The sequence below is a fragment of the Erpetoichthys calabaricus genome, chromosome 1, assembly GCF_900747795.2.
Source record: "Erpetoichthys calabaricus chromosome 1, fErpCal1.3, whole genome shotgun sequence".
Classification (NCBI taxonomy): Eukaryota; Metazoa; Chordata; class Cladistia; order Polypteriformes; family Polypteridae; genus Erpetoichthys; species Erpetoichthys calabaricus.
In genome coordinates this window covers 14,291,235-14,435,413 of record NC_041394.2, presented here as the reverse complement: position 1 = coordinate 14,435,413, position 144,179 = coordinate 14,291,235, and positions in this window count along the sequence as shown.

Genomic DNA, 144,179 nt, shown 5'->3' with positions numbered 1-144,179 from the left:
AGAATACCTAATCTCACAGGCTTACCACTGTTTATAAGGTATTATTGTATATAACTTATCCCCACCTTCCATTCTATATCTATAACCTCAGGCAATTAGATGTAGTAAAAAGACAAGCAGAAGTTAAGTTACACATAAAATAATGTATTACTGATAATATTCATAAATAATAACAAAATGCAAAGTATATTTGAATATTGGCAACCATACAACCTGATTAAATGGTGATATGTAGTTCAGGCGGCACACAGACTTGTAGTTACTTAAATGTCTTTAGTTAAGGCATCATTGGTGCTCAGCTGTCAGCCACATGTCTGTTCAAAATGGCTGCTGAGCTGTGCTCTTTATTGTGTTGTCTTCATCATCACAGGTTAGAAAGAGAGAGATACTTCTTCATCATATGTTGGTTGGTAAGAGAGAGATACTTCTACATCATCACAGGTTAGCAAGAGAGAGATTGTGAGGTTAAACACGTTGTCACACACATGCGCAGGGGAGGCAGCTAAAGGGCTTGAGTGAAGGCAGTTCTGAGGCATGCTGGGATGTGGCAGAGTGCACTGACTATTTTTTTTCCCTTGCTAGTAGACCAGTCTCGGGAGATTTCACCTGGCTTTCTTGACGTCGAGCCAATGGAAGAAGACCTTACCGGCTCCGGCCCCTCTGACGTCACGTACGGGCTCGAACCAATGGCTGAAGAACATGAGCCAGATCCCTATGACCTCACCTCCTGTCTTCCCCTTTAAAAGTCTACACCTTTTCCCTATTTGTTAGTCTTGTTTTGGACACCATTGTATGCACATCAGTGCTCTGTATTGATAAAAAACAACTTTGCAGCCAGGATACCAGATTATACGGTTGGCTGCCCCAAACCTATAACTGTTTATGTCTCATTTTTGTGACAACGTACATTTATAGATGTTCTGTCCAACCCCTACAGCCAATAGGATATCATGGTACTTAAAGGCCTCTGAGACAAGCCAATTCCAAACAGCCATACCTCAGACCAATGGGGGAATAGAACATCTTAACATCTGCCCCCAAACCATATGTTAAAGTACACCGTAGCCTACTTGCGGGGGGCTAGAAATGACTTGAGCAAAGAAACACTCGGCAAACTGGTTTAAGACACAGCCCCCAAATCCTGTCGTAAAATTCAAACAGACCCATTCCTAAGGGGGGGGGGGGGGGGCGGAGGTAAACACTAAATTACATTGCTTTGCCTAAATTACAAATAAAGACTTACAAAATATCTATCAAGTTATATGTAAAATCTCACATCACAACAACTATATACTGTATTGGGTATCAAAAATGGGGTTGAATTTCAATACTTTTTTTATAATGGCATTAAAGTTTGAAATTGTCCTGTGGTGGGTTGGCACCCTGCCCGGGATTGGTTCCTGCCTTGTGCCCTGTGTTGGCTGGGATTGGCTCCAGCAGACCCCCCGTGACCCTGTGTTCGGATTCAGCAGGTTGGAAAATGGATGGATGGAAGTTTTAAATTTTTGTATTGTGACAACAATGGCCCTCAGTTTCGTCTTCATCCTCTCCTCCATTACTACCTGCAGGGGGGGGTCCAGAGTGCATGCCATATCTGGGCCTGCCCTTTCAATCAGTTTGCTGATTCAGTGGTCTTCTCTTGAAGTGAAGTTTCCAAAATGTAGAAAATCGCACTGGCCATCATAGATGTCCCGGGTCCTCCCTGCGTGGAGTTTGCATGTTCTCCCCGTGTCTGTGTGGTTTTCCTCCTGATGCTCCGGTTTCCTCCCACAGTCCAAAGACATGCAGGTTAGATACTTTGGTGATCCTAAATTGTCCATAGTGTGTGCTTGGTGTGTGTGTGTGTGCCCTGCAGTGGGCTGGCGCCCTGCCCGGGGTTTGTTCCTGCCTTGCGCCCTGTGCTGGCTGGGATTGGCTCCAGCAAACCCTCGTAGCCCTGTGTTAGGATATAGCAGGTTGGAGAATGACTGACTGACTGTAATAATAATAATAATAATAATAATAATAATAATATGTTTTGCCTCCCTCTTCAGAAGATAGGGATTTCACTTAATTAGCAACTGTAAGCTGGTCCACTATGAGCACCAGTGGTGGTCCGAGCCCTTGTGCCCTCTGAAGGACTGCTGCTTCATCCAGAGGTAAAGCCAGCTCCCCTTGGCCCTGGTCTGGCTATGACGGTTAGAGAATGGAACACATGAGTAACAAAAGTAGACATCACATCCAATGCTCAAAAACTCTCACACTTGACTACCCAGTAATGGAAAAGGCTGAAAAGAAATGCTTTCTGGAAACACAACAAGTGTTTTAAATGACACGTCGGAAAAGTAAACACAAAAATAGCATCCAATTAAAATCTCTAGCATGTGGTTTGTGGGCAGATTCAATAGGAGATAGTGTGGCATCGCTTGAAAGAAAAGCGGCATCCGGTTTTTCCAGACCTGCCAGAGAAAATGTCGCCGGAGGTTGAAAGCAGTCTTTTTAGAGAGGGAAACTTTCAAATCAAAGTGGATGTTTTCTGTTAACTACTAACAGAAGTTACTCTGTCTTTATCCATGGTCAAACTAGACAAAATGCTAAAAAAAAGAACATACTGTATATATGCAGTTGGTGTCTCGTTACCTATGCAAATCTAATAATAATAATAATACGGTAATAATAATCCCTGTGACTGTGCTCAGGATTAAGTGGTTTTAGAAACTGGTACGTTATGGTATTACGTTGATAAAACCCCTTCAGCCAATTTAGGGTCACAGGTGACAGGAGGCTATTCAAACAGTGATGGGGTCAGGACAGGACACAACCATGGACAGGGTGCTATGTCTATACCAGTCTTCTTCACCAGTATATCTGTAAGGATAAGGAGTGCACACGACAGATAAGGTGTTAGTCAACAGTGCCCTTTTGTGTTCTGATGGGAAATTACCATTATCTGAACCTTTAAGATGCACACATGTGACAATATAGATAGATAGATAGATAGATAGATAGATAGATAGATAGATAGATAGATAGATAGATAGATAGATAGATAGATAGATAGATAGATAGATAGATAGATAGATAGATAGATAGATAGATGGGCAGCACGGTGGCGCAGTGGGTAGCGCTGCCGCCTCGCAGTTGGGAGATCTGGGGACCTGGGTTCGATTCCCGGGTCCTCCCTGCGTGGAGTTTGTATGTTCTCCCCGTGTCTGCGTGGGTTTCCTCCGGGCGCTCCGGTTTCCTCCCACAGTCCAGGACATGCTGGTTAGGTGGATTGGCGTTTCTAAATTGGCCCTAGTGTGTGCTTGGTGTGGTGGGTGTGTTTGTGTGTGTGTCCCTGCGGTGGGTTGGCACCCTGCCCAGGATTGTTTCCTGCCTTGTGCCCTGTGTTGGCTGGGATTGGCTCCAGCAGACCCCCGTGACCCTGTGTTCGGATTCAGCGGGTTGGAAAATGGATGGATAGATAGATAGATAGATAGATAGATAGATAGATAGATAGATAGATAGATAGATAGATAGATAGATACTTTATTAATCCCAAGGGGAAATTCACATACTTCAGCAACAGCATACCGATAAAGAACAATATTAAATTAAAGAGTGATAACAATGCAGGTATAAAGACAGACAATAACTTTGTATAATGTTAGCGTTAACCCCCCCCCACCCCCACCCCCCCCGGGAGGAACTGAAGAGTCGCATAGTGTGGGTGATGAACGATCTCCTCAGTCTGTCACTGGAGCAGGACGGTGACAGCAGTCTGTCGCTGAAGCTGCTCCTCTGTCTGGAGATGATCCTGTTCAGTGGATGCAGTGGATTCTCCATGATTGACAGGAGTCTGCTCAGTGCCCGTCGCTCTGCCACAGATAGTCAAATTGTCCAGGCACCCATGCCAACAATAGAGCCTGCCTTCCTCACCAGTTTGTCCAGGCGTGAGGCGTCCCTCTTCTTTATGCTGCCTCCCCAGCACACCACTGCGTAGAAGAGGGATATATATAATATATATATACAGTATATATTGTGAGACCTAGCCCGAATACCATCAGACTGACACCGGCACTAGTATAAAACACACGCTTTTATTTACAAAAGTCCCCAACACAGTCCCGCACAACACACAGTGCTCCCACACCATTCACCCCAAATCACAGGCCTTTAAACGTCTGTGGGTAGCCTTTCCTCCTCGTGCTGGAGCTTTGTTCTCCTCCAGCACCTGACTCTCGCTCCCCGACTGTAGGAAGGCGGCCCCTTTTATAGTCACGCAGATGTGCTCCAGGTGCTTGCTGATGTCCTTCTGGTGGCACTTCTTGGTGTGGCGGAAGTGCCACATGAGCACTCGGAAGCACTCCAGGCGTCCCTGGAAGGTCCAGCTGTGGCGGAAGTGCAGATCTCCCAGGCTCCACAATGTTCGGGGTGCCCCCTGGCTGTGGCCACGGGCCCCAATGGGTTTGAGCCTCCATGCTCCGTCCCCTATCCAGGGCGGTTTCCCCCTCATGGCCAGGGGGACGTATAGACTGCCTCCCAGTCCTTCCAGGCATCCCGGCTGTGTCTGACCCCAGCCTCCTGCCACAATAGATAGATAGATAGATAGATAGATAGATAGATAGATAGATAGATAGATAGATAGATAGATAGATAGATAGATAGATAGATAGATAGATAGATAGATAGATAGATAGATGTGAAAGGCACTATATAATAGATAGATAGATAGATAGATAGATAGATAGATAGATAGATAGATAGATAGATAGATAGATAGATAGATAGATAGATAGATAGATAGATAGATAGATAGATAGATAGATATTGTAACCAGTATGTGGACCATCAAGCCCCAATCTCCAGATACCAACACACCCAACCCGGTCCCAGAGTCAGAAAAAGGATTAATTTATTAAGCACAGTACTTTTGCAAAAAAGCAAGCTCCAGTTCCACAACCACAGATAACATATCGCTCTTTCCCCTCCTTCCGCTCCTCCAGGTTGCTCTCTATTTCCTGACTCTGACTCACCCACAAGGGGTTTTTTTTTCATGCCTGAGTAAATGGGGGCTACCAGTGCCACCATGCTGCATTCAGGTAGCACTTCTGGGTTAGAACCTCCTGAAAATAAGGACTCATCCTTTCTGCAACAACCACTGGTGGCCCCCAAGACACCCTTACAGGGCTGGTCATTGGATTTACAACTGCAATGCCACCCTATGGGTGTGCGCCTGGAGAATCCACATAAGCGATGCTGCCATGTAGTGTACTGGGGAAGGAGTTGTTCTGGATAGACAATCTAACCCCTGTTATCCATTATGGCCTCCCAGCTAGGAACAGCACCAGTAGCCAGCACTACCAAGATGTCCATCCATCCTCATCCTTTCATTTGGACAAGGAACCACCTTCACTCCTGGCTACGAATCCAGTCTATCCACCTGGACACCTACAATCTTGTCAGGTTTGGGTCACACAGTTACACAGATTCATTCAGGGTTTTCAAGAAACAAACAACTTTATTCATAAACAACATAATAAAGCAGAGGATGTCTGGGGGAGAAGAGAGACAAGGCAATAAGATAAAAGGACAGCTGCTGTACAGGCTTTTAAATGTTCGAAGCACCGCACGAAATGGAGATCACGCGGAACAGCAGCAGCAGCAGCAGCAAGCCAGAAGCTAATCGAGCAAAGAGGAGGTAAAAAACTGCATTTACTTCCCATTGTATCACCGTATGAGAGGGGGTTTCGGAGGAGCAACGCGTCTTCTAGGGGTGCGTTCAGCCCCTCTCTTCACACCCCCTTCATCAGCTCTATTCACATCTTTGTGAAATAAGCGACTTTCCAAACCAGTTTCAAACAGGTGCGATAGGACATCTGCATTAATGCGCACAGAACCGGGTCAACGACTGACAGTAAAACTATACGGTCGCAAGCTCAAGAACCATATCTCTGACCGTATAGACACAGAAGAGGAGCGTGATCAGTCACCAATGTAAAATTACAACCCCATAAATAATAACAGCACATCCACAGCCCATTTAATCGCCAAACATTCTTTCTCAATTGTCAAATAATTGCATTCCAGAGGAAGCATTTTTCTACTTAAAAATGTGATAGGGTGCTCTTCACCATCAAAATCCTGAGACAGGACAGCACGTAACCCAAACGCACTAGCGTCCGTCTGTAAAACAAAATCCTTAGAGAAGATGGGATTCCGCAAAACCGGGTAAGAAGACAAAGCAGTTTTCAAATCACAAATAGAACATTCACATTCATCTGTCCATAAAACAGGGTGGTTCTTTCTGCCACTTGTAAGATCAGCCCTATTTCAAATTCAGGGATGAATCTTCTATAATAACCATCAAGCCCAGAAAAGCATGAACCTGTTTCTGCGTCTCTGGTCGTGGATAAGCAAGCACTTCATCCACTTTTCTAAGTTGGGGGCAGATCAAACCCCTGCCCATTAAATAACCCAAATAATGAGTCTCAAACATATCCAACCTACATTTCTTAGGGTTAGTGGTCAAACCAGCCTGTCTCAAGTTATCAAGAACAGCCTGATGTCATACTAAGTGCGTATGCCAATCACTACTGAAAATTGCAACATTATCGAGGTATGCCCCGGGGTATTCAGAATAAGGACGCAAGATCTGATCCATCATACGCTGGAAAGTCAGAGGCACTCCATGAAGACCAAAAGGAAGTCTAGTAAATTTGTAAAGACCGTCAGGAGTTGCAAATGCTTTTTTCTCACAACTGTCAGTCTCAAGAGGCACCTGCCAGTAACCCTTTGTGAGATCCAGCGTGGAGATTGAGGAGGCCTGACCCAGCTTTTGTAACAATTCTTCAACACAGGGCATTGGGTAGGCATCAAATTTGGAGACCTTATTCAAACGTCTGAAATGGATACAGAACCGAACAGAATCATCCAGTTTTGGGACCAATACAACGGGACTGTACCATTCACACTTACTTTCACGAATAACACCCAATGCCAGCATCTGTTTGACTTCTTCACACACAATATTCTGTCACGCTTCCGGGATCTGAAATGGGCGCATCTGCACCCTAACACTGGGTTTAGTAGTGATTTTATGTTCTGCAAGGTGAGTCAAGCCCGGTAGGGCAGAAAAAACATCAGTGTTCCATTCAATCAAAGATAAAAAACTCTGTCTTTTGCGAGTCAGTCAAATCATCACCAATGGCAAGGAAGCGCAAAAATCCCTGCTGGTCACAACACTTCTTCAAGAAATTAACATGTAAAATCTGGAATGGTTTGCACCGGTCCGGTATTGTGACCTTGTAATTCACTTGCCCCATACGATCCTCAATAATGGCACGACCCTGCCATTTTGCTGGGAACTTGAGCAAGTCAGATGGAATCAGAACCAAAACACAATCATCAGGTTTGAATTCAAGGAGCTTACAGCGTCTATCGTATAGACGTTTCTGGGTTTCTTGTTCACGTTACTGATGCTCCACGTCGATAGAAGAAAGTTTAGAAATCCTGTCTTGCAACGAAATTGCCTGATCCGCAAAGCTCGGCTCTTGAGCTATTGTCTGGATCCCTGTCCATTCCTCATGGACAACATCCAAGACACCTTGCGGGTGCCCACCAAACAACAACTCGAAAAGGACTCAAGCCAGTGAATGCCTGCAGCAATTCCCAAACCGCAAACATAAGGAAAGGCAGGACAGAGTCCCAAGATGTCGGGTCATCATGAGCAACTCGCCTGATCATCTGTTTTAAAGTCTTGTTAAACCGCTCAGTCAGTCTATTCATCTGTGGATGGTAAACAGTCGTACTTAATTTCTTAATAGCAAGGCTGTCACACAATTGTTGTTGGACATGACCTACAGAATTGTTCAACATCTTTGCCCATATTCAGCTAATAAAATTGCTTTGATAATCGATCCCTAGTCTTATCAGCCCCCAGGTGTCCACCCAAGACGTGAGAATGGGCCAACTGCTAAAGAATTTTCCTATGTACTTCAAGTACAACTAACTGTTCAAAAAATACACCCACTAAATGATCCAAATTCACTCTAAAGAGGCAGCTGCCTTTCTCGAGAAAGTGCAGGGTTTTCAAGCCCGCGGACTCACGCTCCTGATGATAGGAGTCACTAGCGGAGCAAGCCTGCTTAAATACATATTCTAACGAGTTACCGGCATGCTGCAAGGGCACAAAATCCGTCTGCTCACTAGTGCTCGGTTTGCACTCGGTAGCTGGTGCAGGTTGAGAAGTTGAAGATGGGCCAGCCAGCCGCTCTAGGAAATCGGAGGAGTCTCTCCTGGTCTCACTGGAGAGATCGGGTTCAATGTGCAATCGGGGCTTGAGGCCTTCTCTGACAGCCACTAGTTCCTCCCTTTCATTCATGATGACAGGCAGCTCTAGGGCTGGTGCCCCAAACTTGGCTAACAGCCTAGGGAATAGGGCAATCCTCCTGCCGATCAGCAAGGGCCATGGGCAGGAATCCAAAATGGCAGTTCAAATTTTAAAGTTCCACCCCTTATATTTTAAAGGAAGCAGTACTGTCTCATAGTCCTTAACTTCCCCATGTACACAGCACATGTTCACAGTCTCAGTGCCACACGGGGACATACTGCTAAGGCAGTCACGTCTGACAACACAAAGGTCACTACCTGAGTTCAACAAGGCAGGGATCTTGCAACCCACTAACATCACGGAGATCATTAAGCAGTCCTTTTTAAGTGAAGTAGAAGGAACATGGGAGCAACACACCTCGGCAAAGCCGACCTCCAAGGACCGAGCAGGGGAGAGGCGACATTCTCTGGTGAGGTGGCAGACCTGATCACATCGGAAACATCTGCGCTTGACACCACTGCCAAAATACGTATGGCGGCACCCACGACCAGGAGCCTCTCCAGATGTGGTCACATCAATAACAACGGGAGCCCGTTATGGCCTTTCCACGGAAAACAGATGTTCATGGTCCTGAGCCCACTGTTCACTGCGATGATCTTGTGCAGGTTGAGTGTGTTTCCCTGGAAGAGCAAATGTACCACCCTATCTCCAAGCAGCCTGGGAGCCTTCCAATCGTTTGTTCAAGGTGGAGTATGAGTCAACACTGTTACGAAAAAACTCATCCTGGAGAACTTCAGGAATCCCCGCCAGTACCACATCACTGGCTACTTTCTCCACAATCAATCTTGCAACTGAGCACAAACACAGTGATCCAGGTCCAGTTTCCATTGGCAAAACGCAGAGCCCTTAGCCAGGAAGCTTGTGCTTTTATGTAGAATAACTTGTTGCTTCAAGAAATCATAATCACCAAGCTTATCGAGATGGACATTTTGCAACGTAAGCAGGGCATCCCCGGACAAATATGGGACTACGACAGCAGCCCAGGTTCATCTATCCCAGCGCATCAAAGTCACTGAGTGTTCAAAAGCTAGCAGGAACATCTCGGGGAAATCCATAGAACCCATCTTCGCTAGCAGATTCTTAGGAGCAACAGCAGGATGTAATGTATTGTAATGTATTATGTCTTATTGCTTGTTTTCTTATCTGTTGATGATTTTATGATTGTAGAGCACTTGGATCAGCTTTAAGGGTTAGGGCTTAGTGCTATAGAATCTAACTTGACTTGGCAAAATATCTATCTATCTGTCTGTCTGTCTGTCTGTCTGTCTGTCTGTCTGTCTATCTATCTATCTATCTATCTATCTATCTATCTATCTATACAATACAATACAATACAATACAATAGAATACAATACAATACAATAGAATACACTACAATACAATACAATAAAATTTATTTTTGTATAGCCCAAAATCACACAAGAAGTGCCGCAATGGGTTTTAACAGGCCCTGCCTCTTGACAGCCCCCCAGCCTTCACTCTCTAAGAAGACAAGGAAAAACTCCCAAAAAAACCCTTGTAGGGAAAAAATGGGAGAACCCTTGGGAAAGGCAGTTCAAAAAGAGACCCCCTTCCAGGTAGGTTTGGTAAGCAGTGAGTGTCAAAAAGAAGGGGGTCAATACAATACAATACAATACAATACAATACAATACAATACAATACAATACAATACAATACAATACACAGAACAAATCCTCAATATAGTATAATAATAAATATTTTATTATGGACCAGAATTTAACAGTAGATGATATCACATAATATGATTTGGAGTTGTTTAGAGTCCTGGAGACCTCAGCCATCAAGCTGCCTTCCCCATTTGGCCATTCCACAGCTGAGACAGCACTGGGCCAGCCAATCCGATGAAAGGACCCCTCTACCCCACGATTCCTGTGATCCTCCATTAGGGATGATTTTACCTTAGGCAGGCAAAACAACTTGGCAGGTGGGCCGTGGCACCAAGTGCTACATTTGAGTACCGAAAAAAGAAACAGAGCAGGTGAGGGTTAGTAACAAAATCTAACTATCATGTAATTTATGTTTTACGTGCTAATGACTAACAACAGAGATGCAGTCTGCACAGTTAATCAGCAGCTCTAGTCAGGGTGTGCTAAACTGAAGTAGTGAGTCTTTAGCCGGGATTTAAAAGCTGAGACCGAAGGGGCATCTCTTATAGTAGCAGACCATTCCACAGTTTAGGGGCCCTGTAACTAAAAGCTCAACCTTTAAAATTAAATTAAAGTTAAGACTTCCTGCTCAGTTACAGGATTAAAATTACTAAAGTGCTGAATGCAATGTGAGGCAGGGTCTGCTAAGCTAGTATGCGGTTTGTACTGTGATACTGAGATCTGGGATTTTATATTTTTAATTTTCCCATTGAAGAAGTTCATAAAGTCTGTACTGCTAATATCTGTTGGTATTTTGTAGCTGTAGCTCTGAATTCCAATTTGTTAATTTAGCAACTGTTCTAAACAGTATCTGAGGATTTTTATTATTGCTATTTATTATTGTAGAATAGTATTCTGAGCGAGCTTTAAAGAGAGCTTTTTATATTTTTTAACACTCTCTGTCCATGCAATTTGAAAGACATGTAGCTTTGTTGTTCTCCATCTGCACTCCAGTTTTCGACACTCTAATTTAAGAGCTCGAGTGTTTCCATTAAACCAGGGAGAGTTTCGATGTGCTTTGATGACTTTTGTTTTAAGGGGAATCACTGCGTCCAAAGCATCTCTCAAGGTCATATTATAATGTGATATTAGCTGATCTAAACTGTTTTCCACGTTTACATTTGATGTTAACTGATCTAAATGGTTTTCCGCAATTACACTCGACTTACTCAAAGTATCTATAAATTTTGAAGCAGAATAACAATATAGATGTTGCACCTGTCCTGCCGGTGGGTTGGCACCCTGCCCGGGATTGGTTCCTGCCTTGTGCCTTGTGTTGGCTGATATTGGCTCCAGCAGACCCCCTTGACCCTGTGTTCGGATTCAGCGGGATGGATAATGGATGGATGGATGGATGTTGCACTGTCTTTGTTTTAATCTGTGAGTGCGTTGGCAAGGGCAGGACTAAATCACATGTAATTAAGTAGTGATCAGAAATAACTTCATTTAATGGAGTAATATTTAAATTTTGAATTTCAACTTTGTAAGTTATAATTAAATCTAATGTGTGGTTATGATTATGACAATCTGACAAAATACTTACTGAAATCCTACTGAATTTAACAAATAAGCAAAACATTTGCTAAAAGTGTCAGTTTCCACATCAATGTGTACATTAAAATCCCCCATCAGTATTACGTGATCATAATTTATAGCCAAATCAGATAAAAGCTTGCTAAATTCAGTCATGAATAATGAATATGGCCCTGGTGGTCTGTAGACTAGCACTATAATTGTGTTGGAATTTGTTTTAATATTTAAAATTGATTGCCTCAATGGATGTAAACTCGCCTAAATCTTTAGAAGTGATTTGCATTTTGTTACAATGAATTATTCCAAGGCCTCCTCCTCGACCAGAATTTCTAGACTTATGAAGGAACGAGTAGCCATCTGGTGACGCCTCAGCTAGGGGGACAGTGTCACATTTACTAAGGCAGGTTTTAGTGAGAAGACACAGATCAGATTTTGTACTTAATATAATATCATTTACCAAAACAGCTTTAGTGCCAAGAGAACGGATGTTCAATACGCAGCATTTAAAACTGCATGCATCTTTCTGAACTGGTGATATATTTTTTGTTTTAATTGGAAGTAAATTTCTATTACAGATGCCCCTGGTGGATGGTCTGGTTTTATCCCTTGGTCTAATTATATGCCTTATTTTCTGGTTATCAAGTAATTTATGGTTTGCATCAAGACTAAATTTACTTGATGCCCTACAACAGGGATTATGGGTGGGATAAACAACAGCCTGTGATTTAAGATCACATGACTGCGGCCCAGATGGTACTCTATTCAGTCAGCCAGGCAGTTTTGCTGCCATGTTTTGGGATAATACATAAGATCCCCTCCAGTTAGGATGAAGACCATCTCTTTTGAAAAATCCAGGTCTTTCCCAAAAATCATCCCAATTGATCCAAACGCTATGTTTTTATTTGCACACCAGGTTTCTAGCCAGCAGTGAAGGGAATGCAATCTGCTACAAATCACATCCCCTCTATATTATCTTGGTAAGGGCACTGATACAACTAAATTTCGACATTTTCTTTTAGCTTTGGTGCATAGAGAGATGAAGTTCCTCTTTAATACCTCAGATTGCTGTAAATAAATATCATTAGCGCAGACATGCAGCAATAAGGTAGATACTTCATCGTTGGCGACATGGTCCAATGCGGCCTCTATGCCAGAAATCTTCTCCCCTGCGAGGCATTTAACATGAACTGCTGGTTTAACATAGTTTGGCATTCTAACATTCCGCACTATGGAATCACCAATTATGAGCACTTTCTTATTCTCTGTTTCCACAGGCGCGCTGTGGAGTGCTGAGAATCTGTTCTGGGTGCCGAGGGACTAAGTTTTGGCTGCTTAGACCCCCGTCTTACTGTTACCCACTCAGCCTGTGGTTCAAATGGTGCTGCTGACTTCGGCCGTGCACTGACTACAGTGGGAACTGGAGAGACTGAAGCCAAATCAGAAGTAGCTGAATTGTCTGAACAAACCAAGTTTGCCTAATTGCTATCAGGTTCTTAATGCGGTCCTCCAATTCGCGTCTTTTCCCGACCAAATCTAAATTAACTAAACACTTTTGGCAGGTGAAGCTGTCTACACTGTCGGCCGGAAAATCAGAACTGTACATGCTGCAGGATACACAACATATAAACATGCCCTCAACGGGCAGAGAGCAGATAGAATTTATGTTTAGCGCTGATATCATCTTCTCTGTTTTTGTAGTAACTTTGGAGCTTCGCCGTTTTCCGCTTTCAGCTGAATCACTAAGAGACCGTCGGCTTTAAGTTTCCAACCCCTGCTGAGCAAGCGACTTTGATTTCTCACTGCCGGTTATTTCGTCTGGTCAACTGTCGGCTTTACTTCAGTTGAACTTACTCAGGTGCTGGTTTAATATGACAGGTTCCACTCAGAACAGGCCTCCCCATGGTCGACCAAAGAAGTTGAGTGCATGTGCTCAACGTCATATCCAGAGGTTGGCTTTTGAAAAATAGACATATGAGTGCTGCCTGCATTGCTGCAGAGGTTGAAGGGGGTGGGGGGTCAGCCTGGCAGTGCTCAGACCATACGCCTGCCGCACACTGCATCAAATTGGTCTGCATGGCTGTCATCCCAGAAGGAAGCCTCTTCTAAAGATGATGTACAAGAAAGTTCGCAAACAGTTTGCTGAAGACAAGCAGACTAAGGACATGGATTACTGGAACCATGCCCTGTGGTCTGATGAGACCGAGATAAACTTATTTGGTTCAGATGGTGTCAAGCGTGTGTGGCAGCAACCAGGTGAGGAGTACAAAGACAAGTGTGTCTTGCCTACAGTCAAGCATGGTGGTGGGAGTGTCATGGTTTGGGGATGCATACGTGCTGCTGGCACTGGGGAGCTACAGTTCATTGAGGGAACCATGAATGCCAACATGTACTGTGACATTCTGAAGCAGAGCATGATCCCCTCCCTGGGCCACAGGGCAGTATTCCAACATGATAACGACCCTAAACACAACTCCAAGACGATCGCTGCCTTGCTAAAGAAACTGAGGGTAAAGGTGCTGGACTGGCTAAGCATGTCTCCAGACCTAAACCCTGTTGAGCATCTGTGGGGAAGGTGGAGGAGCGCAAGGTCTCTAACATCCACCAGCTCCGTGATGTTGTCATGGAGGAGTGGAAGAGGATTCAAGTGACAACCTGTGAAGCTCTAGTGAACTCCATGCCCAAGTGAGTTAAGGCAGTGCTGGAAAATAATGGTGGCCACACAAAATATTGACACTTTGGACATTTTTCACTTAGGGGTGTACTCACTTTTGTTGCCAGTAGTTTAGACATTAATGGCTGTATGTTGAGTTATTTTGAGGGGACAGCAAATTTACACTGTGATACAAACTGTACACGGACTACTTTACATTGGATCAAAGTGTCAGATCTTCAGTGTTGTCCCATGAAAAGATATAATAAAATATTTAGAAAAATGTGAGGGGTGTACTCACTTTTGTGAGATAATCTATCTATCTATCTATCTATCTATCTATCTATCTATCTATCTATCTATCTATCGGTGCTGGTCATAAAATTAGAATATCATGACAAAGTTGATTTATTTCAGTAATTCCATTCAAAAAAGTGAAACTTGTATATTAGATTCATTCATTACACATAGACTGATGTTTAATCAAATGTTTATTTCTTTTAATGTTGATGATTATAGCTGACAACTAATGAAAGTCCCAAATTCAGTATCTCGGAAAATTAGAATATTGTGAAAAGGTTCAATATTGAAGACACCTGGTGCCACACTCTAATCAGCTAATTAACTCCAAACACCTGCAAAAGCCTTGAAATGGTCTCTCAGTCAAGTTCTGTAGGCTACACAATCATGAGGAAGACTGCTGACTTGACAGTTGTCCAAAAGACGACCATTGACACCTTGCACAAGGAGGGCAAGACACAAAAGGTCATTGCTAAAGAGGCTGGCTGTTCACAGAGCTCTGTGTCCAAGCAAATTAATAGAGAGGCGAAGGGAAGGACAAGATGTGGTAGAAAAAAAGTGTACAAGCAATAGGGATAACCGCACCCTGGAGAGGATTGTGAAACAAAACCCATTCAAAAATGTGGGGGGAGATTCACAAAGAGTGGACTGCAGCTGGAGTCAGTGCTTCAAGAACCACCAGGCACAGACGTATGCAAGACATGGGTTTCAGCTGTCGCATTCCTTGTGTCAAGCCACTCTTGAACAAGAGACAGCGTCAGAAGTGTCTCGCCTGGGCTAAAGACAAAAAGGACTGGACTGCTGCTTTCTGATGAAAGTAAATTTTGCATTTCCTTTGGAAATCAAGGTCCCAGAGTCTGGAGAAAGAGAGGAGAGGCACAGAATCCACGTTGTTTGAGGTCCAGTGTAAAGTTTCCACAGTCAGTGATGGTTTGGGGTGCCATGTCATCTGCTGGTGTTGGTTCATTGTGTTTTCTGAGGTCCAAGGTCAACGCAGCCGTCTACCAGGAAGTTTTAGAGCACTTCATGCTTCCTGCTGCTGACGAACTTTATGGAGATGCAGATTTCATTCTCCAACAGGATCTGGCACCTGCACACAATGCCAAAGCTACCAGTACTTGGTTTAAGGACCATGGTATCCCTGTTCTTGATTGGCTAGCAAACTCGCCTGACCTTAACCCCAAAGAAAATCTATGGGATATTGTGAAGAGGAAGATGCAATACGCCAGACCCAACAATTCAGAAGAGCTGAAGGCCACTATCAGAGCAACATGGGCTCTCATAACACCTGAGCAGTGCCACAGGACTGATCGACTCCATGCCAACGTCGCATTGCTGCAGTAATCCAGGCCAAAGGAGCCCCAACTAAATATTGAGTGCTGTACATGCTCATACTTTTCATGTTCATACCTTTCAGTTGGCCAACATTTCTAAAAATTCTTTTTTTGCATTGGTCTTAATTGATATTCTAATTTTCCGAGATACTGAATTTGGGACTTCTACGGTGGGTTGGCACCCTGCCCGGGATTGGTTCCTGCCTTGTGCCCTGTGTTGGCTGGGATTGGCTCCAGCAGACCCCCGTGACCCTGTGTTCGGATTCAGCGGGTTGGAAAATGGATGGATGGATGGATGAATTTGGGACTTTCATTAGTTGTCAGTTATACTGATCAACATTAAAAGAAATAAACATTTGAAATACATCAGTCTGTGTGTAATGAATGAATCTAATATACAAGTTTCACTTTTTGAATGGAATTACTGAAATAAATCAACTTTGTCATGATATTCTAATTTTATGACCAGCACCTGTATCTATCTATCTATCTCAATGCAATTATTTTGCTTTAATACTTGAACATGCTTAGTAGAGGTGTTTCAAATTAACTAACTCCTCCTCAAAATTACTCACATAGTTCTAAAATGCATGGGTTCAGAAAATAAGCTTGGAGAAGCCAAAATGTAAAAGATTTATTTGAAAATGCAAAATGGAAATCAGATTTTTTAAATAATCTCTGAGCAAAGAGGTTTAATCTGACTGTTACTGACGATCCTCACTGACTCAAGTTAAGTAAACGTGTGTTGAGCAGTCCTGCTATGGACTGGCACATCAGATGGCATAAGGATTATCCTAAGAATAAAAGGTGACTCTGAATTTCTCTTGTGGTTGCAAGTCCTGTGTTTTACCACTGAGATAGCATCTGGCTTGCCACCATTTGTCTAAGGTGCTCTTTATTTATGTATGGCATGAGTGTGTCACATATCATTGTGTATTGTTTGCTGGCCGCATTGTTCTTTTAATTAAAGTAGGTCTATAGCACATATGGCATAAATGAGGAAGTACACTTCATTGGAATAAACTGAAATTTTAATTTTAATTTAAAAGTTTAAAATGCTAGACAGATGAACAAACGATGAATGTGTGGATGGATGACAGTGTATATCATCTTGAGATATTAATAGAAGGGTAGTCTTTTGTTGAATACAAAGGATGGCGGGAAGAGATGCTTAAGCCAACATTCCTTGTAACAGCCATTTCAAAGTTGAAACAATAACAAAAAAACAAAAAAAAAACAAAAAGACCTTTCACAGTCACAAAACAAGAACTTCAAGTGAACGTGTCAATCAGTCTTAAGTTGAACTGTTCAGGCTTGAGCTTCCCCTCAGGCAAAATTCCATAATACAACTAAGGAGAGCAGTTCAGGTCAGCTGTAAATTGCTTTTTATGAATCAAATAAAGTGATGTGAATGTTTATTATTATTATTATTATTATTTTTTATTTAAAGATTAAAGCCTCATTTCTTGAGCTTTATCAATTTCAGCAGGGTTGAGGTGAAGTGAAACTAATCCATATCTAAACCCGCACTGCCATCTTTCCAACCTAAGATTTTTCTAAACTTGCCCTTAAAACCAGGAGCCTACCCAAGTGTCACCACCATGCCCAAGGTATGTACCCATCCTGGATGTGATGCCAAGTTTTTGTAAGATGTAATGAATCACACATCTAATCTCACTCACACTGGGAAAACTGTGGAAAGTCCAAACCCACCCTTTGCATATCTGAGTGCAGCCACTAATTAGCTCAGCACTGTGAAGAATATTTAAAATGGTGACGGAGATATTTATGGGATATTTTGCTACATCTAAATACTATCAGGTGTGTTTGTGTAATGGATTAAGGTAAGAAACCAAATATCGATGTGTTTTTTAAATGGTGACCATTTTTATCATTGCTGGCTGTCCAGTCCATCATCTCCACTACCCTGTGATCAATTCTCTGCTTTCATAAGACAAGAATGTGTTATTCTTGGGTATGATTGGATTCAATAATTGCCATAATCCCTTCCTGGGTTGAATGCATAAACACTACTTCTTTATGCTGTATTTCCTGGTTTAGAGAGGCATGAGAATTGGATAATTAATCCCACCTTAATAGACTGAATGGCTTGTTGAATAACTAAATGATTGAATTTGTGTTGTTTCCTTTACTGAATGATTCATATTGAAACTTTGGAACTCCAGTGTCTCTACATGTTAAGTTAGATTGACTGTAATATACATACAAGCTCTCATGATCATCCACTCAGCTCTTTTGGAGCAATGTATGGTATTTTTGTGGTGTAAGTCCTCCCATTCTTGAAACTCCATGAACTCTATATTTTAAACTGCATTCAAAATACTGTAAATACACAATTTAATGAAAGTAAACATAGACATTTTTGAGTGATATGAATTTTTTATGCTGGTCCACCATTACAGTACACCTCACTGTGATTTCCATCTATACAAGTCCAAGGAGGTTCTTCTCAAGCTTTATAATACACTGGTGATATATATATATATATATATATATATATATATATATATATATATATATATATATATATATATATATATATATATATATATATATAACTAATAGTATATGAGACATATAGCTGCCAAACAGTGTTCAGAAGCCAGTAAGAAGGCTAACAGAATGTCAGGTTATATAGCACCTTGATGTGTGAAGTACAAGTCACTGGAGGTTCTGCTCAAGCTTTATAGCGCACTGATGAGGCCTCATCTGGAGTACTGGGGTGCAGTTTTGGTCTCCAGGCTACAAAAAGGACATAGCAGGGCTAGAGAAAGGCCCAGAGAAGAGCAACTAGGCTGATTCAAGGGGATAAGTTTTGAGGAAAGATTAAAAGAGCTGAGCCTTAAGGAGATTAATAGAAGACCTGACTGAAGTGTTTGAAATTATGAAGGGAATTAGTTCAATGGCCTCATGTATAAACGGTGTGTACGCACAAAAATGTTGCGTACGCCCTTTTCCACACTCACATCGCGATGCATGAAAACTAAACTTGGCGTAAAGCCACGCACATTTTCAAGGTAGTTCAAACCCTGGCGTACCCAAGTTCTCTGCTCGGTTTTGCAAACTGGCGGTACCCAGCATCAAAGCAGTGCTTTTGTTCCAGTGTGGTTTCCCCTTTTTCTTAGATCCACATCCCTGATGTGTCTTTATCAAATACACTGAAATTAACCGCAAATTGCTTATTAGTTTAGGGCATCTGATTGTAATTAACCTGTAACAATATAATGGTCCACAGAATGGCCAAACTATTCCAAATACCATAGCTGCTTTAGCGTTGTTCCTCTCACTGCACAACTCGGAGTATTTATATCACTGTATCTGAGTGTGGAATCACAGATCTACGGCAGCTGATCAGAAAGAGAATTATCAGTATACAGCATTAAGCATACGCTGCCTCAACCATGCTGTCTATTTGAACTGCTCTTATACGACAAATGCTTCAGAGCCTTTCCTGTATGGACCTCGTGGTTCAGAAACAGTTTCATCCCAAGAACTCTAAACACACTCAATCAGTCCATCAAGTGCTCCTTGTAGAACTGTTTGGACTTATAAGTACAATTACCTCACTGTAAACTTGCGATACAGTTATTATATTGCACAACCTGAGCCACTTTATAAAGCGTGTATTTACATATGATGACGATATCATTTTTAAGATGAAATGCAGCAAAATATGTTTATTACATTATACAGATAAAATGTTAACATTATTTAAATAATCCATATTGTTAATAATTAAACATGTGAGGGCACGGTGTCACAGAACTAGCTAGTTCAGGGATTGTTCCTGCCTCGTGCTGTATTCTTGCTGGTGCTGGTGCGACACTGGAAGGATAGATGGATAGAATAATTAAACATGTACTACGAAGATATTTCAATGTTCCTTAAAAGTTTTAAGGAATTGGCGTTCTCAGCTTACAGATCTATTACTGAGATGATTGTGTGGCAATTGGGTACTTGCAGAAAGAAAAGGAAGGACAGGAATTGGAGGTTAGTACGTTTGAAAGAGACAGTACTGCTGCAGTAAATTATTTAATCAAATGCCATGTTTTAGTGTGAATTCTACTCATGGCGTTATGCATGAGGCCCCAGTGGATCGAGACTGTGACTTTAAAATGAGTTCATCAAGAACACGGGGACACAGTTGGAAATTTAAGGGGAAATTTCACAGAAACATTAGGAAGTTTGTCTTTACACAAAGAACGATAGACACTTAGAATAAGCTACCAAGTAGTGTGGTGGACAGTAGGACTTTCAAAAGTCGACTTGATGTTGTTTTGGAAGAATTAAGTGGATAGGACTGGTGAGCTTTTTTGGGCTGAATGGCTTGTTCTCGTCTAAATTGTTCTAATGTTCTAAAGTGGAATGTAACCGTCACTGTAATTAGAACCAAATCAAAATACTAGGACATATAAGATCTATGGTCTCCTCTCATTTGTTAAATATTCTATCTATCTATCTATCTATCTATCTATCTATCTATCTATCTATCTATCTATCTATCTATCTATCTATCTATCTATCTATCTATCTATCTATCTATCTATCTGTTTGTGTAAAATTTCCCTTTAACAAGTTTCCAACAGTGTCCCCGTGTTCTTGATGAACTCATTTTAAAGTCACCGTCTTGATCCACTGGACTAATTCCCTTCATCATTTTAAACACTTCAGTCAGGTCTCCTCTTAATCTTCTTTGTCTTAAACTGTAAAGGCTCAGCTCTTTTAATCTTTCCTCATAACTCACCCCCTGTAGCCCTGGAATCAGCCCAGTTGCTCTTCTCTGGACCTTTTCTTGTACTGTAATGTCCTTTTTGTAGCCTGAAGGCCCAAACTGCACCCAGTACTCAAGATGAGGCCTCACCAGTGTGTTATAAAGCTTGAGCAGAACCTCCTGTGACTTGTACTCCACACATCAAGGCGCTATATAACCTGACATTCTGTTAGCCTTCTTAATGGCTTCTGAACACTGTCTGGTAGTTATATGTCTCATATACTATTAGTTATATATACATGTCTTTGAAATGTATATCTCATTTTCTACTGTGTATGTTGATTGTTTCTTTCTTTTATTCTTTATATAAAGCACTTTAAGCTGCAATTCATGTTTGAATGGTGCTATATAAATAAAGTTTGATTCAATGTAATGTAGTTTCTAGTGACAGCTGTGAAAAATTATAAATCTCATTTTTTCATGTACAATGGAGAATAAAAAAAGTTTATGGTATAATAGAAGCTAAAAATGATGAGTTCTGAAAAACATCAATGGAAAAATAAAAAAATCTCACATTACTACAACCACATAATCCACAAGTCACTTATCCAGTTGTCTACTGAAAAGGAGCAAAATGGAAGGATTTTTTTGCTAAAGTATTGTTAAATATATATATATATATATATATATATATATATATATATATATATATATATATATATATATATATATATATACATACTTTCAGGAAAAAATCATAAACACCTAACCTATTGACATAAAGCTATGCCTTTGAATTGAAGATCTGCCTCTCCCCCTCATTCCTTGGTCAAAGGTCCTGTCTTCCACTCAAAAGTGTGTTATTGTGTGAATATGTTTCCTGTTTATGATGTTCTGATCTTTCCTGAAGTTTCTATGTAACACTATTTTAGCAAAAACTAAGCATGCAATTTGTAGCTGGATAACTGACATGTGAATTATGCGACACGAGTAACGTGAGGATTTTTTTCCCTTTTTTCCATTGGATGATTTTTAACATTGTTCACCATTGTAAAGTTTTATTTTGTTTTACATAGGAACAAAAGAACATAAGAAATTTGACAGACAAGAGGAGACCATTCAGTCCATTAGCTAATAACCATGCTATCCCAACATCTCATCCTGATTCTTCTCAAAGGTCATCAAGGTTTCTGCTTCAACTCCAGGTCTGTGTAGCTTGTTCCAGATTCCCACAAGTCTTTGCTTAAAGATGTTCTTCCTGACTTCAGTCCTAAATGCACTTCCCCTTAATTTCCACTGAGGTCCTCAAGAATGTGATTGTGTACATGCTGAAAGAATGTTGCTGGATCTCCTTTATCAATGCATTTAAAAATTTTGAAGACCTGGATGAAGTCCCCATGCAGTCTCCCTCTGATTGAAACTAAACAGGTTGAATTGTCTGAGCCTGTCACCGTAGGACATGTCCTCAAGTCCCATGATGAACTTGGCTGCTCTCCTCTGCACAGCTTCAAGTGCTGCTATGTCCTTCTTGACCAGAATTGCACACAATACTCCACATGTGGTCTCACTAGAGCATTATGTAGTTTGTGCCGAACATCCCTTGACTTAAGAAACAGTTTTTTATGAAATAATTAACATTTTATTTGCCTTTTTACTTGCTTCTGCTCATTGCTTAGAATGTTGTGTTAACATAAACCCCTAAATCCTTTGCAGAGGTTGCTTCTTGTAGGTCAGTGTCTCCCATCGTGTATTTATACTTCACATTCATTCTGTCTATACGTAGCACTTTGCACCTTTCAACATTTAACTCCATTTTCCAAGAGTTTGCCCAGTTCTTGTCCAGGTATCCTTGAATTCATTTTGCTTCCTCCTCAGTGTCTTCCATCCCTCCAACTTTAGCGACATCTTTAAATTTCACATATTTCCTTCTTATTAAACAGTTTGTCCAGAGCAAATGGTCTGACTGGAACATTCTAAAGGACGCCGGTATTTTGCAGCGCCCGAAATATATACATCGCGGGTCAGGTCACCGCCACCGCTGGGCTGCGAATGAAAAGACCACCGGCAGCATTTGCTCAGGAATACGCCGTCCTTCTCATGACTCTGGAAATAGAATTGTCGGTGTGCCAAATTTGCATTATGTGGAAATAAACCCTGATTGCGGCTCTGTGCAGAAAGAAGCCTCATTATGTAATATTGCACTGTTTAACTCGAGGTCTCTTAATGGCAAAGCATTGGTGCTGTCAGAACTCATCACTGACACCAAACTTGATATTCTGTGTTTAACGGAGACTTGGCAAAAACCAAACGAATTTGCGTGTCTCACAGAGGCGACTCCAATTGGTTTCACTTTCCACTCAGAGCCTCGCAGCTCAAGACATGGCGGCGGGCTGGCAGTAATTATCAGAGAAGACTTAAACATTAAAAGAATCCCAATTGACTGCCCATTGTCTTTTGAGTGCCTGGCTCTTAAACTAATAACGAAATCAGGTCCTGTCTCACTCATTGTTCTTTATCGTCCTCCAAAATACAATGCATCCTTCTTATATGATCTGATTGAACTTTTGACCCACCTAAGCTCTTACTCTCAGAGAATTATCCTTCTTGGTGATTTCAACATCCATATTGACACCCCCACATCTAAACTGAGAAATGAATTCCTGTCCGTACTGGACTGTTTTGACTTGACACAACATGTTGATTTTCCAACCCATTCTGGTGGTCATATATTGGACCTGATCTGCACTTCTGGACTATCTGTTGCCAACATTTACAGCACTGATTTGGGACTCTCTGACCATACAGCAGTATTTTTCACTGTCTCATTACCTCTCCCACCTCTTACCTGTAAATGACAAATTTCTTACAGAAACCTTAAAAATATCTGTCCCTCTATCCTTTCTGGATCCATTTCTGATCTTTTACTGTCTTCAGCTATTTCATCAACACTAGATAGTTTTGTTCACCACTATAACACAGCCCTTCATTCAGCATTAGATAAAACAGCTCCTTTAAAACATAAGGAGGTTTCCTTTAAACGCTCAACTCCTTGGTATAACTCAGAATTGCGATCTATGAAAGCAGCTGGCCGACGCCTTGAGAGAATGTCACGTAAGACTGGCCTCACCGTGCACATCCAGGCTTTCTCTGACCACCAAAGAGCTTACAGAGAAGCACTAACTTCTGCCAAGAACACCCATTATGGCAGAATAATAGAAAGTAGCCATGATAACCCAAGGGTTTTGTTCTCTGTAGTTAATAAACTACTCGAACCCGCATCTGGTCCAACTACCTCTTCTACTGAAGTCTGTGAGGAATTCCTCCACTTTTTCCGTAACAAAATTAAAGATCTAAATAATTCAACCAACATAAATACATCATCTGTTTATATCTCTCCCTGTTTTCCCACTCCATCCAGCTCCTTCTCTAAGTTCTCACCAGTCACATCTGCGTTTGTTAATGACCTGTTTTGTAAGATGAGGCCGACTACTTGTGTACTGGACCCCATCCCCACCACACTACTTAAATCCTGCCTTCATGCCATAATCCCGACTGTTACAACAATAATAAACTCATCCCTTGACACTGGCTCTGTGCCGCTCACTTTTAAAATTGCTTCTGTAACCCCAATGTTAAAAAAGTCTGGCCTTGATGCTGACAATCTTAACAATTTCCGGCCTATTTCCCACTTACCTTTCCTGTCAAAAGTTCTTGAGCCTGTTGTAGCTTCCCAACTCACCAATTACCTAACCTCTAATAATTTGATGGAACCCTTTCAGTCTGCTTTCAGGGCGCGGCACAGCTGTGAAACTGCTCTGCTACGGGTAACCAATGATTTGCTTATGGCAGCAGACTCTGGACAAACCAGCATATTAATTCTGTTAGACCTCAGTGCAGCATTTGACACTGTCAGACATGACATCCTACTGTTCAGAATGGAGAACATGCTGGGTATCTCTGGCACTGCCCTCCAGTGGTTCAAGTCCTATCTGACTGATGGGCAAGAGTTTGTTAGTCTTGGCAACAGTAGATCCAGCTCAGCGCCAGTCACACAAGGAGTCCCTCAGGGCTCTGTCCTCGGTCCTCTGCTTTTCTGTATTTATATGCTTCCCCTTGGCCATATTATCCGTAGTTATGGATTGGGTTATCATTTTTATGCAGATGATACTCAGCTCTACTTCAATGTTAAAAGTGGAACTTCATCAGAGCTTTCTCAGCTCACAACCTGCCTTAGTGAAATTAAAACCTGGATGGAGCAGAACTCTTTAAAATTAAATTGCAATAAAACTGAACTCCTGCAAATTGGGACTAAAATGCAACTTAATAAAATGAGCTCCTTCCCAGTCCATCTTGGCAGTGATCTCATCAGACCTGCCTCTACTGTAAAAAATCTTGGTGTCATTTTTGACTCCTCCCTCACTTATTCCACCCACATAAATCACATTAAGAAACTTTCTTACTTTCACCTCCGTAACATATCCCGTGTTCGCTCCTTCCTCTCCTTCTCTAATGCTGAGAAACTTGTCCATGCTTTTATCACATCCCGCATCGATTATTGTAATTCCCTACTGGCAGGTGCCCCTTCTAATCTTATATCACAGCTCCAGCTTATTCAATACTCAGCTGCAAGAGTCCTTACTCGAGCCAGCAGCAGCGAGCACATCACACCCATCCTGCTCCGCCTTCACTGGCTCCCTGTGTCCTACAGAATCGAATATAAAATCCTACTAATAACCTACAAAGCTTTAAATAACCTTGCGCCAAACTACATCAGTGACCTTCTCCATCACTATGTGCCTGCCCGCCCACTAAGGTCCTCTGATTCTGGTAATCTTGTTGTGCCCATCACTAATCTACACTCCATGGGTGACAGGGCCTTCAGCTGTATAGCGCCCAGACTCTGGAATGACCTACCAAAATTAATCAGGTCAGCTGACTCCATGAATTCTTTTAAAAAACAACTCAAAACTCATCTGTTCAGGAAGGCTTTTAGCTCTACTTGACTTTATTACCTTTCTCTCAGTTTACCTCTCTGTCAAGATGCTCATGTAACCTGTATGTGTGTGCGAGACCATCAATTATGTTGTCTGTTTTTTTTTTTTTCAGAATTTACTGTCTTAATCTTCTTTGTTTATTTATCTGGTTTGTACAATGCTATATACTGTATATTCTGCCGTTCTTTATTTATTCTGTAAGTGCCTTGAGCATGGGAAAGGCGCTATATAAATAAAATGTATTATTATTATTATTATATTTACTAGCAATACCAGAATTAATATAAATCAGAAAAAGTAATGGCCCAAGGACAGACCCCTAAGGGACTCCACTAATGACTCCATTCTCCTCTTATATGTACTGTAGCTGCGTTTACCCAAAATGACCAAAGTTCTGCAGCTTTAGTTTACTTTGTGGGATTCGGGCAATAGCTTGACGTGTTGAAATGGTTCCTCTGACAAAATATCTTCATTATTAAAAGCTGTAGTAAAAAATCCGAAAAAAATTAATATAGCAAAGAAAAGAAAAGTTCTTGTTTAAGAAAAGTTCTGTTTAAAGCTTATACAAGGTGGGACCAAAAATTATGGTGAATGTTTTAAAAAATAAACATTTATTGCAGTAAAAAAATACTCAAAATACTCTCCTCCACTTTGAATGCACTTTCCGATGTTCCTGCCTCTTTGTGAACTTTTCTTTCGAGAGTGTCTTTAGTTGGGCTGTTGTGGCTGCCTGGATGTCCTCAATGGATTGAAATCTTTTGCCTTTCATGGTCATTTTCAATTTAGAGAACAGCCAGAAGTCACAATGGTGTCAGACCCGGCGAATGAGGTGGATGCGGACACAGCGAAATTGTCGTACTAGAAGGGATGTGTGACATGATGAAGAATGAAACCGTTTTCAACATTTTCCTCGGTTATTGATGTTGAAGGACGTTCTGATCTTTTCTTGTCTTCAACCGAGTCAGATCCATTACGAAATCGATCAAACCACTTGTAAACAGTCTTAATTGTCGGTGCAGTGTCACCATAAACCGATTTTAACATCTGATGGGTTTCCTGAGCTTTTTGCAATTTGAAACAAAATGTCATGTTAATGCGTTGCTCGACATCCATTATTAACGACTAACTTGAAAAACACTCTGGAACTCAACAGCAGCTCACAAACGACTGACAGGATCAAACAGTGTCCTGGGACTGCGCTTCTCTGTCACTTTACCTCTGCCTGATGTGTTTGAATAAAAGATTTTTTACTAACTTTAAATATATCTCTCTGTCTTCAGTCACGAGAAACGACACCATAGAAAAAGTGTCCACAGTTTTCTGGCGCCCAACGTGGGGCAGGAGACGACCGGCTGACTCCTCGAGCGGGACCACCTCAGTGATCCGTCTTACCAGCGGACTGCCGTCAATCTGGGCCCCGGCAGCAGAGCAAGCAGCTCCGGCAAAGGTTAGGACTGCCCTGTCCTGGGACGGCTCCTGCGTGAGGAGCCTCCGGTCTCCTCTTTGGCTACATCCATGGTGACTGAACGGATTTCCAGACAGAGTTTAAACACTTCCAGGCTGGGGTAAGTTTCGGGGATTTCCAACCGCCTGGGAGGGCGAGTTTCCTTTTGGCCGTCTAGTCATACTCATATCTCAACGGGTTGCTTAAGGTGATGGAGACTTGACCCAAGCAGTTTGACGCATACGAAAGGTCTGACGAAGGGATACTGGCCTCACCCATATCCTAGACTCGGCTGGACGTATTGATGTAGTATTCTGCTGAACTGAATCGGACACGAAGTCACCTCAGCTGGAATCCGGGGATGTGAGAGGACAGGCTAACGGAACGTGTAGTGGGGTGGATGGAAATATAAATAGAAAAGAGCACAGATCTTGCAGGTTTACTGTTAGGACGGGATAAATAAATCTACATACAAATAGGGAAATACCATGTTCTCCTGGGAACTGGGACAGGACCGATAGCTAGTGTCTCCCCTTGGGACTAAGAAAAGGGAAGGTGAGGGAACAGTGAGTGGCACACTTAATACCTCGCTAATTCATACGTACAAGGGATTAGGCGAATCAGTACATAGTTGGAAAATTAATACAGGACTCAGGAAGAACAAGGGGACATAATGGGAACTTATAACAGTAAGCCTGCTAGTCGACGCTCTGAGGGCCCGAAATCATTTATGTTGGAAGGATTATTTTCGGAGGATCAGCAGATGCCACATAAAAATGGGTCCCCTAGAAGCTCATTGAAAAGAAGACAGGGTTAGATTAAAAAAAAAAAAAAAAGAAAAGGGCATGTAGGACGTGGAATAAGCACAGTGGGGGTAGATGAGTGAGAAACAGGAAATTAGAAAAATATTATGTAGAAATGCACAAGGATGTTGTATGTAGAAATGTACGAGGATGTTGTAACAAAGGTCCGTGTTATGTATGACAGATGGCAGTTGGTTATTAAAACCTGTATTTATTATAAGGCAGTACAGAAATGAATTATTGGCCGCGGAAAGTTAAAACCAGAAAGGAAAAAGAATAGTTATTTATAGCATCACAGAAAGTGCAAGCAGATTTGGGACCGCAGTCGAATGAGAAGCGGAAGAAGAGCGAAAAAAAAAAAAAAGACCCGTTATATCCTGTACTTGCTCCCCCACCTTTCCTACACTATCCACATCCACAGCCCTCACCTTCTCCTCCAGCGCCCACCGCACCAGAATTAAAAGATGATCCCTCGGGGTCTGGTTTCTTTGAAGAATATCATTATGATCCCTCATTACACACTGATACGGGGGATGACAAAAGTAACGTAATGGGTGCGGCGGGTGGGTTTCACGATCCTAGAACCTCCATTTCACAACGCACTAGAAGTCAAACCCCATTCCATCAGCCCCCTAATCAAAACACCACCTTTCAATCCCCCTTAAAGTCCCCCAAACCCCCAGGCCCCTTATTCGAATGCCCCCTGATTGAGATCCCAAACCCCCCCGACATGATTCAATGCAACCTGCAGGAGCCAATAACCCCACTACTGTAATGATACATCGTAACTGGGACATTCAAGAGCTGAAGGACGTTGTGTCCGAATTGCCTGATCCCAAAGTCATCGGTGGGTTAAAAAAAAAAAAAAAAAAAAATTCATAGAACTATTGCAGCAGCTATATGATATGTATAAGCCCAATGCCGCAGAATGGACTCAGGTGCTGCGGAGAAAGCTTCTCACCACATGGGCAACTGTAAATCATGGACAACATAACGGAAACCCGTGGCAGTGGAACGAGGCGTTGCCTCAGGGCCGAGATGAAGGTCCCTTTATTACGCAATGGGAACGTGTTAAAAATAATATTAAGGACAAGTATAAGAAAGGCACAGACTGGTCTCTTATCTCGGCTGCCAAACAGAAAAAGAAGGATGAGACAGTAGACGAATGGGCACATCGTGTTCAAGATTTAATAACAAATCACTCTGGCTTAGACAATCCAGACAATTGCAGTAAAGCTGCAGTTCCCCTTTTCGTGTCTGATCTGCGAAGTGACATTCAAAATAAAGTACGCACCTCCTGTATTGGATGGGAGGCTGCCACGTTTGAGGAAGCAAAACGTCACGCAGCGCATGCTGAACGACAAAGAAAGCAGAAAGAGTCAGACACCCAGACAAAGCTGATTGCAGCACAAATGAACTATTACACTGGTGGGGCCACTCCCGGCAGAAGTCGTGGACGTGGAGGATTTTTCCGGGGACAAGGGGTGGACGGGGACGAGGTCGCGGATATATGTTACCTAATCCAAGTGGATCACCCACTCAGTTGCCTCCCCGTCCAGATCCAAACGCTACACCTTATGCTTGTTTCGGGTGTGGTTAAATGGGACACTTCCACCGGATTTGCATTATTGACTTTAATGGTGAATGGCACTGAAACTGTTTTCCTCGTGGACACAGAAGCCACGCGCTCAACCCTTTCGCTGAAGGAGGTTCCTGCCTCTCAAGAGACTGTTACTCTGCTTACTGCTTCCGGACAACCACATGTTTTACTGGTTTCAAAGCCTCTTCGAGTTCAGCTGCATTCCAGTGGTTCCATTTTAACACACCGATTTCTTTTAAAACAGCTCTGTCCAGTTAACCTTTTAGGAAGGGATCTCATGACAAAACTTTCTCTCTCTATGACTGAAAAAGGTTTTTTCTGGTCAACCCCCAAGTTGTTGTGTCAAATCACCCCCCATCCTAAACCCTCCTTTGCAGCATGGACTTTAAATATTTCCCCACACACCATTCTCCTCAAAGCCCTACACTCTTTTCCCTCCTGTCTTTTTCCCCATTTACAGGTCCCTGACACCCTACATTGCACTGCCCAATATTTTCCTACAGAAGTAGACACCCCCTGGCTAGAATCTTTCCTTACTTCAGGTACTTGCCCCGAAACCCTTCACATCCCTGTATTTTTATTTCATCCACAAAAGGCAGCTGCGTCTGTCCATCTCACATGCTCACAGAATATTTTCTATCTAGGCGGCTCAGTGCCTCATATTTCCTTAGTCAAATCACGCACTGTTAAATGGGTGGAAATAGGACCATGGGTAGAACAATGTCTTAATAGAACAGATTGGTTACCTGTTGCTCCAGGTATTTTTGATACTTCAGACCATTTGATAGCTAAAGTGGTGCTTCAAACTGATTTTTTAGTAAATCGTGCTTTGTGCCGTCCTTCCTCTTTTGTTTTTTCATTGCAAACCACTTCCCATTCTTGGTTATCTGTGCTCCCAGATTCACTGTGGTCACAGGGAAAGAATGATTATGGAAGGATAGCCCATTGTGAGCCTCTGGTGATCTACCCAAAATCCTCCTTCCGCCCGCACCGTGCCCAGTATCCTCTGTCTCCCGAAGCAGAGGCTGGCATTTCCGCCGTACATTCTGATCTCGTAAAACGCGGTGCCATTATTCCAATTAAATACTCTCCAGTTAATTCCCCTATTTTACCTGTAAAAAAGGCTGATGGTTCATGGCGTTTTGTACAAGATTTGTGACAAGTCAATTCTGCCGTCTTCCCTAGGGCTCCTATCGTCCCTAACCCTTCCACTATTCTTTCTACAATCCCTCCCTCTGCTCGTTATTTTTCAGTGATTGATTTAGCCAATGCTTTCTTTTCCATCCCTGTACACCCTGATTCTCAATTTTGGTTTGCTTTTACTTTTCAAAACCGCCGCTGGACATGGACCGTCATGCCTCAGGGATACACTGAAGCCCCTTGTGTATATGGACAAGCCCTTGCTCAAAATTTAGAAGGCTTTTGGCCAGACAGAGGTAGTATATTAATACAGTATGTAGATGATATAATGCTATGTAGCAAGAATAAAAAGGACTGTGCACTAGATACCCAGAAGTTATTGTTGTATCTGGGGGACAATGGCCATAAAGTTTCTAAAGCTAAGCTGCAGTTAATTCAAACAACTGTAAAGTACCTAGGTCATGACATCACTTGTGGAACAAGAGCTCTCTCTAGCGATCGCATTAACACCATTCAAAATCTCCCCAGACCTGTCACAAAACAGCAGGTCATGTCTGTATTGGGCATTCTAGGCTACTGCAGACAGTGGGTTCTAAATTTTACTGAAAGAGCACAGCCGTTGCAACAATTAGCTAATACACCTGGCGTTCCTCTTTCGGGCCAGGTCCAATGGAATGAACAGGCCGAGATGGCTTTCCGTGACTTAAAAGCTGCTCTTCTTTCTGCGCCTGCGCTTGGTTTACCTGATCATTCTCGTCCATTCACTTTGTTCGTGGACGAAAAGCAGGGATTCATGAATGCAGTATTAACGCAGCTGCATGGGGATAAACAGAGACCGGTGGCCTATTTTTCTAAAAAACTGGATCCAGTAGCCGCAGCGCTTCCTCCGTGCCTTCGTGCTGTGGCTGCAACAACAGAAGCTGTAATACAGGCTAAAACCTCGCATCTCACCACTGCTAGGGCAATACACTATCAGAATGTACTCTGTACTTTGTCAAATGCTACAATAGAAAGATGCTCTATTTTAAATCCTGCCACCCTCCTTCCAACCGAAAATGAAGCTGAACCACATAATTGTCATGATGAAATAGCAAAGGTTGTAAAACCTAGAGTAGATCTACAGGAAACACCCTTCGAAATTGGAGAAATAATTTTTGTGGATGGATGCTCTTTAAGATTAGAAAACGGAGCACCCTCAACCAGTTACGCAGTGGTCCAAGGGGACCGCCTGCTGGAAGCAAATCGAATTCCATCAAGCTTGAGTGCACAAGCAGCTGAACTCGTAGCACTCACTCGAGCGTGTCAGCTGTCCGAAGGAAAGATCGTAACAATTTATACGGATTCCAGGTATGCTTTTGGAGTCTGCCATGATCATGGAGCACTATGGAAACTAAGGGGATTTAAGACCAGTACTGGCAAACCCATCCAACATCAGAAATTGATCGAATCCCTTTTAGAAGCTATAACTAAACCATCGAAGCTAGCAATTGTTAAATGTCAAGCCCACACAGGAAAACAGGATCCTGTTAGCAAAGGAAATGAATTAGCTGACCATTTTGCTAAAAAGGCTGCATATAATAACACACCAATTTCTTTATTCCAACAGAGAAATGACCAGGACCCTGATAATCAAATTATTTCTTTACAGAGTGCAGCCACGGACATCGAAAAAAGAAAATGGTCCAAAGAAGGGTCCCTCTCTGATGGAGTCTGGACTCATAAACACACTAACAAACCTTTTCTCCCAAAAGCCTCTTTCCCAGGAATGGCAAAAATAGCTCATGGTCTCGATCACACAGGTAAAGATGCCATGGTTCGAGATGTTGAAAAACATTGGGAAGCTGTAGGTTTCTCTACATATGCAGAGCAATTTTGCAGACGCTGTGCATTATGTCAGAAGTTTAATGTAGGAAAGGGCACCCAGGTAAGTCCCGCCGTTACCCCTAACCCAATGGGTCCGTTTGAACATCTCCAAATGGATTTCATTGAACTAACACCGTCTAAAGGTTACCGTTATTGTCTAGTAATTGTCGATGTGTTCTCCCGATGGGTAGAAGCTTTCCCTTCAAAACACAACGATGCCAAAACAGTAGCTAAAGCACTAATTAAAGAGATTATTCCAAGATGGGGTATCCCTCAAAAGTTGCAAACAGATAATGGCACTCACTTTGTGAATTCCATTATAAATGAATTAACTACCTGGCTCCAAATCAATGTGCACCATTATTGTAAATACCATCCCCAAAGCGGAGGCATCGTAGAACGATGCAATGGCACCTTAAAAGCTAAGCTCGCAAAAATTTGTGAACAAACTAATTTATCATGGCCGGATGCACTACCCTTGGCTTTAATGGGATTGAGAGGACGGACACACCGACAATTGGGACTATCGCCATTTGAAATTCTGACCGGACGTCCCATGCCCGTTGGCATGGTTATAGGTAATGTGAGTTTGCATACTGTGGACAATGATCTTCTCTCTAGTCTTGCAGGTCTCCGAACCTCGTTGAAGGAAGTCCACCAGCAGGTTAATCGGGCCTGGAGGACCAGCCCACCTTCTAAGGATTCACCAATTCCCTTGGGCACCTGGATCCTGGTTCGAGACACTCGGAGGAAACACTGGCATCAGCCTAGGTGGAGAGGACCATTCCAAGTTCTTCTGTCCACGCCACACGCTGTGAAAGTTGAAGGATTGCCTGCCTGGATTCACGCTTCACACTGCAAAAGATGGCATCCCTAACATTCATACTCATTTTGATTACAGTTTTACTGTTCTTCCTTCCATTATCCATTTTACGAGTGACATTGACTTTCCAAGTGGGGAAGACTGCCTCATTCCAGGTTGACTTTTGTATAATTGTCCCCTGTAGTGGCAAACAAGAACAATGGGAAGAGTTTGACAAAATATGTCTGTGAGCTACCCTTATTATGACTCTGATTCAAGTTTTGATTCATCTGATTCTGAATGTGCCTTCTGGAGTGATGTGTTTGCAAATACAGGACCACACGACTGGGGTTATAATCCCTGGCAGGCCACACAGTATGGCCTAAAGACTCGATTTTCTATTATAAAAAGGACATGCCCCTCATGACTGTGCTGAGAACCATTGTAACCCTTTGATTATTACTTTAAAAAAATCCCTCTTTGCAGGATTCAGGAACTTATGTTTTAGCTGCATACGCAAGTGGTTCTGATCCACTAGGATTTTTTCAAATTAAGGTTACTGATAATTTCTATGCTACTAATACTGGCCAGCTTGCTGTTCAGCTTTCTTCTACCTTTCCTCCTGATTCACAACAAACTCTTGTTAAAATAATGAATGTTTCTACTCTTTCACCCACCTTTTCTATTGTGTCCAAATATTTCACTGCTTCCATGGCTAAGGCTTATATGTTACACGAGGAGCGAATGCTCCAATTCTCTTCCACCTCTACTTCTACTCCTTCCCCTTCTCCTATTCTTTCCCGTTCTGCTCCTATCTAACCTATATTTTTGTCTGTTCAAAAGGGGGGAGTGTAGAAGAAAGATGTTCTACTGAGCACCTTGTACTCTGTGTATTTGGTGACTAAAAACTTTCATTTCAGCAATGCTTGCAAGCTCTGGCTATGAACTGACAAAAATATATTGTGCAAGGGCTCAACAAAATCAGTTTCTATATGATTCAAACTGTTTTCTAGGTTAACTTCCTCAAAGTAAAATGAGACAGGGTGAAGAAGTCACAAGGTTGCAAGGGGTACATGACATTTGTCTTTGGCTAATATTGGAGACAGTAAGAAAATGCTTAGTTAGAGATATAAGAAAAAGCTTAGCTTTTATATATTGTTTTAAGGAACTAACCGTTGTTGTTGTTTTGCAGTACTTGTATAATGAAATCACAAGACAAAGCGCTATAAAAACTTTGGAATACCCTGGCCGGGGGGCAGATGAAGGGCGGTGTCCTGGGACTGCGCTTCTCTGTCACTTTACCTCTGCCTGATGTGTTTGAATAAAAGATTTTTTACTAACTTTAAATATATCTCTCTGTCGTCAGTCACGAGAAACGACACCATAGAAAAAGTGTCCACAGTGTCAAAAACTCGGCTCTAGGATGGACATGTCAGACCTGCATTGAATTGTTTTGCGTTGCTCTTGGATGGCGCTCTGCATCACAATTCACCGTACTTTTTGTTCACACCTCGTACATCTTGTTTCATTCTTTACATTTGCTCATACAGTTGAACCATTTCTAAATGGTCAGAAAGCTGTATGCCTATCCCATTTAATAAATTTGAAAAACCTGTAAATTTAAATTCAATTTCCATCCATCCATTTTCCAACCCTCTGAATCTGAACACAGGGTCACGGGGGTCTGCTGGAGCCAATCCCAGCCAACACAGGGCACAAGGCAGGAACCAATCCCGGACAGGGTGCCAACCCACTGCAGATTATAAAATACCAGAAATTATAATGTAAAATCAACTCCTGACTTATCTGCAGGAGAACTTATCAGCGAGTATATACAGTATATAAGTCAGGAATGTTATGTGTGCATGCATGAGGGGTATTTAGTGTCCAGGATGATTGTTGGGGGTCACTCTGAGCAGTGCAGGGTCAGTTTTCCTTGCCTGCAGAGATACCCTTTATGGGCACAATATGGAGCTGCCACACTGGCATTGTCACAAAGCTGTGAGGGAGCTGTTATGATTAGTAAGTCTTTCTAAAACTAGCGGGGGATATACTTCCAAACCCTGGCTAGATAAAAGGGTAAACATAAAATCGTCATAAAAACAATAAAGGTTTATTGTTCGGTCACAGAGTGAAGATCCGTAGAGTACAAAAAACTTTTGAAACAATCCAAACATACAAGTCCCAAAATGATATACCAAGAATAGTTGAAATATAGAAAGGTAGGTAAAAAAATCCAGAAGATCACGAGAAACAGAAGGCCTATAAAACATCGCTATAACTCTCACCACCTATAAGCGCATTCAGAATGAACCACCAGGAGCTGTGGGAGACCCTCTGGATGTATAGTGCAGAGGGCAGGTCCAGGTGGTAATTGGTAGGTGGCTCCACCTCTTGGAGGACCACGCACAAAACCCATGGAACACAACCCAGACACAATCAAATCGACAAATGTTGTGTAAATAAAAGAATCACAAATGAACAAAGAAGACCAAAAATATGAATTTGAAACTCAGCTAAATGGGGATCCCTATCTGAAATACAACTGCAGCAGCATGGTACCACCTTGTCACTCACCATAAATCCAGTCACTACATATACACACGCACCACAGATTAAAATGATGTTGAGTGTGGTAAGGAAATTTTTGAAGTAACAAACATTTGCATATGAGGTAAATCACACAATACGTTGCAAGTCCGTACATGCAGACCTTCCCATTAAAGTCAAGACAATGGGAGGGATGACAGTCTGTCTTCTCATGTTGGTAGGTTTTCATTAGCAGCAGACATTCCTATTATGCGTTGTGAGCAGATCTCGAATTTCAGCACCTTGGCCAGTCTTCTTACACCCCCAGCTCGACTCTCGATGTCTGTACGCACCTGACGCACAAATAGCCGCACAATTATTGTGTTTGTAATTAAAGGTCGATTTAATTAAAATAAATATAAACTAGCAAAATGACAACAGACACCAATCAAGCTAGGACCAAACATTAGGTGGAAGATGAAAGCTGGAATCCGCATAGCAACAGTGGTTTTGAGAAATAGTCTGACCCCTTTACTCTTTTTTACATTGAGGACGAGTGAGGAAGTCCTAAGCAAAGAAATTCCGGGGCGTCAACCCAGTCGTCCCTGTTTATATTTATGAAATACTAGCTGTCCCCCACCCATGCAGTATTGGAGCAGGACAAACTTTAAAAATGAATAAAAAAAAAAAAATTCTATCCAAGCGGAAGGTATGTACGCTATGTCTCTCTCAAAAACGTCAAATGTTACTCCTTAACAATCTAGAGATAATGTCTGCTGAACAAACAGTTATTGCTAGCTAAGCGGAGGCGAGGTGCACTCCAACACATGGTGAGAGGTAGAGCGACTCAAACGGAAGTTGACGTGTTAGTGAGGAGGGCCCACCCCCCTGCTCTCAGCCCACAGCCACACTCTTGGATTTGCATCAAAATATCGTTACCGTAAGCGAACTATGGTACTTAGCGCAATGAGAGAAGTCACAAAATCAACCGGAATGTTCAAGCAAAATACAGTGGTGTGAAAAACTATTTGCCCCCTTCCTGATTTCTTATTCTTTTGCATGTTTGTCACACAAAATGTTTCTGAACATCAAACACATTTAACCATTAGTCAAATATAACACAAGTAAACACAAAATGCAGTTTTTAAATGATGGTTTTTATTATTTAGGGAGAAAAAAAATCCAAACCTACATGGCCCTGTGTGAAAAAGTAATTGCCCCCTTGTTAAAAAATAACCTAACTGTGGTGTATCACACCTGAGTTCAATTTCCGTAGCCACCCCCAGGCCTGATTACTGCCACACCTGTTTCAATCAAGAAATCACTTAAATAGGAGCTGCCTGACACAGAGAAGTAGACCAAAAGCACCTCAAAAGCTAGACATCATGCCAAGATCCAAAGAAATTCAGGAACAAATGAGAACAGAAGTAATTGAGATCTATCAGCCTGGTAAAGGTTATAAAGCCATTTCTAAAGCTTTGCGACTCCAGCGAACCACAGTGAGAGCCATTATCCACAAATGGCAAAAACATGGAACAGTGGTGAACCTTCCCAGGAGTGGCCGGCCAACCAAAATTACCCCAAGAGCGCAGAGACGACTCATCCGAGAGGTCACAAAAGACCCCAGGACAACGTCTAAAGAACTGCAGGCATCACTTGCCTCAATTAAGGTCAGTGTTCACGACTCCACCATAAGAAAGAGACTGGGCAAAAACGGCCTGCATGGCAGATTTCCAAGACGCAAACCACTGTTAAGCAAAAAGAACATTAGGGCTCGTCTCAATTTTGCTAAGAAACATCTCAATGATTGCCAAGACTTTTGGGAAAATACCGTGTGGACTGATGAGACAAAAGTTGAACTTTTTGGAAGGCAAATGTCCCGTTACATCTGGCGTAAAAGGAACACAGCATTTTAGAAAAAGAACATCATACCAACAGTAAAATATGGTGGTAGTAGTGTGATGGTCTGGGGTTGTTTTGCTGCTTCAGGACCTGGAAGGCTTGCTGTGATAGATGGAACCATGAATTCTACTGTCTACCAAAAAATCCTGAAGGAGAATATCCGGCCATCTGTTCGTCAACTCAAGCTGAAGCGATCTTGGGTGCTGCAACAGGACAATGACCCAAAACACACCAGCAAATCCACCTCTGAATGGCTGAAGAAAAACAAAATGAAGACTTTGGAGTGGCCTGGTCAAAGTCCTGACCTGAATCCAATTGAGATGCTATGGCATGACCTTAAAAAGGCGGTTCATGCTAGAAAACCCTCAAATAAAGCTGAATTACAACAATTTTGCAAAGATGAGTGGGCCAAAATTCCTCCAGAGCGCTGTAAAAGACTCATTGCAAGTTATCGCAAACGCTTGATTGCAGTTATTGCTGCTAAGGGTGGCCCAACCAGTTATTAGGTTCAGGGGGCAATTCCTTTTTCACACAGGGCCATGTAGGTTTGGATTTTTTTTTCTCCCTAAATAATAAAAACCACCATTTACAAACTGCATTTTGTGTTTACTTGTGTTATATTTGACTAATGGTTAAATGTGTTTGATGTTCAGAAACATTTTGTGTGACAAACATGCAAAAGAATAAGAAATCAGGAAGGGGGCAAATAGTTTTTCACACCACTGTATAGAAAAAAATCCCGATATAAATCTGTTAAGTAGTTCTCTCGAGAAAAGCAGACAAACATACAGACAGATAGACAGATGTTGGATTTTATTTATATATATATATATATATTGTGATATATGGCCGGCAGTTTATCCTGGCCAATACCCCCAGGCCACCAGATGGAGCCCTTCCTGCAACATGGAGGTGCCCCGAATTCCAGCAGGGCCTCAGAACATTGGAGTTTTAATGCACAGCCCTGCTGGATACCATGGGGGCTGCAAGGGGACGTTGTAGGGAGGCCCAGGGACTTCTATTTACCTTATAACCCAGAAGTACTTCCCAGTCGAGGGGACAGAGGCAATGCCATACTTCCGGGTTGAAGAAAAGGACAGAGAGAGAGAGAAAACATTTCTGGGTCAAGGACTATAAAGGACTATGGGAAACCCCAGCAGATTGAGCCGAGTTGGGAGGAAGGGTGACTGAGCTGCTGGGAGGATTGGAGGATTGTATTATTGATTATTGATTGTTTATTAAGTATAGTGGATGTGGAGAGTGCTTTGTGCACACTTATTATTATAATAAATTAATTTTGGACTTTTATCTGGTGTCTGGTCTGAGGGTTCAAGGGGATGACAGAGCCCCCTATCTGTCACATATATATATATATATATATATATATATATATATATATACTGTATATATACAGTCATATGAAAAAGTTTGGGATCCCCACTTAATCCTTTGGATTTTAGTTAATCATTGGCTGAGCTATCAAAGTAGCAACTTCCTTTTAATATCTGACATGCCTTATGGAAACAGTAGGATTTCAGCAGTGACATTAAGTTTATTGGATTAACAGAAAATATGCAATATGCATCATAACAAAATTAGACAGGTGCATAAATATGGGCACCCAACAGAGATATGACATCAATACTTAGTTGAGCATCCTTTTCCCTGCGTAACTTCAACTTTGTGACTGATGCTTGAACATTATCCTAAAGAATTTGTTGATATTGGGTTGAATTCATCCGACCCTCGACTTTAACAAGGGCCCCAGTCCCTGAACTAGCCACACAGCCCCACAGCATGATGGAACCTCCACCAAATTTGACAGTAGGTAGCAGGTGTTTTTCTTGGAATGCGGTGTTCTTCTTCCGCCATGTTAAGCGCTTTTTGTTATGAGCAAATAACTCAATTTTTTTCTTCTCAGTCCAGAGCACTTTGTTCCAAAATTAATTTGGTTTGTCTAAATGGGCATTGGCATACAACAAGCGACTCTGTTTGTGGCGTGAGTACAGAAAGGGCTTCTTTCTCATCACCCTGCCATACAGATGTTCTTTGTGCAAATTGCACTGAATTGTAGAACAATGTACAGATACACCATCTGCAGCAAGATGTTCTTGCAGGTCTTTGGAGGTGATCTGTGGGTTGTCTGTCACCATTCTCACAATCCTGCTCATATGTCGCTCCTGTATTTTTCTTGGCCTGCTGAGTTTAACAGCAACTGTGCCTGTGGCCTTCCATTTCCTGATTCCATTCCTTACAGTTGAAACTGACAGTTTAAACCTCTGAGATGGCTTTTTGTAGCCTTCCCCTAAACCAGGAGACTCAACAATCTTTGTTTTCAGATCTTTGGAGAGTTGCTTTGAGGATCCCATGCTGTCACTCTTCAGAGGAGAGTCAAAGGGAAGGAAGCACAACTTGCAATTGACCCCCTTAAATACCTTTATATCTCATGATGGGACACACCTGTCTATGAAGTTCAAGGCTTAACGAGCTCATCCCACCAATTTGGTGTTGTAAATAATCAGCATTGAGCAGTGACAGGCATTCAAATCAGCACAATGACAAGGGGACCCACATTTGTGCACAGCCAGTTTTTCACATTTGATTTAATTTCATTCAACTAAATACTGCGTCACTAAAAATCTTTGTTTGGAAAACACCGCAGTACTCAGATATTCCTAGGAAATGAAAGACATGCCACTGTTATCTTTATTATTGAAAGGAGAGTCAATTATTATGCAGGCTGAGAGGGGTTCCCAAACATTTTTATATGACTGTATATATATATATATATATATATATATATATATATATATATAGATGAATGAAAATACAAGTGCACAGTGGTGTAGGGGGAACAAAGCAAATCAAAATAAAATAACTCCAGCTGGGCTTTCTATAATCATTTAGTCAGTTAGATAGCAGCGCTGTCCTCATGTTTTGCTCTACTCACAGAGTGACACCTTCGTCCATCAACCCCATGATTTATTGTCAGGAAGCCCTAAGGGGCGGAGTCAGGTGCCTTCAGTGGGTGTCTTCCCAACTTCTGTTGGAGGAATAGGAGAGGACATCATTAGTGACAGCACCCCCTCATAACCCAGGGGTGGTAGGACATACCTTAGAGGAGCCCTGTGGGTGATCCACAAACATAACATTTTGTTATGTTGCAGCCTTGTGCTAAAATCACTGAAATTGATTGTTTCCCTTATCAAGCAACACTCACTACCCCAGAATGACAAAGAGAAAAGACAATTTTAGGATTTTTTGCAAATGTATTACAAATAAAAACTGGAATATTCCATTGTCTAAAAATATTTAGATCCTTTGCTCAGCACTTGGTTGAGGGATTGTGTTTCCAGCCTAGAATCTTCTTGGGTTTGATGTGATAAACTTCACAAATCTTCTCTGAAGATCCTCTCAAGCTCTGTCCAGTTGGATGCAGACTATCAGTGGACAGCTATTTTCAGGTCCCTCCAGAGATGTTCAATTAGGTTCAAGTGTAAGCTCCGGCTGGGCCACTCACGAACATTCACAGAGCTGACCTTAAGCCACTTCTTGTTGGAAGGTGAGTCTTCGACCCACTCTGAGGTCCACAGCACTCAGAAGCATGTCAGGTTTTCATTAAGGATATCCCTGTACTTGTTTCTTCAACTCAGTCTACAGTCGTGGCCAAAAGTTTTAAGAATGACACGAGTGTTGGTTTTCACAAAGTTTGCTGCTTCAGTGTTTTTAGAACTTTTTGTCAGATGTTTCTTGGTATACTGAAATAGAATTACAAGCAGTTCATAAGTTTGAAAGGCTTTTATTGACAATTACATGAGGTTTATGCAAAGAGTCAATATTTATGGTGTTGGACCTTTTCTCTTTTTCCAGACGTCTGCAATTCACCTTGGCAGGCAGGCAATCAACTTCTGGGCCCATTCTTGCATAATCACTGCTTGGAGTTTGTCAGAATTGGTGGGTTTTTGTTTGTCCAACTCGCCTCTTGAGGATTGACCACAAGTTCTCAATGGGATCACAGTCTGGGGAGTTTTCTGGCCATGGATCCAAAAGATCGATGTTTTGTTCCCCGACCCACTTAGTTGTGCTCCATTATGCTGGAAAAGGCATTGTTGGTCACCAAACTGTTCTTGGATGGTTGGGAGAAGTTGCTTCTTATTCATGTGTTCTTAGGCCAAATTGTGAGTGAGCCTTGCACTCCCTTGGCTGAGAAGCAACCTGACACATGAATGGTCTCAGGATGCTTTACTGTTGGCATGGCTCAGGATTGATGGTAGCACCGCTTACCTTTTCTTCTCAAACAATCAGTAAGGGGATTCATCAGAGTGAATGACTTGACCCTAGCAGTCCTCAGCTGTCCAGTCCCTGTACCTTTTGCAGAATATCAGTCTGTCCCTGATGTTTTTCTTGGCTTCTTTGCTGCCCTTCTTGACACCAGGCCATCCTCCAAAAGTCTTCATCTCACTCACACCTGCCTGCTGCCATCATGAGCAAGCTCTGCACTTGTGGTGCCCCGATCCGAGCCATGAATCAACTTTAGGAGACTGCCCTGGGGCTTGCTGGACTTTCTTGGGTGCCCTGAAGCCTTCTACACATCTTTTGAACCTTTCTCTTCGAACTCAATCAGTATGACAGTGATCTCCAGCATTGCCCGCGTTGACACTCTCACCCGTGTTAATGAGAGGATCACTGAGATGATGTGAGCAGGTCCTTTTATGGCAGGGCTGAAATGGATTTTTTCGAATGAAGTTTATTTTCATGTCAAAGAGGGACTTTGCATTAATTGCAATTTACCTGGTCCCTCTTCATAACATTCTGGAGTTGATGCAAATTGTCATCATAAAAACCGAGGCAGCAAACTTTGTGAAAATTAATATTTGTGTCATTCTCAAAACCTTTGGCCATGACTGTAGTCTCCCAGTCTCCAACCACACAGTAGGATGCTGCCACAGCCATGCTTCACCATTGCACAGGTGGTTTCCTCCAGACAAGACGCTAATCTTGGTTTTATTAGACAGGGTAGTCTTGCTTCTCATGGTCTGAAAGTACTTTTGTTGCCTTTTTGCAAAATCGAGGCGGATGTGCATGTGTCCTTTACTGAGTAGCGGCTTCACAAAGCCCGTATCAGTGGAGTGTCAAAGTAACGGAGTGAACATCACATTCATTTATCGTAGCTTTTCTCCCACGATTGTTCAGTTTGACCAAGTGTCCGGCCCTTGAAAGAGTCAAGGCTTTTGCCAAACTTCATCTATTTATGAATTTTGGAGGTCCCAGTGCTTTTGGGAACCTTCAGTGCTACGGGAATTTTATTTCTGCCTTCCTCAGGCCACAATCCTGTCTCTAAGCCCTGCAGGCAATTCCTTCAACCACATAGTCTAGATTTTGCAGAATTGTTGTCTCCCAAGCACTCTTGTGAATTTTTTTTGCCACCCTAATGGGTCACTCCAGATAATCCAGCCCATAGAGCATTGGAGTAGTCCAGACATGACAGAATCAATTCCTCGACAAGGAGTTGTGTTGCATATTCTGTCAGATATGGCCAGCCTAATCATAAGAATATTATACAGCCTGAATCTGCGTGAACATTGTCAGTGAAGGACAGTTGGTCATTGATCACCATCCAAAGGTGGCATATTGACTTGCCAGGGGTTAGTGAGAATGACCAGAGATGGTGGTGTTGAATAGACAGACTAGCTGAGATACCAAGGAGGTCCATCCTGGTCAGGGTGTGCTGGAGGTGGTGTTCCTTCATCCGGGTTAAGATATCAGTGAGCCAAGATTCTGTGTATGTGGTCCTATGGGGGAAATGACAGGTAGAGCTGCTTATCATTAGCATATCACTGATATGAGAATCCAAGGGTCTGGATGATAGAGCCTAGTAAGGTGGAGTACAGAGGCAAGAGATGAGGGCTCAGCACTGATCCCTGGGGACTCCTGTGTTTACCTGATGCTGTCACTCCTCTCCAGGACCCCCATCACCTCTAGCATTTGGACTCAAACCATCGGAGTGTGATCTTGGTGATGTCAGGGTCAGAAAGAGTGGCAAAGTGAAGTTGTCAAAGATGAAGGAAGGTGAGGTCAGATGATATGTTGTTAGCTCTAGTCAGCCGTAATGTGTTGATAACATCAATATAGCTCCCATTTAATTTCTGACTGATAAGGTTCAAGCAATCTGTTCCATAGAAGCAAGAAAAGAACAAACAGCACATAGAATGAAGAGGAAAGAGACAGGCCTGTTATTGCCAGATCTACGCAAAGTGGTCACAATTAACAGATACAGCAAAATGTGAAGCCTTCCTATGAAGTGAGGACTTTTTGAGAACACTGTACTGGTGTTCAAAATAGACACATGGAAGATGGCTAACTACCTTGGGTGATAGTGACAATGAATGTCACTGTATTAGAACATTAGAACAAACTAGATTAGAACAGGCCATTTAACACAACAAAGCTCACCAGTCCTATCCACTTATTTCTTCCAAAAAACATCAAGTAGAGTTTTGAAAGTCCCTAACATCTTACTGTCTACCACACTACTTGGTCTTTTATTCCAAGTGTCTGTCATTCTTTGTGTAAAGAAAAACTTCCTAATGTTTGTGCGAAATTTACCCTTAACAAGTTTCCAAGTGTGTCCCCGTGTTCTTGATGAACTCATTTTAAAGTCACCATCTCGACCCACTGGACTAATTCCCTTCATAATTTTAAACACTTCAGTTAGGTCTCCTCTTCATCTTCTTTGTTTTAAACTGTAAAGGCTCAGCTCTCTTAATCTTTCCTCATAATTCATCCCCTGTAGTCCTGGAATCAGCCTAGTTGCTCTTCTCTGGACTTTTTCTAGTGCTGCTATGTCCTTTTTGTAGTCCTGGAGACCAAAACTACACCCAGTACTCCAGATGAACCTCCTTAGACTTTTACTCCACACATCAAGGTGCTATATAACCTGACAATCTGTTAGCCTTCTTAATGGCTTCTGAACACTGTCTGGCAGTTGATAGTGACAAGTCCACTACGACTCCTATTTCCTTCTCATAAGGTGGACTCTCGATTTTCAGACCTCCCATTGTGTATTCAAACCTCACATTTTTACTTCCTATGTGTAATTCCTTACATTTACTGACATTAAATTTCATCTTCCCGAGCCTGTCTGCTGTCCAAGTCCTTCTGTAATGATATAATGGATTCCAAATTATATGCAAATCCACCTATCTTGGTATCATCTGTTAACTTAACCAGCTTGTTACTTATATTCCTATCTAAATCATTTATATACAGTGCATCTGGAAAGTATTCACAGCGCATCACTTTTTCCACATTTTGTTATCTTACAGCCTTATTCCAAAATGGATTAAATTCATTTTTTTCCTCAGAATTCTACACACAACACCCCAAAATGACAACGTGAAAGAAGTTTACTTGAGGTTTTTGCAAATTTATTAAAAATAAAAAATTGAGAAAGGACATGTATTATAAGTATTCACAGCCTTTGCCATGAAGCTCGAAATTGAGCTCAGGTGCATCCTGTTTTCCCTGATCATCCTTGAGATGTTTCTGCAGCCTAATTGGAGTCCACCTGTGGTAAATTCAGTTGACTGGACATGATTTGGAAAGGCACACACCTGTCTATATAAGGTCCCACAGTTGGCAGGTCATGTCAGAGCACAAACCAAGCATGAAGTCAAAGGAATTGTCTGTAGACCTCCGAGACAGGATTGTCTTGAGGCACAAATCTGGGGAAGGTTACAGAAAAATTTCTGCTGCTTTGAAGGTCCCAATGAGCACAGTGGCATCCATCATCCGTAAGTGGAAGAAGTTTGAAACCACCAGGACTCTTCCTAGAGCTGGCCGGCCTTCTAAACTGAGTGATCGGGGAGAAGGGCCTTAGTCAGGGAGGTGACCAAGAACCCGATGGTCACTCTGTCAGAGCTCCAGAGGTCCTCTGTGGAGAGAGGAGAACCTTCCAGAATCCACCAATCAGGCCTGTATTGTAGAGTAGCCAGACGGAAGCCACTCCTTAGTAAAAGACGCCTAGCAGCCCGCCTGGAGTTTGCCAAAAGGCACCTGAAGGACTCTCAGACCATGAGAAAGAAAATTCTCTGGTCTGATGAGACAAAGATTGAACTCTTTGGTGTGAATGCCAGGCGTCACGTTTGGAGGAAACCAGGCACCGCTCATCACCAGGCCAATACCATCCCTACAGTGAAGCATGGTGGTGGCAGCATCATGCTGTGGGGATGTTTGTCAGCGGCAGGAACTGGGAGACTAGTCAGGATAAAGGGAAAGATGACTGCAGCAATGTACAGAGACATCCTGGATGAAAACCTGCTCCAGAGCGCTCTTGACCTCAGACTGGGGCGACGGTTCATCTTTCAGCAGGACAACGACCCTAAGCACACAGCCGAGATATCAAAGGAGTGGCTTCAGGACAACTCTGTGAATGTCCTTGAGTGGCCCAGCCAGAGCCCAGACTTGAATCCGATTGAACATCTCTGGAGAAATCTTAAAATGGCTGAGCACCGACGCGTCCCATCCAACCTGATGGAGCTTGAGAGGTGCTGCAAAGAGGAATGGGCGAAACTGGCCAAGGATAGGTGTGCCAAGCTTGTGGCATCATATTCAAAAAGACTTGAGGCTGTAATTGCTGCCAAAGGTGCATCGACAAAGTATTGAGCAAAGGCTGTGAATACTTATGGACATGGGATTTCTCAAGTTTTTTTATTTTTAATACATTTACAAAAACCTCAAGTAAACTTTTTTCACATTGTCATTATGGGATGTTGTGTGCAGAATTTTGAGGAAAAAAATTAATTTAATCCATTTTGGAATAAGGCTGTAACATAACAAAATGTGGAAAAAGTGACGCACTGTGAATACTTTCTGGATGCACTGTATATTAAAAAGAGCTGCAGCCCCAGCACTGACCCCTGCTGGTCACCACTCTTAACATCAGCCAATTCTGATGAGGTTCCTTGCACCATCACCCTCTGCCTCCTGTGTCTGAGCCAATTCTGTTTTTCAGATTTACCATGTGATGCAGTGCAAGTAACTTAATCTCTCTGTGTTCATGCCTTAGAAAGAAGGAAACAATTGTACTGTACCTGAAGAGTACCTTGGGTTGGATTTTGATCTGAAAGACACTAAATAAACATTTGAACAATATGGTTTATTTGCCTCTACTGACTCACTGTGTATCTTCAAGTAAGTCACTTCAACTGACAGTACTTGCTTTGTGAAAATATGTTACTGTGTACCTTTGAGATTAGGTCTGTGGTTTTTCTGTAGCTGGACTGGATTTGGTGGTATGCAGGAACTTACATGTATCGGTGGTGCCAGTGCAAGTGAACATGATGAGAGATGATAATATGTGTCACCAGAAGATAATATACTCTTAAGAGTGTCCAGAAGAATTGTTAGCAGGGGAGCCAGTTTTAAAGTGAGAGGGTTAGCAAGAGAATAGGAGTGGGATCAACTTCTCGCCTGAGAAGGGTGCTCAGACCCATTGGGAAATATAGAAGGTTGCTGCCCTGTCCCTGCTCTGACAGCAGGCAGTGTGGGTTTTTCCATGAATCCTTCACTATGATAAAGATTAATGGAAGTGTAAGGCACAAGTTGGATTTTTGCTTATGTTCCAGATATCCACAACGCCATCACTGGCTATCAGAGATCAAAAAGCTTCATCTGGGAAGGTCCAGCATGTGTGGTGTTATGTTTCATAAACCTAAACTACTATGTGTGAGAATTTGGCTTCCTTACTTTTTTAATCTTGTTCAACAGTTACTACCACTCCTACCCCAATCAGGTCAGGTCAGGTCAGGGAGCATGCACTGGTACTGCATGTTGCCGCACCCACCACACAATGAAACAGCTCAGGAACCCCCCAGGCAGACATGAGGCATCTGGAAATGACCACCTTTCTGCCACAATCAGGTGTTACGTGGGCATTCCCTTGGCCTGGTCCAGCCACTCGGGTTCTCAAAAATGAGCCGGATCACCCTTGGGGAATCACACCATATGGCCGTAGTACCATAACTGACGCTCCTTTACAATGCAGGTAATGCGCTTCATTCTGGAATCCATGAGCAACCCCTCATTCAACACAAAGTTGAGCCAGTAGTACCCAAGGATTCTCCGAAGAGACACAGTACCAAAGGAGTCCAGTCTTTGTCTCAGGTCACTGGATAGCGTCCATGTCTCGCAACCATGTAGCAAGACAAGAAACACCAGGACTCTAAAGACTTGGACCTTTGTCCTTTTGCAAAGTTACTAGGAGCGCCACACACCCCTTTCCCCCCATGCTCTCCCAATCCGTCTACTGACTTCATAGGAGGAGTCACCAGAGACATGAATTGCACTACCAAGGTCAGTAAACCTCTCGACGAGGTCGACATTCTCTCTGCAGACAGACACACTGCTAATGGCCGTCCCCAAGAGGTCATTAAAGGCCTGGGTCTTTGGTTTTTATCAGGACACTCGCAAGCCCAGACTCGCTCAGCATCTTGAGAACCCCGATCAGACCCTTCATTGACTCCATGAAGATCAAAGCATCCTTGGCAAAGTCAAAATCAGTGAATCTTTCTTCACCAACAGATGCCCCATAGACGTTGGACCCCATGACCCTGCCCAACACCCAGTCCATACAAGTATTGAACAGAGTAGGAGCAAGAATAGACCCCTGGCGAACCCCAGAATCAACTGTGAAAAACAGAGGTTCTGCCTCCACTCTGCACAGCACTCACAGTACCAGTGTACAGGCCGGCTATGACATCCAGCAACCTTGAGGGGTTCCCGCAAAGTCTTCTCATAAAGCATTTGACTCAGTTGATTGAGCTGCTCTGTAGGACATCCCACCCCCATATTGTATTAAATTTTATTCCAGACTCTTCAGGTGTAGCTCCTAGTTGGTGATGTTGTGATCTGCATGATCAAAAATATCAAAATGGCAAAAATACAAAATTGTGTGAGTTCTCAAAAAAGACCAATAAACCCAGCCTGCCCCGATATTGGCCTCCTCTCGGGCAGTTTGACCCCAGATGCTACTGGCTGTTTTACCCTACAAATGGGTTTTTGCCTCGAAAGTTCAAACTATATTGCAATAACAATAAGAATAATAATAAGAAGACAAATAATACAGTTTTGGCATCCTCAATGGGAGAGAGCAGGAAATGCAGGAGATGGACAACAAGACTAGAAAGCTACTAACCAATATGTTCTCCATGCAGCTGAAAGCTGATGCAGACCAAATCTACATCCCCAGAAGAAGTGGCAGCCATGGACTTATTAAGATGGAGAGTATTCAAGAGCGTGATAATCAGCGTTAGTGAATGCATCAGTTTTTGAACTGATAAATATACCTGTTCAGATTCTTGTACAGTATGTGATTCTTCAGGTGTGTTTCATTGCTTCATTAGTGCAAGCATAAGATACCTCAGCTTGCTTCTACCCTTTGGAGTCTATAGCTGCCATTGTTCAAAAAGAGGACAAGAGCTGTGCCAATGAAAGTCAAAGAAGCCATTATGAGACTGAAAAACAAGAATCAAACCAATGGAGACATTGGGAAAACCTTAGGGTGACTAAAATCAACTGTCTGGGATATCATGAAGAAGAAAGAACACACTGGTGAAATTAGTAATCTCAAAGGGACTGGTATACCAAGGAAGGCCTCCACTGCTGATGACAGAAGAATCCTCACTATGGTCACGAAAAAGCCGCCAATGCCTGTCTGGCAGATCAGAAATGGTATTCAGGGGGCTGATGTGTCACGTCAGAGATGACTATCAGCAAAAGAATACATGAAAACAAATACAGAGGCCACACTGCAAGATGTAAACCACAAAAACAGGAGGGCCAGATTACAGTTTGTGAAAAAGGACTTCAAAGTGCCTGCAGAATTCTGGGAAAAAGGTCTTGTGGACAGATGAGACAAAGATGAACCTCATCAGAGTGATGGCAAAGTGTGGAGACCTACAAGGAACTGCTCAAAGCAGACCACCTTATCTGTTAAACATGGTGCTGGGGGTGTTATGTCTTGGTCATGTATGGCCACAGGTTCTGACACACTTCTCTTCATTGATGATAGAACTGCTGACAGTAGACACACAATGAATTCTGAGGTGCGTAGAAACATCTGATCTGCTCAAGTCCCAGTAAAATTCCTCCAAACTCACTGGACGACACTTCATCCAACAACAAGATAATGAGCTAAACAGACTGCTGAGGCAACACAGGAGTTTATCAAAGCTAAAATGAATGGCCAGGACAGTCACCTGATTTCAATCCAAATGAGCAGGCCTTCCATATGCTGAAGAGAAAACTGAATGGGATAAGACCTCCGAAACATGCAGGAGCTGAAGATGGCTGCATTAGAGGCTTGGCAGAGCATCAGCCAGAGAAGACCCTCAGCTCCTGCTGGTCTATGAATCGCAGACTTCAAGCAGTCATTGCATGTGAAGGAAAGTCCTAAATATAACAACGGCTTTAACAGACTGGCCATTGAAATGTCCCAAACATTATGGTGTCCTGAAATTGGGGGACCACATAGCAAGAGTGTTATGTGACTGAAATGTATGCAAATCCCCTTAAATAAAAGTCTGCAATGTGCACTTCAATCACGATGTCTGAATTGCTTGCTTTGTAATTTTAAACTGTGGAGCAGAGGGGTAAATCAAGGAGAAATGTGTCGTTATCCCGCACATTATGAAGGGCACTGTATTTGAGTCATTTATTGGTCGCCTGTTTCTTTTGATCACCAGTTACATTAACTACAGCACAGTTGCTTCTCAAGTTGTCCATCCAAGTCATCTTGGGTCTTCCTCTGGTTGACTTGCCTTCTACAAAGGTCCAAAAAAGGATACACTTGGATATTTGATCATTTCCCATTATCATGTCTGGATCACCTTAACTGACACTTTCTCGCTATTTTCTCAGGTGGCTAGAGTCTTGTCTCTATATGTAGGTTTGCATTTCTTGTTTTCATAAATGTCCCAAAAGTTACAAAAAAGAAACACAGAAATGTTCTTCTAGGGAAAGGAATGGTTACAACCTCAGGCTGGATGAGACAAGGGCAAAAAAAAATCTTTATCTGTTGTCACGCATGTGCATCGGTGAATCACCCTCCGTGATCGTCTAAAACAGGTAATACCACTCTAGGCCAATAGTGGGTGCACTCGCAGTAACCTTCTCTTCTACTTTTCCCACTGCTGCGGTGATAAGACCCCCGGCAAGGGCAATTGATTACAACTCTTTTGGTCTTTAAAGCCCACCCCTGCCAATAAGAGACAGTCAGATTTGACTCATGTAAACTGACAGATGAAGTTCTGTCTTCCTTAACCATTGTTGCAGGAAGCGCTTGAATTAATTTGTTAGCAGTTATTTATAAACAAGGGGTGGATAGCAGCCATGTTTGTTTAATTTTGAGACTAAAATTAAATAGGTATGATCAGCTTGATGCCCCAATATTTCTTCTGGGACCTGTAATACCTTATTTCACCCACACTGGAATAAACAAAGCAACTAGAAAAATGTCAGGAAAGTACGAAATGAGGCAAAAAGGGTTTGGCTAAAAAGGCAACCAATAACAAACAAGTCTGAAATCGCAATCCAAACTAAATGGAAACAACATCCAGAAACCAGAAAATCAATTCTCGCTTTAATACACACGCTAAGAACTTCAATGAACCACTGAAGGATCAGCGCTCAGCTTCAGAATATAAAGGCAGAGGGCGGGCCTTCAACAGTGACATTAGGGTGGCCCCGCCCCATGGGGCTCCACCCACACAGTACAATGAACTGGGAGAGCCATACAAAACTCACAGAAACTAAACAGTAAAGAAAGAGGTAAGTAACAAAACATATATAATTACAATAAACTTATGAAATGAATAAATAAAAATATAAAAGTACAAAAGTACCCCCTACTGTTCACAATGCTTCTTGCCTTCTGAGACTTAATGCCTGCTTTCCTCCCCTGTTAGTCAAGAGGTGTATATGGAATACTTTCATGTAAAGCAGATTTTCAACCTATGAATATAAGGCAAAGTTAATTATACACAATATGTTTCAGGTTCAGCCCCATTCCACACACTTTTCAAATATGACTACTATGCTGTATTGGAGATTACTGGGGTCACACAGGGAGCCAGCGGTGGGATTTGAACCTGCCTGTCAAACATCTGCTGAACTCTTATCTGGTGTTGGTCTGCCTCAGCAATGAGCAGTTTAATAAAGAAGAACGTGACTCAGAGGTACTATGTTATGAAATTAAACAAAAATAATTAAATGCATACTTCAGGAGATCAAATGATGTCTGCACTCAGTGCTCAGGAAGAGAGAAGATCTAATGAAAAGTCTGAAGGTCTAATTACATTTAGGCTGAGAGCAGATGAGGGAGAAAGGGAAAGGTTTCACTGAGACATCTGCTGGCCTACTGGAATAAGAGGTCAAGTACGGAGAAGCCCTCAGGGTGTGAAATAAAGCGAGGATACGCCAATGATGGAATTAGAGAATTTGTTTATTTAGCTAATCAGACCCAAACTAGAGAGAAGACATTGAAACACAAAACTAGTGAGCAAAACCATCTGGTGTGGTAAAGGACCTGGTGATTTGGGGAGTGGAGTGGAGTGGAGCAGCAGAGACAGGAAAGGGCAAAGTGTCTATCTATCTATCTATCTATCTATCTATCTATCTATCTATCTATCTATCTATCTATCTATCTATCTATCTATCTATCTATCTATCTATCTATCTATCTATCTATCTATCTATCTATCTATCTATCTATCTATCTATCTATCTATCTATCTATCTATCTATCTATCATATAGTGCTTTTCAGTTTTATCTATCTATTATATAGTGCCTTTCACATCTGTCTATCTATTGTATAGTGCCTTTCTATCTATCTATCTATCTATCTATCTATCTATCTATCTATCTATCTATCTATCTATCTATCTATCTATCTATCTATCTATCTATCTATCTATCTATCTATCTATCTATCTATCTACATCACACGGTGAACCCTGGACACACTGGAAGCTGATGTGGAAAAAAGGATGGTATCAAAATTGAATGTCATCATGAAAAATCCCCTCGATGTCCTCCAGAGGCTCATTCCACCATTGAGGGCTATGAAGCACCTCTGGGGGGCTTTTCTGCCCACTGCTATGCGGCAATTCACTGCTTCCACCCGTTTTTATCATTTATCTATTTATTTGACTGGCTGTATTATATATCCCATGAGCTCTGTATTCTTGTTCACAGAGTCATACAGTGGATCAGAAACATGGAACCCTACAAGTACTAATTAATGACTGAAAAAATTAGATTGTGAGTACAAGTGGCAGAAATGAGGTGTCTTCACAGGGTGGCTTAGTGGACCAAGTGAAAAACTCAGTGATTCAGGAGAACCTCAGAGTACAGTCACTGCTTCCCTGGATTGAGAGGAGCCAGTTCAGGCAACAGAGTGTCATGGCAGCCCACAATGTCTATCAGGTCAGTCACATAACACCCCAAGATCACATAATGCCCCCAAGATCGGTTACGAAAACTGTGGTTCAGGTTAGAGTTGTGGGAGGGTTACCTAATTCAGAGGACATTTCATGAGTGACTTTGTGGACAACATGTGGAGTTGTGGAAATTAATGACAGTGGACGCTAGGGGTCATTGTTGCCCGTTAAACCCAACAGACAGACAGACACGCAGGACACAGGGTAAAAGCACCGAGAAGTATTTTATTTTTTTTCTTCTTCTTATACAGTGCCCTCCAAGCACCACAGCCATAATAAACTGGCAAATAATCACACTACACAATGTTCTTCTCTCTCTTCTCCTCCGCACCTCCCAGCAAGCATTGTCCACCTCCTCCCGACTCAGGCTCGCTGAAGGGTTCTCGGCAGGCCTTTACATAGTGTCCGACCCGGAAGCGCTTCTGCTCTTTCGCCCACATGACTTGCCGGCACTTCCCGAGTAAGATGGAGAACTTAAGTTTTTAATCAGCCCATGAAGTACTTCTGGGTTTCCGTTCCTGTGACCTGTTAGTACATCCAGGCTAGGCGAGAACCAGGGCTGTGATACTGAACTCCATGTCCCAAGGTGCCCTGCGGGAATCCGGGGCACTGCTACAGTCCAGGGAAGCTACCATCTATTGTCCTAAGGGAGGCAGTGTCCCAACATAGCTGCCTTCCCCCATCCTTTCAATCTCTGGGCATCCCAGCTGGCCGTCTGTTACATGGCGTATGTCATACCAATTGTGGGCTGCTGTTAGAACCATCTCAGTTGAGGTGGTGTAGAGATGTCAAAAGGATGCCCCCTGGATGGCTGCTTCCATTAGAGCTTCACCATGCATGTCCCACCGGACCTACCCAGGACACTCTGAAGGTATTACATCGCTCTCCTTGTTTGAGAGCCGGAATTTATAGCTAAGGTACAGGGAAGTCTGGGCTGACCTGCTTGGTTTTGCTGTCACCACAATCCTCACCAGGAATAGTGGTCTGTGATTATGAGACGACGAGAGTCAAGAGAAATGCAGCATTAAAATACGCTAGAAAAGCAAATAGGCAGAAAGGCAAAAATCTTTCAGAATGAAACCAATGGAGTTAAGGGAGGTAACCAGGGTCAAACTATAAATGTTGTGAAATAGGTCTGAAGTCAGAGAGAATCAAATCATAGTGCCACAATGAGAGACGTAAAACATAGTCAGGAGGAAATTCAATTTATAATCAGGAAATCAGAACTAATATTCTTTGATGAATGCTATAAAGTTATGAGCATAGGACACTTTAGATATGCCAGACTCTGACCATTATTTAATTCAATTATTTAGTTCAGTTTATTTCCATATACAGATGAGACACGAAAAAAGGAAGGCCCCACAATTGTCTCTTGAAATTGAAAGGCAATTGGCACCCATCATTTTTTTATTCTGTATTTAACGAAAAATTAGATTTTGCTATAGAGTTTCAAACAGTTTTCAACAGAATATTTCAAATAATGACATAAATGAAAATGATGGAACCCTTAACCTGATATTGTGCTGCCCAACCTTTAAAGTTTGCAATCACTGCATACAAGCGAGTTCTGGAGCTCTCTGTGGGACCTATCCACAGGTCATCTGGCCCACTTGTCCTGAGCAAACTGCTCCAGCCTGTTTCAGGTGTGAAGGGGGGCCTTCTCCAGACTGCATGTTTCAGTTCTTGCCATACATGTTTGATGGGAAACAAATCAGAAGGCCCCTACAGAATAGTCCAATGTTTTGTTCTCAGCCATTCTTGGGTGCTTTTCGTTGTGTCTTTTGGCTCCTTATCCTGTTGGAGGGTCCATGACCTGCAACTGAGACAGAGCTTTCTGACCCTGGCCAGTATGTTTCACTCCAGAATACTTTAATAGTCTTGAGATTTCATTGCACACTCTCAAGGCACCCCATGCCAGATGCAGCAAAGCAGCTCCAAAGCATAACCGAGCCTCCACCATATCCCGCAGGAGCTATGGTGGTCTTTTCTTTGAAAGCTTAATTTTTTTGTCTGTGGACACAGAGCGGTTGTGACTTGTCAAAAAGCTCTAGTTTTGTCTCATCTGTCCAAAGGACCTTCTCCCAGAACTCATTGTGGCTTGTCAATATGCATTTTAGCAAATTCCAGCCTGGCTTTTTTATGTGGAGTCCTCCTGGATCTTCTTCCATTGAGCTCACTGTCACTCAAAAAGCAGTGGATGGTGCGATCAAACACTGATGGACCCTAACCTTAGAGATCAGTCTGAATCTCTTTGGAAGTTCTCCTTGGTTTTTTGTGTGTCATTCTCACTATCCCTTTGCGCATTCTGGGGTCGAATTTCCTCTTGTGGGTGCGTCCAGTTAGGTTGGCTACAGTCCCATAGACCTTAAACTTCTTAATAATATTTGACACTGTTGTCACAAGAACATCAAGCTGTTTGCAGAGTCTTCTAGTCTTGGTATTTAATATGCTGGTCTATCATTTTCTTTCTGATCTCCTCAGACGACTCTCTCCTTTCCATTCTCTGGTCCATATTCAGTGTTGGGCACGCAATGACAACAAACAGCAGAGTGACGACTTTTCTCCATCTAAATCGGCTGAATGACTGATTCCATGATTGGAGATATGTGTGACACAAATTCCAGAAAGCAGCAAATTTGAAAAATCACTTGAATCCAATTATTTAGAATCTCTTCTAGGGGTCCAAGCAAATGTGCACAGGCCATTTTAGAAGATCTTTGTAGAAGAAGCGACACTTGATCTCATGTCACACTTGCTTTGCTTTACTTGATGAAATTTCAAAGTCAGGCAAAAGGCACATAGGGGACAATTATTTTTCATTTGATCACTTTTCAAGGGGCTGACAGCATTTTTTACTTTCTCGTATACATAGTATAGGGAAAGTATAGGAATCATGAAAAAATTCGACCTCGAGATTTGGATGAATCTTGACGTTTTAGACCATTTTTGAAATTATGTCTGTCTGTGTGTAAACACGATAACTCGAAAACGCTTTGCCCTGGTCAGTGAGATTTTGTACACCTGCTTTATATCAAAAATAATAAATCCTATCAACTTTTTGGCCGACAAATGGAAGTTGTACTTTAACTGAATACTTTTGCAAATTTTCAAGTAAAATATGGTTATAACTACAGATACTGTAGATGATTCAAATTTTGTATACATTGTGACAGATAGGGGGCACTCTCGCTCCCTTGAACCCTCGGACACCAGATAAAAGTCCAAATATGATATTTATTTAGACAATAATGTGCACATAGCACCCTCCTCTCCACAATATTCATATAAATACACAATACTACAATCTTAATACATAATTCTCCTCACTCACTCACTCACTCACGTCCGAAGCCAAAAGCGTAGTTGCCTTCAGCGCACAACGCCTTCTGCGCATGTCTAAAGCCAACTGCCCGAAAAACCTTACCAGACCGACATCACGGCAGGCGGCGGATTTACGGTTGCGAAAATTCAGAAGAGAAAGGCGACTACGGCTGCGAAAATTTAAAGAGAAAGGCGACTTTCGACCGACATCCAACTCCAACATCGTGGGAGGCGGCAGATTTACGGCCGCAAAAATTCAAAGAGAAAGGCAACTTCGATTAAAGCTCTAGAGGCCTGAAAGGCGATTTCGACTACAGCTCGAGGCCTAATTACGCATTCATTCAATGCACCTATATCAGGTTTGTGGTGCTTATACTTATTACTATTCCACTCGTGCCCGTTTTACCTTACGTTGTCGAAACGGGCTCTTTGTCTAGTAATCAATAATCCAACAATCTTCCACTCTCCCAGACGCATTGCCACCCTTCTACCCAGCTCAGCTCAATGACTGGGATCTCCCACAGTCCTTTTATAGTCCGTGACCCAGAAGGGTTTCACTCTCTCTGTCCATGTGATTAGGAACACTTCCGGGTCAGATGAAAACTCTTCTTCTTCATCCTGGAAGTGCATCATTCCCTCTGTCGCCGTGACTAAGACGTACTTCCGGGTTATAGGTGAAATCAAAGCCCCTGTAGGCCCCCATGGTATCCAGCAGAGGCTGTGATGAAAAACTTCACTGTCCATGATGCCCTGCTGGAACTCGGGGCACCTCTATGTTGCAAGCAGGGCTCCACCTGGCGACTTGGGGCTATTGGCTGGGATGAAAGGCCGGCCATATCCCACAATATATATATTAATAATTATAAAAAGCAAACAGTGTGAATTAAGGAGCTACATAGGCACCTGACCCAGCACAGACTCACACTGAGGCACATGTCAAACCCACCGGACTTTTATTTATACTGCAGGCTCTTTTTGTGTCCCTCCCAGAAGTGCTCCAGGTGGTAATTGGCCTAATTAGGCTGCACGTCCGGGTGTGGCTGCTTTCCAGCCCACAGAGGCTCGTTAAGCCATGCAGCTCCTCCGGGTGGTGGCCACGGAACCCAACAGGTCTGAGTCCTGAAGTCCCATCCCTGTGGCTCCGATGTAATACAGGAGGGCTGCCACCACACGTTTCAGGGTACGTAGAGTGCATCCCATGGCTGCTTCCCCGGATCCAGTGTTGAAGGGGTGTGCCCATCACAACAGATATGAAATTTGAGAAAAATTACTCAACCGGAAGTAGTACAGTGGACCCTTGACTTACGGACTCAATTCGTTCACAAGGGCTGGTTGTAACTCAAGTTGGTTGTAAGTCAGAACTATTTTTCCCATAAGAAGTAATGGAAATGCCCTTAATGTGTTCTGAACCTCCCACAGCAACACTTACTTAACTTTTTTTAATAGAAAAGGGTTGTATAATGTGAATAATGTACCAAAAACACCAATAATTTTTCTAATGTACTAACCAAAAACTTATAAAAAGTGCCTAGCCTACCAGAAACAACAATTTCATACTGTACTCACCATTTAAGTTGACATCTTTGGCTTGCAGGAAGGAAGGAGGAGGAGGAGAAGGAAATAGAAGGTTGTTATTGTTTGGAAGGAGCCTCCTTATACAAATCTTTTCTTTGTAAAATTGTCGAGATGGTGGATTTCGACATGCTGTACATATTAGCGAGATCGGTCACACGAAACGCCACTCTCATATTTCCACACAATTTCCTTCTTCTTTTCAATTGTGATCGATTTCTTTACATTCGTTACCTTCGCTTCCTTCCTTAGCAATTATCGAAATAAATTATATAAATCACTGCATTACGTTTACAAACACATGTATCTGGGCTCTGACTGACGCTTACAAACGTTCTCGGCTGTTTGTTTACAATCGTACAAGCGGATACACGTGACCGCATTCGGGTCGTAACGCAAGACGTTGGTCGTAAATCATAACAAAAATTTTGGTCGTAAACCAAGTTGTTCGCATGTCATGCCGGTCGTATATCAAGGGTCAACTGTATTTTATTTAAACAACCATCCAATTTTTTGCATCATGGAAATATAAATGTGTACACGATATTAAAAACTGTATCCAATATAATGCATATTCTTTCAATAACTATTATTAATTTATTTTAATTTATACATCATCAGTTTAACAATAATGTGTAAACATTGAACACGTCATGTAAATATAGAGATGTAATGGGAACAAAAAGCTGCTATGTCCCTGTCACGTTCCTGGTAATACATTTAATTTCCTGATATCTTGCTTTATTTCTGCCATCATTATCACAATTAAATGCAGCTTAATGCAGTTTTACCTATAGCAAATTATTGCAACAAATATTATATAATACTCACATTTTTTCTACGTTTTTAGGTGACAATAACTTGTGGCGGATAGCCGGGGCCCTTGCTCAGCCAGGATGCCTCCACGCTGGAAAGATCATATCCACAGCGTTACCGCCCCTGGAGCATTAGGTGGCAGCCCACCAACTCCCAAATGGGCTGTTGCGGTACCTAATACTCCAGCTGGGCTTGGATTTGGATACAGCCCTGCTGGGATCTGTGGGCACTGCCAGGGAGTGCTGCTGCAGCTGATGAGCCCTTATGGGCAGCTCTTCCATCACACCCGAAAGTGCTGTCGGAAGTAGGTCAATGGAGCACTTCTGGGTTTCTTATAAAAGGAGCCAGCAGCCACTACTCCGGGAGCCAGAGTTGGGAAGAGGTGGACAAAGCTTGCCAGGAGGAGTGGAGGAGCAAAGAGAGAGGGAAAGAAGAAGAGATTTGTGTTGTGCTGTGCTGTGAACTGTGCTGTCCTTGTGGGAAACGGGGGAAGGCGTTTCCCACAAGGGAAGAAAAGAAAAATAAAAAGTGTGCGCTTGTACTTATGCCTCTGCGTGTGTCTGTGTGTTGGGTTTGGGCGGTGGTGTGCCTGCCTGGTGGTCCAGAAACTCTTTTTACTTTTGTAATTGAGGTAATGCATATGTAATCCTGAGAAAATTCCACCACCGTTTTCGACCTTCCTAAGTGCAAAAATATCATTTTAATATAAAGTTTGATTAGGAATAGAGATAAATGATTATGTGATCAATTAGCTATGATGAGAAACAAAGAGATATGGTATTGCACAACTGGAAGTGGTTCTGATGACCTTTTCCTCGATCTCACTATACGAGAAAGTCGAGGGGAGCGCACTCTCGATTTTTCTATGAGTTGTGAGGAGACCATCAAATGCATCCACGTCTGTAGCTCTCCTCACTGAGTGCAGCACATTTATTCCCTTGCTTACGTACTTCAGCCACGCTGCCTAACAACAACAGCAATAAACAGCAACGTCCATAACAAAATGAACCTGGTGTCACGGCAAGATGCCTTCAATTTGTAACCTTGTTAAAGATGCAGTTTAGTAAACTTTCTGTGTTCCCCTTAAAAAACTTTTACAGCTCTTCAAGTACTCTCTTACATATTTTTAAAAGGTCCAGGAATGTAACAGGAACCAAATTCAAATCACGATGCCGAGGACTTGTGCTTTTTCTCCTTGTTGTCACCCGACAAGCACAGACCGCAGCTGTCCACATTTCCTAAAGTGGGTTTTAATAATTTACAGGTTGATCGGAAGCACTGGAAGCAGCAGATTTTAAATGGATTCTACAGACCGTCATGAGAAGCTGCAGTGCCCCCAGAAAATAAGCTAATTGCAGAGGAAATGCGAGACACGCGCCATTAATACTAGAACTAATTGGCCTGTCAGGCGGCCTCCCTGTGTTAAGGGCCAGCATTGGAAAACATCTGGAATGAAGCAAGAATGGTGACGCATAGTCAAGCAGGACAGAATCATGGGGCAAGTGTGGAGCTGCTGCCAAGGAGAGACACACCAGAGACTAAGAGTGCAGAGTGGTCCACGATCATTTCCTGTTACGATGGTCAGGGGCATTTCCGGCAATGTCATTCTGGTACTATGACTCTCAGTCTGGTGGTGTGTCTTTTTGTATTAAATCTGGTGAGATGTTTACTCATTTGAGAGTCGCTGCAGGAGTGTGACTCCTTTACAGACAAGAGTCCAAACAGAATTGACTTTACAGTACATTCAGGGTGGTTTTTTTATAGTCGAAGGGAAGAAATTATGTCATCTGGGGAGGAACTGGAAGTGACGTCATAGGGCCCAGGCAGAATATCATGTGCTTGATCTGCGGGGAAAAAAAGAGAAACGGTCAGTGCACTCTACCACCCCCTGTTCTGAGCATGTGTGTGACAGTATATATATATATTGTGGCCACTGGTGGGGGGGGAAGGGTACATCTCCCCAAACCCCAGACACACCAGACACTGAGCCCAAGTCTAGTACACAACACCTTCATCGAGCTGTGGGAAACGCTTTTGTCTCGTTCCCCACAGTAGGACAGGACAGTACAGCACAGCACCAAGCACTGTCCTTCCCTCTGCCTCTCTCTTTCTTTTCATCTCCACTCCTCTTCACAAGCTTCGTCCACTTCCTCCCATCTTTGGCTGCTTGAGTTGTGGCAGCTGACCCCTTTTATAGAGCACCCGGAAGTGCTCCAGGTGTTCCATGATCTCCTTCTGGCTGCACTTCCGGGTGTGACAGCAGCCCTGCAGAGGAGGGCTCAGCCATTCTCCATACACCCCCTGGTAGAGGCCACGGGCCAGAACAGGGTTGAGCTTCCCTGCTCCGTGGCACTGTAACATGCCAGAGGGGTTGCCCTATGTCATTTTTTGTGTATTGTGTTTTGTTAGACAATTTCTCTGTCAATATTTTTTTGACCCCCACCACTAGCCATGTGGTTATGATTAGATCTCTTGCAAGTTGCCTTCATGGCCTGCCAATTTCAGTGTCACTTCAGAAGTATCATTCATCATATTTAAGATTGCTAAACTCAATGGCACTGACATAACAAGAGACAGAACCAAAATATTCTAACCAAAGGTTGCTTTACTTTTGCAACAAAGCTTGGATGCTTTATGATGCCTGCAACCTTCTCTAATAACATTGAGTCCATAGTGTCATGTTCAAAGTGACATGTGAATCACTTCTCTAACAACCACATTGTGTTGTAGCAACTGAGAAACCACAAAATAATAGCATCCATAAAAACAAATACATAAGATGGTCTCACCCATGAGTGTTACGTGCCAGCCCGGGTTGATGTGTATTCTTTTGTTATGCTTAAAATTTTGGAATTATTATTTTTCATATCTCTATGTAATTTCAGTTAGATTTGTTTATGATATAACGTTGAACATTCGAACATCAGAACAATATGGACGAGAACAGGCCATTGAGCCCAACAAAGCTTGCCAGTCCTACCCACTTAATTCTTCTAAGATAACATCAAGTCGAGATTGGAAAGTCCGTAAATCACACTACTTGGTCGCTTATTCCAAGTGTCTATTGTTCTTTGTGTAAAGGAAACTTCCTATGGTTTGTGCGAAATTTACCCTTTGTCCCCATGTTCTTGATGAACTCATTTTAAAGTCACCATCTTGATCCACTGGACTAATTCCCTTCATAATTTGAAACACTTCAGTTAGGTCTCCTCTTCATCTTGTTTGTCTTAAACTGTAAAGGCTCAGCTCTTTTAATCTTTCCTCATAACTCAACCCCTGTAGCCCTGAATCAGCCTAGTCGCTCTTCTCTGGACCTTCTCTAGTGCTGTTATGTCCTTTTTGTAGTCTGGAGACCCAAACTGCACCCGGTACTCCAGATGAGGCCTCATCAGTATGTTATAAAGCTTGAGCAGAACCTCCTGTGACTTGTACTCCACACATCAAGGCGCTATATAAGCTGACATTCTGTTAGCCTTCTTAATGGCTTCTGAACACTGTCTTGACTGTTGATAGCTTAGAGTCCACTACGACTCCTAAGTTCTTATCATAAGGTACAATTTTGATTTTCAGACCTCCCATTGTGTATTCAAACCTCACATTTTTACTTCCTATGTGTAATTCTTTACATTTACTGACATTAAATTTCATCGTCCGCAAATCTGCCCAAGCCTGTATGCTATCCAAGTCCTTCTGTAATGATATAATGGATTCCAAATTATCTGCTAATCCACCGATCTTGGTATCATCTGCAAACTTCACCAGCTTGTTACTTATATTCCTATCTAAATCATTTATACAGTAGATATTATAAATAGCAGCGACCCCTGCTGGTCACCACTCTTATTAATTTTGATGAGGTTCCTCACACCTAGGGAATCCATTAATCAGGAGTCTGGGATTCCCGGACATTTTTCATTCCCGGGAATGAAACTGCTGTAATTCCCGGGAGAATGGGAATGGCCAAGCTCGCATATATAGCATGTAAAAATTGATTAAGAAATAACAGAGTTATAGTTGAAAATAATTAAGGTGGCACCATTGCTGCAGCTTGCCCTTCATCAGGCAACAGCTTTGAACAGCAACTTGAAATTGCAATGCGTCAGTCTGTTGCATCCGCATTATCTGTGCCAAGAAACTTGCCATCACAGAATGATGACAAGAAACTGGATGCATCAGTAAAAGCTGAAACGGCGGCGTTTCAGAGCAACAGCAAGCGCGGGCATTGTTTAGAACAAGTGTTTCAATATCTGAGGACCGTGCCGCCTACTTCAGTGGAGGCAGAGCGTGCTTTCTCAGTGGCTGGCGTACTTCTGGCGTTCTTGCCTGGACGACCGCACACTGGACACATTAATAATGTGAATTTCCCCTTGGGATTAATAAAGTATCTATCTATCTATCTATCTATCTATCTATCTATCTATCTATCTATCTATCTATCTATCTATCTATCTATCTATCTATCTATCTATCTATCTATCTATCTATCTATCTATCTATCTATCTATCTATCTATCTATCTATCTATCTATCTTATAGTGCCTTTCATATCTATCTATCTATCTATCTATCTATCCAATAATAAATACATTTACAGGTGCTGGTCATAAAATTAGAATATCATGACAAAGTTGATTTATTTCAGTAATTCCATTCAAAAAGTGAAACTTGTATATTAGATACATTCATTACACACAGACTGATGTATTTCAAATGTTTATTTCTTTTAATGTTGATGATTATAACTGACAACTAATGAAAGTCCTAAATACAGTATCTCGGAAAATTAGAATATCAATTAAGACCAATGCAAAAAAAGGATTTTTAGAAATGTTGGCCAACTGAAAGGTATGAACATGAAAAGTATGAGCTTGTACAGCACTCGATATTTAGTTGGGGCTCCTTTGGCCTGGATTACTGCAGCAATGCGCCGTGGCATGGAGTCGATCAGTCTGTGGCACTGCTCAGGTGTTATGAGAGCCCATGTTGCTCTGATAGTGGCCTTCAGCTCTTCTGAATTGTTGGGTCTGGTGTATTGCATCTTCCTCTTCACTATGGGGTTAAGGTCAGGTGAGTTTGCTGGCCAATCAAGAACAGGGATACCATGGTCCTTAAACCAGGTACTGGTAGCTTTGGCACTGTGTGCAGGTGCCAGGTCCTGTTGGAAAATGAAATCTGCATCTCCATAAAGTTTGTCAGCAGCAGGAAGCATGAAGTGCTCTAAAACTTCCTGGTAGACGGCTGTGTTGACCTTGGACCTCAGAAAACACAATGGACCAACACCAGCAGATGACATGGCACCCCAAACCATCACTTACTTTGGAAATTTTACACTGGACCTCACGCAACGTGGATTCTGTGCCTCTCCTCTCTTCCTCCAGACTCTGGGACCTTGATTTCCAAAGGAAATGCAAAATTTACTTTCATCAGAGAACATAACTTTGGACCACTCAGCAGCAGTCCAAAGGCGAGACGCTTCTGACGCTGTCTCTTGTTCAAGAGTGGCTTGACACAAGGAATGTGACAGCTGAAACCCATGTCTTGCATACGTCTGTGCCTGGTGGTTCTTGAAGCATTGACTCCAGCTGCAGTCCACTCTTTGTGAATCTCCCCCACATTTTTGAATGGGTTTTGTTTCACAATCCTCTCCAGGGTGCGGTTATCCCTATTGCTTGTCCACTTTTTTCTACCACATCTTGTCCTTCCCTTCGCCTCTCTATTAATGTGCTTGGACACAGAGCTCTGTGAACAGCCAGCCTCTTTAGCAATGACCTTTTGTGTCTTGCCCTCCTTGTGCAAGGTGTCAATGGTCGTCTTTTGGACAACTGTCAAGTCAGCAGTCTTCCCCACGATTGTGTAGCCTACAGAACTCGACTGAGAGACCATTTGAAGGCTTGTGCAGGTGTTTGGAGTTAATTAGCTGATTAGAGTGTGGCACCAGGTGTCTTCAATATTGAACCTTTTCACAATATTCTAATTTTCCGAGATACTGTATTTAGGACTTTCATTAGTTGTCAGTTATAATCATCAACATTAAAAGAAATAAACATTTGAAATACATCAGTCTGTGTGTAATTAATGAATCTAATATACAAGTTTCACTTTTTGAATGGAATTACTGAAATAAATTAACTTTGTCATGATATTCTAATTTTATGACGAGCACCTGTATATCACGCTTTTCTCTGTACTCAAAGCGCTATCAACACAGGGAGGAACCGAACCCACAATCTTCCACAGTCTTCCAGCTGCACTACCACTGCACCACCTGTGAGGACGTTCTGCTTTCTACACTCTTATTGCCACAACTAAAGATACATGTACTTACAGTATATGACAGCATGAACTGCTTGTAGATAAGGTTAGTCTTTTATTTGTGTCAACATATTGCAGTAGTTTTATTAAAAATAAGTGTCAGTCGTTCTAAAACCGTTCACATGTGAGATGCCCGTGCACTGTGTCATCCCCGGGAGCCCGGGATTCCCGGGAATGAAATGCAGGATTCCCAAATTCCCGGGAATGGATTCCCTACTCACACCATCACCCTCAGCTTCCTCTGTCTGAGCTAATTCTGCACCCATCCACACACCACACCCTGAACTGCAATTTCTTTTAGTTTGATGCCCAACCTCTCATGTGGCACCTTATCAAATGCTTTCTGATTGTTACACACATGCACTTAGGGGTCAGCCAAAGGGTCCAATTCCGGGCAGATAAATGATGAAAAAGGGTTGGTAATGAGTATTTGAGCCTTTCTCTTCTTTTTACAAACCTGCAGAAGATTAACTCATTTTTTTCACTTCTGTCCCGTCCTGATGACCTCACTTCCATTTCCTGTATTGATGACCTCACTTCCAACTTCCTGCCACCAGATTATAAGAACCAACTGTTAACTCATTTTTTTTTTTGGTCCTTGTTGTTTTGCATTAAAAGGACCAGTTTCCGTCTTTTTTGACTACTAAACTACCACAATAAACATGGAGGATCCACAAATGTTTTCTCGTGTTTATTGTGCCTTATTACAACATTTATGTACACAATGAAACAACTTGCAACCCCCCAGGCAGACACGCGGTCCAGTCCCACCCTCCAGAAATGACCCTCTATCTGCTGCAGCCAGGTGTTACGTGGGTGACCCCTTGGCCTGGTCCAGCCACTCAGGTCCCCAACAATGAGGATCTTACAAGCTGGATCACCCTCGGGGTAACGCACCACATGGCCGTAGTGCCATAACTGACGCTCCCTCACAATGCAGGTCATGTGCATCATTTGGGACTCCATGAGCAACCATTCATTCGACACAAAGTCAAACCAGCGGTTCCCAAGGATTCTCTGAAGAGACACAGTACCAAAGGAGTCTAGTCTTCGTCTCAGGTCACTGGATAGCGTCCATGTCTCACAATCACATAGCAAGACAGGAAACACCAGGACTCTAAAGACTTGGACCTTTGTCCTTTTGCAGAGATATCGGGAGTACCACACACCCCTTTCCCGCGACCTCATGACCCCCCATGCTCTCCCAATCTATCTACTGACTTCATAGAAAGAGTCACCAGAGACATGAATGTCACTGCCAAGGTAAGTGTACCTCTCGACAAGGTTGACACTCTCTCTGCAGACAGACACACTGCTGATGGCCGTGCCCAAGAGGTCATTAAAGGCCTGGATCTTAGGTTTTTATCCAGGACACTCACAAGCTCAGACACTCAGACTCCTCGCTGAGTCTCTCAAGCACCCCAATCAGAGCCTCCATTGACTCTGCGAAGACCACAGCGTCATCGGCAAAGTCAAGGTCCGTGAATCTTTCTTCACCAACAGATGCCCCATAGTCGCTGGACCCCACAATCCTGCTCAACACCCAGTCCATACAAGCACTGAACAGAGTAGGAACAGAACACGCCACTGACGAACTCCAGAATCAACTGGGAAAAACACAGAGGTTCTACCACCACTCTGCACAGCACTCATAGTGCCAGTGTGCAGGCCGGCCATGATATCCAGCAATCTCGAGAGAATCCCACGAAGTCTCAGAATGGCCCACAGGGCAGCTCAATCAACTGAGTCAAACGCTTTATGAAAATCGACAAAAGCTGAAAAGAAACTGTGCCGATATTCGCGTTTGCACTCCATGATATTCACATTTATGTACTGTCTCTATAAATATTATTCAGTTGTTCCACAGTCATCGCTACTGCTGTACCCTCCTTCTGGCTTTATAATTCAGAGACAAACAGAACCCAGTTGGTGGACCATTCAGTTTGTTGGTGTTATGTGTTATCCAGGGCAACTCCTTTGGTTTATGTTCAAATGTCTTTATTTTGTCTGGTTTTTATTATTATTTTTGATTAATTTATTACAATAGTTTGCATTGTAGTAGATAGCACATATGGACTGGCATCCCAACTGGAATTGAACAAGAATCCTTACCTGGCCGAGCGCAATGGAAGGACCAGAAGAGATGAGCAATGATGAATATTTTCTCCCCAGATACACTAGATGGCAGCCTCCCTGAGTTAGGTTTCCCACACGGACACACGCAGTGCATTCTGCAGTCCAGTAAGGCAACCCTTTTGGATTCCGTGGGGGCCACCAGGAGGAGCTGATGGAATTCACGATCACTAGTTTGTAGGACTTCCAATTGACCCAGAAGTACTTCCATTTGGATATACCTTAGCACGGGTAGTTCTTCTGGTTCCAAGATAAAAGAGACCTCATCAAGGCAAGTGGAAGTCGGGTGTGGAGAATGGATGAAGTTCATCTGGGAGGTATGAAGAAGAAGACAGAGAAAGATATGTCACTTTTGATGCTTTTGCGTGAGGCATTCTTGTTAATAAATCTTTTATTTATACTGTGTGGAAATACTTCATAAGAGAAAGAAAAAAAGAAGCTCCACAAAAACGAAGTTTTGGGGACCATCCCTGTATATTGTCCAACGGAGAAAAATAAAGCAAAGAAAAGGGTTCCAGTGATCAAAAGTACTTGTAATTTGTAACAATTGTCAGTTCACATGAAACAAAATGGCGTTTATATACTGTATCAAAATGGAGGACAGGAAGTGGTTGGCAGGAGATGATGTCAAAAACAGGAGACGGAAGTGATGTCATCAGTGGTGGCCGGAAATTATGTCATAAGTGGCACCAGAAGTGATGTCTTGGTGACCATTTTGGAACCTGAAATTTTTCTTCTTCTACTTTTGTTCAGTTTTCCTTTTGGGAGATTAAGAGATTTGGGTAAGTACCACGTGACAACCCCCTGTTTTGCAATGTTTCACTCAACTTTAGGCTTTTTAAAAAAAATAAAATAATTCTTTGCATTTATATAGCGCTTTTCTCACTACTCAAAGTGCTCAGCAATTGCAAGTTAAGGGCCTTGCTCAAGGGCCCAACAGAGCAGAGTCCCTATTGGCATTTACGGGATTCTAACTGGCAAGCTTCTGATTGCCAATGCAGATCCCCAGCCTCAGAGCCACCACTTTTTGACTGCCTCCTAAGCGCACGTGTGTGACAACTGGGACTTACTGGGACTGTTTCTGTGAGGTTATGTCTTCAGTCTGGCCCTAGTGGTCACAATGTTAATATTGTAATTTGTGTTTTTTATTTGTATCATTTTGTATTTTTCATGAGTGTTGTTAATTGTTTGGTTTCTATGTGTGGATGTCATTGCTGCCATGTCCCTTGTGTTTTGTGGGTACTGCCTGTCAATCTACGTCTAGGGACTGCCCCACCCCTATAAAGGTTCATAGGAATTACAGTCCCTCTGTGCTACATTGTATTTATGTGGATGTTGGTGAATTTTCCTCTTTTTATTCATTGCTGCTCTTTGGATTTTTTGGCTTTTTTTTTTGCTCTATTTAAGGATTTTAACTTTTACTTAACATATTGTGACTTGGTTACTGTGGATTTCCTTTTTTTTCAGGTGTTAATATCGAATTCATAGAGCTCTTTCAGGATGAGAATACCTTTATTGATGTGTGCATGGAATCACCAGTGTACCATGATGGAGATGACTGAATTAAAACTGTTGATTGCACTTCATCAAAACACAGTTAATTACTGGAGTATGTGATTAGTGGGCATTTCTCGTGTCCTAGCAATATACTAATAAATGGGCTCTTGGAGTCAGAATGTCTACTACTCTTGTTCTTATTGTTTCTTATCCATACTTGCACATTGTGACAAATAGGGGGGTGACACCCAAATCCCAGAAACAACTAGCACACAGACAGTCATGGGATCAATAATAGACAGGCTTCTGGGACACACAATCACCAATAAACACACTAGTTTCTTTCTTTCTTTCTTTCTTTCTTTCTTTCTTTCTTTCTTTCTTTCTTTCTTTCTTTCTTTCTTTCTTTCTTTCTTTCTTTCTTTCTTTCTTTCTTTCTTTCTTTCTTTCTTTCTTTCTTTCTTTCTCCGTCCATTCACCTCCCTCTAAAGAATGTCACCTCCTGTCCTCCCAGCCCTGACTCACCAGAGGATTTTGAATGGCGTCCTTTTATGTTGGACTTTGGAGTACCCCAGGTGCCAGGGTGTAGCCCAAAGGAACCACTACTGGATCCAGCAAAAGTCCCAAAAGTAGGGATCTTGTGTCCCTGCTGCACCCCCTAGCGACTCACATGGAACCCACCAGGGCAGATTCTCAACATTACATGTCCCATCATGCCCCGCTGGGCACCACATGTCTACTGTGGTCCTGGGATTTTCTGCCACTGTTCCCATATCTTGGCCTCCCATCCGGGTAAAGGTCTCACATTCATTCTGGGTGAAATGCCATATTGGCACCTACAATATGAAGAAGTAATAATAATAATAATAATTCATTACATTTATATAGCGCTTTTCTCAGTACTCAAAGCGCTATCCACACAGGGAGGAACCAGGAAGCGAACCCACAATCTTCCACAGTCTCCTTACTGCAAAGCAGCAGCACTACCACTGCGCCACCTGTGAGAAGTACCACAGCACAGCAGGACTGGGTAACAGATAAAAAAAACTTTCATTAAAATGCTTTATAAAAGTGCTAAAGGTGAAAGCTAACAGTAAAAAGGTTATAATGATTAAAGAGTGAAAATCATGTTTAACAGTAAAAATCAGCTCTAACAATCCCTCTTTAAGTCCTGTTAAAACAATAATCTAGTGTGTAATAAAATGCTAACATCTGTGTGTATGAGTGTGTGTGTCTGTCCAGTCTCTGTGAGCAATCGGATTGGTCAGTTTGACTTTGGTGACACAATCAAAACAGGAAGTTTGTGTCTGAGACACATGAGGATGCGTAAAGGAATAGGAGGCTGTGGCGGATGGCTGGCAGCTCTTCCAGGCCGGGACGCCCCTGTGATGGAAGGATGGGTGAAGGCAGCTTTTCCCCCAAAATGCTAGATGGCAGCTTCTCTGGGATCTGGCGGTGCCTCAGATTCCCACAGGGTATCCTGAAACTTGGAGTTCGGCTGCGCAGCCCTGTTGGGTGCCATGGGTGCCGCCAGGGGGAGCTGTAAAGGAACAGAAGGACTCGTGCCGTATCTATATCCCAGAAGTGTTCCCAGGTCACGAGGAAGGGAATCCCGAAGTACTCCCTAGCTGAAGAAAAATCCAAGTCTCCATCTGACCAAGAAGTGCCAGCAAGTCACGTGAGTGGAGGAACAGAAGGACTTCCGGGTCAAGGACTGGTGGAGACCCAGAAAGACCCAGAAAGGGAGCCGGAGTCCGGAGGAGTGTGACAGAGCTTGCTGGGAGGTGGAGGAGAGAATTGTTGTCTTTGTTTATTTATTGTATTGCCTGTTTATTGTGGCTGGGGTGCTTTGGAGGCACTGCAAAGGAAAAGAAGAATTAAAAAGATCTTCTTATTGCTTTTACTCTGTGTCTACATCTCTCTGTTGGGTTTCATGAGGTAACAGCACCCCCATGCGTTTGACAAGGCACACTGAGAGTCGCCTTCAAAGACAGAAAGTATTAAACCAGACTGGAGGAGAGCAAGGCTCCCCAACATGATAGAGTCTGAGAAGAGAGCTGTCCATGGGATTATGCGTAACACTGAGGGAGTGCCGGTCAAGAGAGGTTCTTATAGGTGAAGATACAGAGGAAAGGAGCTGTCAAATATTTTATAATTTTTTCCGTTACTTGTTTTCATCAGGTAACATGGCTAACATTTACTTTAACTCTTTTAGGGCGGATGTTGACTTTTGTCGACAGGAGGGGTTGAAGGCTAATGTCGACAAAAGTCGACATCCAGGGATAGGGGGCGACAATCAGCTGTTAATGGCGACAAATCTCACTGTCACGTCACAGGCATTCCCTCTGTGCTTGGAGGAATGCTAGACTCATTGACTCGGCAACTAAACCTTGCGTGTGCGTGAGTTGTGAAATGTAAACAAAGGCAAGATGGCACCGACATGTGAAAAGGCAGCGAAGCGAGTGCAGAATAGGAAACACTTGGCAGATGATGTTTTGCGCATTATCGCGGAGTCGGACTCTTGATTTTTCAGAATCGGATTTTATTGGCAGTGATCAGGAGATCGAGCAAGAGAGTGAGAAGCAGGCATCAGCTGATCAGACACCAGCCGATGCCGCGCCAGCAGATCTGCTGCCAGTTGAGTGCCTTCGCGCAGCCGATGCATCTACGGCAAGGTTTGCATGGGATAAATACACAGACATTGATCCGTTGAGAGCCGATCTGGCTACCGGAGTTTACAAGACGGCATGGCTTGCTGTTGGACACGACAGATCACCAGCTGCTGTACTTCAGGCTGCTCTCTCCTGATGCTGCTTTTCAGCTACTGTCAGACGAGACAAATAGGTAGGCAGAGATTTTTTTTGAATCGTGGGCTGCGTTTGCATCGCATTCTCGTTTTTCAAAGTGGAAACCCACAATGAAAGACGAGATGAAGCGCGCTGTGGCATTACAAATAGAGATGGGAAAGAACTGGTGATATAACTTCAGGGAGCATTGGTCCAAACGTGTTTTGTCCCCTGGTGGCTTAGGTACGTGCTGCTGCAAAGTTTTATTCACTTCTGTAATAAACAGAAGCAAATCCCATGGGGTGAGCCAGGCTATAATGCCATACATAAAGTTCATAAAGTTTCAGAAGATGAAAAGAGGTGACAATACGGTTTTCATGCAGGCAGAAAACTTGGTGGCAGTGGCATGGCACGATGGCAAATGGGTGACTTGTCTCTCTACAGTACACACTAACAATATATGTGAGAAAGTGCAGCAACAGACAATTGAAAAATAGGCACCAAAGCAAAAAATATTGTAAGGAGTGCAATGTGGCAATGACTGAAATTGGCTGCTTTGAGCGAGATCAGACTTTGCTGTGTAAAATGTATGTGATATGTATGTGAAATCATAGAGTATGCAGGCTCATACAACATGCAAGACAGTAACATTTGTCAAAAGTAAATATTTTTTGTTGATTTGATATGTTAAACAATTGCTTTGTGTTCTTTTTTAAAAAATGTTAGTTTTTGGAAAAATATTCAGCCCTGGGAGAAAAGAAACAAAAAAAAAATTAGCCCTAAAAGAGTTAAGCAATGGATTCAGGTAAGTCTGTATTAGTATAAGGCAGTTCAAGTGACAAACCAGCCTAACCAAAATTAGAAAGTGGAGCAGAATGAACTGGGTGACAAGTGACATAAAGGCTTGCATAGTACATTTAAAAATACAGATGCATACTAAATATGTGACACTAGAGGGCGCTGTCACTCCTCCAAACCCACAGACAAAACATCCAGGCACCAGGTAAAAGTACCAGAAATCATTTGAATTTCTTCTTTCTGATATTGTGCCACAGTAGACGCCACAATCACCACCATAAGCCAATAAATCAATAATAATAACCATAATAATAACAATAACGATCCTCCTCTCCTCCCAGCAGCTCCGTCACTCTACCTCCCAACTCCGGCTCAGCTTTCTGGGTTTTTCATAGTCCTTTAAATAGTCCTTGACCCGGAAGTGCCTCTGTCCTTCAGTCCATGTGATTCCATAGCACCTCCGGGTCAGATAAAGACTTATATTTTTCTTGAGCCCAGAAGTACTTTTGTTCTTCCGTCCCCATGATTTGGGAGTACTTCCGGGCTATATGAGAAACAACAATCCCGTTGTCTCCCTGCAGCGTCACACAGCAGCACCCACAGCACCCAGCAGGGCTGTGAAGCCGAACTCCATCTTCCATGATGCCCTGCGGAAATCCGGGGCACTTCCATGCTGCAGGGAGGACCTGGATGTGTTGGCTGGGATGAACTGCCGGCCGCTTCTCACAAATGATGATAAGAAAAGTTACTAAAGTAACAGAAGCCAAGCCAGGCAATAAAAAGAGAAAATCATCAAACCATTTAGTATTCAGTCCTAATGAAAAACTGGATCAGCTACATGGAAAATCATCTAATATATATATAGTATTATGAGAAATGTAGGAGCAACATTTCTGTCCTATCACCTTGGAGAGCATCCCTGGTACACCCAGAGCGTGTCTAGGTCCAAACAACTTTATAAAGTCACAATTCTTGTGCTGAGAGTTTCGAAGGGGCTCAGAGGTGAGATTGGCCACCAGTTGTGGTGGATCAGTCCGTTCATTTATGTATGCTTGGGCTTCAAGATCTAAAAACGTGGGGCAGAAAAATTCCATTTCATTACTGATAAGAGTTACCTGAAGGCACATTTAACTCAGAGCAGTAGTTGGAACATGACGTGAATGAACAGTAACAGCAGGTAGCACGTTGGCCATGTAGCACACCCCAGAATAGTTCATAGAGGTGGCCAAATGGCCATGGAGAAAGTAGGTGTTGCCTCGGAATTGCCGGTAAGGATAGCTGGGATCTGAACCCCAGAGATGTTAAACAAGTGTCCAAGACCACCACAGAGAGGTGACAATGCACTGTATGCCACAATGAAGGTTGTGAAACTGCGTTTAGTTCATTCAAGTATGCAGCCCCATCAGGTAGCCCCTGACCTTCAGATGAAGAAACACGTATTGTATATCTCTAAGTAACCTTGTACAGGATGATCTACTGTCCCATACATGGAACTATTTATTTCAGTCAAGCGTGTTATCAGCTTTATGCTAAATATTCTCCTGTAGATTTATACTCCATAAAGGTTTTGTCTAATAAAGGAGTGCTAGCTGGTATTGCAATGCAAGTGGGATGCCTTGAATGGTGAGCTCCAAAGGCGTCTTTGTTTTAATACATTTCTTACACTGATGTATCTACTGCTGAGATTCTGATGAACATTATTATGAAAGTAGAACTGGGATCAAGATTTTACTTAGGCTGTAAACCTTTAGAAGTGGAAATGTAAAGTGGCTTAGTGTGGTTGGTAAAAGAATCGAGGGAAAACAATCTTGGGAGAGGTTCATAATTATATTGACAGAATATGGCAGCCCAGTGTTGTTTCTGCAGGTTATATTCATCTTTCTAGTATGGCTCAAGAGAAGAAGACACCAGGTTACCATTGTGGCATACAGCCCTGTTGGGTTCCGTGGGTACTGCCAGGGGGTCCTTGCAGCAGCTGATGAGCCCTTATGGGCAGCACTTCTGCCACACCCCGATGTGGAACAACAAGCTCCTGGAGCATTTCAGGATGCCTTATAAAAGGAGCCAGAGTTGGGTGGGAGTAGCTGAAACTTGTCTGGAGGAGTGGAGGAGGAAAGAGAGAAGAGAAAGAAGAGAGTAGCATTATTGCTTTTCTTGGTGGCTGTGTTGTTCTTGTGGGAAATGGAGGAAAAATAAAAATAAAAAAACGTGCCTTGAACTTGTGACCCACATCCGTCTGTGTCCGGTGCCCCCTAGTGGTCCACACCATCTGCTTTAACAGAGTCCCATCGATAAATAAACCTGTGGGATTGATAATACACTGGCTCACCACAGGTATGAGGGGCATCTTGGTCATGCTCAGGTGGAATGAGAGCGCTGGTGACACTGTAACAGAGGGTACCATTAAAGTTGTACAGAGTCAGCTGACCCATAAGTGTCTCTGGCTGTAGTGGTGTCGGCTGAAGGCTGAACGCTGAGTTTCGAGAAGCAAGGAAATGCAGAGCAGACATAGCAGCATAAAGACTTCAGCTTATACACATCTGAAGTGTTAATGCCACGTATCCCATGCTCATGCAGGTGGTCTTCAAGCAGCACCACATTTCTTTTGTGAAGGCTTGGATTAGATGTGGTAGTGAGAAAAGTGACGACAACAACATCAACAACAATCATGTATTTCTCATGTAGCCCAAAATCACGCAAGAAATCCGTCAACTAACTTTAACCGGCCCTGTTTTTTGACAGCCAGCCTCGACTCTCTGAAAAGTCAACTCCCAAAAAAAAAATCTCGTAAGAAAAAAAATGGAAGAAATCTTGGGAAGGGCAATTAAGAGAGAGACCCCTATACAGGTACATTGGGCGTGCAATGAGGGTCGAATAAAAACGGGGTAAATACAACACATGAAACAGAACACAAGCAATCTTCTTCAAAGTGCTAGCTGGCCAATCCATCATGGCCACCTCAGAAATACAACACAACAATTCAAACGACTTTGTACTGAACTCCTCACCAAGTGTAGGTATAGACCACTGTGACGACTCTCAAGGCAAAATGCAAGAATGGCATGATACCACTCGATAAATTTAGATTTACTTATTTGGCTTATGATACTCATGGTCACACAGTGGTGATAGTAGTGGGATTCAAAACCACCTCCTGTGATTGGGATCCAAAGTATTAACCACTATACCACACTGTCTGCCACAATAAAGACACAATTATTACATATAAGGATACAGATTTGCTCAAATACACCAAAAAACAAAGTGGAAACTAAATAATGTAAATGAAAAACAGCAGCACTTGTCCATCAGTTAATTGTAGAACCACAGCCAGATTCTAGAAAAGGATTCAGACAAGTCAGACAGAGTCAGAGTTCTGGGGACATCGGCCAACTAGCCACTTAACCTGTTGGCCATTCAACAGCAGAGTCAGTGCTGGGCCAGCCAATCAGAAGAGAGCTGCTACTGTCAATAACAGGGTTGTAAGTGGCATTAAGATGTGGTCAGATCTTCCCTGTTGTGCCGAATGTTTACATTTAAAGGCATTATAGCAGATCCACAAATTGAACGTGCAAATAGAAATTTGTTGCTCCCAAAGTTCCTTGGTTGAAGTCACCAGCATTGTAAGGTCAGAATGATTCATCATTCGAGTGTTGGTAACAGAGTGAATCATTTCCGTTGTTGAGTTAATACATATTGACAAGGATGATGTCACTTATCTCTCTAGGTGGAAGTGTGGACATAGTGAGTCGGTGTAGCTTTGTTTTTCGAGGGTTTCTAAATAATTCCAAATGCAGTTACCAGAAAGGTGTTCTGGCAGTTAGTATGACTCATTTACAAAAAGAGTCAATGGTTCAAGTGTCCTCATTATAAAAGATTGCTGAAATTCAAAGCAAGCAATTCACACAAAAATAAAGAGAAAAACTGATATTACAAAGAAATGAAAAGTTCTTATTAATAATAATAATAATAATAATAATAATATATTATTCATATAGCCCCTTTCCCACGTTCAAGATGTTCCATTAAATGTTTAAGTTAAATTTATTAAAGTTTCTATACGTTATGAACACATTAGGAATGTACATACATAATGGTCAGAAAACGATATGCCCTTAAATCGTCTTTGTCTATCAGTTCATATTTCTTTCTGGCATTCTGATTACAATCTGCAAGCATTGTGTTCTCACACAAGGGATATAGCTGAACATTAAGAACATTCCTTTAACTTATTAGCTTAAGAATCTCCTGTTGTCTATGTGAAAGCTACAGGTGCTGGTCATAAAATTAGAATATCATGACAAAGTTGATTTATTTCAGTAATTCCATTCAAAAAGTGAAACTTGTATATTAGATTCATTCATTACACACAGACTGATGTATTTCAAATGTTTATTTCTTTTAATGTTGATGATTATAACTGACAACTAATGAAAGTCCCAAATTCTGTTAAATGATACCAGCCGGGCACACAATTATTTTTCCATCTTATCGGCCAATTCATTTTCTGTTCCACTCTGGCCTTCGGGTAAAATGAATCCTCCTCTTTCCCGGTCGGGATGCCCATTCTCCTCTTATAATGTTAACTTAACTGACAGTCAGCATCTGATTTACACATTTTAGTGTTAATTGTGATTTGTTCTCTTTTGACCATTACTCATTCACAAAGATGTCCAGTCCCACCTCCTGCTTCTTGCATTCCATCTGATCGAATCAGATGTAACCCATCCATCTATCCATTTTCCAACCCGCTGAATCCGAACACCACCCAGCATTAAAACATCTTTTAAAATAAGAAGTTTAGGCTGGTTCTCTGCAATACACAAAACGTCACTCACCATGGCTCGCCATGACACGTAAAAGTTCATCCATCTGATTGAAATGTGATCGAACATCCCACATACAGTATATGGAGGCAGCTCAATTCTGAAACCGTTCCACCTTACTTTTGTTCTCGCTCAAGATCTTAGCCTTCTATATTCTTGGTCAAGCTGTTCCTCCAGTAAGGTGTAAGATTACTCCTTAGGTGACAGTGATGTGATTGGAGTGCCGCCAGCTGAATTCAGGAATTTTTAATATTACCCACTGTATATTTGTCAGATGTTCTAGATGTAAGGTAGCCTTCAGATCATCTGTGCTCATCCTGCTACATCTCTTACATTCACAGCTTGTCTGAAAGTCACTTGAGAGGAGATGATGCTCAGGTCTGCATCTGCAATGACAGCAGCAAATCCTCAACTTTAAAATCCATTACAATATAATAGTAATAAGCCAGATGCCAAATATTAACATTCAATATTAATAAATTAATTCATTAATAATTGTGAAAACAAAGTTGTTTAGGACATGCAAGTAAGAATTTCACTATTCATTATGTGATAATAAGGACCCTATAATGACTCTCTGAAAAAAAGGCAAGTTAAAGCACAACATTGGTTACCTGTGTCATTTAGAATTGACTTTAAAATACTGCTGATGGTTTACAAAGCCTTAAATAATCTGCTCCATCTTATATTTCAGAATGTCTGACACCTTACACTCCAAATCATAACCTCAGATCTTCAAATGAGTGTCTGCTTATTATTCCAAGAGCTAAACTTAAAAGAAGTGGTGAGGTGGCCTTCTGCTATTATGCACCTCAAATCTGGAATAGCTGACCGAGAGAAATTCGCCAGGCTAATACGGTGGAGCACTTTGAAACACTGCTGAAAACACATTATTCTAACATGGCCTTCTCATAGCTTCATACTAGTTTAATCCTGAAGCTCTGTATATTTAATTAATTATCATTATTATTCATGATGGCTCTGTAATCTGTACTAATCCCTACTTTCTCTTCTGTTCTTTTTTCGGTTTTCTGTGATTGTGATCTACGTCATCACCACCTGATCAAAGCACCATGATGTCCCTACATTGATTGATTAAAGACCAGAAGTCCACATGACCGTCATCATCAAGTTCTTCCATGAGAACCCTGAATACCATGAGGACTGATTGAGGTCATTTATTGATTGAGGTAGAATGCCTAGAGGGGTCTGGGTGGTCTCGTGGCCTTGGACCCCCTGCAGATTTTATTTTTTTTCTCCAGCCGTCTGGAGTTTTTTTTGTTTTTCCTGTCCTCCCCGGCCATTGGTCCTTACTTTTATTCTATGATAATTAGTGTTCCCTTATTTTAATTCTTCTTTATTTTGTCTTTGTACCTCTTTTTTCATCATGTAAAAGCACTTTGAGCGACATCATTTGTATGAAAATGTGCTATAGAAATAAATATTGTTGTTGTTGAAAGGCAAGGCAAGGTCCCACCAGCAGTGCAAATAAATCCAACCCTGGTAGCAAAGGAGAGAATGAGAGCAAAACTGAGTGCCCTTATGAACACTGCTGCACATCCTCTCTCTGTCACCCTGACCAGTTGCCCTTACTTCAAACATCATGAAGACCTTTGAGAGGCTGGTCCTGAAACAGCTCTGATTTCTCGTTTGCCTAGGTATAGTGGATGTCCTCATCTCCATGCTCCACAGAGCCTACTCCTACTTGGACAAAGCTGGCACCACAGTCAGAATAATATACTTGGACGTCTCTTCTGATGTGTGCTGGAAATGTTCTATCAGTCTGTAGCAGCCAGTATGGTGTTCTATGAAGCAAAATGACTGAACAAACTTATCAGGAAAGCTGTTTTGGAAAAGAGAATGGTGGCAATGATGGATGCCTTCATGACAAATCCCCTGCATCCCCTTCAGGAGACGCTGTCTTGTAGCCATAGGCTCATTCTACCATGGAGTGCTAAGATGCGTTTCTGGGGGTCGTTTCTGCCTGCTGCTATTAGACAATTTAATATCTCCTACCGACATCCCAGACTAAATGCTTACACTCTTTAATTTAATTTTGCTATTTCTGCACTATGTACACTTATAATGTATTTATTAATCTATCTATTCATTGATTGTATTATTTGTCCTTTGAGTCTGTATCTTTGTTTTTTTGTGTGTGTTTCTGCTATTGTATGCTTCTGAATTTCAATGTGGGATTAATAAAGATTATCTAATCTAATTTAATTCAATAGATGTGTGTCAAGAAACGCTTCTGAGGTCTTCTTATACCTACGGCAATACATCTGCATAATGCCTCACTGTGACTGGAACTGCCAAGTCAGAAGTTCTCTTTCTTTTTAGTTTTCTTTGTTTTTAGTCACTCCAGTTTGTATTTGAGAGGAGTTTGTTGTTTTTCATAATGTTTTATTTATTTATTTGTTTGTTTATTTTTTTGTCTATTTAAAAGCCATACTTCCTCTTCTGAAAATTATCTATCTATCTATCTATCTATCTATCTATCTATCTATCTATCTATCTATCTATCTATCTATCTATCTATCTATCTATCTATCTATCTATCATTTATATAGTGCCTTTTCTATTGTTATATAGTGTCATTCCTATCTATCTATCTATCTATCTATCTATCTATCTATCTATCTATCTATCTATCTATCTATCTATCTATCTATCTATCTATCTATCTATCATTTATATAGTGCCTTTTCTATTGTTATATAGTGTCATTCCTATCTATCTATCTATCTATCTATCTATCTATCTATCTATCTATCTATCTATCTATCTATCTATCTATCTATCTATCTATCTATCTATCTATCTATCTATCTATCATTTATATAGTGCCTTTTCTATTGTTATATAGTGTCATTCCTATCTATCTATCTATCTATCTATCTATCTATCTATCTATCTATCTATCTATCTATCTATCTATCTATCTATCTATCTATCTATCTATCTATCTATCTATCTATCTATCTATCTATCTATCTATCTATCTATCATTTATATAGTGCCTTTTCTATTGTTATATAGTGTCATTCTTATCTATCTATCTATCTATCTATCTATCTATCTATCTATCTATCTATCTATCTATCTATCTATCTATCTATCTATCTATCTATCTATCTATCTATCTATCTATCTATCTATCTATCTATCTATCTATCTATCTATCTATCTATCTATTGTAAAGGAGAGCCGGGTCCCATGCTCGGCAGGGACGCCCCTGCTGCATCTGTTCGAGGGGAGCCACCGTGGGCAGCTCAATACCTCCCCTGGGACGCTTGGTGGCAGCCTCCCTGGCGGACGATGATTCCCCAACCTGGCGCATGGCTCCATGGGACATGAAGTCCTCCACAGCCTGGTTGGGGGCTTGGATGGCCGCCAGGGGGAGCTGCATGGACTTTGCAGCCCGGCTGGTCAATTCCTCAGCCCCACCTGGAAATGCAATTAGGCCCAGGTGATCAAGCATCTGGAATACTTCCGGGTGGGGTATAAAAAAGGCCAGCCACCACCACTCGAGAGAGCCAGAGTCGGGAGGAGGAGGACTAAGCCTGAGGAGGAGTGGTAGAGAAGAGAAGAGAAGAGAAGAGACGAGTGTTGTGATAATATTTGTGAGTGTTTTGGGACTGTGTTGGGCCTGTGGGACACGGGGAAGGCGTGCCCCAAGGGTGAAGAAAAATAAAAGTGTGCTTTGTTTAAGTACGTGCCTCTGCGTCAGTCTGTGCCGGGTCAGGCGCTATATAGCGTCTATATTACACTATCTATCATTTATATAGTGCCTTTTCTATTGTTATATAGTGTCATTCCTATCTATCTATCTATCTATCTATCTATCTATCTATCTATCTATCTATCTATCTATCTATCTATCTATCTATCTATCTATCTATCTATCTATCTATCTATCTATCTATCTATCTATCTATCTATCTATCTATCTATCTATCTATCTATCTATCTATCTATTATATAGTGCCTTTCAGTTCACTTCCATTAATCAACTTCAGTTTACTCTTTTGGACTTTTATGTGTGTTTCGTGTTCAGTGTAGGGACAAAGGAGGGTTTGTATTGTATATTTATTGCTGCACCTTTTATTATTATATTCCTCTGGTCACTTTGGGGTTGTGTGTTCTGTTGGGGCTGGTTGGGGTGTGATATATGTACATTGTTTGGAGTTTGTTTCATTTCTTTTTATCAATACTAGGGGTTTCGGCTCCCTGCTTGCTTCGCTCGCCCACCCCAGTGCGGGCACTACGCACTAGCCATTTCACGGCTCTGCCACTCGCGTATTGGGAAGCAGATGTACAATTTAAACAGATTGTTGTTTTCATGGGAATTATCACATATGCATAATAGAACTAACTATTTTACATTACAGCGAGTAATTAACCCTAGTAAAAAATAGTAAAACGTAATAAATTGAAAGAAAATTCTGTTTCATGTTGTGTTAGAGGGATTTGTTTAGTTATACATTTTCATTCTGTTTGGCTTTGAAATTAACACACAAATACTTTTTAAACGTACGCTTTTACTGTAACACTTCAGTGAAAACAATTTTTTAATAAACTTTTCATCAATATAGCATTGATTTTTGATTACATGTTTGGACTTTTATCGTGAAAACGCAATGTATAACTGCCTGTGAGTGAATTTCGTTTCTTTCTCTCTATTAAATAAAACAACTTTTTTGAATGTTTGTCTCTGTGATTTGTTAATTGTAACAGCAAAAGCTCTTCTAACAGGAAACTGTAAATGTTTAAATGATCTCCTTTGGTGTCTGATGTTATCCCCTGAAGATGTACTACATTACCTTTCTTGTCTCCTGTTTAAATTTTACATGTTAGAATTGTTCGGCCAATTTTGAAAACAACTAAACTTGTCCTACCGCATAGCCCATCACTCAGACATAAATTACGCAATAACATTACGATACGTCCTTCTGTCAACAGTAATTCAGCCGGTGGAAGACCAGATGGTGTTAACGGTTGTAGATATTCTTCAGGATATTGTAAGTTGATGTTTTCATCTTCCGCTCCATCACCACCAACTGTTTCAGCATAGTCTATTGATACGTATTTAACCAATTTGTTGTGTAACCAATAAACAATTTTTGCGTTAATTCATTTAACTTCATCGTTTCTCTGTGCTAGGATTGCTCGTGTACTCATTTCTTCTGTTGATAACCCGGGATGAAATTCTTCAATCAGAGTTGGACATAATAAGTCTTATTTAATTGGGAACTTAAAGTGAGGAAAATGTAAAATTTAATAAGAGCTGAGAGCGCGGGAACTGTGTCTGGTGAAAGCATTCACACATATGATAGATGAGAGGACCGTATGTGTGGGCTGTTAGCCGGAAATTGTTGAGAGTAGGTCGGCAATGGTTGGCAGTAGTCTCATTTCAAGATCCATCCAGCCATTTTCCAACCCAATGAATCCTAACACAGGGTCACGGGAGTCTGCTGGAGCCAATCCCAGCCTACACAGGGTGCAAGGCAGGAACAAACCCCGGGCAGGGCAGCAGCCCACCGCAGTCATTTCAAGATTTTCTTTTATAATAGAGAGATATATTCACTTTATTATTTTACATATTGTTTGCCTTTTTGCTTATTTTTATCATCAATTGGGAAATTGTTCTCAAAGAAGTATGGCTTTTCTAGTCTAAGGGCTTGTTTATACTTCACGCTCAGAACGCGTATGCACTCACATCATGGCTGCCATGCGTTCCCAGTGTTCATTTGTCACATCCTCTGAGCACGTCCTCAGAAATTAACACAACGTGTGTGCGCGAGTTACAGTACCAGCAAAAAATCAGGAGCACAGTGTGATAAAACTTGGAATGTGACGTCAGAATGTCTGTTTACTATCTACATGTGACAGATCGTACAGGATCGATGTGCCTGCTTTGATATTTCATGAATGGTTCGATGTAGTGAAGCAAAATGCCGACATACAAATGCATTTGTGGTGCTTTTATATTTAAGTATCGCATATTTCCCATCATAATGACACAATACATTTTAAAAGTCTCACATGCCATCTTCTGTGCCATCTTTTTTTTTTTTTTTTGCACCTTCACAACAGCATCAGAATGTAAGGCGGTGTATTTGAGCCACAGAGAAAAAAATTAAGAACACAGTGAAAAGGTCTGTTATGTGATTAAAGTGGAAATTTCACCTTAAATCTCGAAATAGATAGATAGATAGATAGATAGATAGATAGATAGATAGATAGATAGATAGATAGATAGATAGATAGATAGATAGATAGATAGATAGATAGATAGATAGATAGATAGATAGATAGATAGATAGATAGATAGATAGATAGATAGATAGATAGATAGATAGATAGATACTTTATCAATCCCAAGGGGAAATTCACATACTCCAGCACCAGCATACTGATAAAAAACAATATTAAATTAAAGAGTGATAACAATGCAGGTATACAGACAGACAATAACTTTGTATAATGTTAACGTTTACCCCCCGGGTGGAATTGAAGAGTCTCATAGTGTGGTGGAGGAACGATCTCCTCAGTCTGTCAGTGGAGCAGGACGGTGACAGCAGTCTGTCGCTGAAGCTGCTCCTCTGTCTGGAGATGATACTATTAAGTGGATGCAGTGGATTCTCCATGATTGACAGGAGTCTGCTCAGTGCCTGTCGCTCCACCACAGATGTCAGACTGTCCAGCTCCGTGCCTACAATAGAGCCTGCCTTCCTCACCAGTTTGTCCAAGTGTGAGGCGTCCTTCTTCTTTATGCTGCCTCCCCAGCACACCACCGCGTAGAAGAGGGCGCTCGCTACAACCATCTGATAGAACATCTGCAGTGTCTTATTGCAGATGTTGAAGGACGCCAGCCTTCTAAGGAAGTATAGTTGACTCTGTCCTCTCTTGCACAGAGCATCAGTATTGGCAGTCCAGTCTAATTTATCATCCAGCTGCACCCCCAGTTATTTATAGGTCTGCACCCTCTGCACACAGTCACTTCTGATGATCACAGGGTCCGTGAGGGGCCTGGGTCTCCTAAAATCCACCACCAGCTCCTTGGTTTTGCTGGTGTTCAGTTGTAGGTGGTTTGAGTTGCACCATTTAAATGTCCACTTTAACCTCGTAGTTTATTTTATCATTGAAGTAGAGCATTGTAAATATCATCTTAAAAGAAACAACCCAGTTGTTAATGGCTACCTGCTTCTGGGGTTTCCTCGTGAACTGACAGCAGCGGCAGGCAGTGATCACCACACAGAACACATTTCATTTATGATATTCTAACTCTCTGCACATTTAGAATCCTTAGATTTATACTTGATATCACTTTCATGATGAAATGCATTAAAGTATGTGTATTACGTTTTACAGATAAATCATTAACTTCATTTAAACAATGAATACTGTTAATAATTACACATGCTGTGGTGGCACAATCTGCCTCACAGGGAGTCACGTCCCGCATGTTTTCCTGGTGCGTTTCCACAGTGTGGTCCGGTTTCCTTCCAAGGACATGCGGGTTTGGGGATTTGGTGATACTAAAATGACACCAGTGTATGTGTGTGCTTGTGTTCACCTTGTGATGAGCTGATGCTCCGTCCAGGGATTTTGTTTCTGCCTTGCGTCCGATGCTTGCTGGAATGGGTGCATCCCTGGATTGAAGGATGTAATTATTAAACATCGTTTTCAGAGAAATTGCGCCAAGTTGTCCTCAGAATTTAATGGATGTTTCAGTCAATTTACAACACTGCAAAACCGAACCTGTGCTCACCGTGATGATATCTCACACTGCCACCTGGTGGAATCTTCCAGATTTACCTAAAGTAGATGCTCAAGTATGAACAGTACAACGTTTGTGTAGCAGTAGCGTCCACTGGAGCACGTGTCACGTCACATGAAGTATAAACCCGGCCTAACGTTCTGTGACAGGTGTTCTGGACCAGTCGAGATGCCTGGAGGGAGGGAGGGAGGGTCCGGGTGAGAGATGATACATCCCCGGAACACGAGAGGGCAACCTCCCTGGTTTACATCTGGGCCACGGGACTGGAGCTTGGAATCTCAACCCTGTTGGGGGCCGTGGCCACCACCAGGGGGTGCCTGGACCATCCCAGAACACTGGACGGCAGCACTTCCGCCACACCAGGAAGTGCTGCAGGAAAATCATCAGGGTATACCTGGAGCACATCCGGGTGCATTCTAAAAGGGGCTGCCTCACTCCACTCAAGGATCTGGAGTCGGGAGCTTGTGGGAGAGGAGTGGAGGCAGCAGAGAATAATAGAGAAAAGAACAGAAAAGAAGAAAGAAAGGACTGTGAGCTCTTTGTGGCTGATTAATGTGTACAGGGAAGAAGAAATAAATGTGTGTGTTTTTGGACATGTGTGGTCTGTCTGGTTTTGTTAAAGGGCTGATGTTCCACAGTTCCCTTGGCGGTGTAGTTGCCAGTCCGGATGATTGGGTCAGCCTTTTTAATTATGGTTGCTGACCACATTCATCTTTTATGGGATTCATCTTCTAATGGCTATTTCCAGCACGATAATGCACCATGTCACAAAGTAAAGGTCATCTCAAGCGTGTTTCATGAATATGACAATGAGTTCAATGTTCTTCAGTGGTCTTCCGTGTCACAAGGTCTGACTTGAATAGAACATCTTTGTGATGTGAATGTGCAGTTGACAAATCTGCAGAAACTGTGCGATGCAATCATGTCAGCATGGGCCACAGTCCCAAAGGTTCTTATGGAATCCATGCCACGAAGAGTTGGAGCTGTTTTGATGGTAATGGAGGCCTTACCCAGTATTAGTTGAGTGGTCCTAAGAATTTGCTCAATGACTGGATATTCTGTCCATTAATCTAAACAGGATTGGCACTTCAGCCACCGTAAAAAAAACCTCATGCTGCTCCAGTGTGGTGCTGTGGTGTCACCCGCTGGAGACGGGTCCCAATCCAGGTGGTTCGTCGTGTGGTGGTGTGCGCCAATGTGCTATCACAGTCTGCTCCTATCCATCATTGAATCTGATTAATCCCGTTCTCGATCCCGATGTTGAGTGATCATGGCTACAGTGAACTCAACGTAGGACCATCCCTAGACAGGGTGCCAGTTCATACAGTAGATTCCCTCTTGCAGTAATTTCGAAGCTCCGTTCCCACAATACCTTTAGGTGTCAAGCCTCACTATAATTAGCCAATGCTGGTGGACTTTGATCTGACTTGTCTTATTTTAAAACCAACAAGGACCAAATAATGTTTGTCACAGACCTAACTTCGCTTCCCGGGTCCTCCCTGCGTGGAGTTTGCATGTTCTCCCCGTGTCTGCATGCTTTCCTCCGGGTGCTCTGGATTTCTCCCACAGTCCAAAGACATGCAGGTTAGGTGCATTGGCGATCCTAAATTGGCCCTAGTGTGTGCTTGATGTGTGGGTGTGTGTGCCCTGTGGTGGGCGGGCGTCCTGCCTGGAGTTTGTTTTCTGCCTTGTGCTCTGTGTTGGCTGAGATTGGCTCCAGCAGACCACCGTGACCCTGTAGTTAGGAGATAGCTGTTTGAATAATGGATGGATGGATGTTTGTCACAGGAACAAAGAGACAAGTAGTAGGGCTGGATTTTGTTAAGCCCAATAAAACTTCTTGTTTGCCTGTCTTCTTCTGAAACAACATCCAAGTTCCAGGGCACTCACGCTGAGTGGTTTACAGAGCCCCACAATTCACCTGCTGCCTCACAACAATATCTGTAATGGTTCTCCTCTCACCAGACTGATGTACTTTCAGTGCAGAGCTTCTTTGGTCATTTCTGCATCTTTGAAAGGAATAAAAGTTCTTTGAGCCTCAATGCCAGGGCTAATATTTAAGGTAAATATTGACAAAAAGAAATAGACAATAAGCAAATCCTACAAATTTAATCACAAATTATTGAAGTAGCTGAGCTTAAATGCCTCACATAAATTTTCCAAAACACTCAGTTACTGCTACCTTGGGACAGTCATCTGTCTCTCATGACGAAAATCCGCTGCCTTCTTTGGTTACACATATTCTTGGCACTGAACGGTCCGGGCAGCTCACTCATTTCTATCTTTCCAGCTTTACTTTTTCCACAGTGCAGATCCTGAGCTCATGCATCTTCAAACAGGAACTTCATTAAGCCTTTGTCCCTCTCGATTTTGGCTTTAATTCTTTATTCTCTGATTTCATTCACATTTGCTCTTTTGGGTAACATTTTGCGGTGGTTTTAAGACATGACTATGGAGTGATGGCATACTTGTGTTTTGTTTCTTGCGTGATTGCAAATTATTTTTCTGACTACATTTCTAGACAGTTTTAGAATGACCACTGGGATGTTACAGACTCTTTGAAACCTCATACTGAAAAATCATCAAAAGGCCGACTTCTATTCATATTTTCAATTGGCACGTGCACACTAGATACGGTTTTGAAAATCTTATAAAAATCTATCTATCTGTCTACAGTTAGGTCCATAAATATTTGGACAGAGACAACGTTTTTTCTAATTTTGGTTCTATACATTACCACAATGAATTTTAAATGAAACAACTCCGATGCAGTTGAAGTGCAGACTTTCAGCTTTAATTCAGTGGGGTGAACAAAACGATTGCATAAAAATGTGAGGCAACTAAAACATTTTTTTAGCACAATCCCTTCATTTCAGGGGCTCAAAAGTAATTGGACAAATTAAATAACTGGAAATAAAATGTTCATTTCTAATACTTGGTTGAAAACCCTTTGCTGGCAATGCCAGCCTGAAGTCTTGAACTCCTGGACATCACCAGATGTTGGGTTTCCTCCTTTTTAATGCTCTGCCAGGCCTTTACTGCAGCGGCTTTCAGTTGCTGTTTGTTTGTGGGCCTTTCTGTCTGAAGTTTAGTCTTCAACAAGTGAAATGCCTGCTCAATTGGGTTAAGATCAGGTGACTGACTTGGCCATTCAAGAATTTTCCACTTCTTTGCTTTAATAAACTCCTGGGTTGCTTTGGCTGTATGTTTTGGGTCATTGTCCATCTGTATCATGAATCAATTTGACTGCTGTATTTAGCTGGATTTGATCAGACAGTATGTCTCTGAACACCTCAGAATTCATTCGGCTGCTTCTGTCCTGTGTCACATCATCAATAAACACTAGTGTCCCAGTGCCACTGGCAGCCATGCATGCCCAAGCCATCACACTGCCTCCCTCCACCGTGTTTTACAGATGATGTGCTATGCTTTGGATAATGAGCTGTTCCACACCTTCTCCATACTTCTTTCTTGCCATCATTCTGGTAGAGGTTGATCTTGGTTTCATCTGTCCACAGAATGTTTTTCCAGAACTCTGCTGGCTTTTTTAGATGTTCTTTAGCAAAGTCCAATCTAGCCTTTCTATTCTTGAGGCATATGAGTGGCTTGCACTTTGCAGTGCACCCTCTGTATTTACTTTCATGCAGTCTTCTCTTTATGGTAGACTTGGATATCGATACGCCGACCCCCTGGAGAGTGTTGTTCACTTGGTTGGCTGTTGTGAAGGGGTTTCTCTTCACCATGGAAATGGTTCTGCGATCATCCACCACTGTTGTCTTTCATGGACGTCCAGGTCTTTTTGCATTGCTGAGTTCACCAATGCTTGCTTTCTTTCTCAGGATGTACCAAACTGTAGATTTTGCCACTCGTAATATTGTAGCAATTTCTCCGATGGGTTTTTTCTGTTTTCGCAGCTTAAGGATGGCTTCTTTCACCTGCATGGAGAGCTCCTTTGACCACATGTTGTCTGTTCACAGCAAAATCTTCCACATGCAAGCACCACACATCAAATCAACTCCAGGCCTTTTATCTGCTTAATTGATAATAACATAACGATGGACTTGACCACACCTGCCCATGAAATAGCCTTTGAGTCAATTGTCCAATTACTTTTGAGCCCCTGAAATGAAGGGATTGTGTTCAAAAAATGCTTTAGTTGCCTCACATTTTTATGCAATCGTTTTGTTCACCCCACTGAATTAAAGCTGAACGTCTGCACTTCGACTGCATCGGATTGTGGTAACGTACAGAACCAAAATTAGAAAAAAGTCTCTGTCCAAATATTTATGGACCTAACTCTATCTATCTATCTATCTATCTATCTATCTATCTATCTATCTATCTATCTATCTATCTATCTATCTATCTATCTATCTATCTATCTATCTATCTATCTATCTATCAGAATTCAGCCCCCTTTTTTTAGCACATTGTGGCCTAAAAGTTCTATTTTGATGTCGTCTGTCCATTGGACTTGTTTTCCAGAATGCATCAGGCTTGTTTCGATGTGCAGTTGCAAACTTCAGGCACCGCCGCATTTTGTGGCGAGGATGCAGGAAAGGTTTTCTTCTGCTGACTCTGCCATGAAGGTCCTATTTGTTGAGGTGTCGCTGCACAGTAGAACAGTGGACCGCCACTCCAGAGTCTGCTAAATCTTCATGAAAGCCTTTTACAGTCAAATGGGGTGGGGGTCTTCTTTTGCATTTCTAGTATTCCAATGAACAGTTCTTTCAGGAAGTATCTTGGTCTTCCAGACCTCAACTTGACCTCCACCATTCCTGTTAACTGCCATTTCTTACTAACATTATGAACAGCTGAGGAAATAGTGAAACGCTTGAAAATGCTTTGCTGTGTACTTGTCTCCTTCTCCTGCTTTTTGGGCATCAATTCTTTTATTATGCAGAGTGGCAGGCAGCTGGTTAGAGGAGCCCATGGCTGCTGATTGTTGGGATGGTTTGAGGGGTCCATGAATTTATGCTGCTTTGCATGTTGCGTCATCTGGAGTTTCCTAATGATGGCCATAGTCCTGACGAGCTAATGAGGGTCTGAGACCATCTTGGGAAAAGTTATCTGAGACTTCAAATATCTTGGGGGCAACCAAACTGTTGCTTGGTGCTCCTTTCCTTTTCTCACTAATCAATAATACACAAAAAAAGCAATACACTAATCTTTAACTTGATGTCTTTTGGTGATCAGCTCATCTTCTGCTCTCTTAACTATTCACAGTTGTGAACGCTACTATCGTCCCTTTAAGCCCAACAGACAGACACTCTGGACACCAGATAAAAGCACCAAGAAGATCTTTTAATAATTCTCTTCTTTAAACTGTGCACCCCAGCCACAGTAACACAGGCAAGTAAATCACAAAGCACAATAATAAACACAATTCTCTTTTTCTCCTCCACACCTCCCAGCAAGCTTCGTCCACCTCCACCCGACTCTGGCTCACTTGCTGGGTTTACAGCAGTCCTTTATATAGTCCTTGACCTGGAAGTGCTTCTGTTCTTCCTCCCACATGACTTGCCAACACTTCTGGGTCAGATGGAGAATTCCAGGTCTTTAATCAGCCTAGAAGTAATAAGAAGTCACGAGGACGGAAGCTATAAGGGAAGCATGACTCCCCAGGTCCGTTCACAGCACCCCCAGGCGGCCCCCAAAAGGGCTGAGAAACCGAACTCCAAGTCCCAGGATGCCCTGTTGGCACCGCTAAACTCCAGGGGAGCTACCATCTAGAGTTTTTGGGGGAGGCAGTGTCCAAAAGTAGCTGCCTTCCCCTATCCTTCCATTCTTGGAGCGTCCTGGCCGGGTTAAGCTGCTGGTCGTCTTTCACATTAGTCACAGTCAGTTTGAGCACATTTTGTGCCCAGATGTTTGCATGCCGCTGTAACACCACCAATAAGTTAGTTCAGCCCTGCAGTTCTAGTCTTCACTAATAATAATTCATTACATTTAAATAGCGCTTTTCTCAGTACTCAAAGCGCTATCCACACAGGGAGGAACCGGGAAGCAAACCCATAATCTTCCACAGTCTCCTTACTGCAAAGCAGCAGCACTACCACTGCGCCACCTGTGAGGACACTAAGATCCACACTGCAGTCTGTTTTCACATTAGGCCCACCACTTACTGTGGCATCTCCATCAGTTTTCTATCTTTCTCAGTCCTCTGCCTAATCAGCTGCATTTTGTCATTTGCCACAGTTAGAGCTTCTGTAACCAGGCTGACGTAGGCCTGAATGTCTTTGAATGTTTTCAAGTATTTGACAATCAGGTGGAGACAAATGAAACAAAACCAAAACAATGCACTAATCTTGCATAAAACGCTGAAAAGAAATGTGTCATCTTGAACTTGGTGCCTTTTGGTGATCAGCATATCTTCTGTTCACTTCACTATTCACAGTCATAGACAGTTAAAGCACATTTTGTGCCCAGACGTTTGCATGCCACTGTAATACCACCAATAACAGTCAGCTCAGCCCTGCAGTTCCAGTCCTCACTAAGATCCACACTGCAGTCTGTTTTCAGATTAGGCCAACCACTTACTACGCATTTTCATCTTTCTACAATACAATTTATTTTTGTATAGCCCAAAATCAAACAAAAAGTGCCACAATGGGCTTTAGCAGGCCCTGCCTCTTGCCAGCCCCCCAGCCTTGACTCTCTAAGAAGACGAGGAAAAACTCCCAAAAAAAATCTCTTGTAGGGAAAAAAAGGGAGACACCTTGGGAAAGGCAGTTCAAAGAGAGACCCCTTTCCAGGTAGGGTGGGCATACAGTGGGTGTCAAAAAATAGGGAGTCAATACAATACAATACACAGAACAGAACACAAGTAAACCTCAATACAATATAATAATGCAATAGAAATAGATAGATAGATAGATAGATGATAGATAGATAGATAGATAGATAGATAGATAGATAGATAGATAGATAGATAGATAGATAGATAGATAGATAGATAGATAGATAGATAGATAGATAGATAGATAGATAGATAGATAGATAGATAGATAGATAGATAGATAGATAGATAGATAGATAGATAGATAGATAGAAAGGCACTATATAATAGATAGATACTTTATTAATCCCAAGGGGAAATTCACAAATATTACAAGTCTCCTGTGTGACAGGCGGCCTCTGCCATTACCCAGCCGGGACACCATCTGAATGGAAGGACCCGGGGAAGAGAGCGGGCTGTAGCTGCAGTAGAAAGGAACTTGTTCACCCCTGGTTTGTCTATTCAATAAAGGCATTTATTATGGCTGCAGTAGTTATCTATCTGCGATGCAACGGCTCTTTATACTGTATTTCTGTATATTAAGATGGTTTTTATAACCATAAATTAGTTTTTGAGGGGCGGGTTGATTCAGACGGAGCACTGCTGAAGGCCTAGGTGTGAAATGCACGGTCCGCCACTGCATTTAACAGAAGTACTAACAGAAGCTGAGAATCGGGAGATGTTCCATTCCTCATACACCAGAGGGCAGTGGTCCTCATATAGATAGATAGATAGATAGATAGATAGATAGATAGATAGATAGATAGATAGATAGATAGATAGATAGATAGATAGATAGATAGATAGATAGATAGATAGATAGATAGATAGATAGATAGATAGATAGAATTTAATTTATGTAGTAGGGAGGATAAGATAGATAGATAGATAGATAGATAGATAGATAGATAGATAGATAGATAGATAGATAGATAGATAGATAGATAGATAGATAGATAGATAGATAGATAGATAGATAGATAGATAGATAGATACTTTATTAATCCCAAGGGGAAATTCACAAATATTACAAGTCTCCTGTGTGACAGGCGACCTCAGCCATTACCCGGCCGGGACACCATCTGAATGGAAGGACCCGGAGGAGAGAGCATTTGTGGGACACTAGAGGGCAGCCCTCCTGGGCAGCTGTGGCACCACGGATTCCAGCAGGGCATGCTGGGACTTGGAGTTTTGGTACGGCCCTGATGGGTTCCATGGGGGCCGCCAGGGGGAGCTGCAGAGCCCTACAGTAGACTTCCACCAGACCTGGGAGTGATTCCAGGTACTGCTGATGAGCACTCCTAGGAGTTGAATTAAAGGAGCCGCCTCACTTCATTCAAGGAGCCAGAGTTGGGAGGAAGAGGAACGACGCTTGTCGGGAGAGAAGAGAGAAAGATAGAAGAAGGCAAAGACTGTGCTTTGTCTCGTGGACATTGTGCTCTTGTGGGGAGTGAAGCCACCTGTAAATAAAGGGGTGCTGTTTGGCAATTTTGTGTCCTGTCTCTCTGTCTGTTTCTGGGTTAGGGCAGCCATACGCGCCAAGGTGGTCCACCTGGATTAGCTGCATTCTGGCATTTGCCACAGGTAGAGCTTCTATAACCAGGCTGACGTAGGCCTGAATGTCTTTGAATGTCTTAAAGTATTTGATAATCAGGTGTAGACAATTGAACAAGACCTTTTCAGCGTTTTATGCAAGATTGAGAACTTGGCGTCATTTGGCGATCAGCTCGTCTTCTGCTCACTTCACTATCCACAGTAATAAAGTGTTGTACCGTGTTAGCCATTATGAATGTAGTGAGACATCAAGCAAAATGGCCCCTTTTATTGGCTAACTAGAAAGATTACAATATGCATCTTGCCTGAAGAAATGGCCTGAGTTGCCTGGAAAGCTCGAATATTGTAATCTTTTTAGTTAGCTAATTAAAGGGGTCATTTTGCTTGACTTTTAACTATCCACAGTAACAGACAGTTTAAGCAAGGGGGGGGGGGGGGGCAAACTTTTGCATGCCCACATTAGCTCACTTATGCCAGAAAAAGGCTCTGCTTGCCCCAGTAGGCTTTCAGAAAATGGATAGATGGATGAATGGATGGATGAAGAGTCCCTACGGCAAAACTTGAATAAGGAAGTGATTCTTAAAAACTACAGCCAGACGTCCACAACGGCCTGTAGACCTGGGAGTGCTAAAAAAAAATACAATCCGGAGGAGAAAGTTCAGAGAAAAGGCTTAGGTGACCCTCGCTCAGCCAAGTCTCTGTCAGAAATAAGAAGTCCAATTCACGAAAGGAAAAAGTTTCATTTAAAGATCTAGCATTGAACAATGAGGTTGTAATACCAGAGTAATCACTAACTAACTGTTATGGAGTTCCCAGTAGGCGACGGTTACCATAGTTAACCCCACCACTATGAAGCCACGCGAATCCAGGGAGAGATCCAACTGACCAGCTCTAGGGACCGGCGGATAACAAAAAGATTCCGCTTGTCATAGTCTTCCAGATCCGTGCATCGACTGACCGATTAAACAAAGCCAGTTTCAGCTTAATCCTCACCACAGATTCCCGTAGGGCATGCTGAGACTTGGAGTTTGGTGTGGACCTGTTGGGTTCCATGGGGGCCGCCAGGAGAAGCTGCAAAGCCCTACAGTGGACTTCCACCAGACCTGGGAGTGATTCCAGATAATGCTGCTGAGCACTTCCAGGAGATGAATAAAAGGAGTCACCTCACTCCATTTGAGGAGCCAGAGTCAGGAGGAAGAGGGACAAGTATATCAAAGTTCTAGGGATCAGCGGATAACAAAAAGATTCTCATTGTCACAATCTTCCCAGATCCGTGCATCGACTGATCGATTAAACAAAGCCAGTTGCAGCTTAATCCTCACCAAGCCCCCCTTGGGGGGCTGTGGCACCACGGATTCCCGTAGGGCATGCTGGGACTTGGAGTTTGGTATGGCTCTCTTAGGTTCCATTGAGGCCGCCAGGGGGAGCTGCAGAGCCCTACAGTGGACTTCCACCAGACCTGGGAGTGATTCCAGGTAATGCTGCTGAGCACTTCCAGGAGATGAATAAAAGGAGTCGCCTCACTCCATTCGAGGAGCCAGAGTCGGGAGGAAGAGGGACGAGTATATCTAAGTTCTAGGGACTGGCGGATAACAGAAAGATTCCGATTGTCACAGTCCTCCCAGATCAGTGCATCAACTGATCGATTAAACAAAGCCAGTTTCAGCTTAATCCTCACCAAGACACCACTCCATTTAGCCCAACACTTCTTATGGTGCTTCTTCTGGTGCTGCCTGATGCAAGATGAGCAGCACACACCTAACGACAAGATCGTAAATAAAATGGGGCAACACGGAAAAAGACGATGAGAAAAGGAAGACGAGAGACTTCTGGTAGACTAAAAAGCAGAAACTGAATGACCAAAACAACAACAACAAAAAAAAATACTCCAGAAAATGGATGGGTTCTTTTTGGGAGGTTAGGAGGGCCACACTTCATATAAACCTCCCCTAAGCAGTGACTTGCCATTCACCCCTTCTGAACCGACAGAACGCTGCGCCCTCCTCATCCTGCCATGTAGCTTTCTCATGCCTCTCGCCCGTCGACCTGTCTTCAATTACCAGCTCGCAGGAGCTTCCTGTTTTCTAATATCGAATAATGCAAAAAAGACAGTTCCCTGGCAGAAGGAGAACAAAATTCCCGCCAGGCAGCAGTCAGCCCCCCGCCTCCCCCCTATGCTCACCCACCGCTGCCACCGCTACTCCACCCCGTCCGCATTCCAAGCCTTCTCCACATTAGCAGTTGGCTTCATTCTTTCCGCTGCGCTCTCATGTTTATTCCCATCAAGTCGTAATTGAAAGCAGGTTTGCATTCAGTGGTTGTTTTTTTTGTTTTATTAGGATCATTTAAGTATGGTGAGAATTTGTCACGTTTTTACAGGAGGATTAACATTAGGAATTGCAATCAAGAAGTGCTCTTTTAAGTTGTTCCCAAAGGCGTTTTTCCAAAGAAGACTTTTTCTAAAAAATTGTAATAATAGACATGAAGGTGCAATAAATGGGAGAACACAAAGTCCAAAATAAAATAAAGAAATAGCAAAGCTCCTTGCAGTATAACCTCTTCCTGCCAACAAATAAACCCCCTTGTGATTTCCCTCTTGACAGGTGCATACCCCAAACATCCCCCCCCGCACTGTCCCCCCAAATCCACACTCACTAAGCCCCTGACTTTGTTGGCTGTAAATTCACATCTGAGGTCAGAAACAGATACTTCAACATCTCAGGACTGCCGTGCTATGGTGTTGCAATTTCTGTATTTTGAATGATAGAGGGCGCTCTTCAGCCAATGCCCAACATAAAATGAACCAAAATCTAAACAGATAAACAGGTACAGTTAATTCTCGTTAACCGGAGGGCTTTCCAGGAACGTAACCTCTGCAAAAATGGGTGATACTGAAGCATTGATCCTAATGGAAAAATTGGAGTGAGGTTTTGGTGGGACAGGGATTTACTGGGGATGAGACCTTCCACTTTTGCCCCTCAAGGCTCAGTAATGATTTTTCCACTGTTTCACCTACAGAAGCCTTGGTTACTGTTGTGGTGTGAAATTTTGCGTGGAACTTGGTCTGCGAGTGTTTTGCAAGACGAGCTACAAATTTTTAATAAATTTTAACTTGATAAACGAGCAAGGTCTTGCAATACGAGTAGTACATATAGGCTTTGTCCGCTGAGTGTCACGTGGAGATTGTGGGTAATCGTCTCCCATGCTCGTTCTCAGTCGGCGTGTCTCACTCATATAGTCAACATCCGTACCAGCGTATACTGTTTACTATTATGACCATGTGTGTGTTGTAAAGTGCGAGTCCCTGTCTTATACCCCAAAACATAAGGCTGTCTCATACTTTAGCAAAACCAGCTTTATTCAGCGTGAAACAGGAACAACACGGTTATTTATTGTAGCGGGATCTGCCTCTCTTCTATACACAGAAACAGCAATCAGGCAGAGTCATGACCAGGTTAGTGGCTAAGTAATACTGTGATCTTGCATTTATAATGTTCCTTGCATCACCTATCGACGGCAGGCGCTTATAACTTGACCACAGTCTTTTCTGATTCACTTTTACGGCAAACTGCTACAGCGCTGGGAGCCTGTGGTTGCATTGGGACTCTTCCACGTGTTAGATAGATAGATAGATAGATAGATAGATAGATAGATAGATAGATAGATAGATAGATAGATAGATAGATAGATAGATAGATAGATAGATAGATAGATAGATAGATAGATAGATAGATAGATAGATAGATAGATAGATAGATAGATAGATAGATAGATAGATAGATAGATAGATAGATAGATAGATAGATAGATACTTTATTAATCCCCAAGAGGAAATTCACATACTCCAGCAGCAGCATACTGATAAAAACAATATTAAATTAAAGATTGATAACAATGCAGGTATAACAGACAATAACTTTGTATAATGTTAACATTTACCCAAAAGGGGGTGGAACTGAAGAGTCGCATAGTTTGGGGGAGGAACGATCTCCTCAGTCTGTCAGTGGAGCAGGACGGTGACAGCAGTCTGTCGCTGAAGCTGCTCCTCTGGAGTACCACGGATTCCCGTAGGGCATGCTGGGACTTGGAGTTTGGTATGGCTCTCTTAGGTTCCATTGAGGCCGCCAGGGGGAGCTGCAGAGCCCAACCGTGGACTTCTGCTACACCTGGGAGTGATTCCAGGTAATGCTGCTGAGCACTCCCTGGAGATGATCCTGTTCAGTGGATGCAGTGGATTCTCCATGATTGACAGGAGTCTGCTCAGTGCCCGTTGCTCTCCAACAGATGTCAGACTGTCCAGCTCCGTGCCTACAATAGAGCCTGCCTTCCTCACCAGTTTGTCCAGGTGTGAGGCGTCCCTCTTCTTTATGCTGCCTTCCCAGCACACCACTGCGTAGAAGAGGGCGCTCACCAGAACCGTCTGATAGAACATCTGCAGCATCTTATTGCAGATGTTGAAAGACGCCAGTCTTCTAAGGAAGTATAGTCAGCGTGTTGTCCCTTTGGGTGGAATCCCAAAAGAGTTTTAAAACCTTACAGTGCATAAAACATTTTTTAAATTTTGTGCCTAAGTGTTGTGACTCTTCAGGCAAAAGCAACTGTCATTGGATAGGTTTCCTTGTTAAAGTCGCAAAAAAAGAAGAAGACTCAAGTGAGCCAACAGATAGCAGGGATTCCATTAGTTACAGAGAAAGTCATCCTACACAGTAACCCTCCTCTTCCTCTTCTCTCTCGTCCCCCTCACACCAACCACGATTCTTTTCAAAGGTAAGGTATTTTTACTTAAGGTATTTTGTATTAAACATCCATCCATCCATTGTCCAACATTGTCCGAATGGACAATGCTGGAGCCAATCCCAGCCAACACAGAGCACTAGGCAGGAACCAATCCCGGGCAGGGTGCCAACCCACTGCATGTCACACACACACCCACACACCCACACACCAAGCACACACTAGGGATAATTTAGAATCACCAATGCACCTAACCTGCATGTCTTTGGACTGTGGGAGGAAACCCACACAGACATGGGGAGAACATGCAAACTACCACCCAGGTCTCCTTACTGCGAGGCACTACCCACTGCACCACCGTGCTGCCCCATTTTGTATTAAACACTTTTATATAATATTTGTGGGTTGTGAAAATAATTATCTGAGTTTCTATTATTTCTTATGGGGAAATTCGCTTTGATAAATGAGTGCTTTGGATTACAAGCACGTTTCCAGAGAGAATTATGCTCGCAAATCGAGGTTCCACTGTAAGTTGATAAATATTTTGTTTGTCATCCCCTTTGAGGACTGAGTCTCTTTGAAATTTCACGACAGGGTTGGGGGAAGTGCCTCAAACCAGTTTGGCCAGTGATTCTTTCCAGGACTCTCTTAGTCAACCCCCACCTAGCTGGCAAACATCAGCTCAACACATGGTTTTGGGGGCAGGTGTGAAGGTATTGTGTGCCCCATTGGTCTGAAGTATGGCTGTTTGGAATTGGCTTGTATCAGAAGTCTTTAAGTACCATGACACCCTATTGGCTGTAGGGGTTGGACAGAAAATCTATAAATTTGCTTGCTTTACCCCTCCCTCTCTCTCTTACTAACTGAATAAGAGGCATCTCGCACACCATGAACTGAAAAGGACAACACAATGAAGAGCACAGCTCAGCAGCCATATTGAGACAGGCATGCGGCCTGTTCTGATGAAAGCTGAACACAAATGATACCTTAACTAGAAACATTTAAAGTAACTAACAAGTCTGTGTGCTGTCTGAAACTACACAGCAACATTTATCAGGTTGTATGGTTGCCAGTAGTTACTTGTATTTTGCTTATTGTTATTATTTATGAATATTATCAATAATACATTATTTAAAGGGTAACTTAACTCCTGCTTGTCTTTTACTACACCTAATTGCCTGAGGTTATAAATGTAGAAGGGAAGTTGGGAAGAAGTTATATGGTACAATACCTTATAAAGAGTGGTAAGTCTGTGAGATTTGAGGTATCCTGACAAAGGCTACACATTAATAATACAAAAGGGGAAAGTAGAGTAATAGACAGTATATACTCTAAATTTTCCTTCCGCCATAGTCAAGTCTGATTTTCTTCTAGGGGCTCCACCAGATGTTTTGAGTGATTGCAGCAGGGCATATCCGAGAACCTCACTAAACCATCCAATCGATAGTAATAATGGGTGGTGTGTACAAAGGGCACAGACTTAAATCAGTGTGAGAAAATGACCAGCACTTACTGGGAATTCCTAATTCATGAGGAATGATTTAAATCCCCGGTCCACATCACTAATGGGGTTCAATGGTTTACCCACAACTCTTAGTGCTTGGTAGTCACACATCGGCTTAACAGTGAATCATGTACTAGAGCAGCGGTTCTCAAACTGTGGGGCGGGCCCCCCTAGGGGTAACAAAAAAGGGGGTGCGATGATGTGAAAAAAAGAAAACAAGAATCGAAAATACGAAAAATACATCTATTGAAACCAAAACAAATTAACTTAACCTACATTCTGATACTAGAAAAATACAGTGCATCCGTAAAGTATTCACAGCGCATCACTTTTTCCACATTGTGTTATGTTACAGCCTTATTCCAAAATGGATTAAATTCACTTTTTTCCTCAGAATTCTACACACAACACCCCATAATGACAACTTGAAAAAAGTTTACTTGAGGTTTTTGCAAATTTATTAAAAATAAAAAAATTGAGAAAGCACATGTACATAAGTATTCACAGCCTTTGCCTTTCCCCTGATCATCCTTGAGCTGTTTCTGCAGCTTCATTGGAGTCCACCTGTGGTAAATTCAGTTGACTGGACATGATTTGGAAAGGCACACACCTGTCTATATAAGGTCCCACAGTTGACAGTTCATGTCAGAGCACAAACCAAGCATGAAGTCAAAGGAATTGTCTGTAGACCTCCGAGACAGGATTGTCTCGAGGCACAAATCTGGGGAAGGTTACAGAAAAATTTCTGCTGCTTTGAAGGTCCCAATGAGCACAGTGGCCTCCATCATCCGTAAGTGGAAGAAGTTCGAAACCACCAGGACTCTTCCTAGAGCTGGCCGGCCATCTAAACTGAGCGATCGTGGGAGAAGGGCCTTAGTCAGGGAGGTGACCAAGAACCCGATGGTCACTCTGTCAGAGCTCCAGAGGTCCTCTGTGGAGAGAGGAGAACCTTCCAGAAGGACAACCATCTCTGCAGCAATCCACCAATCAGGCCTGTATGGTAGAGTGGCCAGACGGAAGCCACTCCTTAGTAAAAGGCACATGGCAGCCCACCTGGAGTTTGCCAAAAGGCACCTGAAGGACTCTCAGACCATGAGAAAGAAAATTCTCTGGTCTGATGAGACAAAGATTGAACTCTTTGGTGTGAATGCCAGGCGTCACGTTTGGAGGAAACCTGGCACCATCCCTACAGTGAAGCATGGTGGTAGCAGCATCATGCTGTGGGGATGTTTTTCAGCGGCAGGAACTGGGAGACTAGTCAGGATAAAGGGAAAGATGACTGCAGCAATGTACAGAGACATCCTGGATGAAAACCTGCTCCAGAGCACTCTTGACCTCAGACTGGGGCGATGGTTCATCTTTCAGCAGGACAACGACTCTAAGCACACAGCCAAGATATCAAAGGAGTGGTTTCAGGACAACTCTCTGAATGTCCTTGAGTGGCCCAGCCAGAGCCCAGACTTGAATCTGATTGAACATCTCTGGAGAGATCTTAAAATGGCTGTGCACCGACGCTTCCCATCCAACCTGATGGAGCTTGAGAGGTGCTGCAAATAGGAATGGGCGAAACTGGCCAAGGATAGGTGTGCCAAGCTTGTGGCATCATATTCAACAAGACTTGAGGCTGGAATTGCTGCCAAAGGTGCATCAACAAAGTATTGAGCAAAGGCTGTGAATACTTATGGACATGGGATTTCTCAGTTTTTTTATTTTTAATAAATTTGTAAAAACCTCAAGTAAACTTTTTTCAGGTTGTCATTATGGGGTGTTGTGTGTAGAATTCTGAGGAAAAAAATGAATTTAATCCATTTTGGAATAAGGCTGTAACATAACAAAATGTGGAAAAAGTGATGCGCTGTGAATACTTTTCGGATGCACTGTAAATATAGAGTTAGATAAATGTCGATAAAAGTTAAGTAGGTATAATAAAATATGCATCTACTGTATGATAGATCATTAATTAAAAAAGAACAAATTGGTATTAGTGGGCTCCTTTCAAAAAAACGTTAGGGGGGAGCGATTAAAACTATTATGAAAACTCGGGTCGCAAATACTTAAAGGTTGAGAAACGCTGCACTATAGGGCATCAATGGAAATTAAGAGGAAGTGCATTTAGGAAAACTTATTTACACAAAGAGTTGTAGGATTCTAGAACAAACTACCGAGACATGGAGATGAAGCAGAAACTTTGACAACCTTTAAAAAGAACCTGGATAAGATGTTGGGACAGCTTAGCTATTAGCTAAACAAACAGGCTCGATGAACTGAATGGTCTCCTCTCCTTTGTCAAATTTCTTATGATTCATTCAGTGTAGCACGCGTGGATCCTCAGACATCTAAAGGCACCACAGACGATGTTCCTGCTTAATCTCATATGTCACTGCTGTGTGATAGGCCTCTCCGAATTGACACATGGCCACAAATAGCTGTGAGTAGGCACATAGGCATTGCAAAAGGGATCATCACCCTCCTTGGTCTCCATGTTAAGGAAACAGGGTATATAACTAAACCTACGCCCATAGTCCTATGTTTGCACTTAAAAAGTCTCCAACCATACTACTTTTTTCACGTCATTTCCAAACGTTTCTCTGCTTATACTGAAACAACTGAAAACGCAAAAAACATAGCTGTTCTCTTACACTGGGCATGCACACGTTGTCAGAAAAAAACATTGAAGAGATGGGAAAGCAGAATCACAGGTGTAGCTGCAAAAATATAAGGTGTCATCAGGCACGGGTAAGACGCATGTCAAAAGAATTCACAGAGTCCAAGAGTTCGTTTTAACGGTTTTTAGTGAAAGTTAAAAGCGAATGATCCAAACAAGAATAAAAGAAAAAATATTTACACACTTAGAATACAAGGCAAAAAAGGTAAAAATGAATCTTCTATAAACTTAGCTTTTCTTGAAAGACTTTAGTATTTTTATACTTAAAGGTTCTTAATTTCTTCTGTCCTACTTAAAAGTTCTTAATTTGTTCTTTCCTACTTAAAGGATCTTAATTTCTTCTTTCCTACTTAAAGGTTCTTCTTCTGTACGCTTTACGTACGGCACAACACATAAATTAAGTGCTGTTAAGTGCATATTTACTTCACGCACTCTAAAGGCTCGTAAGCCGGTTGGCACATAAGCAAGTGTCCAGGCATGGTGACGTGCGATCACGGTTAAAAACCGTATGCCTCTACACCTTATACAACACAAGGCTGACACTAACTCACTGGAGAATAATGTTTACTCCAAGCTATTAGAAATGGCAAGAACATACCAAAATGATTCTATTCACGGGGGTTATAGGAACCTTCCATAGTTTATGCATTGTCATCTAATAAACATTCATGAATCTTATAGAACAAGGAAAATGGCTCTTACACATCCGGCCCCTAATTGTTTATGCTAGGGCAGAAATCAATTACTTTAACATTACTTACTAAGAGCCTTTACTACTTTACTAAACTTGAGAAACTTAGATTCTACTATAAAAACATAAAGCTTAAGAAATTTATAATTAAACATGCAAAAAGAAAAATTAATTATTTAAATTATTTGCTGTTTCCTGGAGCAGGCGCAGTTTCTTCACAGGTGTGTCCAGTGTGCTTGTCTAGGTCTGCACACATATTCTTCTGACTGCCCCCTTTGCATCTGGTATTGTCTTTACCCAGGAGTTTCAGGGTGTAGCAGCTTGTAATTACGTCCACAACGTCTAATTTCTCTTTGAACATGTTGCATAATGACAGTAGCAATATACAAAGTCTTCTGAATGTTTGCAGGGTGTTTTGCCTCTTCTGTGGCTGAGTCTTTTGGAGCAAGGAAAATGGCTCTTACACATAAGTAGGAAAGAAGAAATTAAGATCCTTTAAGTAGGAAAGAACAAATTAAGAACTTTTAAGTAGGACAGAAGAAATTATGTGTAAGAGCCATTTTCCTTGTTCAATAAACATTCATGAATCTTATAGAACAAGGAAAATGGCTCTTACACATTGGCTCCCCATCGGGGAATCGAACCCCAGTCTCCCGCGTGACACTAACCATTATACTAATGAGGAAAATGTCTCTTACAACAGGATTTATCACAAAACTATAGCGACCGGTAAATGATTTGCCTTTTGCATGTGTACGAAGCATTCAAACTGAACAAAATGCAATTTAGATGCTTACAGATAAGCAACGTAACAAGAAACATGGAAAGCACCTCCTCTGTGTCCACACTTGGGAAAATGGTTTTCTACCATGAAAGGTGGCCAATCAGGGAAGGATACATAATGAGCAGAATCCAAACAAAAGCACAAACCAATTAAATTGGAATTAGAGTGTGTTTTCAAAACTCTCAGGTATTACACATCCATATTACAGTATCTCACAAAAGTGAGTACACCCCTCACATTTTGGTAAAGATTTTATTCTATCTTTTCATGGGACAACACTGAAGATCTGACACTTTGATCCAATGTAAAGTAGTCCGTGTACAGCTTGTATAACGTTGTAAATTTGCTGTCCCCTCAAAATAACTCAACACACAGCCATTAATGTCTAAACTGCTGGCAACAAAAGTGAGTACACCCCTAAGTGAAAGATGTCCAAATTGTGCTCAATTAGCCATTTTCCCTCCCCGATGTCATGTGACTCGTTCATGTTACAAGGTCTCAGGTGTGAATGGGGAGCAGGTGTGTTAAATTTGGTGTTATCGCTCTCACACTCTCTCATACTGGTCACTGGAAGTTCAACATGGCACCTCATGGCAAAGAAGTCTCTGAGGATCTGAAAAAAAGAATTGTTGCTCTATATAAAGATGGCGTAGGCTAAAAGAAGGTTGGCAACACCCTGAAACTGAGGTGCAACACGGTGGCCAAGACCATACAGTGGTTTAACAGGACAGGTTCCATTCAGAACAGGCCTCGCCATGGTCGACCAAAGAAGATGAGTGCACGTGCTCAGCGTCATATCCAGAGGTTGTCTTTTGAAAATAGACGTATGAGTGCTGCCAGCATTGCTGCAGAGGTCAGCCTGTCGGTGCTCAGACCATACGCCTGCCGCACACTGCATCAAATTGGTCTGAATGGCTGTCGTCCCAGAAGTAAGCCTCTTCTAAAGATGATGCACAAGGAATTTCGCAAACAGTTTGCTGAAGACAAGCAGACTAAGGACATGGATTACTGGAACCATGTCCTGTGGTCTGATGAGACCAAGATAAAATTAATTGGTTCAGATGGCGTCAAGCTTGTGTGGGGGCAACCAGGTGAGGAGTACAAAGACAAGTGTGTCTTGCCTACAGTCAAGCTGGTGGTGGGAGGGTCATGGTTTGGGGCTACATGAGTGCTGCCGGCACTGGGGAGCTACAGTTCATTGAGGGAACCATGAATTCCAACATGTACTGTGACATACTGAAGCAGAGCATGATCCCCTCCCTGGGCCACAGGGCAGTATTCCAACATGATAACGACCCTAAACACACCTTCAAGATGACCACTGCCATGTTAAAGAAACTGAGGGTAAAGGTGCTGGACTGGCTAAGCATGTCTCCAGAACTAAACCCTATTGAACATCTGTGGGGTAAATGGAAGAGCTCAAGGTCTCTAACATCCACCAGCTCCGTGATGTCGTCATGGAGGAGTGGAAGAGGATTCCAGTGGCAACCTATGAAGCTCTAGTGAACTCCATGCCCAAGAGAGTTAAGGCAGTGCTGGAAAATAACGGTGGCCACACAAAATATTGACACTTTGGGCACAATTTGGACATTTTTCACTTAGGGGTGTTCTCGCTTTTGTTGCCAGCGGTTTAGATATTAATGGTTGTGTGTTGAGTTATTTTGAGGGGACAGCAAATTTACACTGTGATACAAGCTGTACACGGACTACTTTACATTGGATCAAAGTGTCAGATCTTCAGTGTTGTCCCATGAAAAGATATAATAAAATATTTACAAAAGTGTGAGGGGTGTACTCACTTTGGTGAGATACTGTTGTGGAACAGACCCCGGACACAGACAGGCAGACATGGTATTATGCACCACCACACATTTATTTACAGTCCAACAGTGCAAACAAACAAACCCCAAGACTCCCACCAAAGTCCAAGCTTCTCCCTGAGCCTTCTCTCTGTCTCTCTTCAGGCCTCTCCTTGCCTCCTCCCAGACCTCGTCCTTCTCCTCACCCGACTCCAACCCTCAATGAAGGGAGGCGGCTCCTTTTATAGGCGGCCGGCTGGGTACCACGTCCAGCCACGTGCCACACTACATAGCCGAGATGATGTTTTCAGAAGTATATCACTCTGGAGCTTCGTTTATAAAGCTTGGGCATTCGCAAACTTCCCACACAAATGTTATGGAAGAAAATGTGACGGGTGAACACACGTATATTTACTGCAACTCTGACCTGCGTGTATGCAATATTTCAAAGAAACTGAGAAATGAAACGAGAAAAAACCCTTGATCAAGTAGGGCAATGCAGCCAAACCAGCCAATTGATGTCTCAAGCGTATAATAATTCATATCACCGAGCAGATATTATAATGTGCATTGAACTGCAAGCCATATTAAGGATCAAAATAATAATAATAATAATAACTATTTGAAATAGCACCTTATCATACATGCAACTGAATGTACTAAATTTACCACAATGACTTGGATTATTATCATCAATTAATACTAAGATAATTTCTAATAAATGTAAGTGTACTAAATACAAAATCAACCAGGTATTGGTAAGCAAAATTTAACCACAAAAGTGGAAAACGAACCCTCACTCTTATTAGAAAATGGTTTTCTAATTAAAATATTTATAAACCTGTAACAGCACAGTGCAGTGAATACACTTGACGTGAGCATTCCTAGTTCTCATCCTCTTTCTCTGTACGTTTATCATTCGTTTGCTCGGAGGTTGATGCGCTTGCTGTTTCCTGAGCAGCTCTGCTTTTCTCCACCCTAGTGGCCCACTTCTTCTCTTCTTTCATCATCATCTTTTCGCGTTAAAACTGATAAAGTCAGTGTTTGTGTTGCAATTACTTTAATTAATTCATTTTTCATGTAAGCTGGCACTTAAGCCTTCAGTCTGCCTCAAGAATGATTTAAGATATGAAGAGGTTGGTGAAGAGATGGCGAAGGTGGTAGGGATGAGAACAGCGCCCATACACATGCGCCGCATGGCTGCCGCCGAGAGTTAATTCTACAATAAAATAAAATAAAGGAATAACCTTGGAGGTCAATCATCACCCCGATAGTAGAGATCATGTAGTATATGTGTACCAAATTTCAGGTCAATAAGTCAAACGTTTTGTGAGCTACGGGCGATTTAAAATCCTGGACAGACAAACGGACAGTCACAGTAGCGGATTACATAAGAAGATTAAGGTTAAAAATAGAACAACCAGATCTACTGTAAGTAATATACGAGGGGGGACCCAAAAATAACCGGAAATAAATAAATAACCTAACAACAACAAAATTCCGGTTATTTTTGGGTCCCCCCTCGTATATGTTACAGTCAATGTGTGCAAGGAGGCATTGTACAGAATGACTAGGAAATCTATAGAATGCAGAAAATGGGACGTCAAAGTATGAAAATTAAAATTTCAAACATTTCCTAGCCATTCTATGGTATACTAAGAGGGAAATATGTATTATGTACAATACCTAGGGAAATATATATAAGGTAACTGTTGACTGGTACCTGAATTTTAAATCGCATATTAATCAGATCACTAGGACAGCATTTTTTCACTTAAGAAACATAGCAAAAGTCCTCTTATATCATTGAAAGATGCTGAGAAATTAGTTCACGCTTTTGTTTTCAGTCGACTAGATTACTGTAACGCACTCCTCTCAGGACCACCAAAAAAAGACATCAGTTGATTGCAACGAGTGCAGAATGCAGCTGCTAGAATCTTAACTAGGAAAAGAAAATCTGAGCACATTTCTCCAGTTTTGATGTCACTACACTGGTTACCTGTGTCATTCAGAATTGACTTTACAATACTGCATATGGTTTACAAAGCCTTAAATAATCTGCTCCATCTTATATATCGGAATGTCTGACATCTTATATTCCAAATTGTAACCTTAGATCCTCAAATGAGGGTCTGCTTAGAATTCCAAGAGCAAAACTTAAAAGAAGTGGTGAGGTGGGGGGCCTTCTGCTGTTATGCACCTAAAATCTGGAATAGCCTGCCTAATAGGAATTCGCCAGGCTAATACAGTGGAGCACTTTAAAACACTGCTAAAAACACATTACTGTAACATGACCTTGTCATAGCTTCATTTTAATTTAATCCTGATGCTCTGCATATTCAATTAATTATCATTACTATTCATGGTGGCTCCAAAATCCATACTAACCCCTACTCTCTCTTCTGTTCTTTTTCCGGTTTTCTGTGGTGGCACCACCACCACCTAATCAAAGTACCGTGATGTTCCCACGTTGATGGATTAAAGGCCAGAAGTCCATGTGACCGTCATCATCAAGTCCTTCCATGAAAACCCTGAATAAAATGAGGACTGATCATTTATGTGAGGTAGAATGCCTAGAGGGGGCTGGGTGGTCTCGTGGCCTGGGACCCCCTGCAGATTTTATTTTTTCTCCGGCCGTCTGGAGTTTTTTTTGTTTTTTCTGTCCTCCCTGGCCATCGGACCTTACTCTTATTCTATGTTAATTACTGTTCCCTTATTTTAATTCTGATTTATTTTGTCTTTTTTCTCTTTCTTCATTATGTAAAGCACTTTGAGCTACATTATTTGTATGAAAATGTGCTATAGAAATAAATGCTGTTGTTGTTGTAACACAGACATGTCATGGTTTTCCTAAAAACGTCACACATTCTATAGAATGCCTAGGCATTCTATACAATACCTGCTTTTCAAACATTGTTGGTAACATATATAAAAATAAATATATACAGTATATATCTATGTTTTACATAAGCATATGCACATGCCATTGAGTGGAAACAGTCTGATGTTATTAAAGTTAATGAAAAGATACAAAAGCAAATAAAACAGTTCATAGCAGTTTCTGTTGATTTAAGATGGAGATGAAGTTCTTGATTCCTGAATGTGATATGTCTGACCAGCTGGAATGGAGGAGATGCCATAGGAGAAAAATAAACCTCCGGAGAGTCTCGGTCAGAAGACAGAAATGAGCAAATCAGATAGTTAGGTCTGACAGTAATCTGTTTCTGCATCATGAAAATCAGAATGACCTCGGCCAGCTGGTCGCCCACCCTTAGGGTTGCCACCCGTCCTTTAAAATATGGAATTGTCCCATATTTGAGAATGAAATTGCGCGTCCCGTTTTGAATCAATATGGGACGGGTTTTGTCCCGTATTTTTTTTTATCGTTTTTTTTAAAGCAGCGTCTCATGCAAATCATCCCACACGCATTTTATGAAGATGCCTCCTTTCCTACTTTTGATTGGGTAATACGGGATGTGGCCCCCACTGCAGTATGCGTCCCTTATTTTTTTGTATTAAAAGTGGTAACCCTACCCACCCTCCACTGGGCACCACTGGCACAGTCGACAGTAAGATTTCCAAGTCCTTCTTGTTTCCTGCAGTATCCCAGGTGACTGCAGAATAGAGCACTCTGAGCACAGGATGGGCAACATAAAACATGAAAAAGCAACGGATTAACGCCGGCTACTTATTAATGCATCAAAGCGCTAAACTTATAATCAGATCACTATATCTACTCTCTCTCTCTCTCTATATATATATATATATATCCTCTTTAATAAAATCACTGTGTGCGTCCAGGTGTCCGTGTGTATGTCTTCTGGTGAAGTGCGCATGCGCGGGGCACGGTGCGACGCGCGATATTACTGTCACAGAAAGTTACAGGCGTTTTACAGAAATTCAAACCAGTATTACTGCGAGAGGAAATTAAAGGTACACAATACAGTGACGCATATTAGAGCCACATACAAGCCAGTATTACTGTCAGAGGAGATTAAAGGCATATTACCAACGCGCACGCCTGTATTACCACCAGAGAAAATTAAAGGTATATTATGAACGTACAAGCCAGCGGACGTACAAGACGGTATTACTGTCACAGAAAATTAAAATCACACAATACACGGCGGCAGCCCACGAAGAACGGTCAGCTCAGCAAGTAAACATCAACAAAAGAAAGGCTGAAAGACAAAGAAAAATACGACCAACAAAAAGAATCAGGTCAAAGTCACTTGCCGTTTAATATAGACTGTTCCTACTAATGTTTATGCACTACTGTTCTAGCGCCCGTTATTGTAACGGGCTAAATGACTAGTATGTATATAAAATCCTAAGCCTAAAAGTGCAACGATTTTGCGCAATGATTTTATGTGATGTTTTTATGTCACGTTTTTGGTCGAGCTTTAAATTGGGCTTATTTAAAAATCAACATATATATGTTTGGTAACATTCTTTTCAGAATTTACCAAACTTTAATGTGATGTTGTTAGATTTTCAGATTCTTATTCTGTTTTTAAATTATAAACTAAAATATCAACAAAGTTGTGGTTTTTATTTATCTTTCACAGGAATAAACTATTAAAAAAAATGATCTCTTCATAACACTAATGTTTGTATTTAGGTGATTTAGTTAGCTGAAGGTCGAGTTACGATGACCCATTGCATACCACTTTAGTTTTCATGTGATTTTTCCTGTTATTTAAATGAGTCATTTTTTTAACAAAATTTTTTTTATCTATAGGAATGTCAGTTAAAATGAATGGATCGTTTATTTAGACTCTTATAAATACTCATCGAGCATAGTGGACCTCAGTTTAACAAGAATACTCCAATTGATAAGAGAGTAAATATTTTATTCTCATTTCATGATTTTTACTCCATTAAATAATAATTAATTTTTCTTTTACATATTTATTTAATTTTGTGATTTTGACTCCAATAAATAATAATTTTTCTTTTGTACATTTACAGATTTTACTAATATTCTGGCGGCAACTGAGGGTTGGGCGCTGAATGTGCCAGGGGGGCTTGCCCCCCTATTTAGGATATACTGTAATTACTGGAAAGCCACATTTAAAAAAGAGGGTTTTTAGAAGTTTTTTTAACTGTTCCACTGATTTAGATTGGCGTATTTCTATTGGTCAATGATTCCAAATTTTAGGTTCATAAGAACAGAAAGCTGCCTCACCAGTTCTTTTTTATGCATAGATCTTGGAATAAAAAGCAAACCAGAATTTGGAGATCTAAGACTGCGATTTGGTACATAAGGAAACAGGCATTCTGAGATGGAGGTAGTGATGAATATGATGTCCAGACTGTATTTTAGTTCCCTTTTAAGAGGGCCAATGCTGCGTATTTGTGCTGAAGACCTAATTTTTTTGTGTTTTGTCAATTTATATCGGCTACCTGTTGTCACTTCACAGGGAACAGGCAAACAGGTCAGAAATATCTCAGCCAATCTTTGCTATATCAGGCCTGCTGTGCTGGAAGCCATTGAACTGCCTTAACAAGGCCCTACATCCAGATTTTTTATGGTCTGAGTGCACATACTTAAAACATAACACGTTTCTGCCAACATATAAAGTCCATTTTCAGCAATGTCCAGTTCTCCTAATCTAATTAAAGCAGTTTACTGCACTCCTATTTCAATAAGGGCAGCTAACGAAAATGAAACTGATTTTGTTAACTGAAAATTGTTACATTCCATTAACACACAAGCCATCCGTGATGCCAAGACGAGGCTGACAAACGTTGTGGCTCAGAGGCCCGGATCAACCTGAGATTCATTTATTTTGAGGAAAAGTAGCTTTGACAGATGTGACGGTGCTGGACGTGGTGCCTGGCTTGTTGGTAAGGTAACTGGCTGAACCCTCAGTGTTTCTTGTGGTCTATACCATGGAGAGGCTGCTGCTTCACCACCTTAGGCCACAGGTTCAATACGCCCTCGACCCTCTGCAGTTTGCATATTAGGAGAAGGTGGGAGCGGAGGATGCCATCATCTATATGCTACACCGATCCCTCTCCCACTTAGACAGAGGCAGTGGTGCTGTAAGAATTATGTTTCTAGACTTCTCTAGAGCCTTCAACACAATCCAACCTCTGCTCCTTAGGTACAAGCTGACAGAGATGGGATTTGATTCATACCTAGTGGCATGGATCGTGGACTATCTTACAAACAGACCTCAGTATGTGCGTCTTGGGAACTGCACGTCTGACATTGTGGTCAGCAACACAGGAGCGCCACAGGGGACTGTACTTTCTCCGGTCCTGTTCAGCCTATATACATCGGACTTCCAATACAACTCGGAGTCCTGCCAAGGTGCAAAAGTTCACTGATGACACTGCTATCGTGGGCTGCATCAGGAGTGGGCAGGAGGAGGAGTACAGGGACCTAATCAATGACTTTGTTAAATGGTGCGACTCAAACCACCTACAACTGAACACCAGCAAAACCAAGGAGCTGGTGGTGGATTTTAGGAGGCCCAGACCCCTCATGGACCCCGTGATCATCAGAGGTGACTGTGTGCTGATGGTGCAGACCTATAAATATCTGGGAGTGCAGCTGGATGATAAATTAGACTGGACTGCCAATACTGATGTGCTGTGCAAGAAAGGACAGAGCCGACTATACTTCATTAGAAGGCTGGCGTCCTTCAACATCTGCAATAAGATGCTGCAGATGTTCTATCAGACGGTTGTGGTGAGCGTCCTCTTCTACGCGGTGGTGTGCTGGGGAGGCAGCATTAAGAGGAAAGACGCTTCACGCCTGGACAAACTGGTGAGGAAGGCAGGCTCTATTGTTGGCATGGAGCAGGACAGTTTAACATCTGTGGCAGAGTGATGGGCGCTGAGCAGGCTCCTGTCAATCATGGAGAATCCACCGCATCCACTGAACAGGATCATCTCCAGACAGAGGAGCAGCTTCAGTGACAGACTGCTGTCACCGTCCTGCTCCACTGACAGACTGAGGAGATCGTTCCTCCCCCACACTATGCGACTCTTCAATTCCACCCGGAGGGGTAAACGTTAACATTTAACATTATACAAAGTCATTGTCTGTTTCTTACCTGCATTATTATCAATCTTTAATTTAATATTGCTTATTGTATCAGTATGCTGCTGCTGGAGAATGTGAATTTCCCATTGGGATTAATAAAGTATCTATCTATCTATCTATCTATCTATCTATCTATCTATCTATCTATCTATCTATCTATCTATCTATCTATCTATCTATCTATCTATCTATCTATCTATCTATCTATCTATCTATCTATCTATCTATCTATCTATCTATCTATACTATTCATTGTAACAGCAATCACGTCATTACGTGTGGCAGGTGATAGTGGCTACCCTCTGAGATGCTGGCACCTAATGTCTTTCCTCGACTCACACATGATGTTGCGCTACCAGTTGCAGAACACAGGCAGATATTTTTGAATGCAGGAGGTGGAGTCTCGATGTGTCTGGTGGGAGCTGCTCTACCTGCCAATGTTTGTTCTTCTACAGCGTCGTGATTGCATATGTATGAGGCTGATTAGCATTCTCTTTATATGGATGTTTCAGAGCGGCGTTTGATGCACATTCACTTATGCACATTCACATGCTGACTGTAATTCAAAAAGGGTAAATTGCATAAAAATCTGCATATGGCAGGTTTTATTAATCAGATTTGTTTTTTGTAGTGTGCAATTTCCTGTTTTTTTAGCATGCTCATATTTTCACACATGAGAGTTTTATAAATGAAGCCCCTAAAGAGAATTTTCAAAGGTCTCCGGTTTCAGGGTAGGGTGGACGAAAGTCAAAAACAGTGACTAATGTGTGCATTTTTAAACAAAAAACGTCGAAGTGTGGGCTGTAGCCTAAAACTAAAACATGCACATTAACATATGTGAGGGATGGCCAGGAGTCTGGCCCAGCTGGGACACCCTCAGCTGGCCAGGTAATGGTGTATAGAGGTTAGAAGATGCCCGGGGCAAACTCCTTGATTGTATGCCCCCTAAGGTGAGGTGCTGTCAAAGTGAATGGTAAAGGAGGCATATGGATACAATAAAGAAAGGCATATTAAATAAGAAATAAACAGTCAGTCATCTTCCAACCCGCTATATCCTAACACAGGGGTCTGCTGGAGCCAATCCCAGGGCACAAGGCAGGTACAAATCCCTGGGCAGGACACACCTACACACCAAGCACAATTTAGGATTGCCAATGCACCTAACCTGCATGTCTTAGGATTGTGGGAGGAAACCCATGCAGACACGGGGAGAACATGCAAACTCCACACAGGGAGGACCCAGGAAACGATCCCCGGTCTCCTAACTGCGAGGCAGCAGCGCTACCACTGAGCCACCATGCCGCCCAGAAATAAACACTTTATTCAAATTAAATATTCATTTGAGTTTGTTTCCTCAAATTAATCTCCTCTGCGAAAACAATTGTAATACTTCATTTTTTTACATCATCTGTGAGGAATTCTTTCTCAATACTAATTAAAGCCAGGTTGGTCAGACGCTCTTGTGAAATGGAAGATCTGAAAGGTCAAGAACTGCGACTGAACCCCTGTACATGCAAGAATTATAACATAACCCAGATTGACTCGGGCTACACGGACTACATATCTCTCCGACTTACCTTACAGGAGTAGCTAGAAAAAGAACATGAGAGATGAAATAAGTGAGGTAAACTCAGTCTCAGAAAAACACTTCACTGCGCCACCAAGGTTGGACAAATGACCCCTTAACACGTTCACTGTGCATACAGGACTGAGTGTGAGCGGAGCGTCTCTTTCGTGCTGAAGCCCTTTTCAAGATCATTTGACTCTTGGGTTCAATTTCCTATCCCATGTGAAATAAACATAGTTTTGATACATTTTTCAAGGGAAGGCCTCTTTTCGCTGCGCGGATCCCGGCCAGGCCCGGTGTGAGCACTTCTAGTGCTTAGAAGTCATAGTGCTTCACTGAGGATAAGCTATAATAATTTATATTTGTTCATATTAAATTAAAATTATTTTTGAAACAGGGCTCTTCTAGAGAGCAACACTCTGGATTGGATGCTTCCCTAGATATGGATGCCCCCTCTCGGCCCCCCTCTATGCATGCCACTGAGACCAGGACAAGGGGAGACAGCATGCACAGGGCATTGTCTTACTCAGAAAACACTAGATGGAAGCACCCCACGGGTAGCAGCAGTACTACAGATTCCCACATGGCATCATGGGACTTGGAGTTTGTTGGCTTAGCCCTGTTGGCTTCCATGATTGCCGCCAGAGGGTGCTGTGGGGTCTGGAGAGCCCTACTATGTTGGGTCTCCGCCTCACTTGGAAGTGCTTCCAGACCATGCCAATGGACCACCAGAAGCACTCCCGGGTGCAGCATAATAGGAGCCCATTGCCTTCATTCCAGGAGCCAGAGTCGGGAGGTGGAGGACAAAGCTTGCTGGAGGAGGAATGGGGGTGGAAAAAGACAGAGAGAAAGAAAGAAGAAAAGTGAGCTTATAGTACTATGGTTCGTGCTGTACTGGTGGGAAACGATTTGAGAAGCGTTTCCCACTGAAATAAAGCTTTGTGTTTTGTGCTGAACTTGTGCCTGGTGTCTGCTAGTATCGGATTTGGGGAGCTGGAGCGCCCCCTGGTGGCCACACATAATACAGAATAGGTTCTATCACAGTTTAATAAGTGCATTTTCTGCAGTGTGAAAGACTTGCTTAGTGACAATGTGTGAAAGATACAATACAATACTACTTATTTTTGGTATGGCGCTCATTGCTGATTGCAGGCACAGGACGTTGTGAACAATTCTCAGTTAAAAACAAGTGTAGATTATACTAATTACTAAATGCAGAAAGGGAATGCAAAAAAATGCAGATTTGTTAAAGCACACAGAGAGCACGGTAGAAACTGATTAAAATAAACCAACCAAAAGAAACCAAAAATATCTGTGCATTTACTAACTGAGGACCAATAACCAGTTGACAACCGTGAAGGTTAAAACTGCAAAAGAAAAAATCAAAAATAAAGTCACAGTCCTGGAAACCTCGGCCAACTGGCCCCCTATCTGCTTCTGGGTTTTCTATAGTGGAGTCTGTGCAGGCCGTTCAGTCTGATGAGAGAATCTTTCCATCTATTGATTCCAATGATTCCCTTTATGCAAGATGATCTTTCCATATGCAGGAGAGCAGCCCGGCGGTAGAGCACTGGCACCAAGTGCCGCATCCAGATACTGAGAAGAGACAAGGAACAGGGGAGGGTCAGTCACAGTTTATAAATATCGAATTAGTTACATCTCAGTGCTAATGACTAACCACAGAGATGCAGTGTGCACAGCTAATCAGGAGCTCTAGTCAGGGTGTGCTGGACTAAAGTAGCGAGTCTTCGGCCTGTTCTATGAAGAGAAAAAACAACCTTGCTCTAAATAAGGACGGTAGTGAGACCAGCTATGTTATATGGGTTGGAGATGGTGGCACTGACCAGAAAGCAGGAGACAGAGCTGGAGGTGGCAGAGTTAAAGATGTTAAGATTTGCATTGGGCGTGACGAGGACGGAGAGGATTAGAAATGAGGACATTAGAGTGTCAGCTCAGGTTGAACGGTTGGGAGACAAAGTCAGAGAGGTGAGATTGCATTGGTTTGGACATGTGCAGAGGAGAGATGCGGAGTATATTGGGAGAAGGATGTTAAAGATAGAGCTGCCAGGGAAGAGGAAAAGAGGAAGGCCTAAGAGGAGGTTTATGGATGTGGTGAGAGAGGACATGCAGGTGATGGGTGTGACAGAGCAAGATGACGAGGACAGGAAGATATGGAAGAAGATGAACCGCTGTGGTAATCCCTAACGGGAGCAGCCGAAAGAAGGAGAAGAAGTGTAGCATTGACATTGAGATTCTGTAGCCCTCTTCTGTCCTCAGAATGGCATGGCTGAGAGAATCAATTTCCTACCCCTTTAATACTCGTGATTCTGAACTAAAGAAAGACATTAGTTTCTAATTACCTTTAACATCTTCTTTAATTTCTTTTCTATGGTAATTTTGTACCATCATTTTTCTTTATCCTTAATTATCAACCTTCTGATTGCCAGCGCAGATCCCTAGCCTCAGAGCCACCACTCCGCCCAGTGTGATTTCCCTGGACCAAGGCCCTTAACCTGCAATTGCTCCGTCCTGGGTATGACGTTAATCTGCATCCAGCCCTGCAACTGGGTCCTCCAACTTGCAGGAAAAACTCAGGGATTGGTGGCAGGATTGGCACTCTAGCCACCATAAATACCTCACACTGTTCAGTGTGGTGCTGAGGTGTCACCCGCTGCTCTCGGAATCCCAATCCGAGTGGTTTGTCGTGTAGTGAGTGAGGCAACATGCTAACAGCACGTGTCCAACCTCTCTCTCTCTTAATTATCCTTAATTATTCCCATAGGTGATTAGTATTTTTAATTGCATTTTCCTGCTTCTAATGCAAATTTTACTTGCTATTAGCTACAAACCTGAAATTTGCTTTATAATTATTGTGAACTGCAGAACAGGGAGCTTTGCTTAGACGCGCATTTGCTGTAAAGGTCATTTAAGCTTCAGTCCTGTGGATATGCAGACTTGTTCAAGCCGCTAGAGGTCAACTGAAACCCCCATTTTTACATTCCAGCTTTTTTTAATTTCCAAATTGTCTAATTGAACGGTCAAAAGGTCACACGCTAACTTTTTCTGATGTTTTGCAAATCACTATTGCAATCAATTGTAATACCAGATTTTGATGTCAGGCCAAGCTAGCTTGTTTTCTTCACAATCCTCAGTGGTGCTCTTATATGCTATTAATCCAAGTTGTCAAAACTAATAAAAAAGTACTAAGAAGTGTTGCTGAATGGCCAACATATTGAAATCCTAATTAAAGGAATACTGACACCACATAGCCAACTCCTACTTACTGGCTATCCCACCATTTGTTTCTCCATTATACCACTGGCTTCTTCCTTCACATACTATCTACACTCACTGGCCACTTTATTAGGTACACCTCTTCAACTGCTTGTTAAAACGAATATCTAATCAGCCAATCACACAGCAGCAACATAATGCATTTAAGCCTGTAGACATTGACAAGATGACCTGCTGAAGTTCAAACTGAACATCAAAATGGAGAAGAAAGGGGATTGAAGTGATTTTGAATGTGGCCTGGTTGTTGGTGGTCTGAGTATTTCAGAAACTGATCTACTGAGATTTTCACACACACCCATCTCTAGGGTTTACAGAGAATGGTCTGAAAAAGGGAAAATATCCAGTGAGCGGCAGTTATGTGGGTGAAAATGCCTTGCTGATGTCAGAGGTCAGAGGAGAATGGCCAGACTGGTGTGAGCTGATAGAATGGCAGCAGGAACTCAAATAAGCACTCGTTACAACTGAGGTGTGCAGAAGAGCAACTCTGAACACACAACACGTCAAACCTTGAAGCAGGTGGGCTACAGCAACAGGAGACCACACCGGGTGACACTCCTGTCAGCTAAGAACAGGTAAATGAGGCTACAATTCACATGGGCTCACCAAAATTGGACAACAGAAGATTGGAAAAATGTCACCTGGTCTGATCAGTCTCGATTTCTGCTGTGACATTCAGATGGTGGAGTCAGAATTTGGCGTCAACAACATGAAAGCAGGGATCTGTCCTGCCTTATATCAATGGTTCAGGCTGGTGCTGGTGGTGTAATGGTGTGAGGGATATTTTCTTGGCACACTTTGGGCCCCTTAATACCAACTGAGCATCATTTAACTGCCACAGCCTACCTGAATATTGTTTCTGACCATATCCATCCCTTTATGATCGCCATCTTCTGATGGTTCCTTCCAGCAGGATTACGTACCATGTCACAAATATCAAATCATCTCCAACTGGTTTCTTGAACATGACAATGAGTTCACTGGACTCAAATGGCCTCCACAGTCACCAGGTCTCAATCCAATAGAGCACCTTTAGGATGTGGTGGGGTGGGAGAGTCGCATCGTGGATGTGCAGCTGGCAAATCTGCAACAACTGTGTGATGCTATCATGTCAAAATGGACCAAAATTCCTGTGGAATTTTTCCAGCACATTGTTGAATCTACACCATGAAGAATTACAGCAGCTTTGAAGGCAAAAGGCGATCCAACCCAGTACAAGCAAGGTGTACCTAATAAAGTGGCCAGTGAGTGTATAGAGATCAATGGGCACACACTCTTTAAATTCCATGGAATATACAGAAAGGGGTGCCCTTTGTGCTATTGAGGATGTTTGTTTCACAGAGGGGGAAAAAACAGTCATCAAAGTCCAATAATATGAACAACGAGGGGCGACATCTGTCAATCCTGCCTAGAGCTCCAAATGGACTTTGACTGGCACTATGTTCAGTTAACCAGTTTGCTGAGGTGTCTGGAGGGTTGTTGGGAATTTGTTGAATTCATTTATAAATTCATTTCTTTGTTGTTTTGTATTCCTTATATCTATTAGTACTGATTTATCCATTACCTAGCCATCCCCCACGGCTTCGCCCGCGTAGTAGTGAAACAGAACAGTGAAGAGGCCCCGGCCCAGCTCTCTACTCCTGACGTCACTCTTCACCCCTCCTCTCTCAGATCAGCGAGAATATATTGGTCCAGCACGCAAACTGCGATACTTAGCACGATGAGAGAAGTTGCAAAATTAACCGGAATGTTCAAGCAAATTCTAAAAAAAAAAAATGATCTAAATCCATTAAGCAGTTCTCTCATTCGTTAACTAAACGGAGGTAAGGTACATGCCCCGAGGCTGGCGTTTAAGTGAGGAGGGTCCCGCCCCCTCCTCTCGGCCAGCAGCCTCTGTCTCAGATTCGCACAAATAAATTGGTACCGCAAGTGACCTGCGATACTTAGCGTGATGATAGAAGTCGCAAAATCAACGGAATGTTCAAGCAAATTATAGAAAAAACTATCTTAACTATCTTAATCCATTAAGTAGTTCTCTCGTGAAAAGCAGACATACAGAGTGACAGAGAGACAGACAGACGTAGGATTTTATATATACAGTAATCCCTCGCTATATCGTGCTTCGACTTTCGCGGCTTCACTCTATCGCAGATTTTATATGTAAGCATATCTAAATATATATGCAGACAATGGGTCTTTTTACTTCTGGTACTTGCTTCCTCAGTTGGTTTGCCCAGTTGATTTCATACAAGGGACGCTATTGGCAGATGACTGAGAAGCTACCTAATCAGAGCACACAGTTAAAGTTCCTGTGTGCTGATTGGCTCAGCGACGGAGTGCTGCATTAACCAGGAAGTCTCATCTCACTCATTCAGCATTAACGTGCTCCTGCTACTGCTTCAAGGGCCGTGTCCAAGCGTCAACAGAAGATGCAAATGATTGCAGAAAAGGTAAAAGTTTTGGATATGCTGAAGGAAGGGAACAGCTACACAGCTGCAGGACACCATTACGGCATCAATGAGTCCACAATTCTTTTTATTTAAAAAGGAGGAAAAGCATATAAGATCTTCAGCCGCAGTGTCCTTTAACCAGGGCGCAAAACGAGTTGCAAGTGGGCGTGATAAGGCAGTAGTCTGGATGGAATCTGCTTTAGGGATTTGGATTGAAGAGTGCTGGAAGGAGAACAACGGCGGTGCTACACAGTCGCCTGAAGAGGCTCCTTTAGAAGAGCTGTAATGCTCTCCTTTGTTGTGCAGTAAAATTAAACTCATCGTTATCGGACAAGTCGTCGTGTCATTGTTGGTGAGTAACCATAATTAATTTTCTACGTACAGTACTTATTACATGTACGTAGTTTAGTGTCACTGTACACACATTTTACTGTATACAATTTTTCTTGCATTGTACGTATTTATTGCTGGTGGCCTGTCTGTCGTAATGGCTGTAACATATGTGATATCGGAGACACTCAATATCTTTAAAATAATAGTTAGGTTTTACTGTATATAAACTGTGTTTACATACATAATTTCAACGAATCTTACCTAATATCTAAGAGAATACAAAGGGTTTATGCTGTATAACTGTGCGGGAAATGTTTATAAGAGTGTGGGAGAGTTTATAAGGGCTTAAAATATATAAAAATAACCACATAAACATATGGTTTCTACTTCACGGATTTTCACCTTTCGTGGGGGGTTCTGGAACGCAACCCCCGCGATGGAGGAGTGATTACTGCATATACAGTTAGGTCCATACATATTTGGACAGAGACAACGTTTTTTCTAATTTTGGTTCTGTACATTACCACAATGAATTTTAAATGAAACAACTCCGATGCAGTTGAAGTGCAGACTTTCAGCTTTAATTCAGTGGGGTGAACAAAATGATTGCATAAAAATGGGAGGCAACTAAAGCATTTTTTGAACACAATCCCTTCATTTCAGGGGCTCAAAAGTAATTGGACAAATGAAATAACTGGAAATCAAATGTTCATTTCTAATACTTGGTTGAAAACCCTTTGCTGGCAATGACAGCCTGAAGTCTTGAACTCCTGGACATCACCAGATGTTGGGTTTCCTCCTTTTTAATGCTCTGCCAGGCCTTTACTGCAGCGACTTTCAGTTGCTGTTTGTTTGTGGGTCTTTCTGTCTGAAGTTTAGTCTTCAACAAGTGAAATGCCTGCTCAATTGGGTTAAGATCAGGTGACTGACTTGGCCATTCAAGAATTTTCCACTTCTTTGCTTTAATAAACTTCTGGGTTGCTTTGGCTGTATGTTTTGGGTCATTGTCCATCTGTATCATGAATCAATTTGACTGCTGTATTTAGCTGGATTTGAGCAGACAGTATGTCTCTGAACACCTCAGAATTCATTCAGCTGCTTCTGTCCTGTGTCACATCATCAATAAACACGAATGTCCCAGTGCCACTGGCAGCCATGCACGCCCAAGCCATCACACTGCCTCCACCGTGTTTTACAGATGATGTGCTATGCTTTGGATAATGAACTGTTCCACGCCCTCTCCATACTTTTTTCTTGCCATCATTCTGGTAGAGGTTGATTTTGGTTTCATCTGTCCAAAGAATGTTTTTCCAGAACTGTGCTGGCTTATTTAGATGTTCTTTAGCAAAGTCCAATCTAGCCTTTCTATTCTTGAGGCTTATGAGTGGCTTGCACCTTGCAGTGCACCCTCTGTGTTTACTTTCATGCAGTCTTCTCTTTATGGTAGACTTGGATATCGATACGCCGACCCCCTGGAGAGTGTTGTTCACTTGGTTGGCTGTTGTGAAGGGGTTTCTCTTCACCATGGAAATAATTCTGCAATCATCCACCACTGTTGTCTTCCGTGGACGTCCAGGTCTTTTTGCGTTGCTCAGTTCACCAGTGCTTGCTTTCTTTCTCAAGATGTACCAAACTGTAGATTTTGCCACTCGTAATATTGTAGCAATTTCTCCGATGGGTTTTTTCTGTTTTCGCAGCTTAAGGATGGCTTCTTTCACCTGCATGGAGAGCTCCTTTGACCACATGTTGTCTGTTCACAGCAAAATCTTCCACATGCAAGCACCACACCTCAAATCAACTCCAGGCCTTTTATCTGCTTAATTGATAATGACATAATGACGGACTTGACCACACCTGCCCATGAAATAGCCTTTGAGTCAATTGTCCAATTACTTTTGAGCCCCTGAAATGAAGGGATTGTGTTCACAAAATGCTTTAGTTGCCTCACATTTTTATGCAATCATTTTGTTCACCCCACTGAATTAAAGCTGAACGTCTGCACTTTCGACTGCATCTGAGTTGTTTCATTTAAAATTCATTGTGGTAACGTACAGAACCAAAAGTTAGAAAAAAGTTGTCTCTGTCCAAATATTTATGGACCTGTGGAGAGATTTGTGCAGATAGCAGTCACTTTAAAGTCGTATTGTGTTTAAGTTTCTGTTGTCTCATCAGTGTGTTTTGTCATAATGAAATAACTGCAGCCATTCTGGTGCTCCATGTCACTGGTGAACGCTGGTCAGCCCCCATGGAGAAACTGTGCGACCATCAAGCCCTGAACAGGTGAATCCATGACCTGCTTCTTGATGCATTTCCAGTTACTGCGTTCTAGTTTTTCTTTGTAAAGCTTCTGCTGATGACGTATGCTTTGAGAAGCGCTTTATAATGTCAGGACTGATTGATTGGAAGTCCTGCTTGTTCAGTTGTCTGACGAACTTACACATGGAATGTGGATTTTTACAGTTACTTATTCCAAGCAGTTTTATGCTTCATTTTGGTGAGTTTCTGCTAATCTACTGCAGCTCTGCCAAAAGTTCAGCCGCTTATGACTGTGAATGTGCAGTCAGCCTATTAGCCAAGTGGGAGACTGTGCCTCTATGAAGACACACCTTGCGATTGACAACACTGCTGCTTTTACTGGTAAATGGTTGTGAAATTTTGGAATTTCAAAATAATATTTAAAATCTAGAAGATGAAATATCTAGGAGTGAATTGACATTTAAAATGGTACTTCTAATTGAAAAAATATGAATTATCAGTGATCACAAGGTTTGTGGTTTCTTCCCATTTTTTTTTCTCATCTCACTGTGTAGCGGTGATACAGGGGAATGAAACTTCAGCTCCCAGCAGTCCCTGCAGTGACTGATTGGTTGCCTGCTGAGGGTGCAGGGGCTGCTGGGGACAAGGAGGTAGCACAAGATTTAAAAGGAGGCCAGTTCTACAGAGGAAAAAAGGGAGGACAGAAAGAAAAGGAGAGAAAATAAACAAAATTTGCAGGGTCTCCAAGCCATGAGACCACCAAGCATTCTACCTAACATCAATGACCTGAATCAGTCCTCATGATTTTCAGGCTTCACATGTAAGATCTTGATGATGATGGTCATGTGGAGCTCTGGCCTTCAATCCATCAATGTAGGGACAGCATGAGCTGAGGCACGGACAGTAAAGGAAGTGCAGGAGAACACAATGGATATGGCAGAAATGAGAATATTGAGATGGACATGTGGAGTTAAAAAAAAGGACAGAAGAAGAAATGAGACAATCAAGGGTAGAACAAAAGTGGGAGAGATACCTAAGAAAGGACAGGAAAGGAGACTGAAGTGGTATGGACATGTGATGAGTAGAGACAAGGAAGATGTGGGCAAAAGAGTGATGGGATTGGAAGTCCAGGGGACGAGAAAACCAGGGAGGCCAGAGAGGAGGATGATGGAAGAAGATCTGAAAGAAGAGTGCTTGACTGGGAGAATTCCCTTCATAATTGTAAAGATTATAATGCATGTTAAATTCAAGACCATCCATCTACAGCCCAGGAGAGTCCAGAAAGACATTTTTTGTGTTTCTGTGGTGCTCTACACTTTAAACTTCAGTCCTTAGGCATGAGCAGAGTTTGACATTTAGGCCGTGGAGGTAGACAAATTATTAAAATACTGGTATATTTTAATAACTTAGCCATTCCACCACCTATTTCCTTTATTTCTCATTATATGAAAAGGGTGATCAGGCAGATCTGAGCAGCTACAGGCCAATAAGCTCAACATGCATCACAGATAATGTAATGGAATGAAATGTTAAGGGAAAGATTGAGCAACACATGGCAAGAACAAGAGTTTTATTGAACAATCAGGCTGGATTCAGACAAAATAGGTTGTGATTTATTAACATGCTGGAGTTGTATGAGAAAGCAACAAAAGGATATGATAAGAGTGGAGCATATGATATTATTTATCGTGATCTTCATAAAGCATTTGATAAGGTGATACAGTCGACCCTTGATATACGACCGGCCTGACACGCGAACAACTTGATTTACGACCAAAATTTTTGTTTTGAATTACGACCAACATCTTGAGTTATGACCTGAATTGTAACAGCGATTGTAAACAAACAGCCGAGAGCGTTCGTAAGCGTCAGTCAGAGCCCAGATACATGTGTTTGTGGACGTAATTTCGGTCAGTGCAGTGATTTATATAATTTATTTCGATAATTGCTAAGGAAGGAAGAGAAGGTAACGAAGGTAAAGAAAGCGATCACAATCGAAACGAAGAAAGAAATTGTGCGAAAATATGAGATTGGTGTTCGTGTGACCGATCTCGCTAATATGTACAGCATGTCAAAATCCACCATCACAAAAATTTGTATAAGGAGGCTCCTTCCAAACAATAACCACCTTCCATTTCATTCTCCTCTTCCTCCCTTCCTGCAGCCCAAAGATGTCAAATTAAATGGTGAGTACAGTATGAAATTGTTGTTTCTGGTAGGCTGGGCACTTTTTTTATAACATTTTGGTTAGTACATTAGAAAAATTATTGGTGTTTTCGTAAATTATGCACATTATACAACCCTTTTTTTATTATGAAAAGGTTAAGTAAGTGTTGCTGTGGGAGGTTCGGAATGCATTATGGATATTTCCATTATTTCTTATGGGAAAAATAGTCTTGACTTACAACCAACTTGTGTTACAACCAGCCCTCGCGAACGAACTGAGTTCGTAAGTCAAGGGTCCACTGTACATGAAAGGGTGAGCATCAAACTAAAAAAAGTGTGAGTTCAGGGTGATGTTTTTCATTGGGTGTAAAATTGGTTCAGACACAGGAAGCAGAGGGTGATGGTGTGAAGAACCTCCTCAGATGTTAAGAGTGCCGACCAGCAGGGGTCAGTGCTGGGGCTGCTGCTATTTTTTTAATATCTATAAATGATTTAGATAGGAATATAAGTAACAAGCTGGTTAAGTTAACAGATGATACCAAGATAGGCGGATTAGCAGATAATCTTGAATTTGTTGAATCATCACAGAAGGACTTGGATAGCATATCATCTTGGGCAGATTGGTGGAAGATTAAATTTAATCTCAGTAAATGTAAAATTGTACATGTAGGAAGTAAAAATGTTAGATTTGAATACACAATGGGAGGTCTGAAAATGGAAAGTCCACCTTATGAGAAGGACTTAGGAGTCGTAGTGGACTTGTCACTATCAACTGTCAAGACAGTGTTCAGAAGCCATTAAGAAGGCTAACAGAATGTCAGGTTATATAGCGCCCTGATGTGTAGAGTACAAGTCACAGGAGGTTCTGCTCAAGCTTTATAACACACTGGTGAGGCCTCATCTGGAGTACTGGGTGCAGTTTTGGTCTCCGGGCTACAAAAAGGACATAGCAGCACTAGAGAAGGTCCAGAGAAGAGTGACTAGGCTGATTCAGGGCTACAGGGGATGAGTTATGAGGAAAGATTAAAAGAGCTGAGCCTTTACAGTTTAAACAAAAGAAGATAAAGAGGAGACCTGACTGAAGTGTTTAAAATTATGAAGGTAATTAGTCCAGTGGATTGAGACTGTTGTTTTAAAATGAGTTCATCAAGAACACGGGGACACAGTTGGAAACTTGTTAAGGGTGAATTTCACACAAACATTAGGAAGTTTTTCTTTACACAGAGAATGATAGACACTTGGAATAAGCAAACAAGTAGTGTGGTAGACAGTAAGACTTTAGGGTCTTTCAAAACTCAACTGGATGTTTTATTAGAAGAATAAAGTGGATAGGACTAGGCGTTGTTGCGCTGAATGGCCTGTTCTAATTATCTTAAGGTCTAATTTGTGGTGTCACCTAATGAAAATAAATACAGAAATGATGTGTTATGGTGAGTTCTTGAGGCATACGCCATTGCATGGGTGAGATCTGAACTCAGGACCCTGCAGAAGCGCTAACCAGTGCAACATCAAGGGTGTGATCCTTTCATTGTTATTAACATGACTACAATCTGTGATTTTCCTTTATCTTCTTTTTACTTTATTCATTTTTGTTAACATTTGACCGTATCTATTTATACGTATTCTATAAGTATAGCCACATCTCCAGAGTAATTAGGACGAGGTTTGGCTCCTTTGGTTTTTGACGTCCAACATCCCAGATTGATTCCAATAGATGAGTGAGCCAGCTTCTGTCCTTCCAACTTTTAAATCTTCCTGTAAGACGCGTGCTTTAGAGAAACGAGCAATAAGTTCAAAGGCTGAACTGTGTGCCAACTGCATTGGGCCAAAAAAAAAAAATAAATGGAGAGTGAGAAATAAAAACCCGCAAGGCTTTTGGAAGGCAGAGCGATCATCTCACCCAGATGACGTAGGTTACTAGACTGGACAGGCAGCCAGCACTTCTCAAGAACCTCAGCACCCACGGAGAGCTTCTTAGATGCATTTTTATAAAAATGACCACAAAGTTATTTTCAGCAGGGAATTATCTGATGAGTCTTTTTGTTTGTTTGTTTGTTTGTTTGTTTGTTTGTTTGTTTGTTTGTTTGTTTGTTTCTTTCTTTCTTTCTTTCTTTCTTTCTTTCTTTCTTTCTTTCTTTCTTTCTTTCTTTCTTTCTTTCTTTCTCCATTCACATTCTTATTTCTCATTACGTAGTGTAAAAGAGATTGGGGCCAATGACTTATAATGGAAACAAGGCATCAGCGAGCCTCAAACCCCAACACAAACACGCCAGCCCAGTCCCGGGTTCAAATAATGGAACGTTTATTACAAAATATCTCCAGAGTAGCACAAACGCAGGTTTTCCTTTCTCTACAAATCAATCCTCCTTACAATTCCTTTCCTCTCATAAGCGCAATGCCCTCCTCCAGTTGAGTGTCGCCACGGTTAACACTAGAATTACCAGAGCCTATGAAAAAACTCATATATCCGGCCCACCTTAAATCGCTTCTTAAATCCATTCACACCTCTCCGCCAGCATCCTTTGTCCTCTAAATGTGCTGATAAAAGACAAGCTGCCAGCAGCCGGCTATTCCATCCCCCCACCGACTTAGAACATGAGCGAAGTTTTCAAAGCTCACGCCTTGATTGATTATGTGGGAGTGAAGTGGAGTTTTACAGTGGAAATAAGACATCATTATTCTAAAGTAATCTGTGTAAACACATTGTTAAAACAGAAACTTTTTTCATATTTTAGTAATAAATGTTACAAAATGTAGTAGGCATAAACTATAGAATGTGTAAAGCCCGAGTTCCAAAGATCAAATAAACACTTTCACAAAAGCTTCAAGATTGATTCAACAGTTTCAGTGGTGTAGTGCATTGAGATTTGCCTCTTAGCGCAGAGCAGCTTTTCCTTGCCCTACAGACCTGAGTTCGATTCCCCGCTGGGGATGAAGTGTTGCTTTTTTTTCCTTTTCTTTTAAACCTCAAACGGACATAAAATTTATACATTGGTATGCACTGTCAGTTACTGAGATCGTTATATTTTCATGTGGGAGGCTCCTTTTCAAATATTTTTTTAACAATTGAGACTGCAATTAACAGGAACAACTGTCCTTATAACTTATTTTTAAGATCCATAACACACAGACAGACAGAGCACTGCGTAATAGAGAGACAGACAGGCAGAGAAGTCACTAGATATAGAAATAAACAGGGAAGCCACGTGTACTGAAAGAAAAAAAGAACAACATGTGCGTTGTTCCTGCTGCACTGAATAAGCACAGGCGCTCTAACATCACCCCTCCCCCGATCTTACTTAGAGAGTCAGGGCTTTATATATTCTATAGTTTATGCCTACTACATTTTGTAACATTTATTACTAAAATATGAAAAAGTTTCTGTTTTAACAATGTGTTTACACAGATTACTTTAGAATAATGATCTATTATTTCCACTGTAAAACTCCACTTCACTCCCACATAATCAATCAAGGCGTGAGTTGGGAAAACTTCGCTCACGTTCTAAGTCGGTGGGGGGATGGAATAGCCGGCTGCTGGCAGCTTGTCTTTTATCAGCACATTTAGAGGACAAAGGATGCTGGCGGAGAGGTGTGAACGGATTTAAGAAGCAATTTAAGGTGGGCCGGATATACGAGTTTTTTCGTAGGCTCTGGTAATTCTAGTGTTAATGTAGCGCAGTCTCTTTTTTTGAGGACCCGGGAGTACGTCCGGTGCCAGGGTGTGACGATGCGGGTTCCGCTCCGTGTTCCCATCTTGCTTCCGGGAGCTCTGGAACCCGATACCGTAGGTAATGACACCGATGAGCTAGGCAGTGGGGCACAAACAATGACACAAGGGGATGGTGTAAAAAGTGCAAAGTGCTTTTATTTAAAACCAACAAACAAAACAAGTCAGTGTCCAAAATAAAGTGCAGTGCTTCTCAATCCTTAAATAAATAATCCATTAAAACAGAGCTGAAACCGTGGAGGTTAAAATCCATTAGAAAAAATCCTTTTAGAAACGACGAGGTTAAAACAATGGCTGGAGCTGTACCTTTAAACAAATCAGCCCAGTGCCTTTCTTCTACTGGTGACTCCCTTGCTTCTCCTGTCCAGGATATGCACCAGGGGAGCCACCCTACCTGCAGCTGACCTTCATTCTATCTTCTTCTGCTGGTTCGTTCACCTCAGTGATCCCTGGCTCCGATGGGCTTCACTAAACTGCGACTTGGACTCCCGAGCAACCAGGATGCTCACACTGGGGTTTTGACATCCCAAGCCCCGACTCCCGCTGCCTTCTTGGCCTTACGCGGCGAGCCATCCTTCTTCCGGTCACTCCCACTCTTCATAAAATGCTCAGTGGGAGCGAACACAATAGACTGCTCCTCGGGTGCCAGCCAAACACCCAGGCTCACTGCTCAGCTGCCCTCGAGCCTGCGCTTGCTCGTTCTTGCTCTCTTGCATCGGCTTTCCTCTCCCTGCCTTCTTCTCCTGCAACCTCCGTTCATTTTTTCCTTTTCTTTTTTCATTCCCACCTCCTAGCCGCCTCGCACATCTTTTTATTACAAGGACGTGGATCAGGTGTGGCAATCAGCAGCTCCTGGCAACAATTACAGATGCGGACGACTCCTCACCTGTGCACTTAAGCGAGGACCGCCCGCATCACGAACTTCCCCGGGAACCGCTTCACGCCCTCTCTATAAGCCACGAAGTCGGTGACTATTTATTTAAAAAGTGGCCTTTTTGACGTGAGCTGTGGACCCGTTACACCACACAGGGCCATTAACCGATGGAATTACTTCCAGGTCATAAAATAGTCCTGTGAATTGGGGAGCGCATCTCCCTGCACCACCACCTTGTGGTACCCACGGACCCCAGCAGGGCTGTGCTGCCGAACTACAACTCCCGACCATTCCCTGTGGGTTCCCATACAGGTGGCGATATTGGAGGGCTCTGTCATCTACTGCCTGGGGGGATTAAACATCCCTTTGACATAGTCCTTTCATGTCCTCTTCTTTTATTATGGCCAGGGAAGGCCTTAAGCACATGTCCGGTCGGGATGCCATTCCATTTACTTGCAGCTTCCCATTCAGATAAGGAATCAACCACTGTACTGGCTGGGATGTCCGTCCATCCACTTGGCTCAAGTAAATCACCCTTCTCCCTCTCGGTTTGGATGCCTGTCATTGCAGTTGTGGCCTCCAGTCCAGGGAAGGAACCTTCCCCTCTCCTGGTAGGGATGCCCATCGATCGCATGTGGCACTCACAAAGCAAACTTACACTGCCCATTTGGTCTTTCATGTTTTGATCGTTTCTTTCCATTCAGTTCTGGAAGGTGGAAAAATTTCTGCCCGCATTCCCTGCTTAATTCCGAATGGGTGCCGATTTGGGGACTGCTGCCATCTAACACCAGGGGGAATTAAATACCCCTCTGCAACTTCAGAGAAGGTATTAGGTACACATCTGGTTGGGACATCAGTCCACTTGTATTGGGCTTCCCGCCCGGGTAGGGAATCTTTTTTGGTTGGTATGTCCATCCATCCCTTAGGACAGTCTTGTCTGGGTGTGCCATCCTTCCCTCTCTTGGCTGGGATGCCTTTCTGTTTGCTCGAGGCCTCCCGACTTAAGGGAGTAAGGGACTTTCCCGACTTCCTGGAAGAATGTCTGTCCATCTTGTGTGTGGAACCTCGGGTCATGACCGTAATTCGTTCCAAAACTCTGGTCGTAACCCGATTTGGTCGTGACCCGAAGTAATTTCCCCCATAGGATTGTATGTAAATACAATTAATCCGTTCCGAACCGTACGAGCTGTATGTAAATATATATTTTTTTTTAAAAGATTTTTAAGCACAAAAATAGTTAATTATACCATAGAATGCACAGTGTATGCCTCGCAGTTAGGAGACCCGGGTTCGCTTCCCGGGTCCACCCTGCGTGGAGTTTGCATGTTCTCCCCGTGTCTGCGTGGGTTTCCTCCGGGCGCTCCGGTTTCCTCCCACAGTCCAAAGACATGCAGGTTAGGTGGATTGGCGATTCTAAATTGGCCCTAGTGGTGTGCTTGGTGTGTGGGTGTGTTTGTGTGTGTCCTGCGGGGGGTTGGCACCCTGCCCGGGATTGGTTCCCTGCCTTGTGCCCTGTGTTGGCTGGGATTGGCTCCAGCAGACCCCCGTGACCCTGTGTTCGGATTCAGCGGGTTGGAAAATGGATGGATGGATGCACAGTGTAATAGTAAACTAAATGTTTACTTACTTCTTCTGTAATGTTTACTTCTGCTTGGGCTCTCTCGCTCGCTCTCTCTCTCTCGCTCACACTCTTGCTCTCTCTCACTTGCTCTCTCTCTCTCTCTCTCGCTCACGCGCTCACTCTCTATCACTCGCTCTCTCTTTCGCTCGCGCTGTCTCTCTCTCACTCAATTGTGCTCTCGCTCTCTCTCTCTCTTGCTCTCTCTCTCGTGCTCTTGCTGTCTCTTGCGCTCTCGCTCTATCACTCGCATTCTCGCTCTCTCTCTCTCGCTCAATTGCTTGCGTTCTTGCTCTCTCTCTCTCTCTCGCTCGCTCACATTCTCGCGCTCTCTCTCTCTCTCGCTGTCTCTCTCTCGCTCGCTTGCACTCTCTCTCTCGTGCTCTCGCTGTCTCTCTCGCTCTCTCTCGCTCGCTCGTGTTCTCACTCTCTCTCTCTCTCGCTCATGCTCTTGCTCTCTCTCTTTCTTGCGCTCTCGCTCTCTCTCGTTCTCGCGCTCTCACTCTCTCTCTCGTGCTCTCGCTGTCTCTCATGCTCTCACTCTCTCTCTCGTGCTCTCGCTGTCTCTCATGCTCTCACTCTCTCTCTCTCGCTCACTCCCGTTCTTGCTCTCTCTCTCTCTTGCTCATGGTCTCGCTCTCTCTCACTCGCTCTCTCTCTCACTTGCGTGCTCACTCTCTCTTTCACTCCCGCTGTCTCTCTCTTGCTCAATTGTGCTCTTGCACTCTCTCTCATGCTCTCGCTGTCTCTTGCGCTCTCGTTCTCGCTCTCTCTCTCTCGCTCACTTGCTCGCGCTCTTGCTCTCTCTATCTCGCTCGCTCATTTGCTTGCGCTCTTGCTCTCTCTCTCTCTCTCGCTCACTCACATTCTTGCGCTCTCTCTCTCTCGCTCTCTCTCTCATGCTCTCGCTGTCTCTCTCGCTCTCTCTCGCTCGCGTTCTTGCTCTCTCTCTCTCGCTCACGCTCTCGCTCTCTCTCTCTCACACTCTCACTCTCTCTCTCTCATTCGCTTGCACTCTCGCTGTCTCTCGCTCACTTGTGCTCTCGCTGTCTCTCGCTCACTTGTGCTCGCGCTCTTTCTCTCGCTCTCTCTCTCGTGCTTTCGCTGTCTCTCATGCTCTCACTCTCTCTCTCTCGCTCACTCCCGTTCTTGCTCTCTCTCTCTCTTGCTCACGCTCTCACTCTCTCTCACTCGCTCTCTCTTTCTCTCACTCGCGCTGTCTCTCTCTTGCTCAATTGTGCTCTCGCACTCTCTCTCGTGCTCTCGCTGTCTCTTGCGCTCTCGCTCTCACTCTATCGCTCACGTTCTCGCTCTCTCTCTCTCGCTCACTTGCTCGCGCTCTTGCTCTATCTCGCTCGCTCATTTGCTTGCGCTCTTGCTCTCTCTCTCTCTCGCTCGCTCACATTCTCGCGCTCTCTCTCTCTCGCTCTCTCTCACTCTCTCTCTCATGCTCTCTCGCTCTCTCTCGCTCGCGTTCTCGCTCTCTCTCTCTCACTCACGCTCTTGCTCTCTCTCTCTCGCGCGCTCTTGCTCTCTCTCTCTCGTTCGCTTGCGCTCTCGCTGTCTCTCGCTCACTTGTGCTCACGCTCTCTCTCTCTCTCTCGCTCTCTCTCTCGTGCTCTCGCTGTCTCTCATGCTCTCACTCTCTCTCGCTCACTCCCGTTCTCTCTCTCTTTTGCTCACGCTCTTGCTCTCTCTCTCTCACTCGCTCACGTTCTCGCTCTCTCTCTCTCACTCTCTCGCGTTCTCGCGCTCGCTGCACAGGGAATGCACAGGGAGAGACTGAACACGTGCAGAAATCATCGGCATGTATGAACCGGAAGGGAAACTGGCTTGTTCGTCACCCGAGTGTATGGTCGTGAATAGATGCAAAAGTTTGGCGAACTTTTTGGTCGTAACCCAATTTGTACGTGTTCCGAGACGTTCATGACCCAAGGTTCCATTGTATAATCACTCATTATAAGTGCTATTTATTATGAAGTGGAAATACTGAATAGCAACAATATCTCAGCCACAAGGTGATAGACCACTCCAACTCACAGAGTGGGACCGCTCATTGCAGGAGCCCATAAGAATCCTCTGTGGCATCACTCAAACTACCTCTGGAAGCAACATCAGCACAAGAACTGAGCCTCAGGAGCTTCACGAAATGGCTGAGCAGCTGCACACCAGCCTAAGATGACTACATGCAAGAAAAGCTAAGCGTAGGCTGAAGGTCTGTAAAGCGGTGGTTCTCAACATTCGATCCTCGGGACCCCCTGTGGCTGAAGGGTATTTTTTTTCCAAATAATTTCTCAATCAGTCAGTCATTGTTACATTCAGTTGATCTCATTGTTAAATTAGCTGACCTGCTTTTAGATGTATTCGCATATGATCTGCAAAGCACCTATTGCAAATGCTCTTGTCTGTCTGTCTGTCTGCATGAAACAACTTAGCCCCCCCCCCCCCCCAAGTAAAACAATTGAGTTAAGATGTGGCACACTTTCTCTTCTAATAGATTTGTCAAGGCACTTCAATTTTCGTTCAGATATCTCGTACACCCGGGTAACACTTGTCATCTGCACAATCTGACCGCTCTTATCCAGTGTAGCTTGTGACTCAGAGGTCTCTTGGTGGCCTCCCTCACTCGACTATTTCAATTTTTGAGGACGGCCTGCTCTAGAACGTTCATAGCTCTGCCACACTATTTCCATTTCAACATGTTTGATTTAACTGGGTAATTTGTTGTCTCCAACTTGACTTGTGCTTTTCATGGAGTTTCCTGGAGTTTTCTTTTGTCTTCATTGTGGACATTAGGCCACCATACTGACTCACCACAATTCGACTCTTCCATATTCAGGTGCATTTAGGATCCAGATAACTGAAACCTCAGACCGGTGACCTCCATCAAACTAATTCTGTGACATCTAAAACCAACTGGTCAGACTAGTTTAGTCTTAGGGCTGTCATATTAAAGTGTATGAACATGCAGACAATCTGTTATGTTGTGTTTCAAATTTGTAATTAATTGAGATTAATTGAGATCTGTTTTCACTTTGACGTGCTGATCAGTTTCAAAAAAAACAAATTAAATCCACAGTGTTTCATTGTTGTGGCATGATAACATGAACGTTCTTTAATAGACACTGCACAAGTTAATCCACTCTATTGATTACATACTTTCATTGCTTTTTAAAAAAGGAAATTTTTTTATCTTTCAGAGTAAAATTCTAAATCTTCTTTCTTAACACAACCAACATCAGCTACAATAAAACACCAAAGTAAAACAAACTTTCGTGTTAAGTTATAAATTAAAGCTGATGTCACATTATGTGACTTTTTGTCGCGGATTATGTCAGATTTGCTGATCACAGTCTCTTATCTCATCACTCCATCATACCAAATTACGCAGCCCATGTCACATTTATTGACAGAGTGCTAATCTTTCAGCACAGTCGTACTTGCCCCTTTTTCTGACAGCCAATAGCGTGCTGCCTTATTATGACGGTGCTGTATGAAGGGTTATTCTCGGTCCACTGCTTTCTATTTGTTTCCATCAGATTAGATAATCTCAAAGCACAAGGTGAACAACCACAGCTATGCAGATGACATACAGCGCCTGATGACCCTGATGCTCTTGGCTCTCCAATCCAATGTCTAACTTGCATTTATGATTGGACAAGTAGTAACTTTCTCAGATTAAATAAGGAGAAAACAGAAATCCTAGTGATTGGCAAACATGGATATATTAAGCATATTAGAAATAAACTTGATATTTTAGGCTTAAAAATCAAGGTGGAGGTAAGAAATTTTGGGGTAATCATTGACTCTGACCTAAATCACATATTGACCAGATTACTACATTTTTTAGCACACTTTAATCCTCTCTGTTGATTACATTCCTTCATTGCTTTTTTAAAAAGGAAATTTTGTTACCTTTCAGAGTAAAATTCAAAATCTTATTTCTTAACACAACCAACATCAGCTACAATTTAAGACCAAAGTAAAACAAACTATCGTGTTAAGTTATAAATTAAAGCTGACGTCACATTACGTGATTTTTTGTTGTGGATTATGTCAGATTTGCTGATCACAGTCTCTGATCTCGTCACTCCACCATGTCAAATTACGCAGCCCATGTCACATTTATTGACCGAGTGTTGATCTTCCAGCACAGTCATACTCGCCCCTCTTTCTGACAGCCAATAGCGTGCTGCCTGATGGAGCCGGTGCTGTACGAAGGGTTATTCTGGGTCTGCTGCTTTTTCCAATCTACATGTTTCCATCAGGTTAGATAATCTCAAAGCACAAGCTGGGCAAACCACAGCTATGCAGATGACACACGGCGCCTGATGACCCTGATGCTCTTGACTCTCCAATCCAATGTCTAACTTGCATTTCTGATTGGACAAGTAGTAACTTTCTCAGATAAAATAAAGAGAAAACAGAAATCTTAGTGATTGGCAAACATGGATATATTAAGGATATTAGAAATAAACTTGATATTTTAGGCTTAAAATCAAGGCGGAGGTAAAGAATTTGGGGGTAATCATCGACTCTTGACTCTCTGATCCAATGTCCATCCATCCATCCATTTTCCAACCCGCTGAATCCAAACACAGGGTCACGGGGTCTGCTGGAGCCAATCCCAACCAACACAGGGTGCAAGGCAGGAACCAATCCAGGGCAGGGTGCCAACCCACCGCAGGACACACACACACACACACACCAACACACCAAGCACACACTAGGGACAATTTAGAAAAGCCAACCCACCTAATCTGCATGTCTTTGGATTGTGGAAGGAAACCGGAGCACCCGGAGGAAACCCACGCAGACATGGGGAGAACATGCAAACTCTACGCAGGGAGGACCTGGGAAGCAAACCCGGGTTTCCTTACTGCGAGGCAGAAGCGCTACCACTGCTCCACCATGCTGCCCCCTGATCCAATGTCTTACTTGTACAGGGTGAGGCAGAAAGGACTGACGTCTTTGAAATGGCTAGAACTCACCACTAGGTGGAGTGATAGATATGCGGTAGGTGGTGTTAGGTTCGCGAGGTCTTATCATTTTTTAATTTTCTTTTTAGTTGAAGCCATGGAGCCGTGGACGATAGAACACCGTGTTTTTGCGTACAACTGTTTTGTCAAGAACAACCAATCTATTACCGTAGTTCAGCGTGAGTTTCGTTGCCATTTCAATATCCACAGGAATAAAGCTGTTCCTGCTCGTAACACTATCCTACGTTGGGTTAAAGCACTTCGTACATGAGGTACACTAATGAACAAAAGACTTCCAGGGGCTACACGAATGGCACGTAACCCTGAAAATGTGGAAAGCATACGACTAGCCATGCTGCGCATTCCAAGTCGATCTGCTCGGAAGCATTCTTCTGAACTTGGCCTCAGTAATCGTTCGAAGCACTATATCGAGATGATTAACAACTTCTTTTTACCTGAATTACGACGAAAACGTATTCTCATCTGGCATGTGTGGTTTCAACAGGTTGGGGTGACAGCCCACACAGCTAGAGCATCAATGGATGTTATTCGCCCGCTCTTCCCTGGTCACCTCATTTCCAGGTTTGGTGACATTCATTGGCCTCCTTGGTCCCCTGACTTATCCATGTACAATTATTTCTTGTGGGGTTACCTCAAGGCACATGTATATGAGCATAAGCCCCGTATATTGGATGAACTGAAGGAAACCATTCGTGTGGAAGTCGCCCAAATCGGCAGAGCGATGTTGAAAAGAGTGGAGGCCAACTTCCATGAACGCCTTCAGAAATGTATCAGTGATAACAGACACCACAGGGGAGATGTTGTTTTCCACACTTGATTTTGTCAAATGCTATTTCAAAATGAACTCAAATCTTTCAATAAATTTCAAAAAATTAACAATTTTGTGATTTTGTAAAAAACATCTGTCCTTTCTGCCTAACCCTGTATTTCTGTATTGGATGAATAGTAACCTTCTCAAATTAAAGAAGGAGAAAACAGAAATCTTAGTGATTGGCAAACATGGTTATAGCAAGGATATTAGAAATAAACTTGATCCCTTAGGTAAAAAATTTGGGGGTAATTATCGACTATGATCTAAATCACATATTGACCAGATTGCTAGGACTACATTCTTTCACTTAAGGAATATAACAAAAGTTAAACTTCTTATAATTTTAAGACATGCTGAAAAAGTAGTTCACACTTTTGTTTTTAGTCAACTAGATAATTTTAATGTACTCCTGACAGGATTACCTAAGAGAGACCTCAATCGACTGCAGTTAGTGTAGAATGTGGCAGCTAGAGTCTTAACTAGGAAAAGAAAATCTGAGCACATCACGCCAGTATTAGCGTCATTACACTGGTTACCAGTGTCATTCTGAACTGACTTTCAAATACTACTAATGGTTTATAAAGCCTCAATAATCTTTGCCCCATCCTGTATTGTGGAATATCTGTCCTTCTACACTCCAAGTTAGATCTTTAAATGAAGGTATGCTTATAAATCCAAGAGTCATGCTTAAAAGAAGTGGTGAGGTGGCCTTCTGCTGCTATGCACCTAAAATCTGGAATAGCTGACCAATAGAAATTCACTAGGCTAATACAGTGGAGCACTTTAAAGAACTGCTAAAAACTCATTATTTTAACATGGCTTTCTCACAGATTAATTTTAGTGTAACTCTGATGTGCTGTATATGCATCTAATTATCTTTTTTTTCACCCCTATTATTCTCTGTTGTTCTCTTTCCAGTTTTCTTTGGTGGCGATCTGTGCCACCACCACCACCTAATCAGACTAGCAATTTGTGAATTTCCCCCTGGGATTAATAAAGTATCTATCTATCTATCTATCTATCTATCTATCTATCTATCTATCTATCTATCTATCTATCTATCTATCTATCTATCTATCTATCTATCTATCTATATATCTATCTATCTATCTATCTATCTATCTATCTATCTATCTATCTATCATATAGTGCCTTTCACATCTATCTATCTATCTATCTATCTATCTATCTATCTATCTATCTATCTATCTATCTATCTATCTATCTATCTATCTATCTATCTATCTATCTATCTATCTATTTATCTATCATTTATATAGTGCCTTTTTATTGTTATATACAGTAGTGTCATTCCTATCTATCTATCTATCTATCTATCTATCTATCTATCTATCTATCTATCTATCTATCTATCTATCTACTCTATCTATCTATCTATCTATCTATCTATCTATCTATCTATCTATCTATCTATCATATAGTGCCTTTCACATCTATCTATCTATCTATCTATCTATCTATCTATCTATCTATCTATCTATCTATCTATCTATCTATCTATCTATCTATCTATCTATCTATCTATCTATCTATCTATCTATCTATCTATCATATAGTGCCTTTCACATCTATCTATCTATCTATCTATCTATCTATCTATCTATCTATCTATCTATCTATCTATCTATCTATCTATCTATCTATCTATCTATCTATCTATCTATCTATCTATCTATCTATCTATCTATCTAATCAGGGCACTGTGCTGTCCCTACATTGATGGATTGAACATTTTAAAAAACTGCTAAAAACTGAGTATTTTAATTTGGCTTTTTTATAGCTACTTTTCAGTTGTATTCCTTATAGACTACTAGGGGGCTTTGCCCTCCTGCTCGCTTCCCTCGCCAACCTCCCAGCCTGTGCTACACACCAGCTACTTTGAATCTCACGTAAGTGGATTTCACTTTCACCAAACAACAAATCTTTTAATTCTCGCGGATACGCCTCGTCATTGGGAAGAAACACTACTTTTCCCTGATGGCAACACGAACTAGACGATCTGCAAGTCTCTGACTTAAAGTTTAAATCCGAATAATGTATTTAATCTCTTTGCGCTGTTCCATTATTTCGAGTAATGATTTCCGCTTGTTTGCGCCAATGCGATCTTTACTATAATTTTTTTGAGACTTTCAAATTTTAGTACTTCCATTGTCTCTAACCTGCTCTGCATGTGTATCGTGCCAACGTTTTTGAATTCTTTACGACGTTCTACTTTGTCATCTACTCTTTGTCTTTTACTTCCAACCCCTGGTGTGGTTAAATCTCTTGGCACAAAGTCTCGTCTCGCGGGACTTGAAAGTATCTCTCTGAAAAAGTCACATCTCGTCCCAGGATTATTTTATATAATAGAGAGATCGGGGCATAGAATTTTTAAATTCTTCAAGTTTCCAACAATTTGTACTAATCCCCAGTATTCTCTGCTGTCATTTCCAGGTCTTCTGTGGTGGCGGTCTGCACCACCACCACCTGATCAAGTCACTATGCAACCCCCTGAGATGATGGTTAATGAAAGCAAGTGTCTCAGCTGTCCAGGAGACCAACTTCATCATGTGAAGCATGAAAATGAGAGAGCTGATTTAAAATCTTTTATATTCAGTAGAATGTGCAGAGGGGGCTAGGGTGGTCTTTTGGCATTGGAACTTTTGTTTTCCTGCCTAATTGGATTTTTAAAAAATTTTTCTCTCCTCCCGGCCATCTGATCTTGCCTTGTTTTGTTATTACTTATTCTTTAATATTATTGCCTAATCTTAATTGTTTTCTTTTCTTATACTTTCTCCTTGTTATTTGTAAAGCACTTTGAGCCACATTGGTGTATGAAAATGTGCTATAGAAATAAATGTTGTTGTTGATTTTATTAACAGATGCAATGAGTTCAGCAGTAATCTCTGCCATCTATTTCTTTTTAATATTCTGTTTTAGTGCACAAAACATGAGACAGCAGACAGAGGAGCTTCTCTTCTATTCGTGGGGCTCTGAATATGCTTGTTGCTTCTTCCTCATCACTACTTCCTATGCAATGCACTTCTGGCTGAATGCTAATTGGCTCTCAACTGCCCGCCCCCCTCCAATCAAAGAGAACATCAAACCTGCTTGATTTTATCCTAACCAGTTGCAGACTAGTTAGTCTCAGTTGCTGTGCATGTCACATTAGACCAAGGGTGGGCAATGTCGGTCCTGGAGGGCTGTAGTGGTAGCAGATTTTCGTTCCAACCCAATTAATTAATTAAAAAACACTCCTTGCCAATCTCAGACGTTATTTTATTTTATGGCTTGCTAGTCTGAAATGTTAGGTTCGTATATTGTAGATTTTTTTCCTTTCCAAGAGTATCATCCAGATGATTTGAAGCTTAAAGTAGATCATTTTCAGTCTGTCACATTTTTCTCTTAAGTGTTTCATTAAACCAAATAATGCATGATGAATCCACACAGGTGTAAATGGAAACAAGGTAGATGGAGACCAGGGGCCTCATGTATTAACGGTGCGTAGGCACAAAAACTTTTGTGTATGCCCATTTTCCATGCTCACTTTGACATGTATAAAAACTAAAGTTTATGTAAAACCCTGCACATTCTCACGGCAGCCTCACCCCATGTGTACGCTCAGTTTTGCAAACAGGTGGCACCCAGCGTCAAAGCAGTGTTACTGTTTCAGTGGTCTGCCTTTCTTTTTTAGATTCACATCCATGATGCGGGTTTTACACATCTACACAATTAATTGACTTAATTGTAATCATTCTGTAACCATGTAATGGTGCACAGAATGGCCAAACGATTCCATCTACCATAGCTTCATTATCATTATTAGAAGACATTGCAAATGGAAGAATTAGAAGAGAGAGCACATTTATAGATGATGACGACTGGCTTCTAAGTCGATTTCGATGAGTTATCCTCTTGGCGCTGTGTGCTGAACTGGCGCCGGCTTTACACAGTCAAACTTTGAGCAATTGTGCTCTACCTGCTCTTTTGCAAGTTCTCTCCACTCTCGGGTTTTTAGCTGCAGGAGCTTTTTAACGTGAACTTGCTGACTGATCGGGTATTTCTCAGTCGTCATGTAGCATCTTATTGCATATGTTAAAGGACGCCAGCCTTCTAAGGAAGTATAGTCGGCTCTGTCCTCTCTTACACAGCGCATCAGTATTGGCAGTCCAGTCCAATTTATCATCCAGCTGCACTCCCAGTTATTTATAGGTCTGCACCCTCTGCACACAGTCACCTCTGATGATCACGTGGTCCATGATGGGTCTGGGACTCCTAAAATCCACCACCAGCTCCTTGGTTTTGCTGCTGTTCAGGTGTAGGTGGTTTGAGTCGCACCATTTAACAAAGTCCTTGATTAGGTTCTTATACTCCTCCTCCTGCCCACTCCTGATGCAGCCCACCATAGCAGTGTCGTCAGCGAACTTTTCCATGTGGCGGGACTCTGAGTTGTATTGGAAGTCTGATGTATATAGGCTGAACAGGACTGGAGAAAGTACAGTCCCCTTCAGCACTCCTGTGCTGCTGACCACAATGTCAGACCTGCAGTTCCCAAGACGCACATACCGAGGTCTATCTGTAGTCCACGATCCATGCCACCAGGTATGAATCTACTCCCATCTCTGTCAGCTTGTCTCTGAGGAGCAGAGGTTGGATGGTGTTGAAGGCGCTAGAGAAGTCTAGAAACATAATTCTTACAGCACCACTGCCTCTGTCCAAGTGGGAGAGGGATCGGTGTAGCATGTAGATGATGGCATCCTCCGCTCCCACCTTCTCCTGGTATGTGAACTGCAGAGGGTCAAGGGCGTGACAGACCTGTGGCCTCAGGTGGTGAAGTAGCATCCGCTCCATGGTCTTCATCACATGTGACGTCAGAGCAACAGGCCGGAAGTCATTCAGCTCACTAGCACGTGATATCTTTGGGAGTGGGGTGATGCAAGATGTTTTCCAAAGCCTCGGGACTCTTCCCCGGGTAATGGGAGAAAATGAACTGTTTTCTCGAGGTAATGCAATAATTTTATCGAGATGTTGAGAAAACGAAAATTTGTTTTCTTGAGATAACAGAATAATTTTATCGCAATCTTGATCTTGATAAAATTAGTATGTTATCTCGAGGAGACAATTTTAAACAATAAATTTTATTTCTAAGCATGTCGTCAAATTTTAAGTTGTGTCTAAACAGCAGTGTTCAGATTAAGTTTGGCAACAGTTTTAGATAGAGTTCATATCATAGCCTCATAGCAAGTAGCAAGCTGTGTACTCATCACAAATTTTAAGAAAATTACAATGAATAATGGGCCGAGGGGGTCAACCTCGTCATCTCACTTGTTGAAGGATGATCGGGCCGGTTCTGAGACCCAGTCCGCTCCTGAATTTGAATAATTTCCACAGCAGACGGTACAGTGGTGTGAAAAACTATTTGCCCCCTTCCTGATTTCTTATTCTTTTGCATGTTTGTCACACAAAATTTTTCTGATCATCAAACACATTTAACCATTAGTCAAATATAACACAAGTAAACACAAAATGCAGTTTGTAAATGGTGGTTTTTATTATTTAGGGAGAAAAAAAAATCCAAACCTACATGGCCCTGTGTGAAAAAGTAATTGCCCCCTGAACCTAATAACTGGTTGGGCCACCCTTAGCAGCAATAACTGCAATCAAGCGTTTGCGATAACTTGCAATGAGTCTTTTACAGCGCTCTGGAGGAATTTTGGCCCACTCATCTTTGCAAAATTGTTGTAATTCAGCTTTATTTGAGGGTTTTCTAGCATGAACCGCCTTTTTAAGGTCATGCCATAGCATCTCAATTGGATTCAGGTCAGGACTTTGACTAGGCCACTCCAAAGTCTTCATTTTGTTTTTCTTCAGCCATTCAGAGGTGGATTTGCTGGTGTGTTTTGGGTCATTGTCCTGTTGCAGCACCCAAGATCGCTTCAGCTTGAGTTGACGAACAGATGGCCGGACATTCTCCTTCAGGATTTTTTGGTAGACAGTAGAATTCATGGTTCCATCTATCAGAGCAAGCCTTCCAGGTCCTGAAGCAGCAAAACAACCCCAGACCATCACACTACCACCACCATATTTTACTGTTGGTATGATGTTCTTTTTCTGAAATGCTGTGTTCCTTTTACGCCAGATGTAACGGGACATTTGCCTTCCAAAAAGTTCAACTTTTGACTCATCAGTCCACAAGGTATTTTCCCAAAAGTCTTGGCAATCATTGAGATGTTTCTTAGCAAAATTGAGATGAGCCCTAATGTTCTTTTTGCTTAACAGTGGTTTGCGTCTTGGAAATCTGCCATGCAGGCCGTTTTTGCCCAGTCTCTTTCTTATGGTGGAGTCGTGAACACTGACCTTAATTGAGGCAAGTGAGGCCTGCAGTTCTTTAGATGTTGTCCTGGGGTCTTTTGTGACCTCTCGGATGAGTCGTCTCTGCGCTCTTGGGGTAATTTTGGTTGGCCGGCCACTCCTGGGAAGGTTCACCACTGTTCCATGTTTTTGCCATTTGTGGATAATGGCTCTCACTGTGGTTCGCTGGAGTCCCAAAGCTTTAGAAATGGCTTTATAACCTTTACCAGACTGATAGATCTCAATTACTTCTGTTCTCATTTGTTCCTGAATTTCTTTGGATCTTGGCATGATGTCTAGCTTTTGAGGTGCTTTTGGTCTACTTCTCTGTGTCAGGCAGCTCCTATTTAAGTGATTTCTTGATTGAAACAGGTGTGGCAGTAATCAGGCCTGGGGGTGGCTACGGAAATTGAACTCAGGTGTCATACACCACAGTTAGGTTATTTTTTAACAAGGGGGCAATTACTTTTTCACACAGGGCCATGTAGGTTTGGATTTTTTTTTCTCCCTAAATAATAAAAACCATCATTTAAAAACTGCATTTTGTGTTTACTTGTGTTATATTTGACTAATGGTTAAATGTGTTTGATGATCAGAAACATTTTGTGTGACAAACATGCAAAAGAATAAGAAATCAGGAAGGGGGCAAATAGTTTTTCACACCACTGTATATTATTTGTGGGGGTTTTCTCATAGTCAGGGGTCGTTGGACAACGATTAAAAAAAGAAAAAAGTGAAGTCATTTCAAAGCATTCAGAAGTAATTCTTATAAGCAGAAAAATACAAAGTTAAGCTAAGCTGTCAATAAGACCCAAAAGCCAGTCAATAACAGTACGTTTTGAACTCTGATTTAAAATAACTGGATGAGAGGGGCAGGCAGTTCCATAGCCGAGGACCCTACTTACAGTGGAGACACAATCAGTGCAGCACAACATTAAAAGAATTTCTTTCTATAGTCTTCACAAAGCTGTAAAACATTGTACAATTTTGCACAGATTTCTACTCTTTTTTTATTTTTTCTTGCCTTTGTTTTTCATTTTGTATGTTTTGGCTGGTTGTTTCATGCTGCTATAGGGAAGTAAGATGACAGGAACATAATGAATGCACTAAAATGTGGTCAGAAAACTGGACAAGCGAGAGTTTGTGTTTGACATACAGTATGATGTGGGGGC